The sequence below is a fragment of the Ornithorhynchus anatinus genome, chromosome 3, assembly GCF_004115215.2.
Source record: "Ornithorhynchus anatinus isolate Pmale09 chromosome 3, mOrnAna1.pri.v4, whole genome shotgun sequence".
NCBI classification, from domain to species: Eukaryota; Metazoa; Chordata; class Mammalia; order Monotremata; family Ornithorhynchidae; genus Ornithorhynchus; species Ornithorhynchus anatinus.
Genome location: NC_041730.1, coordinates 4,796,391 through 4,912,343, shown reverse-complemented (window position 1 = coordinate 4,912,343; position 115,953 = coordinate 4,796,391). Strand labels below are relative to the sequence as shown.

General features: G+C 54.7%; 4 protein-coding genes across 13 annotated transcripts; 2 read left to right on the top strand and 2 right to left on the bottom strand.

The window, feature by feature from the left end:
• Positions 1 to 1,502: 1,502 nt before the first annotated feature.
• BET1L (Bet1 golgi vesicular membrane trafficking protein like) lies at positions 1,503 to 13,847 on the bottom strand. Of its 2 annotated transcripts, none has more exons than XM_029061668.1 (4): positions 13,798 to 13,847; positions 8,690 to 8,781; positions 6,390 to 6,446; positions 1,503 to 2,093 (listed from the first exon to the last, which is right to left on the bottom strand). In XM_029061668.1, exons 1-4 carry the CDS (start codon positions 13,814 to 13,816, stop codon positions 1,941 to 1,943), a joined length of 321 nt encoding a protein of 106 aa, XP_028917501.1. In that variant the 5' UTR covers positions 13,817 to 13,847; the 3' UTR covers positions 1,503 to 1,940. The 2 variants fall into 2 exon arrangements, with proteins under 2 accessions (XP_028917501.1, XP_028917500.1); XM_029061667.1 differs by lacking the exon at positions 1,503 to 2,093 and adding an exon at positions 2,393 to 2,943.
• An 11,415-nt stretch (positions 13,848 to 25,262) lies between these two features.
• On the top strand, positions 25,263 to 66,076 carry RIC8A (RIC8 guanine nucleotide exchange factor A). 3 transcript variants are annotated; one of them, XM_029060185.2, is made up of 11 exons: positions 25,263 to 25,431; positions 25,732 to 25,879; positions 41,625 to 41,672; positions 46,626 to 47,240; positions 51,921 to 52,015; positions 54,107 to 54,257; positions 58,454 to 58,549; positions 59,735 to 59,879; positions 62,838 to 62,988; positions 63,675 to 63,794; positions 64,844 to 64,964. In XM_029060185.2, exons 2-11 carry the CDS (start codon positions 25,790 to 25,792, stop codon positions 64,962 to 64,964), a joined length of 1,632 nt encoding a protein of 543 aa, XP_028916018.1. In that variant the 5' UTR covers positions 25,263 to 25,431; positions 25,732 to 25,789. The 3 variants fall into 3 exon arrangements, with proteins under 3 accessions (XP_028916018.1, XP_028916017.1, XP_028916019.1); XM_029060184.2 differs by having other exon boundaries at positions 25,695 to 25,879; XM_029060186.2 differs by lacking the exon at positions 25,263 to 25,431 and having other exon boundaries at positions 25,576 to 25,879; positions 64,844 to 66,076.
• A 2,600-nt stretch (positions 66,077 to 68,676) lies between these two features.
• Positions 68,677 to 87,516, bottom strand: SIRT3 (sirtuin 3). Of its 7 annotated transcripts, none has more exons than XM_039911353.1 (8): positions 87,475 to 87,516; positions 80,439 to 80,571; positions 76,686 to 76,877; positions 75,716 to 75,978; positions 73,337 to 73,437; positions 72,261 to 72,422; positions 71,923 to 72,132; positions 68,677 to 68,867 (listed from the first exon to the last, which is right to left on the bottom strand). In XM_039911353.1, exons 3-8 carry the CDS (start codon positions 76,730 to 76,732, stop codon positions 68,847 to 68,849), a joined length of 804 nt encoding a protein of 267 aa, XP_039767287.1. In that variant the 5' UTR covers positions 76,733 to 76,877; positions 80,439 to 80,571; positions 87,475 to 87,516; the 3' UTR covers positions 68,677 to 68,846. The 7 variants fall into 7 exon arrangements, with proteins under 7 accessions (XP_039767287.1, XP_039767286.1, XP_039767284.1 ...); XM_039911352.1 differs by lacking the exon at positions 87,475 to 87,516 and adding an exon at positions 85,148 to 85,194; XM_039911350.1 differs by lacking the exon at positions 87,475 to 87,516 and adding an exon at positions 84,881 to 85,141.
• A 151-nt stretch (positions 87,517 to 87,667) lies between these two features.
• PSMD13 (proteasome 26S subunit, non-ATPase 13) lies at positions 87,668 to 103,330 on the top strand. The gene is made up of 13 exons (XM_029060502.2): positions 87,668 to 87,848; positions 92,838 to 92,916; positions 94,347 to 94,381; positions 94,471 to 94,526; positions 94,875 to 94,918; positions 95,176 to 95,262; positions 97,099 to 97,270; positions 97,621 to 97,700; positions 97,817 to 97,942; positions 100,313 to 100,375; positions 101,555 to 101,635; positions 101,781 to 101,897; positions 102,574 to 103,330. Exons 1-13 carry the CDS (start codon positions 87,754 to 87,756, stop codon positions 102,667 to 102,669), a joined length of 1,131 nt encoding a protein of 376 aa, XP_028916335.1. The 5' UTR covers positions 87,668 to 87,753; the 3' UTR covers positions 102,670 to 103,330.
• Positions 103,331 to 115,953: the final 12,623 nt, after the last annotated feature.

Genomic DNA, 115,953 nt, shown 5'->3' with positions numbered 1-115,953 from the left:
TGGCGGTGGGGGCCTTGGGGGGGCCGGGGCTGGGGGGAGAGGGACGGCCGATTGCAGGGGTGTCCAACTTGACTGCACAGAGGGGAGGGGGCTGCCGGCTCTGGCGGCGAGTTAAGAGCGGGCAGCCCTGGGGGTCCGGTCTCCTCGCGCCGAAGGGACGGGGCTGGGTCAGGACTACCAAATCCTGGGCCCGGAGAAGGGGGTGCGAGGACGGTTGGGGTCCCTATCCCTCCCCCCTTTGACTAATTCATTCGTTCAATCGTATTTATTGAGCACTTACTGTGGGCAGAGCACTGTACTAAGCACTTGGGAGAGTACAATAAAATAAACATATTTCCTACCCATAACGAGCTGACAGTCTAGAGACGAGCTCTCCCTTCTGCATCGCCCTGACTCGCTCCCTTCATTCATCCCCCTTCCCAGCCCCACACCACTTATGTCCATATCCGTCATTTACTTCTTTCTATTAATGTCTCTCCCCTCTCTAGACTATAAACTCCTTGCGGGCAGGGAATGTGTCTTTTGTGTTGTACTCTCCCAAACGCTTAGTACAGCATCCGCACACAGAAGGTGCCAGGCTGGAGTTCTCCCCGCAACGTCGATGGATCCCAAAGTCCACCCAGAGCCAGAAACGAGCGGGGAGCTACAAGTACATTCTCTCTGATGGCCCCCATCCATCTATCCTTTTTAGGAATCAGAGGATCAAAAGGCAGATGCTCCGTCTTGGGACGACCCAGGGGTATTCTTTTCTTTCTCTCACACACTCAAACGCACACCTCTCCCACCTCCCCCCACCATCCTCTGATTGGGCTCCATCCTTTCTCTTTTTTTGTGGTTTGTTCTCATGGTACTTGCTAAGCGCTTACTATTTGTCAAGCACCATTCGAAGCACTTGTTGTATGTCAAACTCCATTCTAAGCGCCAGGGTAGCTACAAGTTAGTCAGGCTGGACGCCGTTGCTGTCCCACACGTTGCCGTCCCACACGGGGCGCACTGTCTAGGTTGGAGGGAGGAGCCTCATTTTACAGATGAGGAAACTGTAGGCACAGAGACATTAAGTCACTTGCCCAAGATCTCGCAGCAAGCGATTGGCGGGGCCGGGATTAGAACCCGCGTCCCCTGCCTCCCGGTCCTGGGCCTTTCCCGTTATTGTTCTATTGTACTCTCCCAAATGCTTAGTACAGTGCTCTGCACACAGTAAGCGCTCAATAAATACGAATGACTGACCGGGCTGAGTTCTGGAGCAGTAAGATACCCACACCTGCGGTCAGCTGACCTTTAGTCCAGTCTCATGTTCGCGATGGGGCCGAGTTGCCGAAAACGCTCCCTTGGTGCCTCGGTTGGCAAGTTCCGCCTGCCTGCCGGGGAGTGGTGACCTAAGGGTGGACCTGACTCTCATCAGGAAGATGAGAAATCCAAGCGCCGGCAAATCCCGCCTCCTCTCTAGCGGCAGAGAACTCCGGGAAACGAAAAAGATGAGGAAACCCGTCTTTGGACAGTGATTTTTCGTTGAGGATTTTTTTCTTTTTATTAAGGAAACCGGAACCAAGGAACAATTGTGAGGTGTAGGGGAAAATAAATAAAGCCGATAATTACAAAGCGACTTTGTCCGCACGCTTTTAAAAGGATGGCACCCTGGGTGGGGGAGAATACAATAGAGGCATTTTTGGTAGCAATTACAAAAAAATGTTTTAAATTAGACCTGACTTCCCCTCCCAAGGAGACAAAGGGGATAGGAAAAGAGACGCTGAAGGGGTGGGGGCCGGAAATAGTCAAAAGCGGGACAAAGTGGAACGCGAGGCGGGTGGGGGGGCGGGGGTTGTCGTAGGTGGGTAATTTGGAGAAGGCTGGTCCCTGACTGTGGAGATGGAGCACAGAATCACTGTCTTTGCTCCTCTCTGACCTTTTTGAGGTCTGCCTTATTGCCCTCCCCACCCCGGCTATCCCAGTTGTTGCGGGGGGGCCCGGCGCCAGCTGCCGATACCCAAGGGGGAGAAATGGGAGGGAGGGTCCAGGCTGGTCTTCTGGGGGAATCGGCCGGTCGAGGTCATTTCCAGTTTCTGGTCATCCCCGGATCCCTCTGACTGGACAGCCTGGAGGCGGGGAGGGGCACGGTAGGAGGCTTAAAAACCAGCAGGTCTTCACGGTGACTGTGGGAACACCCTCCCAACCCCCGCCTGCCCGCCCGCTTGCCTTCTGGTCCCCACGGACCCTACTCAGTAGTGGAGAATCCGCTCACGTCCAGCTCGCTCGATGGAAGACTATATTTTGCCTACTGGTCCTGTCCGGTGGGCTTCCGGACCCTGCTGGGGTCAGTCTTCCTGAAAACCGAAGGACCAGGCCTCCAGTCCTCCTTCTCAGAGTCGGGTCAGCGGCTCTTTTTCTTTTTTGCTCTCCTCCTTTCTCTCTCTTTCTCTCACACACACACTCACTAACTCTCAGAACCCTTCGATCCTGCTCCTTACGCACTGGGAAAAGGGGTAGCTCTCAAGGATTTCCCCCCGTCTTCCATCAGGACTCACCCCCAACCTGCCCTCCAAGTCCAAGGGCACTGGAGATCCTGGGAAATTGATTCCTGACTTTGCCCTGATTTCTTAAAAAGGGGCCTGGAAGTGAAATCCCCTGTTCATCCAGGAAAATCCGGAAGGGCGACGGAGAAGAGCGTTGGGGGAAAGAGGCGGCCTTTACTGCCGGGGTCAGGCTCTGCTTCTCCCCCCCCAGTCCCTTTCGTTAAGCACTCCCTCCCTACCCCCGCCCCCAGGGCCGAGGCCCCGCTCAGGTCCGCGCTCTGGACACCAGATAGTAGAGGATGAAGAAAACGAAGATGAGTCCGGCAGAGACGTAGCAGAGGAGTTTGCGATTGTCGCGCCCTGAGCGCGTCATGGTGGAGAAGCGCTTCACGCTTCCTGTCAGCAGGCCTGTCACGCTCATGAAGTCTGTGTCCTGCGGGAGAGGTGACATCCTCACACGTGGCCCCCGACACACACTCGCTGAGACTACGGACCGCGCCTAAACGTCCGAAACGCTGCCTACAGGTTCCTTCACAAGCCAGTACCGAGAAGTTCCACGCCCAACTTCGGGCCCCGGCAACACCGAACTCGGGGACCGCCCTCCCCCTGCCTCCGGTGGACCGAGAACGCCACCATCTTTCATTCTGCCGGGCTCACAGACCCATAGGAACACGGTGAAACCAAAGAGCGGCGGTGGGGGGAGATTCGCCTGCTACTTCCTCACGCCAATCCAAGTTGGGCAGCTCTACTCTCCCTCATACAAACCAACGATTCACTTGAGTTTCCAACCTTCCCATTTAGTTCCCAGTCTCCTTCAGGGTGGTACCCCAGCAATCCCCTTATGGCTCACATGTTTATATCCATCCTCCGCACTCACGGGGACTCAACTGGACAGGCAATTGCTTATTCTAATTCTTTTTTTAAAAAATGGTATCTGTTAAGCACTTACTGTGCGCCAGGCATCGTACTAAGCGCTCGGGTAGATATAAGGTTGGTCACTGTCCATGATCATTCATTCATTCATTTTTATTGAGTGCTTACTGTGTTCTATTGAGAGCACTGAACTAAACACTTGGGAAAATATACTATAACAATAAACAGATATATTCCCTGCCTCCAATGACCTTACAGTCTAGAGAGGGCTCTCATGGGGCTCACAGTTTTAATCCTCATTTTACAGATGAAGTAACTGAGGTCCAGAGAAGTAAAGTGACTTGCCCAAGGTCACACAGCAGGCGTGTGTGCAGTCAGCATTAGAACCCAGGTCCTTCTGACTCCCCAGGCCCTTCTGACTCCCGAGGCCCGGGCTCTATCTACTAGGCCATGCTGCTACTAAGATACAGTCAGATACTAATAATTATTATAGTATTTGTTAAGCGCTTACTACGTGCCAAGCACTGTTCTAAGCGCTGGAATAGGTACAAGGAAATGAGGTTGTCCCACGTACGGCTTACAGTCTTAATCCCCATTATACCGATGAGGTAACTGAGGCACAGACAAGTGAAGTGACCAAGGTCAAGCAGCCGACGAGTGGCAGAGGCGAGATTAGAACCCACGTCCTCTGACTCCCAATCCTTGGCTCTTGCCACTAAGCCACGCTGCTTCTCTTATCAGATCCATACACACCTTTCCTCTTATCTGTAAGGATTTCAACATCTGTCTATGGTAAGACAGATAGAGCCTGTGCCTGCTAACTCTCCTCAGCTTCTCACGGTGTTGAGATCGCACCCAGAGGGCCCTCAATAAGTCCAAAGGCTTGATTGATTTCCCTGCCCTCACTAGGCATTGACTTTCTGGACGGTTTAGGGCTGGACTTCCAGGCATGGAAGGCATTTATTGAGTGCTCACGGTGCGCCGAGCCCTGGACTAAGGGTTTGGGAAAGTGCAAGACAACAGAGTTGGCAGAGGCGATCCTTGCCCGCCTGGAGCTTACAGTCTACAGGGGATCGCAGAGCCTGGTTAATGGAACAGTCCAAACCAAAGCCCGCTTCCTTTCTGAACGCCCCCGGGGGTCTGTCAGTTTAAGGAAGGCCTTCCCCCGTTAATCTCAAATCACTGCCGATTACATCTCCCAACTGCCATCTCTGTGCCACTTAGCCACTGGCATGGCCGTGCTTCTCCGAGCACTTGCATACAGCTCTCACCCAACCATCAATCAATCAATCAATCAATCACTGGGTGCTCACTACACGTACTAAGCTCTGCTCCCTCTGCTGCCTTTCTGCCCCCCCTTCACCTCCCCTCAGCTAAGCCCGCTTTCCCTCTACTCCTCCTCCTCTCCCTTCCCCTCCCCTCAGCACTGTGCTCATTTGTATATATTTTTATTACCCTATTTATTTTGTTAATGAGGTGTCCATCCCCTTGATTCTATTTATTGCTATTAAGTTGTCTTGTTTTTGTCCGTCTGTCTCCCCCGGTTAGAATGTGAGCCCGTCAATGGGCAGGGATTCGTCTCTATCTGTTGCCGAATTGTCCGATCCAAGCGCTTAGTCCAGTGCTCTGCACATAGTAAGCGCTCAATAAATACTATTGAATGAATGAATGAATACTAAATGCTTGGGAGAGTCCAATACAACAATTAACGGACACAATCCCTGCCTACAATGAGCGAACAGTCTAGAGGGGGAGGCGGACATTAATATAAATACAGATAAGTACATAAGTGGTGAGGGGCTGACAGCGGGAGATGAATGGAGCAAGTGAGGGCGACGCAGAAGGGAGAGGGGATAAGAGGAGAGGAGGGCTTAGTCAGGGAAGGCCTCTTGGAGGAGATGGGCTTTCAGGAGGTTTTGAAGAGGGAGAGAGTCATCGTCCGTTGGATTCGAAGAGGGAGGCCTTCCAGGCCAAAGGTGGGATGTGGGAGAGAGGTAGGAGATGAGATAGACGAGACGGAGGGACAGTGAGAAGGCTGGTGTTAAAGGAGCGAAGTGTGCGGGCTGGGTTGTTGTAGGAGAGCAGCGAGGTGAGGTAGGAGGAGAAAAGGGGATTGAGGGCTATGTAAAGCCGAGGGTGTTTGATGCGGAGGTGGATGGGCAACCACTATAGGTTCTTGAGGAGTGGGGAAATACGGACAGAATATTTTGGTAGAAAAACGATCCGGGCAGCAGAGTGAAATATAGGAGTGGGGAAACACAGGAGGCAGGGAAGTCAGCAAGGAGGCTGATACAGTCATCAAGGCAGGGCGGGATGAGAGCTTGGATTAATGTGGTAGTAATTTAGATGGAGAGGAAAGGATGGATTTTTAGCGATGTTGTGAAGATGGAATCGACAGGATTTAGTGGTGATCGAATATGTGGGTTGAACGAGAAAGAGGAGTCAAGAATAACACCAAGGTTAGGGGCTTGTGAGACCGGAAGGATGGCGGTGCCGTCTACAGCGATGGGAAAATCACCTTCCTGTCTGTGGGTTATTGTAGCATGAAGAAGTGTGGCCTCGTGGAAAGAGTCCAGGAGTCAGAGGACCTGGGTTCTAATCCCAGCTCTGTCCTTGCCTGCTGTAGGATCTTGAGGAAGTCATTTTCATTCTCTGGGCTTTGGTTTCCTCACTTGTGAAATGGGTTTATGATGCCCATTCTCCCTCCCCCTCAAACTGGGAGCCCCACATGGGACAGGGACTAATTTGATAATCTTGAACCTCTCCCGGTGCTTACTACAGTGTTGGACACATAAGCACTTTTACAAATAGCCCAATAATAAAGACTTGCTACAGTGCTCTGCACAGAAGAGACGCTCAACAAACTGAATTGACTGTCTGATTGATTGATTGGTTGCATCCAGAGCTGACTTGGGTTTTGGACTCACGAAGCCCTCCCACGCATGGTGGGTGGGGAGGGGGGGAGCGGCCCCTGGCCGCTCTCCAGAAATCGGAGCGGTTGCTTACCATGCCATCCAGGTAACGGTTCTGGTCCTCGGCATCCTTGTCGATGTCCAGGGCCAGCTGGTCAAGACACGGAAAGTTGGAAGGTGATGACTCCCCGAAACTCAAGCGTCCCGATTCCCATTCAATCTCAGCTCCTGCTCAACGAGGTTGTCTTTCCGCTCCCTGTGTCTCTTGTAACGGAAATCCCTCCCAGTCGTTTCAAGGTTCTGTCGGTCAACGGTATTTACTGAGGGCTTACTGGGTGCCCAACACTGTACTAAGCGCTTGGGAGAGGTCGATTCAACAGTTGGTAGACACGTTCCCCGCCTCAAACTTCTGGCCCCTCCTTACCTACCCGCTCTCTTTACCCGCTCCTCGCCCGCTCTTCGCCTTCGTTGCCCCCAAGCCAACCTTCTGGTTGTCCCTCGCTCTCCACTCCCCACCTCCATCTCCTCGCTCGACTCTCCCGCCTCCATCGCCTCGGTCTCGATTCCACCGGCTCCATCCCCTCTCTCTAGGCTCTTCCGTCTCCGTCTCCTTGCTTTCGATTCTCCTGGCTCTGTCTCCTCGTTCTTCTCTCCCGCCTCCGCCTCCTCGCTCTCGACTCTCCCGTCTCCATCTCCTTGTTCTCGACCTTCCCACCTGTATCTCCTCGCTCTCGACTCTCGGCTCCCATCTCCTCGCTCTCGACTCTCCCGCCTCCATCTCCTCGCTCTCGACTCTCCCACCTGCGTCTCCTCACTCTCGACTTGCCCACCTCCATCTCTTCACTCTCGATTCTCCCACCTGCCTCTCCTCGCTCCCGACTTTCCCGCCTGCGTCTCCTCGCTCTCGACTTTCCCGCCTGCATCTCCTCGCTCTGGAGTCTCCCGCCTCCGTCTCCTCACTCTCGACTCGCCCACCTCCGTCTCCTCGCTCACGCTATTTCCCCAGCTTGGGGCCTCCTCCCTTCCCACATCGGCCAGACCACAGCTCTTCCGGCATTCAAAGCCCTCCTAAAATCCCACCCTCCAACAAGCCTTCCCTGACTGATTTCCCAGCACCCTGCTATATCATCCCTTCAGCTAATTCCAGCCCTTAAAAACTCATTTACACCCTTATTAGCATATATGCTCTCTCTCTTTCCGTATATACACCTGTCTTATTTATTTTTGACTTTTCTAGTTGAAATAGTTAATGTCTGTCTTCCCCATGTAGCATGTAAACTGCATGAGGGGAGGGGAGGGTGTCATTTTGTTATTCTGAACTTCCCATACGCCCAGTATAGTACACTGCACCAAGTGGACGCTCAGTAAATGCTTCTTCTACTACTCTCACATGCCGCTTCTTACAGGCCGTTAGTGCTCATCTTACTCATGGCTCAGTGGAAAGAGCCCAGGCTTGGGAGTCAGAGGTCATGGGTTCTAATCAATTATTATTATTATCATTGTTACAGTATTTGTTATGCGCTTACTATATGCCAGGCACTGTACTAAGCAGCGTGGCTCAGTGGAAATAGCCTGGGCTTGGGAGTCAGAGGTCATGGGTTCGAATCCCAGCTCCGCCGCTTGTCAGCTGGGTGACTGTGGACAAGTCACTTCACTTCTCTGGGCCTCAGTTACCTCATCTGTAAAATGGAGATTAACCGTGAGCCTCACGTGGGACAACCTGATTACCCTGTATCTACTCCAGCGCTTTGTGCTCTGCACATAGTGAGTGCTTAACAAATACCAACATTATACAAGAGAAGCAGCATGGCTCAGTGGAAAGAACACGGGCTTAGGAGTCAGAGGTCATGGGTTCTAATCCTGGCTCTGCCACCTGTCAGCTGTGTGACTTTGGGCAAGTCACTTAACTTCTCTGGGCCTCAGTTACCTCATCTGTAAAATGGGGATGAAGACTGTAAGCCTCACGTGGGACAGCCTGATTACCCTGTAGCTACCTACTCCAGAGCTTAGAACAGTGCTCGGCACATAGTAAGCACTTAACAAATACCAACATTAGTATTATTATTATACAAGCAAATCGGGTTGGACACAGTCTCTGTCCCACGTGGGGCTCATAGTTTCAATCTCCATTTCACGGATGAGGTCACTGAGGCACAGAGAAGTGAAGTGACTTGCCCAAGGGCAAACAGCAGACAAGTGGTGGAGCCAGGATTATGGGGATTCAATCCCTGTCCTCTCTCCTACTTAGCCCGTGAGCCCCAAGTGGGACCTGGCGATCTCGTATCTGCCCCGGGGCTTGGTACAGTGCTTGGCAGAGAGTAAGCGCTTAACAAGTAAACACTATTATTGTTATTATTGTCATTAAGAGGACGAGAGGGGAAGTCAGCCACACACCGATTTCAACCTGGTGACCTTGGTGGCCAAACCGTCGGCAATCCGCTTGTTCTCGACATCGAGCAGGTCATCCACTGCGCTTGATGAACCACCTGCAGGACGAGAAAGAGCTGAGTCCCGCCTGAGGAGGCTGGCTTAGCCCCGTGGCCCTTCCTAACAGAATTCCCAAGTCCCAGAAGCAGGGTGGCTTAGCGGCTCCGACCCGGGCTTGGGAGTCAGAGGTCGGGGGTTCTAATCCCGGCTCTGCCACTTGGCAGCTGTGTGACTTTGGGCAAGTCACTTCTCTGGACCTCAGTTGCCTCATCTGTCAAATGGGAATGAAGACCGTGAGCCCCACCTGGGACAACCTGATGACCTTGTCTCTTCCCCAGTGTTTAGAACAGTGCTTGGCACAAAGTAAGTGCTAAACAAATACCACAGTTATAATTATTATGCCCCATTCTTTTTCAGGTGAGGGAACTAAGGCACAGAGCAGTGAAGTGCCTTGCCCAAGGTCACCCAGAGGACAAGTGGCGGAACTCGGATTAGAACTCAGGTCCTTCCAACTCCCATGCCCGGGCTCTATCCACTATGCAACTCTGCTTCTCTAATCCCGGATTCTAATCCCGGCTCTGCCACTTGCCAGCTAAGTGACCTTTGGAAACTTCCTTAACTTTTCTGGGCCTCGTTTTCCTCGTCGGTAAGAATGGGGATGAAATACCTGTTCTCTCTCCTTCCTAGACTGTGAGCCCCATGTGGGAAAAGGTCTGGGTCCATCCTGATTAACCTGCATCTTCCCCAGTGCTTAGAGAAGTGCTTGGGGGGCAAATATCACTATGATTATTGTTATTATCCCTATTATTATTAGAAGGAAGGAAGAAGGGAGGATGAGGAAGAGGTCAGAGGGTTGACAGAGGCAGTAGGTCCGGCCATCCACAGTGGGGAAAAGGACACTGCTAAGCGTGGGGAGAGTTGGATCCCAGTTGGATCCCAGGATCTGGGGACTGAGGTTGGGGTTTGGAGAGGTGGATGGTCCTGGGATTCACTGCCCAGCTTGGATGCTGAGGCTGGGGCTCACAGAGGTGGACATTCCAGGGAGTCACTGCCCAGCCTGGGAGCTGAGGATGGGTTCACGGAGGCAGAGGGTCCTAGGAGTCACTAGCCAGCTTGGGGGGCTGAGGTTGGGTTTTCAGAGGTGGACAGACTACATCTCCAGCCGTTATGTCTCTTCCTCTCCGCAGTCTCGCATTTCCTCCTGCCTTCAAGACATCACTACTTGGACGTCCTGTCGGCATCTCTAATTTAACAAGCCTAAAACAGAACTTTTGATCTTCCCACCCAAACCCTGTCCTCCCTGTCACTTTCCCATCACTGTAGACGGCACCACCGACCTTCCTGTCTCACAAGCCCATAACCATGGTGTTATCCTTTACCTCTCTCTCATTCAACCAACATATTCAATCTATCACTAAATCCTGTCGGTTCAACCTCCTCAACAACGCTAAAATCCACCCTTTCCTCTCTATCCAAACGGCTATCACGTTAAACCAGGCACTTATCCTATCCCGCCTTGATTACGGTATCGGCCTCCTTGCTGACCTCTCTGACGCCACCCACTCCAGACCATATCTCACCCTGCCAGCCGGATCAGTTTTCTAAAAAAAAGTTCAGTCCATGTTTCGCCACTCGTCAAGAACCTCCAGTGGTTGCCCATCCACCTCCACATCACACAGACACTCCAGACCATTGGCTTTAAAGCTCTCCACCACCTTGCCCCTAGAGTAGGGGCTTGGGAGTCACAAGGTCATGGGTTCTATTCCAGGTTCTGTCACTCGTCACTTCACTTCTCTGTGCCTCAGTTATCTCATCTGTAAAATGGAGGTTGAGACTGTGAGCCCCACATGGGACGGGGACTGTGTCCAACTCAATTTGCTTGTATCCCCCGATGCGCTTAGTACAGTGTCTGGCACAGAGTCAGCACTTAACAAATACCATCATTATTATTACCTCACCTCACTACTCTCCTACAACCCAGCCCACACACTTTGCTCCTCTAATGCCAACTTACGCAGTGTACCTCCATCTTGTCCATCTCAATCAATCAATCAATCTCTCTCGCCACCGGCCTCTCGCCCACGTCCTGCCTCTGGCCCAGAACGCCTTCCTTCTTCATATTCAAGAATTACTCGCCCCCTCTTCAAAACCTTACTGAAGGCCCGTCTCCTCCAAGAGGTCTTCCCCGACTAAGCCCACTTTTCCTTTTCTTCCACTCCCTTCTGTATCACCGACTTGTTCCTTTTTATTCAACCCCACCTCCCGGCCCCTCAGCACTTAACTGTCATTTATTTGTTTTTATCAATAATAATAATAATGAGAGTATTTGGGAAGATTTATGATGTGCCAAACAATCTTCTAAGCGCTGGGGGAGATACAAGGTGATCAGGTTGTCCCACGTGGGGCTCACAGTCTTAATCTCCATTTTACGGATGAGGTAACTGAGGCACAGAGATGTAAGTGACTTGCCCAAAGTCACACAGCTGACAAGGGGCAGAGCCGGGATTAGAATCCACGACCTCTGACTCCCAAGCCCGGGCTCTTTCCACTAAGCCATGTTGCTTCTCTATTAGACATGCTAACGTCTAATAGACATATCATATTAGACATATTAATGTCTATCTCCCCCTCTAGACTGTAAGTTCATTATGAGCAAGGAATGGGACTGTCATATTGTATTGTACTCTCTCGAGTGCTTAGCAAAACGCACTGCACATAGTAAGCACTCAATAAATATGATTGGTTGATTGATTGGACAGTCCCAGGAGTTACTGCCCGGCCTGGGGGCTGAGGCTGGGTTTATGGACGGCTCCGGGAGTCACTGCCCAGCCTGAGGACTAAGGTCGGGTTTATGGACGTGGACAACCCCGGGAGTTACTGCCCAGCCTGGGGGCTGAGGTTGGGTTTATGGAGGTGGACAATCCCGGGAGTCATTAACCGGCCTGGGGACTAAGGTTGGATTTACAGAACTGGACAGTCCCGGGGGTCCCGCCTGGCCTGAGGGCTGAGGTTGGGCCTTACAGAGGTGGACAGTCCCTGGAGTCGCTACGCAGGCTGGGGATTGACACTGGGTTTACGCAGGTTGACAGTTACTGCCCGGCCTGGGGACTGAGGTTGGATTTCTGAAAGCGGACAGGCCCGGGAGTCACTGTCCGGCCTGGGGAATGAGATTGGGGTTTAGAGAGGTGGACAGTGCGGGAGTTACTGCCTGGCCGGGGAATGAGGTTGGATTTATGAAAGTAGACAGTCCCGGGAGTCACTGCCCGGCCTGGGGACTGAGATTGGGGTTTCCAGGGGTGGACAGTGCGGGAGTCACGGCCCGGCCTGGGGACGGAGGTTGGGTTTTTATGAAAGTGGACAGTCCCGGGAGTCACTACCCAGCCTGGGGACTGAGTTAGGGGTTTAGAGAGGTGGACAGTGCGGGGGTTACTGCCCGGCCTGGGGACTGAGACTGGGTTTATGATGATGATGATGTTGGCATTTGTTAAGCGCTTACTATGTGCCGAGCACTATTCTAAGCCCTTGTGTAGATACAGGGTAATCAGGTCCCACGCGGGGCTCCCAGTCTTCATCCCCATTTTCCAGATGAGGTAACTGAGGCCCAGAGAAGTTAAGCGACTTGCCCAAAGTCACACAGCTGACAAGCGGCAGAGCTGGGATTAGAATCCATGACCTCTGACTTTTATGAGAGTGGACAGTCCCGGGAGTTACTGCCCGGCCGGGGGAGGGAGGCTGGGGCTTCCGGAGGTGGACAGTGCGGGAGTTACTGCCCATCTTGGGCACTGAGGTTGGGTTTTTGTGAAAGTGGACAGTCCTGGGGGTCACTGCCCAGCCTGGGGAGGGAGGCTGGGGTTTAGAGAGGTGGACAGTGCGGGGGTCACTGCCCGGCCTGGGGACTGAGGTTGGATTTATGAAAGTGGACAGTCCCGTGAGTCACTGCCCGGCCTGGGGAATGAGATTGGGGTTTCCAGAAGTGGACAGTGTGGGGGTTACTGCCCGGCCTGGGGACTGAGGTTGGGTTTTTATGAGAGTGGCCAGTCCTAGGAGTCACTATCCGGCCCGGGGAGGGAGGCTGGGGTTTAGAGAGGTGGACAGTGCAGGGGTCACTGCCAGGCCTGGGGACCGAGACTGGGTTTATGGAAGTGGACAGTCCCGGGAGTCACTGTCTGGCCGGCAGACTGAGATTGAGGTTTCCAGAGGTGGACAGTGCGGGGGATACTGCCCAGCCTGAAGACTGAGGTTGGGTTTATGAAAGTGGACAGTCCCGGGAGTCACTGTCCGGCCTTCGGAGGGAAGCTGGGACTTCCAGAGGTGGACAGTGTGGGGGCCACTGCCCGGCTTGGGGACTGAGGTTGGCTTTTTATGAAAGTGGCCAGTCCAGGGAGTCAGTGCTCGGCCCGCCCGGGGAGGGAGGCTGGGGCTTCCAGGGGTGGACAGTGCGGGGGTCACAGCCCGGCCCGGGGACTGACGTTGGGTTTATGAAAGTGGCCAGTCCCGGGAGTCAGTGCCCGGCCTGGGGACTGAGATTGGGGTTTAGAGAGGTGGACAGTGCGGGGGTCACTGCCCGGCCCGGGGACTGAGGTTGGGTTTTTATGAGAGTGGCCAGTCCTGGGAGTCAGTGTCCGGCCCGCCTGGTGAGGGAGATTGGGGCTTCCAGGGGTGGACAGTGTGGGGGTCACTGCCCGGCCCGGGGAGGGAGGCTGGGGTTTAGAGAGGTGGACGGTGCAGGGGTCACTGCCCGGCCCGGGGACTGAGGTTGGATTTATGAAAGTGGACAGTCCCGTGAGTCACTGCCCGGCCTGGGGACTGAGATTGGGGTTTAGAGAGGTGGACAGTGCGGGGGTCACTGCCCGGCCCGGGGACTGAGGTTGGGTTTTTTATGAGAGTGGCCAGTCCTGGGAGTCAGTGTCCGGCCCGGCCCGGCCCGCCCGGGGAGGGAGGCTGGGGCTTCCAGAGACGACAGTGCGGCCTTGGGGTTTGGCGCTGGGTCTCCGGGAGCTGGCCGGGGGAGGGGGCGAGTTGGAGGGTGGGGGGGGGGGGGGGGGTCAGTCCCGGGGTGCGGGCTGGACGCTCACCTCGGCCCCAGTCGGCCATGTCCGCGGCCCCGGCCCCGTCCGCGCCCCCGGCCCCGTCCGCGCCCCCGTCCGCGCGCCCCCGCCGCCGCCGCAGACGTGGCGCGCGGGGTCACGGGGGCGGCGGGGGCGGGGCTTCCGCGCAGGCGCGCGCACCACGAGGACGAGCCGGGCCCGAGGCCCCGCCCCCTCCCCGGCCGACGCTCCGCCCGGACCGGCCGGCAGGGGGCAGCAGTGACGCCCCACCGCGGGGGCGGGCGAGGGGGCGCGCGCCAGAGGGAGGGGCGAGGCGCGAGGGCGCGCGGGCGCGCGGGAGGGTATTCATCATCATCATAGTATTTGCTAAGCGCTTACTAGGTGCAGAGCCCTGTCCTAAGCGTTGGGGGAGATATAGGGTCTTCAGGTTCTATTTAGTTGCTATTGTTTTTACGAGATGTTCTTCCCCTCGACTCTATTTATTGCCACTGTTCTCGTCTGCCTGTCTCCCCCGATTAGACCGTAAGCCCGTCAAAGGGCAGGGACTGTCTCGATCTGTTGCCGACTTGTGCATTCCAAGCGCTTAGTCCAGTGCTCTGCACAGAGTAAGCGCTCAATAAACACTATTGCATGAATGAATGAATGAATCAGGTTGTCCCACGTGAGGCTCACAGTCTTCATCCCCTTTTTACAGATGAGGTCACTGAGGCCCAGAGAAGTGAAGTGACTTGCCCACGGTCACACAGCTGACGAGCTGACAATATCGCCGAGATCCGCCCTTTCCTCTCCACCCAAACGGCTACCTTACTATTACGGGCTCTCGTTATATCCCGGCTAGACTACCGTGTCAGCCTTCTCTCTGACCTCCCTTCCTCCTCTCTCGCCCCGCTCCGGTCTACTCTTCACTCCGCCGCCCGGCTCATCTTCCCGCAGAAACGCTCTGGGCCTGTCACTCCCCTTCTTAAACACCTCCAATGGTTGCCTATCAGCCTCCGATCTAAACAAAAACTCCTCACTCTAGGCTTCAAGGCTATCTATCACCTTGCCCCTTCCTACCTCTCCTCCCTTCTCTCTTTCCACCGCCCACCCCGCACGCTCCGCTCCTCCGCCGCCCACCTCCTCGCCGTCCCCCGGTCTCGCCCATCCCGTCGTCGACCCCCGGGCCGCGTCCTCCCGCGGTCCCGGAACGCCCTCCCTCCTCGCCTCCGCCAGACTCGTTCTCTTCCCCTCTTCGAAACCCTACTTAAAGCTCACCTCCTCCGAGAGGTCTTCCCAGACTGAGCTCCTCTTCTCCCTCTCCTCCCTCTACCGCCCCCCCTTCACCTCTCCGCAGCTTAACCCTCTTGCCCCCCATCTCCTTCTGCTCCTCCCCCTCTCCCTTCCCATCCCCTCGGCGCCGTACTCGTCCGCTCAACTGTATATACTTCCATTACCCTATTTATTTTGTTAATGAAATGTACATCGCCTCGATTCTATTTAGTCGCCATTGTTTTTACGAGCTGTTCTTCCCCTCGACTCTATTTATCGCCATCGTTCTCGTCTGTCCTTCTCCCCCGATTAGACCGTAATCCCGTCAGACGGCAGGGACCGTCTCTATCTGTTGCCAGCTTGTTCATTCCAAGCGCTTAGTACAGTGCTCTGCACCTAGTAAGCGCTCAATAAATACTATTGAATGAATGAATGAATGAACAAGGGGCAGAGCCGGGATTCCAACCCATGACCTGTGACTCCAAAGCCCGTGCTCTTTCCACTGAGCCACGCTGCTTCTCCAAGCATTCATTCATTAGTATTTATTGAGCGCTTACTATGTCCAGAGCACTGTACTAAGCGCTGGGGGGACACAAGGTGATCAGGTTGTCCCACGTGGGGCTCACCGTTTTCATCCCCATTTTACAGATGAGGTCACTGAGGCCCAGAGACTTGTCCAAAGTCACACACAGCTGGCAAGCGGCAGAGCTGGAATTCGAACCCATGACCTCTGACTTCCAAGCCCAGTCTCTTCATTCAAGAGTATTTATTGAGCGCTTACTATGTGCACAACACAGTGCTAAGCGCTTGGAATGTACTAAGCGATTAGACTGTAAGCCCGTCAAAGGGCAGGGACTGTCTGTTACCGATTTGTACATTCCAAGCGCTTAGTACAGTGCTGTGCACATAATAAGCGCTCAATAAATACTATTGCATGAATGAATGAATGAATGAATGAATGAATGAATGAATGAATGGACATTCATAATCCCTTAATGAATCCTTAAAGGGAGGGAAGGCACGGGGAAGGGCAGGAGACTGAGAAAGCTGTGAGGGGAAGGAAGGGGACGGTGTGAGGGAGGAGGGAGGCCCGAGGGAGGGAGGAAGGGCAGGAGAGAAGGGGAAGGGGTGAGAGAAGGAGGGGGAGAGGGAGGGCGAAGGTGTGAGGGAGGAGCAAGGGGCAAGGGAGGGCTGGAGGGAGAACAGAAGAGAGGGCACATGGCAGAGGGAAGGCACGAGGGAAGGAGGGTGTGAGGGAGCGGGAAGGTGTGAGGGAAGGAAGGTGAGAGGGAGGGCGAAGGCGGGAAGGAAGGCGGGAGGAAGGGAGGGCAGGAGAGAAGGGGAAGGGGTGAGGGAAAGAGGGTGAGAGGAAGGGCGAAGGCCGCAAGGAGGACGAAGGCGGGAGGGAGGGCGTGACGGAGGAGAGGCAGGTGGGAGGGAGGGAGGCCAGGAGAGAAGGGGAAGCTGTGAGGGAAGGAGGGTGAGAGGGAGGGCGAAGGCGGGAAGGAAGGCACGAGGGAGGAAGGGCAGGAGGGGGCGGGAAGGAAGGCACGAGGGAGGAAGGGCAGGAGGGAGCGGGAAGGAAGGCACGAGGGAGGAAGGGCACGAGGGAGCAGAAAGGTGTGAGGGAAGGAAGGTGAGAGGAAGGGCGAAGGCGGGAAGGAAGGCGGGAGGAAGGGAGGGCAGGAGAGAAGGGGAAGGGGTGAGGGAAGGAGGGTGAGAGCGAGGGCGAAAGCAGGAAGGAGGGCACGAGGGAGGAAGGGCAGGAGGGAGCGGGAAGTTGTGAGGGAAGGAAGGTGAGAGGGAGGGTGAAGGCGGGAGAGAGGGTGAGAGGGAGGAAGAGCAGGAGGGGGAAGGTGTGAGGGAAGGAAGCCGGGAGGGAGGGGGAAGACGGGAGGGAGGAAGAGCAGGAGGGAGGGGCAAAGGGTGAGGGAAGGAGGGTGAGAGGGAGGAGGAAGGCAGAAGGGAGGGTGCGAGGGAGGACAGGCAAGAGGGAGGTGGAAGGTGTGCAGGAGGGAGATCGGGAGGGAGGGGGAAGGCAAGGCGCCTGGGAGGGTGGGAGCGAGGGAGTAACCTAAAACGGTCCAAGAGATGGCCGCCCGTCCGTTCAGCAGACAGGCTGGCGGTTGGCCAGAAAGTCAGTCTGCCAACCGGGAAGTCAGCCCTTCCCTCCGTCTGTCAGGCAGTCCTTACATCAGTGAGTCTGTCGGTCCGTTAGTCCGTCTGCCGGGCAGCCCGGACATCAGGTCCATTAGTCAGTCGGTCCTTCCACCCGTCGGTCTTCCTGTCAGTGAGTCGGTCATTCGGTCGGTCTGTCTACCTGTTAGGCAGCCCTTCCAGCCATCAGTCAGTCAGTCAGTAAGTCAGTCGATTGTATTTATTGAGCGCTTACTGTGTGTAGAGCGCTGAACTAAGCACTTGGGAGAGTACAATATAACAATCAACAGGCACGTGCCCTGCTCACAACAAGCTTACTTTCTAGAGGGGGAGAGGGACGTTAATACAAATAAATGAATTACAGATACGTATGTAAGCACCGGGGCTGGGAGGGGGGATGAATAACGGGAGCAAGTCAGGACGACGCAGAAGGGAATGGGAATTAAGGAATGGAGGGTTAAGTCAGGGAAGACCTCTCGGAGGCAATGTGCCTCCAATAAGGCCTCGAAGAGAGGAGAGTGATGGTCTGTCGGATATGAGTGGGGAGGGCGTTCCAGGCCAGAGGAAGGATGTGGGCGAGAGATCTGCAGCGAGATAGACGAGATGGAGGTACAGCCAGAAGGTTAGCATTAGAGGGGCCAAATGTGCGAGCTGCTTCACCTCGCCTCAACTAAGGCTCCTTTCCCCCCCTTTCCCTCTGCTCCTCCCCCTCTCCCATCCCCTCCCCTCAGCACTATGCTCGTCTGCTCATTTGTACAGATTTGTATTACCCTATTTATTTTGTTAATGAGATGTACATCCCCTTGATTCTATTTATTGCTATTGTTTTTGTCTGTCTGTCTCCCCCGGTTAGACTGTGAGCCCGTCACTGGGCAGGGATTGTCTCTATCTGTTGCCGAATTGTACATTCCAAGCGCTTAGTACAGTGCTCTGCACATAGAAAGCGCTCAATAAATACTATTGAATGAATGAATGAGTGAAAGTTGAGGTAGGGGGTGGAAGGTGATTGAGGGCTTTGAAGCCAATGGGGAGGAGTTTCTGTTTGAGGAGGAGGTGGGTGGGCAACCACTGGAGGTTCTTGAGGAGAGGGGAAATGTGGCCTGAATGTTTTTGTAGAAAACAGGCAGAGTGAAGTATGGACCGGAGCAGTGAGTCTGAAGTCCATTAGTCAGGCCTCCTGTCGGGCAGCCTTTCCAGCAGTGTGTCCGCCTGTCAGCCAGTCTGCCTGTCAACCAGCAGTGAGTTTGTCAGCCCATCCGCCTGTCAAGCAGCCCTTCTGACAACCTGTCAGCCAGTCAGTCTCCTCGTCAAACAACCCTTCCATAAGCGAGTCTGCCAGTCAGTCCACCTGCCAAGCAGCTCCTGTGTCAGTGAATGTCACTCGATCAGTCAGACCACCTGGCTCACAAACCCGTGACCGGCACGGCCTCAAACTGGGCGTTGCGGGAAAGGACGGAGGAAGGAGTAGGCACAGGTCCTCCCTCCGGAAGCCGGATCGTGAGCAGCGGAGATGGGTCAGATAGGCCCAGACCGGGCTGACGGACTAGAGGGTAGAAAGCCCAAGTGGCAGGACCACCAAAATCCATCGGGAAAGCATGGATCATACAAATTGGCCAAGTGATTCAGTGTTGGTGGAGGGATCGGGGTCAGTCAGGGAGCCGGTACAGTTCTTAATAATCAGGAGATCTTACTCTAAGAAGGCTTCCTGGAGGAGGTGGATTTCAGAAGTCAGATGGCCACGGGGCCATTGACCGGAAGAAACGGAAGCCTTTGGTAGGTGTGATAATAATAACGATAATAACAGTGACATTTGTGAAGCGCTTACTATGTACCAGGCACTGTACTAAGCCCTCATCTGTAAAATGGGGATGAAGACTGTGAGCCCCAGGTGGGACAACCTGATTACTTCATATCTCCCCCAGCGCTTAGAACAGAGCTTGGCACATAACAAGTACTTAACAAATAGTGCTATTATTATAGTCAAATTAGACACAGCACAGGTCCCACGTGGGGCACATAGGCTAAGTGGGAAGAAGAGCAGCTAATAAAATAATAATAATAGTATTTGTTAAGCACTTAGTATATGCCAAGCACTTTTCTAAGCACTGAGGTAGATACCAGCTCATCAGGTTGGACGTAGTCCCTGTCCCACAAGGAGCTCACAGTCTTAATCCCCATTTTACAGGTGAGGTCACTGAGGCCCAGAGAAGTGAAGTGACTTGCCCAAAGTCACACAGCTGACAGGTGGCAGAGCTAAGATTAGAACCCAGATCCTTCTGACTCCCAGGCCCGGGCTTGATCTCCTATGCCATGCTATTTTACAGATGAAGAAACAGAAGCCCAGAGAGGTTAAGTGACTTGTCTGAGATCACCCAGCAGCCGAGGGACAGAGCTGGGCCTAGAACCTAGGTCTTTTGAGCCCTCGTTCTGTGCTCTTTCCAACTGCAAATATTTGCAAGTGCAACACTGAATTAAGCCTCAGTTTGGGAGCCTTAACTCGGGACCCCCCATTTTCCCTGTTCAAATAATAATACTTATGGTATTTGTTAAGCGCTTATTATGTGTCAAGCACTATTCTAAGCAATGGGGTAGATACAAGATATTCAGGTGGACGGAGTCCCTATCCAACCTGGGGCTCTCAGTCTAAGGAGAGAGGAAGTAAGATTCAATCCCCATTTTACAGATGAGGAAACAGACCCAGAGAAGTTAAGTGACTTGCCCAAGGTCACACAGCAGACAAATGGCAGAGCCAGAATTAGAACCCAGGCCAGTCAGTCATTCGGTTATATTTATTGAACTCTCACTGGGTGCAGAGCACTGTACTAAGCGCTGGGGAGCATACAAGAGAAGCAGCGTGGTTTAATGGAAAGAGCCCGGGCTTGGGAGTCAGAGGTTGTGGGTTCTAATTCCGGCTCAGCCACTTGTCAGCCGTGTGACTTTGGGCAGGTCACTTCACTTCTCGGTGCCTCGGTGACCTCATCTGTAAAATGGAGATTAGGACTGTGAGCCCCACGTGGGACAACCTGATTACCCTGTATCTCCCCCAGCGCTTAGAACAGTGGTTTGCACATAGTAAGCGCCTAACAAATACCAACATGATTATTATTATTATTATTACAATATAACCATAAACAGGGACATTCCCTGCCCGCAACGAGTTTACAATCTCGAGGTCCTCTTTCCACGCTCTTCCCGCTAGGCCACTCGGCTTCTCTAGATCTTCTCAGAGTTAGATTAAAAATAGTTGCAACCACAGAAATTTCTACCCTCCTCTAAAATGGATGATTAAAATGCGCAGTTACCCAAGCATAATTGCCGAGGAGCTTGGGCAAAGAATTGTCTGATTGAACGAAGGAGAACTGGAAGAAAGCAGAGTTTCTAAACGATGGCGTCTCCCGTCAGAGTGATGGACAAGCCTTGGTCTTCAGACACAAAGGAATTGATTTCAGTGATAATTGTTCGCCCAGCGCCTCTCACACTCTCTCTCATCCCTTGCTGTGCGTGCCCCCGTTTCCAAGTACATGAATCATTATAGATGGGTCACATGGGACAGCTTTGTAGGACATAAGTTTCTGAATGCAGAGAACCGCGTCCCACGCATTTCCTACGTCTATCGGGTCCCTAATAATAATTATTGCATTTATTATTTATTGGGCACGTACTATGTACTCGGCGCGGGGGTAGATACGGGATAATCGGTTTGGGCCCGGTCCCTGACCCAGATGGGGTTCAACTCTCTGAGGAATGGAGAATAGGTAACTTATCCTCTTTTTACAGAGAAGGGAATTGGAGCCCAGAGAGGCCAGGCGACTTGCCCAAGGTCACACAGCAGGTCACTGCTAGAGCTGGGACTAGGATCTAGATGGGTGGACTAGTTGGCCTGGGAGTCATCAGACCTGGGTTCTAATCCCAGATCCTCCACTTGCCTCCTAAGTGACCTGGGGCAACTCACTCACTTAACTTCTCTGTGCCTCGCTTTCTCCACTACTAATTCTCACTCCTTAGACTCTGAGCCCCGTGTGGGTGAGAGACTGTTTTCTTCTCTCTTTTTTTTAAAAAAATGATATTTTTAAAGCACTTACTATGTTCCAGATTGTGTGCTCTGCACACAATAAGCGCTCAATAAATACCACTGAATGAATGAATAAACGAATTCAAGATAGGTTGGACACAGTCCAACAGCTCACACTCCTAATCCCCATTTTACAGATGAGAGAACCGAGGCACAGAGGAATGAAATGACTTCCCCAAGGTCACACAGCAGACATGTGGAAGAGCCGGGATTAGAAGCCAGGTCCGTCTGACTCCCAGGCCCGGGCTCTACCTACTAGGCCACGCTGCTCCTCTTCTATCTTGCCCAGGGTTCAGTACAGTGTTTGGCCCAAGATAATTGCTTTTCATATACGGCAGCTATTATTATTATAAAGGCTTTACGATTACTTCCGCTATTTCTACTATTAGGCCTCCCGATGCTAAATCCCCGCTCTTTACATTAGACCTGGCTGCCTCTTGATCGTAGCCAAATCCAACAAAATGATCCCATGAGCCTGGTGGAAGTGGCTTGAGACTTAGGACTCTGGGAAATGTTCACTCTAATAAAGCAGTGAAAAATCACGTCACCTAAATTAAATGATGCGATCCCGGGCCACCCTACGCTAAGACCGTAAGCCCCGTGTCGGACAGGGGCTGTACCCGACCTGATTATTTTGCATCTACCCCAGCACTTAGGAGAATCCCTGTCATGTGGTAAGTGTTTAACAAATACCATAAAAAATATGATTATTGTTACAATACATAGGAGCTGAAAGAGTTGTTGCCTACCCACAAGGAGCTTACAGTCTAGAGGGAAGATGGGCATTAAAATAAATTACTGATATGGACATCATAAGTGCTGTGGGGCTTAGGGTGGGGTGAATATCAAGTGAGGGATGTTCGTTTAGGCTACTGAACTCCACCTTTTCCAGTCGTCAGGAAGGCAGGATGGTTTAATGGAAAGAGCCCATGGCTGGGGATCAGGAGACCCAGATTCTAGCTTCACCCCTGTCATGGGCCTGCAGGGTGACCTTGGGCAAATCACTTCACCTCTCTGGGCCTCAGGTCCCTCATCCGTAAAATGGGGATAAGAGCTCTGCTGTTCCCCCACTCTTAGATTGTGAGCGCTACAGGAGTCAGGGATGGGTCTGAAGCAGGGTGGTCCGAATCAGGATTAGAACCCACGACCTCTGACTCCCAAGACTGAGCTCCTCCCACGAAGCCACACTGAGCATTTAACAAATGCCACAATTATTATTATTATTATCTGATGATCTCTGTACCTCCTCCAGCACTTGACATCAGTAAAGGCTAAATAGATACTATAATACTAATGCTGGTATTTGTTAAATGCTTACTTTGTGCCAGGCACTGGACTAAGTGCTGGGTAATCAATATCATCCATCGATGAGGTCAACTGGAGGGTCCCACAGAAAAAGGGTAAAGCAGTAGCCCTCCCTACCTCAGAAGCAGCGTTGCTCAGTGGAAAGAGCTCGGGCTTGGGAGTCAGAGGTCATTGGTTCGAATCCTGGATCTGCCACTTGTCAGCTGTGTGGCTGTGGGCAAGTCACTTCACTTCTCTGGGCCTCAGTTACCTCATCTGTAAAATGGAGATTAACTGTGAGTCTCACGTGGGACAACCTGATTACCCGGTATCTACCCCAGCGTTTAGAACAGTGCACATAGTAAGTGCTTAACAAAACCATTCATTCAATAGTATTTCATTCAATAGTATTTATTGAGCGCTTACTATGTGCAGAGCACTGTACTAAGCGCTTGGGATGAACAAGTCGGCAACAGATATCATTATTATTATTATTACCTCGATCTCCTCTGTCTCACCACCAGCCCCTTAGCTAAATGCTTCCTTTGGTCTGGAACTTCCAGACTCTGCCACTTGTCAGCTGTGTGACTGTGGGCAAGTCACTTAACTTCTCTGTGCCTCCGTTACCTCATCTGTAAAATGGGGATGAAGACTGTGAGCCTCACATGGGACAGCCTAATTACCCTGTATCTACCCCAGCGCTTAGAAGAGTGCTCTACACATAGTAAGCGCTTAATAAATACCAACATCATTATTATTATTATTAGGTCTCCGGGGCTGTGTCAGTCTTTTCATTGTTCCTGAGTTTGGGGGGGTTGGGGATGAGGGCGAAGGTCCACTCCAGACCCTCTCGCTCCTCGGAGAAGCAGCGTGGTTTAACGGAAAGAGCCCGGGGCTGGGAGTCAGAGGTCTTGGGTTTTAATCCCGACTCTGCCAATTGCTTGCTGTGCGACTTTGGGCAAGCCACTTAATTTCCCTGAGACTCAGTTACCTCATCTGTAAAGTAGGGATTAAAGCTGTGAGCTCCATGTGGGACAACCTGATTACCTTTTATCTACCCCAGCGCTTAGAACAGTGCTTGACACATAGTAAGTGCTTAACAAATGCCATCATGATTATTATTACTGTTATTATTATTGTCCACAATCTGATCGGAGGTTTAAGGAAGGAGAATCAATCACCAATCAGTCAATGATATTTAGTGAGCACTTACTATATGCAGAGCACTGTACTAAGCACTTGGGGGAGTATAATACAACAGAGTTAGCAGTCAATTGTACTTAGTAGGTACTTACCCATGGGCAGAGCACTGTGCTAAGCACTTGGAAGAGTATAATGTAATAGCGTCGGTAGATATGTTTCCTTCCCACAACAACCTTACATTTTGGGCAGGGAACATAAATTACTATAAATAAATCATTTATAATAGATAATTTTAAAATAAGCTGGCGGTTGAGGGTGGGGAAAACGGCTTGTTGTTGGAAGGGAATGTGTCTGTTTATTCATTCAATAGTATTTATTGAGCGCTTACTGTGTGCAGACCACTGTACTAAGCACTTGGAATGTACAATTCGGCAACAGATAGAGACCATCCCTGCCCATTGATGGGCTTACAGTCTAATCGGGGGAGACAGACAGACAAGAACAATAGCAATAAATAGAATCAAGGGGATGTGCACCTCATTAACAAAATAAATAGGGTAATAAAAATATATACAAATGAGCCGGAGGAGCACAGTGCTGAGGGGAGGGGAAGGGAGAGGGGGAGGAGCAGAGGGAAAGGGGGGGAAAAGGGGGCTTAGCTGAGGGGAGGTGAAGTGGGGGGGCAGAGAGGCAGCGTTTGTTGTTCTATTGCATTCTCCCGAGTGCTTAGTACAGTCCTTTGGACACAATAAGCACTCAATAAATAGGACTGAATGAATGAAGCCGTGTGACAGAGCGCACAGAGCCGGGCCCTGGGAGTTAGAAGGAACTGGGTTCTAATCCCAGCTCCGCCACATATCTGCTGTGAGACCTTGGGGCAAGTCACCTAACTTCTCTGGGCCTCAGTGACCTCATCTGTAAAATGGGGATTAAGAGTGCGAGCCCCACGTGGGCCAGTGACAGCGTCCAACCAACCCCATAGCTTAGAACAATGCTTGGCACCTAGTAAGCGCTTAACAAGTACTACAACTATTATCATTGTTATTATTAATAATAATGAATGAATATCAGACGCCCAGAGGTCACAGATCCAAGCGCGAACGCGATGCAGGAGGGAGAAAGAGCTGGGTCGCGGGCGGTGGGGGGGAAGAGGGCCTTAATCGGGAAAGAAGCAGATGCCTAAATGAGGCGGTTTCAATCATTGTCATTTATTCATGGAGCTCTTACTGTGAGCAGAGCCCTGTACTAAGCGCTTGGGAGAGGACAGCGGTTTGAAGACGGGTCGCCCGAGTCGGCCAGGGTCGGGGACTGGAAGAAGGCGGCCTGTCAGGGCCGAAGGCGGCCATGTTCCCTTTGAAGGCCGCCTCCTCGTCTCGGCCTCCTCCCTCCCACGACCCCCATTGGGAATCTGGGGATGAGACCCCCTTCTTGCCCCCCCAGGCCCCCTCCCCGGGGACCCAGAATTGCCTCATGCCACCTTAAAGCTGAGCTCCACCTTAACCCCCCCTCCTTCATGGCCTGTTTGTCTCTCTGTCCCTTCCTCTTTCTCTTTCTCTCTCCTCCCTCCCTGTCCTTCTTTGGGGCCCTTCTCCCCCCTCCCCTTCACCCCGGCTTTCCAGTCAGGGTGGGGGACACCCAGGAGGTGGTAGGAAGCGGTTGAAGCCAGGAGGGCTGGACGAAGGAGGAGGAAAACCGGCAGGGAGACCCAGGCGGTGGATCCTGGGCTGGTGTTGGCCCTTGGGTTGGCACAGAGTGAGGTGGGGGCCGGGTTCCTGGGTGCCCTGGTGGGAAGATGATTATAAAACCGTGAAAAACCGAGAGGGGGGGAGGGACAGGGAGAGAAGGAGGGAGGGACTGGAGAGAAGGAGGGAGGGGAGAGAAGGAGATTAATAGGGGGGGAAAAAAGAGGGAGAGGGAAGGGATTGGTCAGCGGCTGACCCATTTGCTCAGCTCTCCATGTAGCAGACTGAGCGATCTCCGGCTCTCTCCCCTCCGTCCCCCACCCACCCGATCTGGGAAGCTCCCCGTCTCGGCCTCCCCTTCCCTCCTCCCTGCAGCTCCTGCACCCCTAGATCCCTCCAGCTGCTTCCTGCGGGTCCCCTCCGGCCCCCGACCATGACCGTGGAGCCCCGGACCGTGGTGGCCACGGTGGAAAACGGACAACAGGACGCCGTCCTGCGGGTGCTGCAGATCTACAACAAGGAGGTGAGGGAGGGGGCTGCGGGAGGGGAGGGGGGGGGTCTCTGGGGGGGGGGGGGTGCGTGTGCATGGGTGTGCAAATCTGTGTGTGTGTCCGTCGGTGGGTGTCCATGTGTGTGTCCGTGTCCGACGGACGGACCCTCCCACCTCCGACCTGCAACGAATCGGCTGCCGCATCCAGAGGGGCCGAGGGCGCCTACAATAATCATCATAAGAAACATAATAATGATCGGGGTATTTGTTAAGCGCTTACTACGTGCCAGGTCGGGCAACAGCCCCCGCTGCGCCTTTCCTGGGAAAAGACCCCCCACCCCCACCCCCACTCCGCTTTTTTCCCCCTTTTTTCCCTGCCTCCCCCATCCCGACAGAGAGGGAGAAAGAGGGAGAAGCCCCCCGGCCCGCCCCCGGCCCCCCGCAGTCCGAGCCTTTTGTTTACGGAGCCCGTTTTCCAGGGTTCCGCTCTGCAGCACCCCCCCCTTTTTTTCCCTGCTAGCTTGGATCTGTCGGGAATCATCAACCTCCTCTCTCCTCTTTTTCCCCCCCACACTCTCTCTCTCTCCCCCCTCGTCTATCTCCCTTTTTCTCTCCCTCTCCCTTATTCTCTCCTTTTATCTCTCCCTCTCTCCCTTTCCTCTCTTATGCTCCCTCTGGCTCCCTTTCTCTTTATTCCTCTCCCATCCTTTCTCTCTCCCCTCCCTCTTTTCTCCCTCTCTCCGCATCTCCTCTCGCTCCCTCTCCCTCCCCTTCCCTCTCCCTCCCTATTTCTCCTCTCTCCGTCTTCCTCCCCTTCCCTCTCTCTCCTCTATTTCTCTCTCTCCCTCTCCCTCTCTCTCCCTCTCTCTTCCTTTTTCCCTCCCTCCCTTCCTCTCCCCTTTCTCTCTCTCTCCCTATCTCTCCTCTTTCTCTCCTCTCTCTCTGTCCCTCTCCCTCCTCTCCCCTTTCTCTCTCTCTCCCTATCTCTCCTCTTTCTATCCTCTCTCTTTCCCTCTCCCTCCTCTCTTTCCCTCTTTCTTCCTCTTTCCCTCCCTCTCTTCCTCTCCCCTTTCCCTCTCTCTCCTTATCCCCTCTATATCTCTCCCTCTCCCTCCCCCTCCCCCTCTCTCCTCTATGTCTTGCCCTCTCCCTCCCTCCCCCTCCCTCTTCCTCTTTCTCTCCCTCTCTTCCTCTTTCCTTTCTCGCTCCCTATCTCTCCTCTATTTCTCTCCCTCTTCCTCCCTCTCCCTCTCCCCTCCCTCTCTTCCTCTCCCCTTTCCCTCTCTCTCCCTCCCTATCTCTCATCTATTTTTCTCCCTCTCCTTCCCTCTCCCTCTCTCTTCCTCTTTCCCTCCTTCTCTTCCTCTCCCCTTTCCCTCTCTCTCCCTCTCTCTCCTCTTTCACTCCTTCTCTCTCTTTCCCTCTCCCTCCTCTCCCTCTCTTCCTCTTTCCCACCCTCTCTTCTTCTCCCCTCTTTCCCTCTCTCCCTCCCCATCTCTCTCTCTCTTTTCCTCTCCCTCCTCTCTCTCCCCGCCTCTTTCCCTCCCTCTCTCCTCTCTCTCTCTCCCTGTCTCTCCTCCCTTTCTCTTCCCCTCTCTCTCCCACCTCTCTCTCCCTCTCTGCCTCTTTTCCTCTTTCCCTCCCTCCCCCTCCTCTCTTTCCCTCTCTCTTCCTCTTTCTCTCCCTCTCTTCCTCTCCTCTCCCTCTCTCTCCCTCCCTATCTCTCCCTCTCTTTCCCTCCTCTCTCTTCCTCTTTACCTCCCTCTCTCCCTCTCCCCTCTTTCCCTCCATCCTTCTCTCTCTCTCCCCCTCCCTCTCCCTCCTCATTTTCTCCCACTCTCCTCTTTCTCTCCCTCCTTCTCTTTCTCTCTCTCTCTTCTCTTTCTCTTCTCCCTCAGGGTTTTTACACCTAGGGAGTGGTGGGGAGCCATGGGCATAGGGATCGGAGCTAAATAAGTAATAAAAATAATAATGATGATGATGGAATTTGCTAAGCGCTTACTATGTGCCAAGCACTGAGAAATCAGAAAGAAAGGGGAGAGGTTGGGTGACAGAATCAATCCGTCACCATCAGTGGTTGGTATTGATCTCTTACTGTGGGTATATCCATCAATCAATGGTATTTATTGAGTGTATACTATGTGCAGAGTACTGTACTAAGCATTTGGAAGAATACAACAATAATAATAATAATAATGTTGGTATTTGTTAAGCACTTACTATGTGCTAAACACTGTTCTAAGTGCTGGGGTGGATACCAGGAAATCAGGCTGTCCCACATGGGGCTTCCAGCCTTCATCCCCATTTTACAGCGGAGATAACTGAGGCACAGAGAAGTGAAGTGACTTGCCCAAGGTCACACAACTGACAAGCGGCAGAGCCGGGATTAGAACCCACGACCTCTGACTCCCAAGCCCGGGCTCTTTCCACTAAGCACCGAGTTGGTGGTCACGTTCCCTACCCAAAAGGAGGGATCGTGGTGAAATGGGAGATTATGAAATTCTATCGCTGAGAGGATTTGGCCAAGGGAGTCATATTGGGAGATCTAATAATAATAGTACCTATTATTCCCATTAATAATAATAGTTATGGTACTTGTTAAGTGTCCCTTAAGCACTGTACTAAATGCTGGGGTAGGCACAGAATAATCAGATTGAACACGGTCCCTGTCGCACATGGGCTTCACAGTCTAAGAAGGAAGGAATAGGATTTAATCCCCATTTCACAGATGGGGAAACTGAGGCACAGAAAAGTGAAGTGACTTGCCCAAAGTCACAGAGCAGTTGAATGGCAGATCTGGGATTAGCACCTAGGTCCTCTGTCTCCCAGACCAATGCTCTTTCCACTAGACACTGTTTGTTTCCCTAATATTGAAGGGAACAGAAATTATTATTCTTATTATCATTACTGTCATTATATTTATTATGTGCTTACTACGTATCAAGCACTATCCTAAGCACTGGGGTAGATACAAGTTGATCATGTTGGACACAGTCCCTGTCTGGCATGGGGCTTACAGTCTAAGTAGGAGGGGGAACAGGGGTTGAGTCCTCATTTTATAGATGAGCAACTGAGGTACCAAGAAGTTCAGTGACTTGCCCAAGGTCACTCAGCAGACAAAGGATGGAGCTGGGATTAGAACCCGGGTCCTTCTGACTCCCAGGCTCGGGCTGTAGCCATTAGGCCACTCTGCGTCTCTCACACTGGGACATCACGTGTGTCCCAGCGTCCGGCATCGACTGTACTGAAGGCCTCGTCTTTATATCTCTGCCCTCCGTGTGTGCATGTGTGACAGATGGTCCTCTACATACAAGAACACACGTGGACTTCCTGAGCACCCAGGGTCCTTCCAGAGGATGGGTATAACCCTTCTAAGTGCTTAGCACAGTGCTCGCCACAGAGTGCTCGGTAAATACTGCCGATTGGCCGATTATGAGCTGACCGATCTACTCCATTGGCCTGGCACGGTTTCAAAATAATAGTAGTTGTAATAGTATTTATTAAGCACTTACTCTAGACAGTAAGTTCCCTGCGGGCAGGGAGTGTGTCTACCAACTCTGTTATCCTGCATTCTCCCAAGCGCTTAGTACAGTCAGTCAATTTATTGAGCACTTACTGGGTGTAGAACACTGTACTAAGCACTTGGGAGCATCCAATAGAACAACAGACACAATCCCTGCTCAAAATGAGCTTACAGTCTAGAGGGAGAGATAGAAATTCATATAAATAAATGAATTTCAGAGTCTACCATCTCCGCTGTAGAAGTTTTGCATAGATCTGGCTCTCAATAAATACGATTGATTCATTCAATAGTATGATTAATATGATTATATTATATATATTATAATATGATTATATTACTATGATTAATATGATTAATAGTAGATTGATTGGTTGACTGACTTACAGTTTTCCTGTGGGCCAGGGACTGTGTCCAACCTGATTATCTTGTATCTACCCCAGCGCTTAGGACAGTGCTTGACACACATAAGTAAACGCTTAATGAATATCACATTGATGATGATGATGGATAGAACGCTGTGCTAAACTCTGGGAATAAAGGCACAGGAGGAAATCAGATCTGGTCCCTGTCACTCCTGGGACTCACAATCTATAGTCCGGGCCTGAGAGTCAGTAGGTCATGGGTGCTAATCCCGGCTCCGCCACTTGCCTGCTGTGCGACTTTGGGCAAGTCACTTCACCTCTCTGGGCCTCAGTTATCTCATCTGTAAAATGGGGATTGAGCCTGGGAGCCCCACTTGCGACAACCTGATTACCTTGTACCTACCCCAGTGCTTAGAACAGTGCTTGGCACATAGTAAGCACTTAACAAATGCCATTATTATTATTTATTATTATTATTAAAAATGAGGGGAAGAGGAATCCATCCCAGACCCCTGTGGCACTAAGCTGGTTTCTGGAGAATTCTGCATGACTCTTGGGTAGAGGCAAAAGATAATCTTTCCTAGGGAGGGATGGGGACCAGAGAGGAGGGGCCAGTAAGAAGTGTAATTACCTTATATAGCTGCTAAGATGCCTCTTTGGTATTGGATTTTTTTAAAATGGAATTTGTTAAGTGCTTACTATGTGCCAGGAGCTGGGGTAGATACGACCTAATTCAGGTGGGGCACAGACCATGTCCCACGAGGGGCTCGCAGTCTCAATCCCCATTTTCCAGAGATGGTAAGTGAAGCACAGAGCAGTTAAGTGACTTGCCCAAGGTCACACGGCAGACAAGTGCAAGAGCTGGAATTAGGACCCAGGTCCTCTAATTCCCAGACCCCTGCTCTTTCCCCCTTCTCGTCTGGATTGGAAAGAAAGAGAGTCAAAATAGACTCCAGAGATAACCAGCCAGGGGGATAAATCAATCATTTCATCCATGGTGGAAATAATAAAAATAATAATTATGGTATTTTATCAGCACTTTCTATGTGTCAAGCATTGTTCTAAACCCCGGGGTAGATACAAGATAGATTGGACCCAATCCCTGTCCTCCTTGGGATTCGCAATCTAAGTAGGAGGGAGAACAGGTATTGGATCCCCATTTTACAGTTGAAGAAACTGAGGCACAGAGAAGTGAAGTGACTTACCTCAGGTCACACAGCAGGCCAGTGATGGAGCCGGGATGAGAACCCAGATCCTCAACCCCTCAGGCCCATGCTTTTTCCCCGTGGCCTCAGCTGCTTCCCTGAGCGCTGGACTGTGGGGAGGGGGAGGAGGCGGGGTAATTTCGGAAGCGGTGAGTGTGAAGTACACTGTTCGATGCTCCTTCGAGCCTGGACCCGGTGCCTCTATCTGTTTGCTCGTTTGCTCGTTCTCTGTTCGCTGCCTTCAAACCGCATCTTATCCCAGTAGGCCTCGGAAGCCACGAATGTGTTTTTACAGTCCAGCCAATGAAACCTCCAGACGAGTGGCCAACCAGCACGCTAAACGAGAGTCTCCCCACCTTACCCACTCGAAGAGGCCATCTGCCGGGTCCCCGGGTCCCCGGGTCCCCGGCCGTCACCAGGTTCGGGCCCCGCAGGGGAGCAGAAGGGTCCTCGTCCTCGTAATAGATCCCCGAAGACCCCTCCCCACTCTCTGCCCCCCGGGGGGGGCCTGAGCGGGGAGGGGCGTCCCCCCGGAGACCGAACAGAAAACACCCACCCCATGGGACCCTTCTGGACTTCGCTTCCTCGCCTTCGCTGGAAATCACTGATCTCACCCGTCTCCCCGGAGGATCGACAAGGAGGACTGCCTGGTTCTTGGCACAGTCCGTCCCCGTGGGCACCGACCGCTGGAAAAACACAAGATCGTGCGTCGGGCATCCCCAAGGAAACCGCCAACAAATATCTCTTCCGGTCACCCCCGTTCCCACCCCTAGAGGCTGTTGGGGAGCCTGGTATTGGACGCAGTGTTCCGTAATAATAACTGTGGGGTTTGTTAAACGCTTACCATACGCCAAAAGCTAGGGTGGATGAGAGTGCAGTCAGAGCAAAAGGAGCCCCTGTCCCACACGGGGCTCTCAGACTAAGGGGGAGAGGGAACAGGTATTTAATCCTCATTTTACAGAATAGGAAACTGAGGCCCAGGGAAGCCGGTGGCTTGCCCGAGGTCCCACAGCGGGCGAGTGGCGGAGCTAGGATTAGAATCCAGGTTCTCTGTTACCCTGAGGCCATGCTGTTTCTCAACTCGATGGGGCTCCCTGCATTTTGAAAGGCAGGGAAGCCATTTTGGCTCAAGGCAAAATGGAAGGCAATCCTAGGGAATAAATTAATAATAATAATAATAATAATAATAATAATAATACTGGTTCTTGTTAAGCACCTACTATGTGCCAAGCACTGTTCTAAGTGCTGGGGTTGATACAAGTTAATCAGGTCAGACGCAGTCCCTGTCCCACATGGGGCGCTCACCCTTATCCCCATTTTAGAGATGAGGAAACTGAGGCCCCCAGAAGTGAAGGGACTTGCCCAAGGTCACACAGCAGACACGTGGCAGAGCCGGGATTAGAACTGAGGCCCGGGCTCTATTCACTACTGCTCCTTCTCATCAGTCATTGAAGGACTGCAGGGCTTTCTTGGGGAGGTTAGGACAGAAGCAGTGATCCAGAAGTTCAGAACTTTTCCCCAACACGGAGCGGGGGGCAAGGAAGGTCAGTTCGATCATTACCCTGCCAGACACCCCGATCAGCAAACGGCGCTCCTTGGATCTTTTCTTTATGGCCTTATTAAGTTCTTACTACGAGCCAAATGCTGGGGGAGAGTCAGGGTTATGAAATCAGACACAGTCCCTAACCTACACCGAGGCTCTTAATCTAGCTCTTCCCCATTTTAGAGATGAGGAAATTTAGCCCCAGAGAGGTGAAGTGACTTGCCCAAGGTCACTCAGTGGGCCAGTGGAAAAGGTGGGACTTTGACCCAGGGCTCCCTGCACGCTGATCTTTCCACTAGGCTAACCAGCCTCCTACCTTGTTTGCCCTTCAGTAAGTCAGGAGGGGTTTAACATCTGTGAACCCTTCCAACTTCTGTAAGCTTTCTTGCTAATAACCCAAATCTCCCCCCTAACAATCCAATCAAGATCTCCCATGAATGGGTGTATCCACGTTAGTCTCTCCCCATCAGTACTTTCTTCTGCCCAGTTTTATTTTTTTGGGGGGGGGTACTTATTAAGTGCTTTCTATTATGCCAAGTACTGTACTAAGCGCTGGTTGGACTTAGTCCCTGACCCATGTGGGGCTCACAGTCTGAATGGGGGAAGAAGAGCGATCGAATCCCCAATTTACAGATGAGGAAATAATAATGTTGGTATTTGTTAAGCACTTACTATGTGCAGAGCACTGTTCTAAGCGCTGGGGGAGATACAGGGTAATCAGGTTGTCCCACGTGAGGCTCACAGTTAATCCCCATTTTACAGATGAGGTAACTGAGGCACAGAGAAGTTAAGTGGCTTGCCCACAGCCACACAGCTGACAAGTCACAGAGCAGTGATTCACCCAACGTCACGTGACAGGCAAGTGGTGGAACCGGGATTAAAACCCAGGTCCTCTGATTCCCAGGTCTGGGTAATTTCCACTAGACCATACTGCTTTCATAGTTTCCAGTGGAAACTAATTCCATATCCCGTGCTTAAAACCAGTCATGATAGGTGAAAAGATAATAATAATAATAATAATGTCGGCATTTGTTAAGCGCTTACTAAGTGCACAGCGCTGTTCTAAGCACTGGGGGAGATACAGGGTAATCAGGTTGTCCCACGTGAGGCTCACAGTCTTAATCCCCATTTTACAGATGAAGTAACTGAGGCACAGGGAAGTGAAGTGACTTGCCCACAGTCACACAGCAGACAAGTGGCAGAGCCGGGAGTCGAACCCATGACCTCAGACTGCCAAGCCTGTGCTCTTTTCACTGAGCCACGCTGCTTCCCATATTTTCTCATATCGAAACTTCTGGATCCCCCAATCCAAAATCTTGTGGGATTTAGGGGGCACCAATCCCGTGTTGCCAGTCCACATCCTTTGTGATTTTAGTGACCTTCCCACGGAGGCTTATTGATTGTGGTCAAGGTCATGGGGAAGGTTAGAACAGATAGGTTAGAACGTCCTCCCTCTGGCCTGGAACGCCTTCCCTCCTCACAGCCGACAGACGATCACACTCCCCGCCCTTCAAAACCTTATTGAAGGCCCATCTCCTCCAAGAGGCCTGACTAAGCCCTCATTTACTCTTCTCCCGCTCCCTTCTGCGTCACCCTTGCCCTTGAATCTGCTTCCTTTATTCCCCCCTCCCTCAGCCCCGCCGCACTTACGCCCGTATCTGTAATTTATTTATCCATATTAATGTCTGCCCCCCCCCCATACTCTAAGCCGGTTATGGGCAGAGAACAGGTCTACCGACTCTCTTATACTCTCCCAAGCGCTTAGTACCGTGCTCTGCATGCAGTAAGCGCCGATAAATACGATCGATCGATTGCTGTGGAGGCTGACCTCCAACCTTTTGATTCATTGAGGTTCTTCAGAGACCTCAGATTCATAAATCCCTTCCATACCTGAAAAGGCTAATGTTGGCAACAGAGACACTCGGTCTCTGGGGTTTGGGCGGGTGAACTCCCAGTGGCCTAGTGGAAAGAGCCCAGGCCTGGGAGCCAACAGGGTTCTAATTCCGGCTCCTCCACGTAATAGTAGTAATAATGATTACGGTATCTGTTAAGCGCTTAGTATGTGCCAGGTACTGTACTAAGCGCTGGGGCAGATACAAGCAAATCCGGTTGGATACAGTCCCCGTCCTATGTGGTTTCACACTCTCAATACCCATTTTTCAGATGAGGGAACTGAGGCCCAGAAAAGTGAAGTGCCTCGCCCAAGGTCACACGGCAGACAAGCAGCAGAGCTGGGATGTGACCCTGGACGAGTAACTTCTCTGTGCCTCAGTTTCCTCATCTGTAAAATGGGGAGTCAATGCCTGTTCTCCTTCCAACTTAGATTGTGAGCCCCATGTGGGAGAGGGACTGTGTCCAATCTAACCCAGCACTTAGAACAGCACTTGACACATAGCAAATGCTTAACCGTAATGATAATGATCAGAATAAAAATAATAATAATAAGGAAATTGGTTTGTCTAGTAGCAGTAATAATAATAATTGCACTTTTTGCCTGCCTTCTTGCTGCAATGCACTCTACTAGGCGCTTGGGAAATTCAAATTAAAGATCGGACACGATCTCGGTCAACGCGCATTGTGGTCTAATGGAAAGAGCCTGGGCCTCGTAGTCAGGAGATCCGGGTTCTAATCCTGGTTCTGTCGCTTGCCCTCTACGTGACTTGGGATAGGTCGCTTAACTTCTCTTTACCTCAGTTTCATCTGAAAAATGAGAGTAAAATACCTGTTCTCCCTCCCTTTTGGACTGCAAGCCATGTGTAGGGCAGGGACTGTGTCTGATCTGATTGTCTTGTGTCTACCCCAGCGCTTAGTACAGTGCTCGGCGCCGAGGAAGCGCTTAAAAAAACCACGAAGAGCTTACGCTCTAACGGGGGAGACAAATAAAAGTATTTACAGCGATGATGATGGTATTTATTATGCCCTTATTATGTGCCAAGAACGATGCCAAAAATGGGGTAGCTATCAGATAATTTATGACTGGAGTGGTTAGAATAAATAATTAGATAAAAATGTGCCGATAATAATTATGGCATTTCTTAAGTGCTTACTACGTGTTCAGCACCAGAATAGCTACAAGATAATCAGGTCGTACAGTCTAAATAGGAGGGAGATCAGGTCCTGCACCCCAATTTTGCGGATGAGGGAATTGAGGAACAGAGAAGTTAAATGACTCGCCCAAGGTCACCCAGCAGGTACATGGCAGAGGCGGGATTAGAACCTGGTCCTCTGATTCCTGGGCCCGAACTCTTTCCACTAGACCACCCTGCTGAGGATGGGTATCGGTAAATTCATAAGCGTTAGCCGCAAATGAACACTTTGCTGGTTTTTCCAATTATAGTTTTTCTTGCTTAATAAGGCTTGATTTTTGTGATAGTGCCCGGTTCAGAGAAAGAAGAGAGTGAGCTGAGGAAGGAGATTTTTGACTCCTTTTGAGAGGCGGGGATAGAATCAATTAATCAATCAATCAGTGTTATTTCTTGAGCACTTATTGCGTGCACAGTGGGAGAGAACCATACAGTAGCGTTAGTAGACCCGATCCCTGCCTCAAGGAACATACTTTGTTCATTCGTTCAGTTGTATTTATTGAGCACTTACTATGTGCAAAGCACTATATTAAGCGCTTGGGAGAGGACAATAGAACAATATAATAATGAAGAGACATGATCCATGCCCGTGATGAGCTTACAAATCTACCTATGATCTAGTGGAACCCTCCAGCGCCTTGTCTTTGTCCAGACCCAGGGAAAGTGAGTCTGGGGTAACAGAAAAATGAGGTGCCTGAACCCCACCCGAGCCTGGAGGGAAAGACCTATTTGGTTTGACAGGCAATGGGATTAAAAATAATAATAATTATGGTATTTGCTAAGCGCTTACTATGTGCCAGACACTGTATCAAGCACTGGGGTGAATATAGGCGAAAAGGGCTGGACACAGTCCCTGTCCCACCTGGGGCGCTCAGTCTCAATCCCCATTTTCCAGATGAGGTAACTGAGGCCCAGAGAAGTGAAGTGACTTGTCCAAGGAAACGAGTGGCAGAGTCGGGATTAGAACCCATGACCGTAACCATGTAACTGAGAGACCGTTCCTAAGGCTGGAAGCCGAGGTGCAAGCCCAGCTAGGAGCCCCCCGGATTGAGTGGGCAGCAATAGAGAACGTGAGGGATGAGGGGGCCTGCTGGCCAGGCCACGGGGGACAGGCGTTGGCCATAGAAATGTCCAGGGAGGACCAGACCCCTGGACATTTACTGGGAGGCAAAAAGAAGCAGCATGGACTAGTGGGAATAATAGTAATAACAATGCTGTATTTGTTAAGCGCTTACTACGTGCAGAGCACAGTTCTAAGTGCTGGGGGAGATACGTGAGACTCATAATCTTCATCCCCATTTTACAGATGAGGTAACTGAGGCACAGAGAAGTTAAATGACTTGCCCACCCTCACACAGCTGACAAGCGGCGGAGCTGTGATTCGAACCCATGACCTCTGACTCCCAAGCCTGTGCTCTTTCCACAGAGCCACGCTGAGCCCGAGCCTGGGAACCAGGAGATAAGGGGTTCTAATCCCAGCTCTGCCACTTGCCTCTGAGTGATCTTGGGCAAGTCATCTACCCTCCCTTTACCTCAGTTTCCTCACCGAATACCTGCTCTCCCTCCCCTTTAGACTGTGGGCCTCCATGTGGGGCAGGGACTGTGTCCGATCTGTTTATCCTGTAGCTACTCCAGTAAGCGAGAAGCGGCCGGTGTAGTGGATAGAATAAGGGCCTGGGACTCGGAAGATCACGGGTTCTGATCCTGGCTCTGCCACTCGTCTGTTGTGTGACCTTGCCCTAGTCACGTCACTTTTCTGTGCCTCGGTTACCGCTTGTGTAGAATGAGGAGTAATGCGGTGCGGGCAATGTGTCCAACTTGATTTGCTTGTATCTGCCCCAGTGCTTAGTACAGTGCCTGGCACATAGTAAGCACTTAACAAATACCATCATAATAATAACAAATAGCACAGTTTTATTATCACAGTACTCTGCACACAGCAAGGGCTTAATAGATACGATTAACAAATGAATGAATATTATTATGGGGAGGAAAGAGCCCCATTAAGAGGCGCAGCTAGTGACTGCAGATGAGGGGGTGCCATGGAGCTCCACCGGACCCGATCTTGGATTTTTCCGTTGGTTAGCGCGGAGGGGGGTAGAGACGTGGGCCGGGAAGGGGGTGATCACGCGCCCCACTGAAAGTGACCGTGTACCCCACTGATCTGGAAGGTCGAGGACAGTTTGCCATCACCACCGACAGCTCGACCGAGGGCTGAGCTTCGAAGGCCCGAGCGCTTCGGGAGCGTGCCTTAGGAGGCCCGGCCCCAGCGGCCTCTGCCCTCGGGGAGCTACCAGTCTACCGTCTGTTTTCCGACCGCCCCTTTCGGCCTTCCGACATCCCGCGTGCGGTCCCGAAGAGGAGGCAGGATCCAAGATGTCTCCGGAAGCGCCATTTCCCCCCCGCCCCCCCCGGCACGAGGAGGACATCTTCGAGATGTGGAGCATCCTTTCTAAGATCGGAGAGCGGAGAGGCCTCGCGGTTGCCATGGTGACACTGTCTGGGCAGAGGACCGCTCTCCAGACGTGGGCGGTGGGCCGCTCGGGAGCTGGAGGGAACCGGGAGACCGGGGGCTGACCGAAGGAGCGCCGACGACTTAAATTCGAAGACGCCCAGAGCGTGAGGCCGAGGGGCCGCCGACGGCGTGGTCGGCCCTGAGTTTATAGAGGTCGCACTCCGGGGACCTTTCCAAGGGAGGAAGAGGAAATCCTGAAGGAAAGGAGGCTCACTCCAGGAGCCGAAGCGGGGACTCTGGAGAGCTTCTGGGGGGGAACGGGGACCGTGGAGCGGCTTATCCCAGAATCCTCCATGGCGAGCCGGGACCCGGGGACCTGGAAGACCCCAGAGACCACTGGCCGAAAAGACGTGGTTAAGAGCCCTCTGGGAGGACCTGCTCTGCGATGGATGAGCCAGGAGAGGAGATGAAGAGAACCCCGAAGAGATGACCGCTTGACCTGGGCCTCCTTCGCCTCTGGCCTGAGAAGCCCCTCGCTTCTTTGACAGCTCTGAGCTGGGGGAACTTGGATCGCCTCCTCAGAGGAGTTGGAGGGGGGCCTGACCGGCCCCGGAGAGCCAGAGACAACTGACCGTGATGGCCAACCCCGGGGGCTCAGGGGGCGACGGTCCCCCGCCGAGGCCGGCCGGAGGGGCCGGAGCTTCGGCCGCACCTTCCCCCCCTCCGGATGACCGGCGGGAGGATGAGAAGGACGCCGATGCCCCTTTTCTCCCCCTCGGGGGGCTCCTGGGCTGGCAACTCCCGATCATCGGCCTGCCTCGCCCCAGCCCCGTCTGCCAGGCAGCCCGGTGGGGGGTGGGGGAAGGGGATTTCAGGGGTGGGGGCGGGCAGCCTGGTGGACCAGGCGGGGGGAGCCGGGCAGATGGTTTGCCCTCAAGGGGGTATAAAACACTGCCATGGCAACGGTGAGTACCCTAATCACCTTCTCCTCCCCTCCGTCTCTTCTTCCTCCTCCTCCTCCTCAGGGTCCCCCTCCTGTTTCCACCACTCCTGCCCTCAGTCACACACACCCCGGCCTCGTCCCCTTGATGCCCCACCCTATTGCCCCCACACTCTTAAAGCTGCCCGCTTGAGTTGGAGGACTCCGCTCTCCCTGAGTCCCGTAGGCCTTCCAGGAAGTGGGTTCCCCACCGTCCTTGGGGGGCCGCCCCCCAGCTGGCTGTTGGTCCCCTCCTTATTCTTGAGAATGACCATACCTCCCACTACACCCCAGGAGACATCTACTTGGGGAAGCCCACGAAATTAGGGTGCACAATAATAATTATAATTACAGTATTGCATAAGTACTTACTATGTGTCAGGCACTGTTCTAAGAGCTGGAGTAGATAGAAAATGATCGAGTTGGACACGATCCCTGTCTCACCCAGGGCTCACGGTCTTAACCCCCGTTTTACAGCTGAGGGAACTGAGGTCCAGAGAAGTGAAGTGACTTGCCCAAGGTCACACAGCCGACCAGGGGCAGAGCTGGGATTAGAACCCAGGTCCTTCCGACTCCCAGGCCCAGCTCTAGCCACTAGACCACACTGCTTGCCCTTGCTGGAGACCCGACTGCTTTTCCCAGCAGGACCCTTTCCGCCCACTCCTCTCCTCCTACCCCACATCTCCGACACTACAGTGGCTTTCTCTAACAATAATAATTACGATAACTGTTAAGCACTGACTACGTGTCAAGCGCTGTACTAAGCGCTGGGGAAGATACAAGATCATCAGGTCCCACATGGGCCTCACAGCCCAACTAGGAGAAAGTAGAATTTAATCTCCGTATTACAAAGGAGGAAACTGAGGCCCAGAGAAGCTAAGTGACTTGCCCAAGCTCGTGCAGCAGGCAAGTGGCGAAGCCGGGTTTAGAACCCAGGTTCTCTGACTCTCGGATCCAGGCTCTTTCCGCTGGCCTGTGCTTCTCTCTAAATTGCTCCCTGCCGCTCAGCAAAGCAATAGTCGGGGTGTCCTGCCTCTCTCATTCTGGAGAATTTTTTAAAAATGGTATTTAAGTGCTTACTATGTGCCAAGCACTGTTCTAAGCGCTGGGGGTGGGGAGATACAAGGTAATCAGGTTGTCCCGTGTGGGGCTCACAGTCTCAATCCCCATTTTATAGATGAGGTCACTGAGGCCCAGAAAAGTGAAGTCACTTGCCCAAAGTCACACAGCTGACAAGTGGCGGAGTCGGGATTAGAACCCACGACCTCTGACTCCCAAGCCCATGCTCGTCTTGTTCCTCTTTCCAATGGGGCCACTTCCAGGGGATTCCGGCTTGTTGCCCCAGGTCTCTGGGGAGACCAGAGAGCTTCCAAGTAGGATGGAAAAGAGCCAAGTTCTTCCCGGTGAGGCTGAAGGGGAATAATCACTGTGGAATTTATGAAATGCCTACTATGTGCCAGGCAGTTACTAAGTGCTAGGGTAGAGACCCAATCCCTGCCCCACAGGGGGCTCCCAGAAGAAGCAGGAGGGAGAACAGGAGTGGAATCCTCATTTTATTGATGAGGAATCTAAGACACAGAACCGCGAATGGACTCGCCCAAGGTCACACAGCAGGCAAGTGGCGGAGCCGGGTTTAGAACCCAGGTCCTCTGACTCTCAGACCTGTCTGTCTCCCCCTCTCTAGACTGTGAGCTCGTTGTAGGCAGGGATTGCCACTCTTTCTTGCTGTGTTGTACTTTCCCAAACGCTTAGTACAGTGCTCTGCACCCAGTAAGCGCTCAATAAATACAATTGAATTGAATTTTGAATCGAATTGAATTGAGGCGGATATAGAGAACAGGTATTGAATCCTCATTTTACCGACAAGGACCCTAAGGCCCGGAGAAGCAAAGTGACCTGTCCAAGGTCACACAGCAGGCAAGTGGCCGAGAAGGATTTAGAGAACAGGTATTGAATCCTCATCGTACAGTTGAGGAATCTAAGGGGCACAGAGAAATAAAGTGACTTGTCCAAGGTCACAGAGCTGGCAAGTGGCTGAGGAGGGTTTAATAATAATAATAATAATAATAATAATGATGGTATTTGTTAAGAGCTTACTATGTGCAGAGCACTGTTCTAAGAGCTGGGGGTAGATACAGGGTAATCAGGTTGTCCCACGTGAGGTTCACAGTTAATCCCCATTTGACAGATGTGATCACTGAGGCCCAGAGAAGTGAAGTGACTTGCCCACAGTCACACAGCTGCCAAGTGGCAGAGCCGGGATTCGAACCCATGACCTCTGACTCCCAAGCCCGGGCTCTTTCCACTGAGCCACGCCATTTCAGAGAACAGGTATTGAATGCTCATTTTACAGTTGGGGAATCTAAGGCACAGAGAAGTAAAGTGACCCGCCCCAGGTCACGCAACTGACAAGTGAACAAGCCGAAGTTAGAGCCCCAGGTCCGCCGACTCCCAGGTCCACTAGGCCCCTCTGCAGCCTGGAAAGAGGTGTGAGCCCCTATGAGACCCCCCTCTTTCCTCCAAACCCCAACCCGCCCGCTCCTCTCCCAGTACCCCGTCCCCGTCCCGGCCCCCCGACCCTCCCCATCCCGTCGGCACTAACGCCCCCTCCGTGTTTTGCTGTTGCAGAAATCCCAGTGCTTTACGTTCGAAGATGAAGAGCGGGAAGACCGAAAGGTATCGCGTGCTGTCTCCCGAGGGGCGGCCCGGGAGCCCCAGCAGGGAGGGTCTTGAGGGCAGTTCTGGGCCCACTCTCCCGCCCCAACCTCCCCCGGGGCACTGCAGAGGCCCCAGGGATGGGGCCCAGAGGGGGTCAGGGAGGAGTGTCCACCGGGGGGAGGGGGTCAGAGCCCTGCCTGCCGGAGGGGCTTCCCTTCTCTGGCCTGCCGCCCACAAGGATTGTGGACAGCTTGGCTCTCCCTCCCCAGCTGCCCGCTATGCCTTGTCCAGAGGCAACCTCCTCCTGGCCCTGGCCGGACTTCTGTGGGCCCGGTCTCCTACCCTCCTTCCCTCTGTCTGTCCCTCCCTCCGTCCCTCTGCCTGTCCCTCCAGCTGAAGACCCACAGAAGGGCCCAGCCTCCTCCTGGCCCTCGCCGGGCTCCCGACGACGGCCCGGCCTCCCTCCCTCCCTCCATCCGTCCCTCCGTCCATCTCCCCTTCATCCCTCCATCCCTCCAGGCAAGGCCTGGAACTGTAAGCCCGTGGCGGGCAGGGAGCCGGACCCAGCCTCCTCCTGGCCCTCGCCGGGCTCCTGAGCACCCGGTCTTCGTCCCTCCTTCCCTCCCTCCCTCGATCCCTCCATCGGTCCCTCCGTCCGGCCCTGCGGCCCTCAGCAGAGTTAAAAGCGGGATCCCGAGCCGCGGGGTGCTGGGCTGTCACGACGCAGTTTTGACCCCCCCCCCCGGGTGTCACAGGGCCCAGGTGTCCACGTGCACACACACACACACACACAGACACCCTCAACATCTCCCCCATCACTCCATCGACAATCCTACTCACAGAGGGTCATTCTTACAACACACGTGCTGCACACTTACACTACACACTCACAACAGCTGCATACAGCCACCCCTCCAACATCATAGACACACACTCACAACAGCTACATAAAATCACCCCTCCAACATCAGCTACCTACAATCGCTCCTCCAACGTGGCGCGGTGGGTAGAGCCCGGGCCCGGGAGTCAGAAGGTCACGGGTTTTGATCCCGGCTCCACCGCTTGTCTGCTGCGTGACCTTGGGCAGGTCACTTCGCTTCTCTGGGCCTCAGTTACCTCATCTGTAAAATGGGGATTGAGGCTGGGAGCCCCCACAGAGGGCAGGGACCGTGTCCAACCCGATTTGCTTGTATCCACCCCAGCATTGAGTACAGTGCCTGGTACATAGTAAGCGCTTGACAAATACCATAACTATTATTATTATTAAGGCCCATATACACACACGACACACAAATTCACGAATACCTACACAAAGTCACCCCTCCAACACCTTTAGCCTTCAGCCCGAAGTACCTATCAATCAATCGATGGTATTTATTTACTGCTAACTCTATGCAGAGCCCTGGACTAAGCACTCGGGAGAGGACAGTACAACACAGTTGGGAGGTACGTTCCCACCTGTACTCCTGGATCTTCCCGATACACTTATATACCCCCCATTTCCACCCAGCTACCCACAGACATACACACACACAAAACACCCCCCCCACCCTTGCCCCAGAAATTCACCCACCCCGCCACTGACCGTATCCAGATAATCATATTCAGAGGCTCGTCGATGAAACCATCAAGTGCCATCCATCTCTGGGCACCGAGAACCACCTGTCTCCGGGCACCGAGGGGCATCTGTCCACAGACCCAAAGCCCCACGTGCTCTGCAGACGGAGGTCGGGGCGGCTCCGGCGTCTGCCAGCCCGTTCCGTCCCACTCCCACTCTGCGGTTCCTCCCCCAGGCAGAGGGAGCCCCCAACACTTCCAGGAAAATCCCGGGAGAGTCTCCCGAGATTCATTCGTTCATTCATTCATGCAGTCGTATTTATTGAGCGCTTTCTGTCTGTAGGCAGAGCACTGTCCTGAGCGCTTGGAAAGCACAATTCAGCAGTAAAGAGAGACAATCCCTGCCCACAGCCAGGCTTACAGTCTAGAAGGGGGGAGACAGACATCAGAACAAGTAAAGAGGCATCAATATACAGTGTGGCTCAGGGGAAAGAGCCCAGGCTTGGGAGTCAGAGGTCATGGGTTCTAATCCCTACTCTGCCACTTGTCAGCTGTGTGACTTTGGGCAAGTCACTTAACTTCTCTGGGCTTCAGTTACCTCATCTGTAAAATGGGGATGAAGACTGTGAGTCCCACATGGGACAACCTCATTCCTCTGTATCTACCCCAGCGCTTAGAACAGTGCTGTGCACATAATAAGCCCTTAACAAATCCCAACATTATTATTATGGGTTCTAATCCTGACTCTGCCACTTGTCAGCTGTGTGACTTTGGGCAAGTCATTTAACTTCTCTGGGCTTCAGTTACCTCATCTGTAAAATGGGGATTGAGACTGTGAGCCCCACGTGGGACAGGGACTGTGTCCAGCCCGATCTGCTTGTATCCACCCCAGTGCTTAGTACAGTGCCTGGCGCAGAGTTAAGCGCTTAACAAATGCCATAACTATTATTATTATTATTATTAATATAAATGAATAGCATTAGAGATATATACACATCAAAACAAGTAAACGGGTATTAATATAAGTAGAATTATAGATCTATACATATATACTTAAGTGCCGAGGGGCGGGGGAGGAGGAGAAGCGCAAAGGGAGTGATTCGAGGTGACGTGGGCTGGGAAGCAGAGGAAAAGGGGGGCTTATTCTGGGAAGGCCTCTTGGAGGAGGTGAGCCTTCAGCAGGGCTTTGACGGGGGGAAGTGTGATTGTTTGGCCGATTTGAGGAGGGAGGGCGTTCCAGGCCAGAGGGAGGATGTGGGGCAGGGGTTGGCGGCGGGACAGGTGAGAATGAGGCCCCGTGAGGAGGTTAGCGGCGGTAGAGGAGCGGAGCGTACGGGCTGGGATGGAGAAAGGGAAAAGGGAAGTGAGGTAGGAGGGGGCCAGGGGGTGGACGGCTTTGACGCCAAGAGTGAGGAACTTTTGTTTGATATGGGGAGTCGGGCTGGAGGGCTGGGTCCCCTTACCCACCGCCTTAATAATCATGATCATAATGATTATATTAAAATATTATTATATAATATACAGCATGGCATAGTGGATTGAGGAGCATGGGGCTGGGACTCAGAAGGTCACGGGGTCTAATGCCGCTTCTGCCACTCGTCTGCTTTGTGACCTTAGGCAAGTGCTCTGGGCCTCAGTGACCTCATCTGTAAAATGGATATTGAGACTGTGAGCCCCATGTAGGTCAGGGACTGTGTCCAATCCATTTAATAATAACGTTGGTATTTGTTAAGCGCTTACTATGTGCCGAGCACTGTTCTAAGCGCTGGGGTAGACATAGGGGAATCAGGTTGTCCCACGTGGGGCTCACAGTCTTAATCCCCATTTTACAGATGAGGGAACTGAGGCACAGAGAAGTTAAGTGACTTGCCCACAGTCACACAGCCGACAAGTGGCAGAGCTGGGATTCGAACTCATGAGCCCTGACTCCAAAGCCCATGCTCTTTCCACTGAGCCACGCTGCTTCTCTACCTCAGCACTTAGTACAGTACCTGGCACACAGTAAGTGCTGAATGATAATTATGGTATTGTTGAGTGCTTACTAGGTGCCAACCACTGTTCTAAGCGCTAGGGTAGATACAGGTAATCAGGTTGCCCCACGTGAGGCTCACAGTCTTCATCCTCATTTTACAGATGAGGGATCTGAGGCACAGAGAAGTGAAGTGACTTGCCTAAGGTCACACAGCAGACAAGTGGCTGGATTAATAATAATAATGATGGCATTTGTTAAGTGCTTACTATGTGCCAAGCACTGCTGCAAGCGCTGGGGGAGGTACAAGGTAATCAGATTGTCCCTGGGACTCACAGCCTTAATCCCCATTTTACAGATGAGGTAGCTGAGGCACAGAGAAGTTAAGTGACTTGCCCAAGGTCACACAGCTGATAAGTGTCAGAGGCGGGATTAGAACCCGTGACCTCTGACTCCCAAGCCCGGGCTCTTACCACTGAGCCACGCTAGAACCCACACCCTCTGACTCTCAAGCTCACGCTCTTGCCATTAGGCCGAGCTGCTTCTCTGAACAAATACCACAGTGATGATCATTATTACCAGTGCAATGATAATAACGATGGTATTTAAGTGCTCACTATGTTCCAGGCACTGTACTAAGCGCTGGGGAAGATCCAAGCAAATCGAGTTGGACAGAGTCCCTCTCCCACATGGGGCTCACAGTCTCAATCCCCACTTTACAGAAGAAGGAACTGAGGCCCAGAGAAGTGAAGTGCCCTGTCTGAGGTCACACAGCAGACAAGTGGCGGGGACAAGATTAGAACCCTTGACCGTCTGAGTCCCAGGGCCGTGCTCTACCCACTAGGCCATGATGCTAACAACAGTAATAATAATATTGGTATTTGTTAAGCGCTTACTATGTGCAGAGCACTGTTCTAAGCGCTGGGGGAGATACAGGGTGATCGGGTTGCCCCATGTGAGGCTCACAGTCTTGATCCCCATTTTACAGATGAGGTCACTGAGGCACAGAGAAGTGAAGTGACTCGCCCACAGTCACCCAGCTGACAAGTGGCAGAGCCGGGATTCGAACCCATGACCTCTGGCTCCCAAGCCCGGGCTCTTTCCACTGAGCCACGCTGCTACTCACGGGCACACCGGTGTAGCGGACACACCGGCCCAGCAGGCCCATCCCGACCTCCACCCAACCCCACAGGTCCCGGATCGTGCTCCCAAGCCCCCACAGGGCCTGACCCTTCCCCTTCCCCTCATTCATTCATTCGGTCCGTGTTCATCGAGCGCCGACCACGTGCGAGACACTATGCCGAGCACCAGGGTGGACCCGAGCAAATCGGGTCGGACCCCGTCCCCGTCCCCCGCGGGGCTTCAGGGTCTCAATCGCCGTTCCGCGGAGGAGGGGACCGGGGCCCAGAGGAGCGAAGTGACCGAGCGCTCTCTCCCCGGTGCAGAAAATGGGGCAGCTGCTGATCGAGTTCCTGGAGCGAGACCTGCAGCCGTCCTGTCAGGTGACGTGCCTGGAGGCCATCCGCATCCTGTCCCGGGACAAGGGTTGCCTGGACCCGTTCACCAGCCGGGAGAGCCTGCAGACCCTGGCCCGCCACGCGGGCATCCAGTACTCGGAGGAGTTCGTGCGGGAGCTGCTCGACCTGGACGTGACCCTGGAGGCCCTCAAGTGCCTGTGCAATATCGTCTTCAGCAGCCCGCGGGCCCAGGCGCTGACCGCCGAGGCCCAGCTGGTCGTCGGCCTGACCGAGCGGGTCAAGCTGTACAACCAGGGGAGCGTCCCCCACGACGTCAAGTTCTTCGACCTGCGCCTCCTCTTCCTGCTGTCCGCCCTGCGGGTGGACGTCCGGCAGCAGCTGGCCCGGGACCTCCGGGGGGTCAGCCTCCTGACCGACGCCCTGGAGCTGACCCTGGGGGCCACCTGGCTGGACCCCCACGAGGTGGCCGCCGAGTGGAGCCCCCCGCCGCCCCTGCCCCGCCAGGAGACCGAGCGGGCCATGGAGATCCTCAAGGTGCTCTTCAACATCACCTTCGACTCCAACAAGAAGGAGGCCGACGAGGTGAGGGGCCGGGGCGGGGGCGGGGGCGGGAGCCGGTCGGGGGTCCCGACGACCGGCCGACGGGGACGGGAGGGGATGGGGACGAGGTCGGGGGGCGCTTCCACACTCTCCCCTCCTTCAAAGCCTTCTTATTCATTCATTCAATAGTATTTATTCAGCGCTTATTCTGTGCAGAGCACAGTACTAAGCACTTGGAACGGCCAGTTGGGCAACAGAGACCATCCCTGCCCGTTGACGGGCTTCCAGTCTAATAGGGGGAGACGGACGGACAAAACCAAGACAATTTAATCGCAATAAATAGAATCATGGGGATGTACACCTCATTAACAAAATTAATAGGGTAATAAAAGCCCATCTCCAGTGACACAGTCTCCAGTCTAAAGGGAACTACAGACCTTCAGAGAAATAAATGAATAATAAAAATAGTGGTATTTTTAAGCACTTTCTGCGGGCCAGGCATTGTTCTAAGCGCTGGGGTGGACACAAGCAAGTTGGGTTGGACACAGTCTTCGTTCCACATGGGGTTTCACAGCCTGAATCCCCATTTCGCAGATGTGGGAGCTGAGGCCCAGAGAAGTGAAGTGACTTGCCCAAGGCCACATAGCGGGCAAGTGGTGGAACCGGGATTGGGACCCATGACCTTCTGACTGCCAGGCCTGGGCTCTAGCCACTGCGCCATACTGCTTCCCAATAAATTTGGGATCGGTACATAAGTGCCTGGCACAGAGTAAAGATAAAAATAAATAAATTGTGGTATTTAAGTGCTTACTATGTGCACAGCACTGTTCTAAGCGCTGGGGGATACAAGGTGATCAGGTTGTCCCATGTGGGGCTCACAGATTTAATCCCCATTTGACAGATGAGGTAACTGAGGCACAGAGAAGTTAATTGACTTGCCCAAGGTCACACAGCTGACTAGCGGCGGAGCTGGGATTAGAACCATTAAAACAATGGTATTTGTTAAGCTCTTACTAATAGTGACAGTCAGGGGAAGCAGGGTGGCTTAGTGGATAGAGCAAGGACCTGGGAGTCAGAAGGTCCTGGGTTCTAATCCCGGATCCGCCACATGTCTGCTGTGGTGGAAGTCACTTCACTTCTCTGGGCCTCAGTTACCTCATCCGGAAAATGGGTACTAAGAGTGTGAGCCCCATGAGAGACAGTGACTGTGTCCAGTCTCATTAACTTGTTTCTACCCTAATACTTAGAAGAGTGCTCGGCACATAGGAACTGCTTATAAGTACTAATAATAATATAATAGTATAATAATAATAATAATGGTTACGGTACTTATTAAGCACTGACTATGTGCCAGGCACCGTTCTGAACTCTGGGGTAGATGCAAGTTAATCAGGTTGGACACAGCCCCTGTCCAACTTGGAGCTCACACTCTTATCCCCATTTTACAGATGAGGGAACTGAGGCAGAGAAAAGTGAAGTGGCTTGCCCAAGGTCACTCAGTAGACATGGGGTGGAACCAGGATCAGAACCCAGGTCCTTCTGACTCCCAGGCCCCGGGCTCTGTCCGCTAGGCCGTGCCGTTTCTCCAGTGTCTGGCTAGAGGGGTAGACAGATATTAGAAATCAATAAATTCAGAATAGGTACATAAGTGCCTGGCACTTACTAACTGCTTAACAAATACAATAAAAACCAAGCAAACAACGAACAAAAAGTAGTGTGGAGCTGAGGGAGGGGTGAAAAAAGGGAACAGATCCAAGTTCAAGGGGACACAGAAGGGAGTGGGAGAAGAGGAAATGAGGGCTTAGTCAGGGAAGACCTCTTGGAGGAGATGTGCAGTCAGAACCAGGCTTGGGAAACAGTGGACCTGGTTTCTTATACCAACTCTTTCCCTTACCTGCTGGGTGACCTTGGGCCAGTCACTTAACTTCTCTGGGCCTCAGTTTCCTCATCTGTAAAATGGAGATTAAATCCCCGTTCTCCCTCCTTTGTGAGCCTCAAGTGGGGCAGGGACTGTGTCCGACCTGCTTGTATTGTATTATAATGTTGGTATTTGTTAAGCGCTTACTATGTGCCGAGCACTGTTCTAAGCACTGGGGTAGATACAAGGTAATCAGGTTGCCCCACGTGGGGCTCACAGTTTTAGTTTTACGGATGAGGTAACTGAGGCAAAGAGAAGTTAAGTGACTTGCCCAAGGTCACACAGCTGACAAGTGGCCGAGCCGGGATAAGAACCCATGACCTCTGACTCCCCACCCCTTGCAGTCCCAGAGCTTATCAGAATGCTTGGCCCAGAGCAAGCACTTATCAAGTTCTATTATTATTATTACTTACCTATCTGTAATTACATACAAATCCATAATTTATTGATTTACATTAGAGTCTCTCTCCCCTTCTAGATTGTAAATTCCCTGTGGGCAGGGAACATAATAATAATAATAATTGTGGTATTTGTTAAGTGTTTACTATGTTCCGGGCACTATACTAAGCGCTGGGCTAAACACAGGGTGATTGGGTTGGTCACAGTCTCTGTCCCACATGGGGCTCACAGTCCTAATCCCCATTTTACAGCTGAGGGAACTGAGGCACAGAGAAGTGAAGTGACTGCCCAAGGACTCACAGCAGACAAGGGGCAGAGCTGGGATTCGAACCCAGATCCTTCTGACTCCCAGGCCCGAGCTCCATCCACTAGGCCACGCTGCTTCTCTGACGTCTCTACCAACTCTGATGCATCGTACTCTCCCACGTGCTTAATACAGTGCTCTGTACACAGCACTCAGTCGACACGATCGATCGATCGATTGATGGATAATGCAGGACCGCAGTCTCAACTGCGGTGTATCCACACAGAGACTGCCGTGTATTGCGCTGTCATGTTTTGTCCATTCCAAGCGCTTAGTACAGTGCTCTGCACATAGTAAACGCTCAATAAATACTACTGAATGAATGAATGTTTGTCATTTGCCGCTGTGGCACGTTTTTGCTGTGGGGTTCTTGTGTGGACCGTGGGTGGTGTGTGAGTGTAGGAGTGAGGGTGTGTGGTTGTAGAAACAGAAGGCTCACAGGGTGTGAGACTGTAATAATAATAATTGTGATGTTTCTTAATAATAATGATAACGAGCATTTTTGATAAGTGCTTACTATGTGCTGAGCACTCTTCTAAGCGCTGGAGTAGATACAAAGTAATCAGGTTGTCCCACTTGGGGCTCACGGTCTTCATCCCCATTTCACAGATGAGGGAACTGAGGCTCAGAGAAGTGAAGTGACTTGCCCAAAGTCACGCAGCTGACAAGTGGCAGAGTCGGCATTCGAACCCATGACCGCTGACTCCCAAGCCTGTGCTCTTTCCACTAAGCCACGCTGCTTAAGTGGAGCACTTCTGATTGGAGGGGTGGATACAAGATGATCAGGTCCCACACGGGACCAGAAAGTAGGAGAGAGAACAGGGATCGAGCCTCCGTTTTGCAGATGAGGTGACTGAGAGACAGAGAAGTGAAGTGACCGGCCTCTGTTCACCCAGCAGACGAGTGGCGGAGCCAGGATTAGAACCCAGGTCCTTCTGACTCCCAGGCCCGGCCTCTTTCCGCTAGGCCATGCTGCTGGAGGGGTGCGGGTTGTAGGGGAGGTGGGGTGCGCTTGTCAGGATCGGGTCAGGAAGCAGTGTGGCCTAATGGATAGAGCCCGGGCCTGGAAGTCCGACGGACCTCAGTGCTCTGCACACAGTAACCGCTTAATAAATACGATTGAATGAATGACCTGGGTTCTAGTCCCGGCTCTGCCGCTTATCTATTGGGTGACCTTGGGCCAGTCATTTCACTTCTCTGCACCTCAGTGACCTCATCTGGAAAATGGGGATTAAGACTGTGAGCCCAACAGCAAGGCAGAGTGGATAGATAATGATGGTACTTGCTAAGCTCCTACTATGGGGCAAGCACTGTTCTAAGCACTGAGCACTGTTCTGAGCAAAGGTTAGAAAGTCATCGGTTCTAAACCCGGCTCTGTTACTTGTCTGCCGCGTGACCTTGGACAAGTCACTTAACTTCTCCGTGCCTCGGTTATCTCATCTGTAAAACGGGGATTAAGACCGTGAGCCCCATGTGGGACAGAGACTGGGTCCAATCCGATTTGCTTGGATTCACCCCAGCGCTTAGTTCAGTGGCTGGCACATAGTAAACACTTAACAAATACCACCATTATTCTTATTATGTGGGACTGAGTCCAACCTGATTACCTTTTATCTAATACATTGCCTGGCACATAGTAAGCGCTTAACAAATAAGATAATAATTATTATTATTATCTCAGTGCTTAGAACACTGCCCGGCACAGGGTAAGCGTCTCCCCCCTTTGTAGGCTCACTATGGGCAGGGATTGTGCCTGTTTATTGTTGTGTCGTACTCTCTTAGGCACTTAGTACAGTGCTCTGCACACTGTAAGCACTCAATAAATCTGATTGAATGAATGAATAAAAGTGCTTCACAAATACCATTAAAATAAAAAAGTGTGAGGTGATGGAGGCGGCGGTTGTGTGTTGGGGGTGTACAGGCCTGTCTCCCCAACCCAACACTGCAACCTTGTTGTGGGCAGGGAATGTGTCTGTTTATTGATCTGTTGTCCTCTCCCGAGCGCTTAGCACGGTGGTCTGCACACGGTAAGCGCTCGCTAAGTACGAGGGAACGAATGACTGAATTTCCGTACTAAACGATCCTTCTCTTCGCGGGGCAGGAAGACGCTGCCCTGTTCCGGCACCTGGGCGCCCTTCTGCGCCACTGTTTGATGATTTCCGCTGACGGGGATGACCGGACCGAGGAGTTCCACAGGTGAAGGCACGCTGCCTGCCCGCTTCCCCTCCCCTCCCCATCTCCTGACCCCGACCCCGACCCCCGGCCACGCTCCCGATTCCTTCCCCGCCCTGGGCGATGAGGCAGAACTGGTCACGTGATGAGGCAGAACTGGGAAGAAAGGGCCGCCGTGGGAAGGGAGCCAGCTGGTCCATTCCATCCTATTTATTGAGCACCTACCGGGGAGAGAGCAAAGGGAGCAAATCTCTGAGGTGACCTAGTGGAAAAAACCCGGGCCTGGGAGTCAGAGGACCTGGGTTCTAACCCTGGCTCCATCACTTGTCTGCTCTGCGACCATAGGCAAGTCACTTCACTTCTCTGGGCCTCAATTACCTCATCAGAGAAGCAGCGTAGCTTAGTGGATAGAGGACGAGGCTGGAGTCAGAAGGACCTGGGTTCGAATCGCAGCTCCACCTCATGTCTGCTCTGTGACCTTGGACAAGTCACTTCACTTCTCTGGGCCTCAATGACCTCATTTGTAATATGGGGATTAAGAGTGTGAGCCCCATGTGGGACCAGGACCTGACCTGATTAACCTGTATCTACCCCAGTGCTTAGAACAGTGCTTGACACATAGTAAGTGCTTAACAAGTACCATAATTATCATTATTACTAGCAGCTCTGGCTCTGCCACCGACTCCCTGGGTGACCCTGGGTAAGTCACTTCACCTCCGTGGGTCTCAGTCACCCCCTACTGCAGATGGAGGACACCTCCCCGCCCTGATCCTAATCAATTAATTTATCCAACAATTAATGATATTTATTGAACACCTGCTGAGTGCAAAGCACCGTTCTAAGCCTTTGGGATTGTTGGTTGTAAACTCCTGGAGGGAGAGAATCACATCTACCAACGCTACTGCATCCAACTCTCCCAAACACTTAGAACAGTGCTGATGGATTGACTGATTGACTGAAGGCCACCTGCCTCAAAGCCAGATGAGCTAACGGCCCCTCTGTGAAACGATTACGTGTCTCCCCAGCCATTCAAGTCCTCTGCAACACTTTGCAGCGAGATAATAGAATTTCTCCTCCAGTCCCTCCTCCGACCTTGTTGCCCACGGGCTCGAAGAAGAGTCTCTTAGGAAATGGCTTCTGTGTTACAAGATGGAGTCGCTCCCGCTCACCACAAGTAATAGCAGCGATAATTTGGGACTCTCAACCTTAACCGCTCTCAGGGTCGCACCTGGAGGGCTTCCAGTCCTCCACCAGTCACGACTACAAGCAGAGGCCTGTCCGTTCCATTCCTAGCTTGGGCAGGGGCTAGCGAGTGGAAGGCCACCCGCTACGAGTCCAAACTCACCCGTGCCGGGCAGCGGCGGCCCTGGGGAGCGAGTCGAGGGCAGACACTCGTTTACCTCACGGAAGGAGGCGACGGTAAACCGCTTCCGGGTTTTTACCGAGAAAACCGTATGGACACGCTACCAGAACGACTGCAGATGGAAGCGGGGCGTAGTGGGAGAGATGGGTCTGCGGCGTCCCGGTGGGTCGGACACAACTCGGCAGCATAAGACGACAACGACACAAGCTTAATCCCCTTTTTACCGATGAGGTGACTGAGGCCCAGAGAGGTTAAGTGATTCGCCCAAGGTCCCACAACGGACAAGTGGCGTATCCGGGGTTAGATCCTCTGACTCCCAGATCCGTGCTCTTCCCACTAGACCGCGCTGCTTTCCAATAGATACGATTGGTTGCTTGACAGATTAACAATAATAATAATAATGTCGGTATTTGTTAAGCGCTTACTATGTGCAGAGCACTCTTCTAAGCTCAGGGGTAGATACAGGGTCATCAGGTTGTCCCACATGAGGCTCACAGTCTTAATCCCCATTTTACAGAGGAGGGAACTGAGGTCCAGAGAAGCGAAGTGAGTTGCCCACAGTCACACAGCTGACAAGCAGCAGAGCCGGGACTGACTCCCAAGCCCGGGCGCTTTCCAGTGAGCCACGCTGCTTCTCCGATTGATTGAGCAGTCTCGGGGCGGGATCCGAATCCAGCTGGGGCTGGGAGGGATGGCTCCCTCGCCGGCGTTGACCCCTCCTGTCTCTCTCCCTGCCCCTCTGTCCACCCCAGCCACACCGTCAACCTGCTGGGCAACCTGCCCCTCAAGTGTCTCGATGTCCTCCTGACCCCCAAGCTGCACCCGGGCTCTTTGGAGTACATGGGGGTGAACATGGACGCGGTCAACGTCCTCCTGGACTTCTTAGAGCGCCGCCTGGACAGGGTAAGTGGAGGAGCCCCCCGCCCCCTGCCCAGCCCCCTCCCCTCGGTCGGTCGGCCACGGCCGCTCTGGGGCTGCTGCTGACTGGTCCCGGGGAGGTCGTCGGGGTCTGCTGGCAGTGTGGCCCTGTGGATGGAGCACAGGCCCGGGAGTCAGAAGGACCTGGGTTCTGATCCCAGCTCCGCCACTCGTCCGCTGTGTGGCCTTGGGCAAGTCGCTTCACTCGTCTGGGCCTCAGTTACCTCATCAGTAAAATGGAGATTAATGGTCATGGGTTCGAATGCCGGCTCGGCCACTTGTCAGTTGGGTGACTGTGGGCAAGTCATTTCACTTCTCTGGGCCTCGGTGACCTCATCTGTAAAATGGGGATGAAGACTGTGAGCCTCACATGGGACAACCTGATGATCCTGTGTCTCCCCCAGCGCTTAGAACAGTGCTCTGCACATAGTAAGCGCTTAACAAATACCAACATTATTAATAATAATTATGATATTTGTTAAGCGCTTACTATGTGCTGAGCACTGTTCTAAGCGCTGGGGTAGATACAGGGTAATCAGATTGTCCCACGTGGGGCTCACAATTTTTAACCTCCATTTTTACAGTTGAGGTAAATGAGGCCCAGAGAAGTGAAGTGACTTGCCCAAGGTCACCCAGCAGACAAGTGGTGGATCTGGATTAGAACCCACGACCTTTGACTCCCAAGCCCGGGCTCTTGCCCCTCAGCCACGCTGCTTCTCTACGTGAGCCCCATGTGAGACTGTGTCCAACTCAATCACCTTGTGTCTACCCCAGCACTTAGTTCAGTGCTTGGCACATAGTAATTGCTGAATACCATTCATTCATTCACTCAATCATATTTATTGAGCTCTTACTGTGTGCAGAGCACTGTACTAAATGTTTACCGCAATAATTACTACTAGGCACTTTAGAGAGGAGTTCGTTCATTCACTCGATCATTTTTTGAGCACTTACTGAGTGCAAAGCACTGTACTAAGCACTTGGGAGAGTGTGATTTAACAACAGACACATTCCTGCCCACAACAAGCTCACGGTCTAGAAGGGGAGATAAATATTAATGTAATAATAATAATAATGTTGGTATTTGTTAAGCGCTTACTATGTGCCGAACACTGCTCTAAGCGCTGGGGTAGATACAAGGTGATCGGGTCGTCCCACGTAGGGCTCACAGTCTTCATCCCCATTTTTAGAGATGAGGGAACCGAGGCACAGAGAAGTTAAGTGACTTGCCCAAGGTCACATAGCTGACAAGCGGCGGAGTCGGGATCAGAACCCGTGACCTCTGACTCCCAAGCCCGGGCTCTTTCCACTGAGCCACGCTGCTTCTCATTATTTATGTAGATAAATAGATAAATTACAGACTATACAGTTATGTACATACATATCGAGGGGACGTCCTTTGACGGGGGCCGAGACGCCAGGACAGCCGGGCTCGGGGTCTCTCAGTCTGCCGTTGGGGACGTCGGGGTGGAAAAACACCACAGCAGCCACGTCTGCCATAATGGCCTTAGCGACGGGTGTGAGTCACCGCAAAACTCCCTCGAGGGGAACTGTTGCTAGGGTTTTGTGGCAGCTCAGCACCGGGGAGGCGGGGGGACCCGGAGAGCGCCCGTCTGAGGGCGGGCGAGCTGACTGGGAAGACTGTTCTGGAAGACGGCATCCTCCCGGGCTTCCTCCGGAGGAAGAGCGACTTCCTCCGCTCTTCTCCCCCCCGACTCGGGGATGGTTTCGAATTCATCATCGTCGCCTTTTTTTTCCCAGTAGTCTTCGTGAAGGGCTTAGCGTGGGCCAGCCACTGTGTTAAGCGCTGGGGTAGGTATGAGATCATCAGGTTGGACACAGCCCGCCTCCCAGGTGGGGCTCACAGTCTTCATCCCCATTTCTAGATGAGGCGACTGAGGTACGGAGAAGTGAAGTGACTTGCCCGAGACCACCCTCAGCGGACAGGCGGTGGAACGGAGATTAGAACCCAGGTCCTCCGATTTGCCCAGGCCTGGGCTCTTTCCACTAGGCCACACAGCCATCACCTTCGTCCTCACCATTCTCGTTGTCGTTAGCATCGACAGCAGCTTTGCCCGAGTGCTTCCTGGCTAATCCCGGGGACACAGGAACACCCTAGGGACTTGGGAAAGTAGAAATTAAAAACAATCACTGTAGTATTTGTTGATAATAATAATAATGTTGGTATTTGTTAAGCGCTAACTATGTGCAGGGCACTGTTCTAAGCGCTGGGAGAGATACAGGGTCATCAGGTTGTCCTATGTGAGGCTCACAGTTAATCCCCATTTTACAGATGAGGTAACCGAGGCCCAGAGAAGTGAAATGACTTGCCCACAGCCACACAGCTGGCAAGTGGCAGAACTGGGATTCGAACCCATGACTTCTGACTCCCAAGCCCGGGTTCTTTCCACTGAGCCACGAAGCTCTTACTATGTGCTGTTACTATAGAAGCAGCGTGGCTCAGTGGCAAGAGCCCGGGCTTGGGAGTCAGAGGTCATGGGTTCGAATCCCAGCTCTGCCACTGTCAGCTGTGTGACTGTGGGCAAGTCACTTCACTTCTCTGGGACTCGGTTACCTCATCTGTAAAATGGGGATGAAGACTGTGAGCCCCACCTGGGACAACCAGATTACCCAGTGTCTACCCCAGCGCTTGGAACAGTGCTCTGCACATAGTAAGCGCTTAACAAATACCAACATTATTATTATCATCATTATTATTATTATGTGCCAAGCACTGTACTAAGCACAGGGGAGAACAGGTTTTGAATCCCCATTTTGCAGATGAGGGAACTGAGGCACCAGTAAGTGAAGCGACTTGCCCAAGGTCACAGAGACAAGTGGCAGAGCAGGGTCTTATTATTATTATGCTATTGGTTAAGCGCTTGCTATGCACCAAACACTCTTTGAAGCGTTGTGGTAGATACGAGGGAATAAGATTGGACGCAGTCTCGATCCCACATGAGGCTCACACTCTTCATCCCCATTTTACAGATGAGGTAACCGAGGCACAGAGAAGAGAAGGGATTTTCCCAAGGTCACACAGCAGACAAGTGGCAGAGCGGAATTAGAACGCACGACCTCTGACTCCCAAGCCCTTGCTCTTGCCACTAGGCCATGCTCTTTCTCAGATCCCGGCTCTCAAATGAGGGATTAATCTGGGATTGCCTTCCAGAGGAGGCGACGTTTTAGAGGTTTAGAATTTGGGGAAGGCTTGCGTTTGATTAAGCTGAGGGAAAAGGGCATTCCAGACCGGGGAGATGCGGGAGAAGATTTGTTACGTGAGAGAGTTAGAGAAGCAGCGCGGCTCAGCGGAAACGGCCCGGGCTTGGGAGTCAGAGGTCATGGGTTCTAATCCCGGCTCCGCCACTTGTCGGCTGTGTGATCTTCTCTTCTCTGTGCCTCAGTTACCTCATCTGTAAAATGGTGGTGAAGAGTGTGAGCCTCATGTGGGACCGGGACTGTGTCCAATATTATTACCTCATATCTACCACAGCGCTTCAAACAGTGCTTGGCACATAGTAAGCGCTTCACTTCTCTGGGCCTCAGTTCCCTCATCTGTCAAATGGGGATGAAGTCTGTGAGCCCCACGTGGGACAACCCGATGACCGGTATCCTCCCCAGCACTTAGAACAGTGCTTGGCACATAGTAAGCGCTTAACAAATGCCAGCATTATTATTATTGTCTGCTGTGTGACCTTGGGCAAGTCACTTCATTTCTCTGTGCCTCTGTTACCTCATCTAATGATAATAATGATGGTATTCGTGAAGCGCTTACTATGTGCCAAGCACTGTTCCAAGTGCTGGGGTGGATACAGGGTAATCGGGTTGTCCCACGTGGGGCCCACACTTTTAATCCCCATCCGACAGATGAGGGAACTGAGGCATCTGTTAAAATCTGTTAAACGGGGATTGAGACTGTGAACCCCATAGGGGACGGGGACTGCGTCCAACCTGATTTGCTTGTATCCACCCCCGTGCTTAGTACAGGGCCTGGCACTCAGTAAATGCTTTACAAATACCGTAATTATTAATTATTATTAGCAACAGGCCTCGAAGCCAAGGCCCAGGAGTTTCTGCTTGACGTGACGAGCAACGGGAAGCCACTGGAGGGCTCGGCCCCGTGGAAATACGATCGATTGATCGATTCACTGCTTCTGCCTGACCTGGGGGTGATTTTTCAGGGCCACAAGCTGAAGGAGAGTGTGACCCCTGTGCTGAATCTGCTGACCGAGAGCTCCCGTGTCCACCGCCAGACTCGAAAATTCCTCAAAGCCAAGGTAGGTTCCGGAAGGAAGGCTCGGTAGGCCCCGGGAAGGCGGGGTGGGGTTCAGCGCGGACACGGCGGCTGGCACCTCGGGGCTCCGTCCCTACGGGGTCTCTCCCGCGGGCCCGCGTGACCTGGATTTGGGGTCCTTCTCCCCCACCCCCCCGAAACGGGTGCCACTCCCCACAGCTTCTTGCTCTCCTCAACCGAGTGACGGCTCTCAGCTGCGTCCCCGAGTCACAGAGACTGGCAGTTTGCCCCTTCCTGGAGGCAGGGCTAATTTAGCTCCCCCTGCCCGCTGAGAAGCAGCACGGCCTAGTGGAAAGAGCCCGAGCCTTGGGTTCTAATGCCGTTTGCCTGCTGCGTCACCTTGGGCAAGTCACCTGACCTCCTGGGCCACAGTTCCTTCACCTTTAAAAGTGGGGATTAAATACCAGTTCCACCTCCCCCTTGGACTGGGAGCCCCACGCGAAGCGAGGACTGTGTCTGATTTGATTATTCTGTGTTTACCCCAGCGCCTAGTCCAGTGCTTGCCACGTAATAAGTGCTTAACAAATTCCACAACGATTGCTGTTGTTGTTATTAATGATCCCAGAGATGGGGAGAGAGAGAATCAGAGGATTCTCAAGTCCAGTCCCTCTCCTGGACTGGGAGCGGGGGTGGACAGGGGGACAAGGGGCTCGTCCCCAGCCCCCTGTCTGAATCCGAAGTGGAAGCAATGAGGAGTCGGAGGGGCCGTCCCCAGTTAGGACTGGCGCTTAGTACAGTGCTCTGCACACAGTAAGCGCTCAATAAATACGATTGAATGAATGAATGACTGGGAGGAGCCAGGGAGGGGGGGCCACCCCCAGCCCCTCCCTAGGACCGGGATTGTTGGGGGGCAGGAAGCCCATCCCCTTACTCAAATCAGGAGCGCCGGGGAGGCGGAGAGGAGCCTCTCGCCAGGCGAAGAGAGTCCCCTCTAGACTGTAAGCTCGTTGTGGGCACGGAATCTATCCCTTTATTGTTGCACTGTACTCTCCCAAGCGCCCAGTACAGTGCTCTGCGCCCTGTAAGCGCTTAATAAATACGACAGTGAATGAATGAATGAGAGGGGAAGCAAGGAGCCGGGAGTCCTGGCCGGCCGGGAGATCGGGGACTCCTGGCTGAGCCCACCCCGTCTCCCCCCTCCTCCAACCCCCACCCCGGCCCCGGACAGGTGCTGCCTCCGCTGCGGGATGTGAGGAACCGCCCCGAGGTCGGGAACCTGCTGCGGAACAAGCTGGTGCGCCTCATGACCCACATCGACACCGACGTGAAGCACTGCTCCGCCGAGTTCCTCTTCGTGCTCTGCAAGGAGAGCGGTGAGGAGGGAGCTGGGGGCCGGGGTCTGCGGGCTCAGTCAGTCAGGCGGACGGTCCACCGTATTTATGGAGCGCTCACCGGGTGCAGAGCACTGTATTAAGCGCTGGGAGAGGACAAACAACAGTAAACGGTGACATTCCCCGCCCACACACCAGCTCACAGTCTAGAGGGAGAGGCAGACGTGACTGTAAATAAATACATAACGGATAGGGACGGAAGTGCTGTGGGGCTGGGGCTGGGGGATGATTAAAGGGAGCGAGGCAGGACGACGCAGAAGGGAGTGGGAGAAGAGGAAAGGAGGGTGCAGTCAGGGAGGGCCTATGGGAGGAGGTGGGCCTTCAATAAGGCTTTGAAGTTGGGAAGAGGCATCGTCTCTGAGATATGAGGAGGGAGGGCGTTCCAGGCCAGAGGCAGGTTGTGGGCGAGAGGTCGGTGGTGAGGTAGACAAGATGGAGGGACAGTGAGTAGGTTGGCATTAGGAGAGCAAAGTGCTCGGGCTGGGTTGGAGTAGGAGAGAAGCGAGGTGAGGTGGGAGGGGGCGAGGGGATGGAGGGCTTCTGAGGGGGAAGCTGGTGGCAAGCCGAGAGGCAGCAGAGACCGTACGCTTGTTGTGGGCAGGCAACGCGTCTCTTAATAAGCACAATAATCCTGGTGTTCGTTAAGTGCTTACTATGTGCCAAGCACTGTATGGAGCACTAGGGTAGATACAAGATCATCAGGTCCCACAGATACAAGCTCGTCAGGTCTCATATGGGGCTCACTGTCTAGGTAGGAGGGAGACAGGTATTGAACCTCCATTTTGCTGATGAGGGAACTGAGGCCCAGAGAAGTGAAGTGATTTGCCCAAGGTCACCTAGCAAGTACATGATGGAGCGGGATTAGAACCCAGGTCCTCTGACTCCCAGGCCCATGCGCTTTCTACTAGACCATGCTGCTTTTCTATCATTGTACCCTCCCAAAAATAATAATAATGATAATTATGGTACTCGTGAAGCGCTTACTATGTGCCAAGCACTGTTCTAAGCGCTGGGGTAGATATAAGGTAACCAGTTTTTCCCATGTGGGGCTCACAGTCTTCATCCCCATTTTACAGATGAGGTAACTGAGGCATAGAGAAGTTAAGAGGCTTGCCCAAGGTCACACAGCAGACAAGTGGCGGAGCCGGGATTAGAACCCGCGTCCTCTGGCTCCCGAGCCCGGGCTCTTTCCGTTAAGCCACGCCGCTTCCCCCAAGCACTTAGTAGGGTGTTCCATACACGATAAGCGCTCACTAAATACCTTTGATCGATTGAGGGGCCGCAGACTCTTGCCTTTGAGAGTCCCTTCCCGCAGTCGACCGATCAATCCATCGCTGGGTCCGTCCCAAAGGGCTGGGCAAGAGACAGTGGGGAGAGGGAGGGAGAGAGGCAGAGGAATGGAAATTCTTGTGGGCTAGAAACCCTCAGCTCTTAGTAGCCCACCCCATGGGACCAGAAGGGTCACCGCCACCAGTGTTTCGCCCCGAGAGGGTTTGGGGGGCTGGACTCTGGCCTCATTTATCCCGGGGCTCCCCTGAGATCTGAGGTCATCCGGACTGGGTCGAAGGAGCCCATCTAACGTTGGTATCTGTTAAGCGCTCACTATGTGCCGAGCACTGTTCTAAGCGCCGGGGCAGATACAAGGGAATCAGATTGCCCCACGGCGGGCTCACAGTCTTAATCCCCATTTTACAGTTGAGGTCGCTGAGGCACCGAGAAGTTAAGCGACCTGCCCCAAGTCACACAGCTGACAGGTGGCAGAGCCGGGATTAGAACCCGTGACCTCGGCCTCCTAAGCCCGGGCTCTTTCCACTGAGCCACGCTGCTTCTCTTGGGGATCTGTTAGCCGACCTGGCCCTCCCTAGCCTCGCTCTCCCTCTCCTGAGCCCCAAACCCAGCACGGTAAGCGGGCACAAAGACCTGGGTTCCAATCCTGCCTCCACCACTCGTCCGCTGTGCGACCTTGGACGGGTCACTTAATTTCTCTGTGCCTCAGTTCCCTCTCCTGTAAAATGGGGACTAAGGCTGCGAACCCCACGTGGGACAGGGTGAGGGCCCAACCCGATCAGCCTGTTTCTGCCCTGGTGCTGGAACAGTGCTCGGACACCCAGGAAGCGCTTAGCAAATACCATCGTCGTCATCATCTGGGCCCAGCCGCTCCTCCCAGACGAGCCCTCCGGCCCGAAGGGAGCCGATCGGTCGTCCCCCGCCCCCACCCCACCGGGGAAACTGAGGCTGTGGAGAAGGAAAGAAGGCGGGACCGCCGAAGGCTAGCCCGGGGCTTTGGGAGGGAGCTGAGGGAGACTGAGTCAGCCAGTCTGCCTCCTGCCTTGGGACCCAGGAGTCCGGGGAGAGGAGGAGGAACGGCCAGAGCGGCTCGGCGATGTCTTGGGAGCCCGAGGATCTTGTCCAATCCTCACATGCCGCCCCAGCCCCGGCCCCTGCTGCAGATGGAAGAGCAAGGGGTGGGGAGACGAGGCCACGGTAGCACCTTGGAGCCACTTCCCGATCCTTCCCCCGCTGCTCCCAGCCCCCCGCTCCCCGCCCCCAGAGGGGAGCCAAGACGGACCAGAGCGGTGGGTCGGAGAGGGACCCTAGCCTAGAGCGGGCCCGGGGTCATCCCGGCCCTCCACGGAGAGGCAGGCCAGAGAGGTGGGTCGGAAGGTCACCCTGCAGCGGGCCCGGGGTCACCCCTCTCCCGTCTCCAGCCCCTCGCAGGAGGAGAGGACGGAGCAGCGGGGCAGGGGGTGACCCCGCGGCAGCCCCTCACGGGGAGAGAGAGGGAGGCCAGGGCGGTGGGTCGGAGAGCGACCCTGTCGCGGGGCCGGGGTCGCCCCTCCCCGCCCCCCGCAGCCCCCCAGGGAGGGAGAGGGAGGGCAGAGCGACGGGTCGGAGGGCGGCCCCGCAGCACGTCCGTGGGTCTCTGCCTCTCTGCCTCAGTGTCCCGGTTCGTGAAGTACACCGGCTACGGGAACGCGGCCGGCCTCCTCGCCGCCCGGGGCCTCATGGTCCCCGGCCACAGCCGGGTGGAGGGCGAGTACTCGGAGGACGAGGACACGGACACGGAGGAATACAAGGAAGCTAAGCCCAAGTACGATCCCGTCTCTCCCCGCCACGGCTGATTCCTCTCCCTTCCATCCTCACCGGCATCTTCTCCTGTTGCTCCCCGGGAGGGGACCCCCACCCCCAACCTCGTTCCGAGCCTCGTTTTCCCCCCCGGTCCCCCCGCCCCCACCCCACCGTGCTCACCCCCGCATTGCCGCTCTGTGCTACATCAGCCGCTTCCTCCCGCCGAGGCCCCCCACCCGTCCTCCCCCCCGGCCTTCGTCTCCTTCGAGTGCCCTCCCCGGACCCCCTTCTCTGCCGTTCCCGCGCTTCTCCCCCCAGGCCCGGTTCCCAACTGGCGCCTCCCCGGTGTCTCTCTCTCTCTCTCTCTCTCTCGCCCCCCACCCCCGACCCTCCCCACGTTCTGGCTGTGAGCTGCCCACTCCCCAGCCCGCCCCCCGCCCCCACCCCGGGCCGGGGGGGATCTCCTCCCCCCCGCCCTTCGCCCCCTCTCCCCTGGCAAGGCCGGACCCGCGCGGCCCGAGGACGGGGAAGACCGGGCCGGGGGCGGGCTCCCGCCCCCGGCCTCGGCGGGGAGAGACGGGACAGGGGGTCTGGGGCGGTCGTCGGGGTCGGGGAGGGAAGGGTCAGGCTTGGGGAGGCCTCCGCCCCCACCCTGCCACGGCTCTGGCTGCAGCCGAGTCCTTCTCTTTCTCCTCTGGTCGTGGTCAGCATTAACCCGGTGACAGGGCGCGTGGAGGAGAAGCTCCCTAACCCCATGGAGGGGATGACGGAGGAGCAGAAGGAGTACGAAGCCATGAAGCTGGTGAACATGTTTGACAAGCTCTCCAGGTGTGGTGGGGGTGGGGTGCCAGGGGGCAGGGGGCAGAGGTCAGGGGAAGGGCGGGGGCCAGACGCACGGGGCCAAGGGCCGTCGCTCTCGTTAGCCTATTTCTAGAGCCTGGCTGCGGCTCCCCCCCACCCCGCCCCCCGCCCCCGGGGGTGGGCAGGGCGGGGCACACACCGGCAGCCCCCTCCCTCTCCCTCTCCCCACCTGCGCCCGCCCAGGGCCCCGGGGGCCTTCGGAGGGCCCTCCTGGAAGGGATCTGCAGACGCCACCCCGACGTGGGGGTCTCTCCCCGCTGGGGGAGCCCGGGCTCCCTCGCCCCTGCCGCGCCGCCCCTCCCTCCCCCCAGCCCCGGAACTCCGGCCTGCACCGTCCGGGGCCGGCGGGCACGTAGGGCCGACCGCGGGACCCGGGCGCCCGCCCCGGCCGGCACCCCGGTCACGGTGCCCGGCGCGTAGGAGGCGCTTGACGGCTAACCGCCGTCGCCGTGACCCTTACCCTGGCCCTCGGCTTGCCTCCCCTCCGCCCGGATCCTGAACCGGGGGCGCTCCAGAAGGCCGCCCCCGGGCAGGCCGGGCAGAAGGGAGAGAGGGTCCGGGGGTGAGCCGATGGCCCCCAGAGTCGCTGGGGCGGGGGGGGATGGGGCCCCAGGCTCCACCCCTCCCCCAAGGGCCCCTCTTCCTCCGCCTGCTCCGGCCTAGGCCGGGGTTAAAGGTCACCGGGGCCATCGGGGGGCCGGCGGAGACGTAGGGAACGTCCGGCCCGCGACGAGACGGGGCCTAGGGGTCGTGGCTCGGAGAGGGGCCCGGGCGAGCTAGGAGAGCCGGGCCCGCGGAGGGAGAGCTAGGGCCTCGGGCTGCTCGTCCCCACCCCTCCCTTCCCCCCCAGCCCCCGCCCCCCGCCCCCCAAGTCGTCCCGCGGCCCCCGGCGGAGACGGCGCCCCGGGCTGGACGGACCGTGGGTCTGACCCGGTGCCGGCACCGCCCACGGCCTCGTGTCGTGGTCGTCGTGTTCCCCGCCGCTGACGCAGCCGCTGGCCGCCCCTCCTTTGCAGGCAACAAGTTATTCGGCCCATGGGGATGAGCCCGGGGGGGACCCTCACGTCTCTGCAGGAGGTGATGCGCCAGTTGGCCGAGGAGAGGTCATCGGACGACTCGGACCTGGGCTTGGATTGACCAACCCACCCCGCCCCCTCCGCCCCCGCCCCCGGGACCGCCGGCCCCCTCCGCTCTCCTTCCAGGATCGGGGCCGCAGCCGGGGGGCTAGGGCTGGGATCCCCTCATTCCCAGCGGGCGTCGGGGCCGGTCACCTCCTGAACCCAACAGAGCGAGGCCCCGTCCCCTCCACGGACAGGAAATCCCACCCCCACGCCTCCCCGCACCCTCTCTCTCTCTTCCCCCAGATCTCTCCCCGTCTCGACTCCCAACCCCCAGACTCTCCTGGGATTTGGGAGGGTTGGCGCCCTACAGATCCCAGGAGCCTCGAGGCCCATCTGCTCATCCCCAGAGATCAGGGAAGGGAGGGGGAGAAGGAAAGAACCCTTGCCTCACCTCCCCCAAAACACGAGAGGTCGGGAGCGGGCAGAACGGCGAGGGAAGGAGGCCCGGTGTCCGGGGATGGGGCTTGGGGGTAGAGGGGTGAGGCCCCGAGCTGGGGCACGTAGGAGAGGGCGTGCGTGTGGGGAGGGGAGGGTGGGTGTGGGCCCGGGCGGGTGTGCGTGGCATCTATCGCTAGGGACAGGCGGCCCCAGGAACGGAAGGGCGGGCGGACGGGCACCTCCGAGCCGGCCCGGGGGCAGGCAGGCGGGCGGCGTCTCCCTCCCTGCAGAACTGCCAACCGGGGCCCGCGATGCGGTTCCGGCTGGGGAAGGGAGTCGGGGTGCACGGGGGCGAGGACCTCGGCGGGGCGGGGGGTGGGGGGAAGGGGGCCGCAGGCATGCCCGCTCCCAAGGCGGCGAGCGGGCGCGAGCTCTGCCCCCCGGAGCCGGGTGTGTGGGTCTGGGTGGCCATCCCTCTGCTGCTCCCATCTTTCCCGGAGACGGAGAGTCTCCACTGGCTTGCGCTGCCCGCTTTGACGCCTCTGAACCCGTAGTCCTTTCTACTTGTGACTTGTGAGCAGCCCCCCCGCCCCCCTCTCCCCTCACACTTAGCTTAGACCTTATTTATTTGAAGGAAAAAAAACCACAAAAAAAACCAAAACCTTCCGATGTGTCTGTGTACTGAGGTTTGCAGAGTAGAGCGCTATAGCTGTGAACGCATTGTGCTGGAATAAAGAACCGTTTCTGGCCGGCGTGCGTCTGCGCGTTTTCGGGCCCGGGGCCGCCGACGGGGGCACCGGCGCGGACTAGGCCGTGCTGCTTCGAAGATGAGGGCGGAGGAACGTCCTGGATCACGGGGGCCATCGTGGCCACCCGCGGGGGATCCGCAAGGGGGGTCTAGCGAGAAACGGCAACAGCAGCTTCCGTTGCAGATGCGGGGAGCTCCGCTCCACAAGCTCTGCTCGGCTCCGGGATCTCGTGGACGGGTGAGTGCCGGCAGCACGGGCGGGGGCTGACGTGAAAAGCGGGGGTGGCCTCGTGGATAGAGCCGGGTCCCGGGGGACTCCGGAAGGATCCAGATTCTAATCCCGGCTCTGCCGCTTGTCTGCCGGGCAAGTCACCTCCCTGGGCCTCACTTACCTCATCTGTAAAATGGGAATTAAGTCTGTGAGCGCCATGCCTTTCATTCGATCATATTTATGGAGGGCTTCCTGTGTGCGGAGCACCGTACTAAGCACCCCACTCGCTCGTATCCACCCCAGTGGACACAGTGCCCGGCACACGGTAAGCGCGTAACGAATACCAAAATCGATGGGGGACGTTGATGTGATGACGATGATAACTGCAGTATTCATTAAGCAGCGTGGCTCAGTGGCAAGAGCTCGGGCTCGGGAGTCAGAGGTCGTGGGTTCTCATTCTGGCTCTGCCACTTGTCTGCTGTGTGACTTTGGGCAAGTCACTTCACTGAGCCTCGGTGACCTCATCTGTAAAATGGGGATGAGCCCCATCGTAAAATGTAAGATGAGCCCCATCTGTAAAATGGGGTGAGCCCCACGTAGGACCACCTCATCGTCTTGTATCTCCCCCAGCGCTCAGAACGGTGCTCGGCACATTGTAAACGCTTACCAAATACCACCGCTATTATTAAGCACCGAGTCAAACACCGCGCTAAGCGCTGCAATAAATACACGATCACCGGGACCCGCGTGGGACTCACAATCCAAGTAGGAGGAAGGACAGGGATTGAACCTCCATTCTGCAGACGAGAAACCTTGGCCCAAATGGACCCGGTGGCCTAAAAGCAGCCGGGCCCCGTCTCCCAGCTCGGCACTCTCGTGGCTCAGTGGAAAGAGCCCGGGCTTGGAAGTCAGAGATCATGGGTTCGAATCCCGGCTCGGCCACTTGTCAGCCGGGTGACCGTGGGCAAGTAATAATAATAATGATGGTATTTGTTAAGCGCTTACTATGTGCAGAGCACTGTTCTAAGCGCTCGGGTAGACACAGGGGAATCAGTTTGTCCCACGTGGGGCTCACAGACTTCATCCCCATTTTACAGATGAGGTAACTGAGGCACAGAGAAGTGAAGCGACTTGCCCACAGTCACACAGCTGGCAAGTGGCAGAGCCGGGATTTGAACTCATGACCTCTGACTCCAAAGCCCGGGCTCTTTCCACTGAGTCACGCTGCTTCTCTGAAGTCACTTCACTTCTCTGGGCCTCAGTGACCTCATCTGTCAAATGGGGATTGTGAGCCTCACAGGGGACAACCTGATGACCCTGTATCTCCCCCAGCGCTTAGAACAGTGCTCTGTACATAGTAAGCGCTTCACCAATACCAACATTAGTTGGTGGAGGGGTGACGTAAAAAAATGATGACGACCGTGCCAATGGTAGGTTGTTAAGAGAAAACTTTGAGGCTGCAGAGGGGAGTGACCCCGAGGGGTCAAACGCGGGGACCGGCTGGAGCAGGGGCGTCGAGGCCCGGGGCCCGGGCAGGGCGGGAGCGGGGGCGGGAAGCGGTCGGGGCCTCCGGGCGGATCTCGGAGAGCCATTGACGTCAAGCAGCCTCGTCTGCACTTCCCGGCGGGGGCGGCGGACCGGCAGAGACGGGGGAAGGGAGAGGAGAGGAAAATGGGCAGGAGGGAGGAGAAAGGGGAAGGCGGTACGGCCGCGCAGGCGCAGAAGAGCCGGAGGGGGGCGGGGGGAGAGGCGGGAGGAGGGGAGCCCGCGCAGGCGCAGAGGAGTCCTGGGAGGCGGGGCCCGGAGGAGGGAAGGGCGGTTGAAGGGGACGGGCCCGCGCAGGCGCAGAGGGGCGGGGAGGGGGGCGGGGAGGGGGCGGGTCGGGAGACGGTGCCCAGGGGAGGGGGCGAGTCCGCGCAGGCGCAGAGGAGACGGGAGAGGTGGGAGAGGGGCCCAGGAAGGCGGCGCCCAGAGAAAGGAGAGGCGGCTGAAGGGGGCGGGCCCGCACAGGCGCAGAGGAGCCGGGATTGGGGGGGACGGGAGAGGCGGGAGGAGGGGAGCCCGCGCAGGCGCAGAGGAGCCGGGTAAGGGGGGGACGGGGGAGGCGGGAGGAGCGGAGCCCGCGCAGGCGCAGAGGAGCCAGGAAAGGGGGGGACGGGAGAGCCGGGAGGAGGGGAGCCCGCGCAGGCGCAGAGGGGCCGGGGAGGGAAGGGGAAAAGGAGAGGAGGGAGTGAGCCCGCGCAGGCGCAGAGGGGCGGGGGGGGGGGAGCGGGAGAGGAGGGAGGAGGAGGCGAGCCCGCGCAGGCGCAGAGGGACGGAGGGCCCTCCCGCACACTGCAAGGGCAGGAGGCGCGGGGCCCAGGAGGAAAAGGCGGGAGGAAGCACGAGGAATTGTCGTCGTCATCGTGTCGTGTCCCAGCTGGGTGGTCCTCCCGGCCCGGGGGCCAAGCAGGTGTCCTTCGCCCCGAGGGGCCTCCATGGTTGCGGTGGGCCCCCCAAGCCCATCCTCTCCGCCCCGGTCGCCCCCGCCGTCGTGGGCCGCCGCCGGGCACGGCCATGCCCTACCTGCCCTGGGCCGCCAGCTGCAAGGAAAGGAATACACAGTCAGCCCCTCCTCCTTGTTTTCACCGCATCTCTAAGGTGCTTACTACGTGCCAGGCGCTGGGCTAAGCGATGGGGTGGAGACAAGACGATCCGGTTGGACGCCCGCCGGCCCTGTCCCACATGGGGCTCGCCGTCCGCACCTCCATTTTACAGATCAGACAACTGAGGCAAAAAGGCGAGAAGCAGTGGGGCGCAGTGGAAAAAGCCTGGGGTTAAGTGTCTGAGGTCGTGGGTTCTAATCCCGGGGCCGCCACCTGTCAGCTGGGTGACTTTGGGCAAGTCACTTCACTTCTCTGGGCCTCAGTTCCCTCTTCTGGAAAATGGGGATGGAGACTGGGAGCCCCACGTGGCACAACCTGATTACCCTGTATCTACCTCTGCGCTTAGAACAGTGATCTGCACATAATAAGTGTTTAACAAATACCGACATTATTATTATCATATTAAGTGACTTGGCCAAGATCACCCCACAGACAAGCGCCAGAGGCTGGATTACAACTCAAGTCCCAACTATTTATTCCTTTTGAAGGCATTAATGCCTGACTACTTGTTTTATTTTGTTGTCTGTCTCCCCCCTTCTAAACTGTGAGCCCAGTATTGGGCAGGGATTGTCTCCGTTGCCAAATTGTACCTTCCAAGCGCTTAATACAGTGCTCTGCACACAGTAAGCACTCAATACGATTGAATGAATCCAAGATAATCAGGTTATCCAACGTGGGGCTCATAGTCTTAATCCCCCTTTTACAGATGAGGGAACTGAGGCACAAAGAGGTCTCACGTTTAGACTGTGAGCCCGATATTGGGCAGGGATCGTCTCCATCTGTTGCCAAATTGTACATTCCAAGCGCTTAGTACAGTGCTCGGCACATAGTAAGTGCTCAATAAATACTACTGAATGAATGAATGAAGCGGCTTGCCCAAGGTCACACAGCAGACAAGTGGCGGCGGCAGGGTTAGAACCCAGGTCCTCTGACTCCCAAGCCCGGGCTCTTGCCACTAAACCAAGCTGCTTCTCTATTGAGTTGCTAGACAAGATCCCTGCCCACAAAAAGCTTACAGTCTAGTGGGAGAGATACATTAAATTAATAAGGAAAATAATTTACAGATGGGGAAATTCAATCGTATTTACTGAGCGCTTACTCTGTGCAAAGCGCTTGGGAAAGTACATTATAACAAACAGGCACATTCCCTGCCCACAGTGAGCTCACAGCCTAGAGGGGGAGACGGACATTAATATAAATAGATAAATAAATGGTGGGATATAAAGATATCTACGGAAGTGCTGTGGGGCTGAAGGTAGGATGAATATCAAGTGCTTAAAAATATAAATTCAAGCAAAGTTGACGCAGAAGACCGTGAGCCCGTTGTTGGGTAGGGATTGTCTTCATCTGTTGACGAATTGTACTTTCCACGCGCTCAGTACAGTGCTCTGCACACAGCAAGTGCTCGATAAATACGATGGAATGAATGAAGAGAGGAGTAGGGGAAATAACGGCTCAGCCGGGGAAAACCTCTTGAAGAAGATGTGATTTTAGGAGGGCTTTGAAGATGGGGATATGAAAGGGGAGGGATTCCAGGTCAGAGGGGGGATGTGGGCCAGGGGCCGCTGGTGAGATAGACGAGACGGAGCAACAGTGAGTAGGTTGGCCTTAGTGGAGCTAAGTTTGTGAGTTGGGTTGTAGTAGGGGATCAGTGAGGTCAGGGAGGAGAGGGAGAGCCGACTGCCTTAGAGCGGATGGTCAGGACTTTCCGTTTGACGTGAGGGTGGAGAATTAGGTGGCTTATTGGAGAGAGGATGGGCCTGGGAGTCAGAAGGCCCTGAGTTCTAATTCTGGCTGCCCCACTTGTCTGCTGTGTGACTTTGGGCAAACCATTTCTCCGTTACCTGATCTGTAAAATGGGAATTAAGACTGTGAGCCCTATGTGGGACGGGGACTATGTCCAACCTGATTATCTTGTACATAATAATAATAATGTTGGTGTTTGTTAAGTGCTTATTATGTGCCGAGCACTGTTCTAAGCGCTGGGGGAGATACAGGATAATCAGGGTGTCCCACGTGAGCTCACAGGCTTAATCCCCATTTTCCAGATGAGGGAACCGAGGCCCAGAGAAGCGAAGTGACTTGCCCAAAGTCACACAGCTGACAAGTGGCGGAGCCGGAATTAGAACCCACGACCTCTGACTCCCAAGCCCGGGCTTTTTCCACTAAGCCACGCTGCTTCCCTGGTACATACAGTAAGCATTTAACTACCACAATAACAATAATAATGAGGGACTCGACGGCACTTAATAATAATAATAATTATGGGGAATGGGAAGACAAAAAATGAAGGGTTTTTCCTCAGAATGATCTGGAGTGGGAAGAGACAGAAGGCAGGGAGGTCAACAAGGAAGCTGACACGGGAGTCAAGATGAGACAGGATTAAGTTCTTGGATCACTCAATACTAGCGGAATGATTGCAGACGGAGGTGGGGCGTTCCGGGAGAGATGTGTCCGTGGAGTCGCTATGGGTCGGAGACGACTAGACAGCATAATAATAATGTTGGTATCTGTTAAGCGCTTACTATGTGCAGAGCACTGTTCTCGGCGCTGGGGTCGATACAGGATCATCAGGTCGTCCCGCGTGAGGCTCACAGTTAATCTCCATTTTACAGATGAGGTCACTGAGGCCCAGAGAAGTGAAGTGACTCGCCCACAGTCACACAGTTGACAAGTGGCGGAGCCGGGATTCGAACCCATGACCTCTGACTCCCAAGCCCGGGCTCTTTCCACCGAGCCACACTGCTTCTCTGACATAAGACAAGACGATCACTCAATAACTGACTGATCGATCGACTGAGGCTGGGTAGACCCCGGGGCTACGGGAGGGGCCCGCAGGGCATCGGTCCCCTCCTCCGGGATGGGACCCAACAAGTCATCGGCTGAATGTGTCTGTCCGTTATGCTGTGGTCTCTCCAGCACTTAGTACAGTGCTTCGCACAGAGTAAGCGCTCAGTAAATACGGATGACTGAACGCAAAGCGGCCGGCTACCTTTTCCGTTTCTCTGCGGATGAGGTCCCGGATCTCCTCGGTCCAGCCCAGCAGGTCCACCAGCTTCTCCACGCCGCTGACGACGTCCCCCAGCTGAGCCACGTCGTTGGCCCGGGGGCCCCGGGCGAACGGCCCCACCGCGTCGCGGTTGATCAGCACGCGAGGGGTGGAACTGCGGGCGGCTCCGGCCAGGCTGGCGAAAGGCTCCACCTGCCCGGCGGGGGGAGAGAGACGCCGGTACCGCCGATACCCTCCCCCGCGCCCGCTCCCCCAGCCCGGCCGCCCCCCGCTGCCGGGGCACCGGCGAGCCCCCGGCCCGACCCGCCGGCACCGCGGACCTCCAGGGAGGTTCCGATGACGAGCAGCAGGTCGGCCAGGGGGAAGTCGGCCACGTGCAGGAAGAACCGTTGGGGCAGCTGCTCCCCGAAGAATACGATGTCCGGCTTGACCACCCCGGTGCAGACCGGACAGCGCGGGATCCTGCCTTCCATCACATCCCCCTACGGACCGTAAAAATATTTACGGTATTCGTGAGCGCTCACTCTATGCCAGGCACTGCGTTAAGCTAGAAGCAGCGTGGCTCAGTGGAAAGAGCCCGGGCTTGGGAGTCAGAGGTCATGGGTTCGAATTCCGGCTCCGCCCCTTGCCAGCTGGGTGACTCTGGGCAAGTCACTTCACTTCTCTGGGCCTCGGTTCCCTCATCTGGAAAATGGGGATTAACTGTGAGCCTCACGTGGGACAACCTGATGACCCTGTAATAATAATAATAATGTTGGTATTTGTTAAGCACTTACTGTGTGCAGAGCACTGTTCTAAGCGCTGGGGGAGACACAGGGTAATCAGGTTGTCCCACGTGAGGCTCACAGTTAATCCCCATTTTACAGATGAGGGAACTGAGGCCCAGAGAAGTCAAGTGACTTGCCCACAGTCACCCGGCTGACAAGTGGCAGAGCCGGGAGTCGAACCCATGACCTCTGACTCCGAAGCCCGGGCTCTTTCCACTCAGCCACGCTGCTACCCCAGCGCTTAGAACAGTGCTCTGCTCGTAGTAAGCGCTTCACAAATACCAACATTATTATTAAGCGCTGGGGTGGATGCAAGCTGATCGAGTTGGACACAGTCGCTGTCCCACGTGGGGCTCACGGTCTCGATCCCCGTTTTACAGATGAGGTGACCGAGGCCCAGAGAAGCGAAGTGACTCAATCGAGGTCGCACAGCAGACAGTGGTGGAGCCAGGATTAGAACCCATGACCCTCTGACTCCCAGGCCCTCTACTCACTACTCCCTCCCGCTTCTCAGCCAGGCTGATGGACTAGCGTTGGGGTGAGGCCGACCCCGGGCCCCCTCCAGAGCTCGGGGCCCAGAGCCCCCTTTCCCGGCAGTCCCCCGCGGCGTTCCGCCGGCCGCCACTCACCCTGAAGTCCTCCCCGGGATACTCCCTCAGGCAGACGGTGCAGGTGGCCGAGGCGAAGGTGCCGTGAGCTTCAACCAGTTTGGAAGGCGGGATCCCGGCCGCTGGAAGCCAAGCAGAGGAGGGCGGGAGGGGGCCGAGTTTACCACTTCCGGTCCCAGCGGTGCCGCTGGGTGACCCGCTGACCCTGCTACGGGAACTTTCCCCGTCCCCCCTAAGTCAATCAATTGCATTTATTCCTTTTTTCTATCGTATCTGTTAAGTCTTTACGACGGGCCGGGCACTTTTGGAGGGAATCAGGTTGGGGAAGCAACGTGGCTCAGTGGAAAGAGCCTGGGCTTCGGAATCAGAGGTCATGAGTTCGACTCCCGGCTCTGCCACTTGTCAGCCGGGTGACTGTGGGCAAGTCACTTTACTTCTCGGTGCCTCAGTTACCTCCTCTGTAAAATGGGGATTAACTGTGAGCATCACGTGGGACAACCTGATTACCCTGTATCTACCCCAGCGCTTAGAAAAGTGCTCTGCACATAGTAAGCGCTTAACAAATACCAACATTATTAAACAGCCCACGCTCCACCTGGGGCCCCCAGCCCCATATGGGACAGGGACTGTGTCCAACTCGATTTGCCTGTATCCTCCCCAGCGCTTAGTACAGTTCCTGGAACATAGTAAACGCTTAACAAATACCAATATTATTACAATACAATAGAGTTGGTAGACATGTTCCCCGCCCACAAGGAGCTTACGGTCTAAACCAGCATTTCATACAATGCTCGGCACGGATTAGACTGTAAGCCCATCAAAGGGCAGGGACTGTCTCTATCTGTTACCCATTTGTCCATTCCAAGTGCTTAGTACAGTGCTCTGCACATAGTAAGCGCTCAATAAATACGATTGAATGAATAATGATACTAATAACGTTGGTATTCGTTAAGCCCTTACTATGTGCGGAGCACTGTTCTAAGCGCTGGGGTAGATCAGGTTGTCCCACATGAGGCTCACGGGCTTCATCCCCATTTTCCAGATGAGGTCACTGAGGCCCGGAGAAGTGACTTGCCCACAGTCACACAGCTGAGACGTGGCAGAGCCGGGATTCGAATCCATGACCTCTGACTCCCAAGCCCGGGCTCTTTCCCGACACCTATGTGGAAATAAGCCTGCCGTCTCCAGGCGCCGCGGCTTGGCCGAAGCTGATCTTTTCCTTGCCGGGTGGGAAAGGGGGGAGGTTTGGGGGAGCGAGCACACCTCACTGTGCCCCGATCTCATTTTTATCGCCGCCAATCCCTTCCCCACATCCTCCCCCTCCATATATGCCAGACCACCCCTCTCCCACCTTCAAAGCCTTATTAAGTTCACGTCTCCTCCGAGAGGCCCTCCCCGATTTAAGCCCTCTTTTCCCCAGCTCGCTCTCCCTTCTGCCTCATCTAGGCACTGGCCCCTGTGACCTGTGGGCATTTGATATTTGCCCTCCTCCCAACCCCACAGCATTTCTGTACGTGTCTTTACGGAAGCCGCGTGGCTTAGGGGAAAGAGCCCGCGCTTGGGAGTCCGAGGTCGCGGGTTCTAATCCCGGCCCCGCCACTTATCAGCTGATGACTTTGGGCAAGTCGCTTCACTTCTCTGGGCCTCAGTTCCCTCTTCTGGAAAATGGGGACTAAATCTGTGAGCCCCACGTGGGACAACCTGATTACCTTGTATCTACCCCAGTGCTTAGAACAGTGCTTGGCACATAGTAAGCACTTAACAGATATTATTATTATTATACTTATTTATTTTTGTCTGTCTCCCCCACTAGACTATAAGCTGCCCTCACCAAGCACTTAGTCCAGTGCTCTGCACATAGTAAGCGTTCAATAAATACCACTGATTGATTGAGAACCTCCACCCTATCAGCACCCTATCCACCTAACGCTAGACTGTAAGTTCGCTGTGGGCGGGGAGTGTGTCTGTTTATTGTCGTAGCGTCTTCTCCCTAGCGTTTAGTCCAGTGCTCTGCACAGAGTAAGCACTCAATAAATACCACCGAATGAATGAACTGAATGAATGAGCAAATCCCCCGGCTGAGAGGGCTGGGAGGGAGAAGCGGTAAAATGATTTTAATGTCTGTCTGTCCAGCTAGATTCTGACCTCCCTGTGGGCAATCACCACTATTATTATTATTTCCTCAAACTCAGCTGAAGCGCCTAGTAGAGCGCTCTCTGTGCACAGTAAGCGCTCAATAAATACCACTGATGGATCGATTGATGCTCAGAGGTTTGGGACCCCTCCACTACGTCCCCGCCGCAGCCCAGGGGAGGGGGAACCCGCCTGACCCGTCCCATGGCTCCCGTTCACCGATCCCGTGCCCCCATGGCACCCCTCCCCCCGGGGGGCGTCCCTCACCCCGCTCCAGCCCGTCGATGTTCTGGGTATAGAGACGCAGGAGGAGGCCCTTGTCGTGCAGAAGGCGCAGGAAGTAGTGGGCGAAGTTGGGCCGGTAGTTGCCGGGGTAGAGCTCCTTGGCCAGCGTGAAGAAGGGCTTGGGGTCGCGATGGAAGAAGGCCAGTTCGAAGATGGCCTCGGGGTACGGGATGGCGTACTGCTGGAGGTTGCTATAGAGACCGCTCCCGGGGGACCTGCACGGCGGAATGGATGGAGCCCGGGGCCTGGGAGTCAGAAGGTCGTGGGTTCTAATCCCGGCTCGGCCGCTTGTCCGCTGGGGGACCTTGGCCGAGCCGCTTCACTTCCTCTGCGCCTCGGTTCCCTCATCTGGAAAATGGGGATTGAGACTGGAAGCCCCAGGTGGGACAGGGACTGGGTCCATCCCGATTCACCTGTACCTGCCCCAGTGCTCGGTAATAATTATAATAATGTTGGTATTTGTTAAGTGCTTACTATGTGCCGAGCCCTGTTCTAAGCGCTGGGATAGATACAGGGTAATCGGGTGTTGTCCCATGTGGGGCTCTCAGTCTTAATCCCCATTTTACAGATGAGATGACTAAGGCACAGAGAAGTTAAGTGACTTGCCCACAGTCACACAGCTGACAAGTGGCAGAGCCGAGATTCGAACCCTTGACCTCTGACTCCCCAGCCCGTGCTCTTTCCATCGAGCCACACTGAGTGCCCGACACCGAGTAAGCGCTTAAGAATACCAGAGTTATAATAATGTTGGTATCTGTTAAGCGCTTACTATGTGCAAAGCACCGTTCTAAGCGCTGGGGGAGATACAGGGTGATCAGGTTGTCCCACGGGAGGCTCACAGGCTTCATCCCCATTTTACAGATGTGGGGAGGGGGCGGCTCGGGCTCCCACGGGAGGGCGGGCCGGCCCCGGGGGGTGGAGGGGGAGGTGGGACGGGGGGGAGCTGAGGTACCTGAAGTCCGGGATGCCGCTGGGGGTGCTGATGCCCGCCCCCGCCATGACCACCAGACGGTGGCATTCCCGACGTCGGATCCGCTCGGCGATGTCCCGCAGGGAGAGCCCTTCCCGCCCGCCGCTCTCTCCTCCGGTTCTGAGGGAGTCCGCGACCCCCGGGGTCAGGGAGAAGAACCTTGGGCCGCACGGTCTGCGGGGGACACGGTGGAACGGGGCAATGGAGGGAGAGGAAGCCCACTCTGGGAGCAGGGAAACTACCACCTCTAATGCCAAACTTCTCCCTATCTCGTCTATCTCGCCGCCGACCTCCCGCCCCCGTCCTGCCTCTGGCCTGGAACGCCCTCCCTCCTCGTAGCCGACAGGCGATGACTCTCCCCCCAACCGTTCAAAGGAGAAGCAGGAGAAGCAGCGTGGCCTAGTGTCTAGAGCCCGGGCCTGGGAGTCATAAGGTCATGGGTTCTAATCCCAGCTCTGCCACTTGTCCGCTGTGTGACTTTGGGCAAGTCGCTTCACTTCTCTGGGCCTCAGTTCCCTCATCTGTAAAACGGGGATGAAGACCGTGAGCCTCACGGGGGATAGGGACTGTGTCCAACACGATTACTTTGTATCTCCCCCAGAGCTTAGAACTGTGCCCGGCACCTAGTAAGCGCTTAACAAATACCATAATTATTATTATTATTCAAAGCCTCACTGCAGGTCCATCTCTTTCCAGAGGCCTTCCCCTCTTTCCTCTTCTCCCACTCTCTTCTGCGTCTCCCTGACTTGCTCCCTTTATTCATCCCGCCCTCCCAGCCCCTGACCATTTATGTCCCGCTCTGTCATTTCTTTCTTTCTATTCACGTCTGTCTCCCTCTCTAGACTGTAAGCTTGTCGTGGGCGGGGAATGTGTCTATTATTCTACCGTCCTCTCCCAAGCGCTCAGTCCAGTGCTCTGCACACAGTAAGTGCTCAAGAAATAAGCCACTGACTGACTTCCTGGCCCTCCTCCTCCCCTCGGCCGGAGGGGCAGAATCACTGTCCGACCAAGGTCGAAGCCGTTTCGTAACGGAGCGAGACCGGCCCGAAGGGTCGGCGGCGGGGCGGGAAATGGGATGGGAGCCAGGACTCCACCCCCACGTCCCCTTGCTTTCTCTCTCCCCGGAGGATCGACCTTTGAAACGCCCCTCCTCCACCCCCAGCCCCAACTCGGGACCACGTTAAACGAGAACCAGTACGGCCTAGTGGAAAGAGGCCCCAGCCCGGGCTTCAGGAGACCTGGGTTCTAATCCCGGCTCCACCGCTTAATAATAATTACCATTAGGCTATTTGTTAAGCGCTTACTAGGTGCCAGGCACTGTTCCAAACCCTGCGGTGGATACAAGCAGATCGAGGTGAACGCAGTCCCTGGCCCATGTTGGGCTCACCGCTGTGGTCACTCAACTTCTCTGTGACTCAGTTTCCTCATCTGTAAAATGGGGGTTCAAGACCCGTTCTCCCTCCTGCTGACCCTGGGAGCCCAGAGAGGGACGGGGCTGCGAGATTGACCTGATGGTCTTGTTCAGCTCCCCCCAGGGCTTAGTTGAGAACTTGGCACATGGTAAGCGCTTAACAAATACCACAGTTATTATTATTATCATTATCATTGTTATTTATTGAGCAAGAGGCAGCCCTAGGGTACCCACAAGCATCAGAGAAGCAGCGTGGCTCAGTGGAAAGAGCCCGGGCTTGAGAGTCAGAGGATATGGGTTCTAATCCCAGCTCCGCCGCTTGTCAGCTGTGTGACTTTGGGCAAGTCGTTTCACTTCTCTGTGCCTCGGTTCCCTCATCTATAAAATGAGGATTAAAAACTATAAGCCCCAAGTGGGACAACCTGATCACCTTGTATCCCACCCAAGGCTTAGAACAGTGCTTTGCACATACTAAGTGCTTAACAAATACCACCATTATTATTATTATTATAATTATTATTATCCCTGTTGCTTCCTACTTAGACTGTGAGCCTCATGTAGGACAGGGACTGTGTCCAACCTGATTAACTTCTATCTACCCCAGTGCTTAGAGCAGTGCCTGGCATATAGTAAATGCTTAACAAGTACCAAATTATTATCATTATTATTTCTCTTCACCCTCATCTTCAGCACACATGTCCCTGGCTTGCCTCACCCAGGAGTTTACGGGAAGCAGTATGGCCTAGTAGATAGAGCCCGGGCTTGGGAGCCAGAAGGACCCGAGTTTTAATCCAGGATCCGCCACCTGTCTGCTGTGAGACCCTGGACAAATCAATTCAGTTCTCTGGGCCTCGGTTACCTCATCTGTAAAATGGGCTTTAAGGCCGTGAGCCCCATGTGGGACGGGGACTGTGTCCAACCTGATTAGCTCGAATCTACACCCCAGCGCTTAGAACAGTGCTTGACGCGATAAGCGCTGAACCAACACCATCAACGTCATCATCGGCTCATAAACAATCACTCCTAAAACATTAGGGATCGGGTTTTCCAATTCATAGCGGAAATACTACTGACGGATTGGTCTAGGGGAAAGAGCAAGGGGCTGGAGGTCAGAGGACCTGAGTTCTAATCTCGGCTCGGCCACCTATTCGCTGTTGAATTAACCTGCATCTACTCCAGCGTTTAGAACAGTGTTTGGAATGTAGTAACGGCTTAATAAGTACCAAAATCATCATTATTAGCTTGGGCAAGTCACTTAACTTCTTTGTGCTTCAGTTTCCTCATCTGTAAAATGGGGATTTCAATACCTGTTCTCCCTCCCGCTTGGAGTCTACGCCTCACGTGGGACAGGGACTGCGTCCAACCTGATAATCTTCGTATCTACTCCAGCACTTAGTACACTGCTTGACACATAGTAAGCGCTTCACAAACACTATCATTATTATTACCTGCCTTTCATGCAACTCCCACTACCTTGCTCCATTTTTTTTTTTAATGGGATTTCTTAAATACTTACTATGTGCCTGGCACTGTAATAATAATACTAATGATAATTATGGTATTTGTTAAGAGCTCACTATGTACCAGGCACTGTAATAATAATAATTATGGTATTTGTTAAGTACTTACTATGTGCCAGGTACTGTACTAAACGCTGGGGTAGATAAGAGTTGGTCAGGTTGGACACAGTTCATGTCCCACATGGGGCTCACAGTCTTTAGAGAAGCAGCCTGGCTCAGTGGAAATAGCCCGGGCTTGGGAGTCAGAGGTCATGGGTCCGAATCCCGGATCGGCCACCTGTCAGCTGTGTGACTGTGGGCAAGTCACTTCACTTCTCTGTGCCTCAGTGACCTCATCTGTCAAATGGGGACGAAGACTGTGAGCCTCCCGTGGGACACCCCGATGACCCTGTCTCTCCCCCAGCGCTTAGAACAGTGCTCGGCACATAGTAAGCCCTTAACAAATACCAACATTATTATTATTATGACTCGTCCCCATTCTACAGAAGAGGTAACCGAAGCAGAGAAGTGAAGTGACTTGCTCCAGGTCACACAGCAGACAAGTGGCAGAGCTGGGATCTAGAACTCCGGTCCTCCGACTCCCAGGCCCGGGCTGTCTCCGCTGGGCCCTGCTGCTTCCCACATTTCTCCTCCCCTCTCCCTCCGCCTCCAAACCTGCTCCTGGGGCCTCAACCCGCATCAGCCCCGCTTCACTGGCTCAATCCATGGCCCTGAGGACCCCCCACGCCCCCAATACACACACACACACACACACCCTTCCCCCCCCCAAAGTTGTCCCAGGGAATGCTGGAAACTCTGCCCCACCTGAGCCCCCGGGTGCCCGCCGCCTGCTCAGTGCCGCCTGTCAAGCCCCCGGCGTGACCTGATCCCGGGGGTCCTCGGATTGGGAGTCTCCGGCCGTGACCTCTCTGGCTGTGGACACAGAGGGCCCTCCACCCTGGGATAATGGGGAGAGAGAGAGAATGATCATAATTCATTCATTCGATAGTATTTATTGAGCGCTTACTATGTGCAGAGCACTGGACTAAGCGCTTGGAATGGACAAATCGGCAACTGATAGACAGTCCCTGCCCAGTGACGGGCTTACAGTCTAATCGGGGGAGACAGACAGACAAAAACAACGGCAATAAATAGAATCAAGGTGATGAGCTTATTATAATTATATGACTCTATTATTATTAATAGCTTACTACTATTATTATGGTATTGTTAAGCATTTACTATGTGCCAGGCACTGTACTAGCAGTGGGGTGGATACGAGGAAATCTGGTTGGATACAGTCCCTGTCCCACATGGAGAAGCAGCGTGGCTCAGTGGAAAGAGCCTGGGCTTGGGAGTCAGAGGTCACGGGTTCGAATCCCGGCTCCGCCACTTGCCAGCTGTGTGACTTTGGGCAAGTCACTTCACTTCTCTGTGTCTCAGTTCCCTCATCTATAAAATGGGGATGAGACTGTGAGCCCAACGTGGGACAACCTGATCACCTTGTATCCCCCCAGCGCTTAGAACAGTGCTTTGCACATAGTAAGCGCTTAACAAATACCACCATCATCATTATGGGGCTCACAGTCTCAATTCTTATTTTACAGGTGAGGTAACTGAGGTGAATTCCCCAAGGTAATAATAATAATAATAATGTTGGTATTTGTTAAGCGCTATGTGCAAACCACTGTTCTAAGCGCTGGGGGAGATACAGGGTGATGAGGTCGTCCCACGTGAGGCTCACAGTCTTCATCCCCATTTTGCAGATGAGGGCCAGAGAAGTGAAGTGACTTGCCCACAATCACCCAGCTGACAAGTGGCGGAGCCGGGATCACACAGCAGACAAGCGGAAGAACTGGGATTAGAACCCATGACCTTCTGACTCCCAAGCCCGGGCTCCCCCCACACTGCCATGCTGTGTTTCAGGACACAGAAGCAGCGTGGCTCAGTGGAAAGAACACGGGCTTGGGAGTCAGAGGTCATGGGTTCGAATCCCGGCTCTGCCACTTGTCAGCTGTGTGACCGTGGGCGAGTCACTTCACTTCTCTGGGCCTCAGTTACCTCATCTGGAAAATGGGGATTAAGACTGGGAGCCCCACGTGGGACAACCCGATTCCCCTGTGTCTACCCCAGCGCTTAGAACAGTGCTCTGCACATAGTAAGCGCTTAACAAATACCAACATTATTATTATTATTATTAGAGGAGGCATTTAGAGAGAACCGGGGCCGGGTATCGCCGCAACACTGACGGCGGGGCTGGGCCCATCCCATGATTCTCCCAGTTTGAGAATGGGGATGAAGATTGAGCCCTAGGTGCTCTTCCACTGTTTGGTTATATCCACCCCAGCACTCAGAATGGTGCCTGGCACATAATAAGCACTTACCAAATACCACAGTTATTATTATTATTATTATTATTATTATTATTATTATTATTCCTGGCTCTGAACTGTGCTGATTTCATCTCTCAGGCCCTTCAAGCTCTCATTACCCTCTAGACTGTAAACTCCTTATAGGCAGTGAACCCATGGCCTAGTGGAAAGAGCCTGGGGCAGGCCTGGGAGTCAGAAGGACAGGGTTCTAATCCCGGCTCTGCCACTCGGCTGCTGTGTGTGACGTGGGGCAAGTCACTTCACTTCTGGGCCTCAGTTACCTCCTCTGTAAAACGTGGGGCTCACAGTCTTAGTTACCTCATTTTACAGATGAGGTGACTGAGGCCCAGTGTGCCTTCACAAAGTGAAATGACTTACCCAAGGTCCCACAGCAGACTCGTGGCAGAGCTGTTATTAGAACCCCGGGGGACGGAATTAGGGCCCTACCATCTTCATTATCAATAGTATTTATCGAGTGCTTACTCTGTGCAGAGCACTGGACTAAGTATTTGGTAGAGCACACAGAGGGCCCTCCACCCTGGGAAAATGAAGAGAGAGAGAAATAGTAATATTATTATGGTATTTGTTAAGCACTTTCTATGCGCTTAACTGAGTTAAAATTTTTGGGGCTTTTTAAATGGTATTTGTCAAGCACTTACTATGTGCTTAGAGAAGCAGCGTGGTACAGTGGAAAGAGCGCGGGCTTGGGAGTCAGAGGTCATGGGTTCGATTTCCGGCTCCGCCACTTGCCAGCTGTGTGACTTTGGGCAAGTCACTTAACTTCTCTGTGCCTCAGTTACCTCATCTGTAAAATGGGGATTAAAACTGTGAGCCCCACGTGGGACAACCTGATTCCCCTGTGTCTACCCCAGCGCTTAGAACAGTGCTTTGCACATAGTAAGCGCTTAACAAATACCACCACTAATTATGTGCCATGCACTGTTCTAAGCACTAGGTATGGGAAGCAGCGTGGCTTAGTGGAGAGAGCACGGGCTTGGGAGTCAGAAGGACCTGGGTTCTAATCCCAGCTCTGCCCCTTGTCTGCTGTGTGACCTTGGGCCAGCCACTTCACTTCTCCGGGGCTCAGTTTCCCTCATCTGTAAAATGGGGATGAAGACGGTGAGCCCCATGTGGGACACGGACTGTGTCCAACCTGACTACCTTTTTTTTTTTTGGTATTTGTTAAGCGCTTACTATGTGCAGAGTGCTGTTCTAAGCGCTGGGGTAGATACAGGGTAATCAGGTTGTCCCACGTGAGGCTCAGTCTTAATCCCCATTTTACAGATGAGGTAACTGAGAAGTGAAGTGACTTGCCCACAGTAATAATAGTAATAATAATGATGTCGGTATTTGTTAAGCGCTTACTATGTGCCGAGCACTGTTCTAAGCGCTGGGGTAGACACGGGAATCAGGATGTCCCACGTGGGGCTCACAGTCTTAATCCCCATTTTACACATTTTACACAGTCACACGGCTGACAAGCGGCAGAGCCGGGATTAGAACCCACGACCTCTGACACCCAAGCCCGGGCTCTTTCCACTGGGCCACACTGCTTCTCAACTTGTAACTCCCCCAGCATTTGGCATATAATCAGCACTTAAGTTCCATCATCATATCACGATTCTATTATAGATAATAAATATATTATAAAATTATTATTATAATAATGTTGGTATTTCTTACCCCAGCGCTTCATACAGTGCCTGGCACATAGCAAGCGCTTTAGCACACTCCCAAAAATAAAATGATGATGATGGCATTTGTTAAGAGCTTACTATGTGCCAAGCACTGTTCTAAGCAGCGGGGTAGATACAAGGTCATCATGTTGTCCCACTTAGGGCTCACAGTCTTCATCTCCATTTTACAGATGAGGTCACTGAGGCCCAGAGAAGTGAGGTGACTTGACAAAAGTCACAGAATAAAACAAAACTTTCAATTCATTCGGTCGTATTTCGAGAAGCAGTGTGACAGTGGAAAGAGCACGGGCTGGGGAGTCAGAAGTCATGGGTTCGAATCCCAGCTTGGCCACTTGTTAGCTGCGTGACTTTGGGCAAGTCACAACTTCTCCGTGCCTCGGTTACCTCCTCTGTAAAATGGGGATGAAGACCGTGAGCCCCACGTGGGACAACCCGATTCCCCTGTGTCTACCCCAGCGCTCAGAACAGTGCTCGGCACATAGTAAGCGCTTAACAAATACCAACATTATTATAATTATCCCGGCTCTGCCCCTTGTCAGCTGTGTGACTGTGGGCAAGTCAGTGTGGCTCAGCGGAAAGAGCATGGGCTTTGGAGTCAGAGGTCATGGGCTCGAATCCCGGCTCGGCCACTTGTCGGCTGTGTGACTTTGGGCGAGTCACTTAACTTCTCGGTGCCTCAGTTACCTCATCTGTAAAATGGGGATTAAGACTGTGAGCCCCACGTGGGACAACCTGATTCCCCTGTGTCTACCCCAGCGCTTAGAACAGTGCTCGGCACATAGTAAGCGCTTCAACAAATACCAACATTATTGAGTCCCATCACTTCTCTGTGCCTCAGTGACCTCATTGGTAAAATGGGCGTGAAGACTGTGAGCCCCACGTGGGACCACCTGATCACCCTGTATCCTCTCCAGCGCTTAGAACAGTGCTTTGCACACAGTACGCGCTTAACAAATGCCGTCATAATTATTACGATTTAGTGGGCGCTTAGTGTGTGCCAAGGACCGTAAGAAGCGCTTAAAACGATCCGATTGCTGCCCTTTGCCTCTGACCTGCCCGGACTCAGCCCCTGGGACCCCCTGGGACCCCGAAGACCCCCACCACCTGACGCCCCCAAAGCTGGAGGGGATTCCAGGTGCAGCAAGCCCCCTGTCTGAGGACACCGTGCCCCTGCCGCCCGCCCCCAGCCCCAGCTCACCTCCTGAGCCCCGCAGGCCCGGAGAGGGAAGAAGCACCTTTCTGGCTGCAGACAATCCAGCCTGACACCCCAGCCCCATTTTGCACCCCGAGTTTCCCTGCCCTGGGACAGCGGCCTGGAGGGTGTGTGCGCCCACCCTGCCGGGCGGCTACATCACAAAAAGCAGCTGCAAGGAAGTGGGTGCCCCCCCGCCACCCCTTCGTCTGCCTTTCTGCTCCCCAGGAGGGGGGGGAGGAGGGAAGGGGAGCCCCCCTTGGGTTTGCTCACAAAAGGACGTCTGCACAGCTCCGGGCCCAGGGGCCTTTACCACCAAGTCTAGAATAGAAGAGCCGCCGCCTCGCCAAACGGGCCACGCCTCCCGGCATAATAATAATAATTACGGTATTTGTTAAGGCCTTACTACGTGATTATAATAATAATAATGATGATAATGTTGGTATTTGTTAAGCGCTTACTATGTGCAGAGCACTGTTCTAAGCGCTGGGGGAGATCCAGGGGAATCAGGTTGTCCCACGTGGGGCTCACAGTCTTCCCCTCTATTTTACAGAGGAGGGAACTGAGGCACAGAGAAGTGAAGTGACTCGCCCACAGTCACCCAGCTGACAAGTGGCAGAGCTGGGATTCGAACTCATGACCTCCGACTCCAAAGCCCGGGCTCTTTCCACTGAGCCACGCTGCTTCTGCGTGGACCCCACGCGTAGACCCCACAGACCCTCGTATATACCTCTACATATTTATTGCTCTATTGTATTAATGATGTCGCTCTCTAGCTAGGATTCTATTCGGGGGAAGCCGCGTGGCTCTGTGGCTTGGGAGTCAGAGGTCATGGGTTCGAATGCCGGCTCTGCCTCCAGTCAGCTGTGTGACTGTGGGCAAGTCACTTCACTGGGCCTCAGTTCCCTCATCTGTCAAATGGGGATTAAGACTGGGAGCCCCACGTGGGACAACCTGATGAACCCCTATCTCCCCCAGCGCTTAGAACAGTGCTCGGCACATAGTGAGCGCTTAACTAAATACCAACATTATTCGAGAAGCAGCGTGGCTCAGTGGAAAGAGCCTGGGCTTGGGAGTCAGAGATCATGGGTTTGAATCCCCGCTCTGCCACTTGACGGCTGTGGGACTGTGGGCAAGTCACTTCCCTTCTCTGGGCCTCAGTTCCCTCATCTGTAAAATGGGATTAAGATTGTGAGCCTCACGTGGCACAACCTGATGACCCCGTATCTACCCCAGCGCTTAGAACAGTGCTCTACACACAGTAAGCGCTTAACAAATACAACGTTATTATTATTGATTCTATTTATTGTTGTTGTTCTTGTCTGTCTCCCCCGATTAGACTGTAAGCCCATCATTGGGCAGGGACTGTCTCTGTTACTGATTTGTCCGTTTCCAAGCGATTAGTCCAGTGCTCTGCACAGACTAAGTGCTCAATAGATACTATTGAATGAATGAATGCTCTGCACATAGTAAGCGCTCAATAAATACTATTGAATGAATGAATGAATGCTCTGCACATAGTAAGCGCTCAATACAGCGTGGCTTAGTGGAAAGAGCCTGGGCTTGGGAGTCAGAGGTCATGAGTTCGAATCCCAGCTCTGCCACTTATCAGCTGTGTGACTGTGGGCAAGTCACTTCACTTCTCGGTGCCTCAGTTCCCTCATCTGTAAAATGGGGATTAACTGTGAGCCTCACGTGGGACAACCTGATTACCCTGTATCTACCCCGGCGCTTAGAACAGTGCTCTGCACATAGTAAGTGCTTAACAAATACCAACATTATTATTATTATTACTATTGATGGAATGAATGAATGAATGAATGCTCTGCACATAGTAAGCGCTCAATAAATACTATCGATGGAATGAATGAATGAATGAGTGAATGCTCTGCACATAGTAAGCACTCAATAAATACTATTGAATGAATGAATGCTCTGCACATAGCAAGCTCTCAATAAATGCTATTGTATGAATGAATGCTCTGCACATAGCAAGTGCTCAATAAATGCTACTGAATGAATGAATGCTCTGCACATAGTAAGCGCTCAATAAATACTATTGAACGAATGCTCTGCGCATAGTAAGTGCTCAATAAATACTATTGATGGAATGAATGAATGAATGCTCTGCACATAGTAAGCGCTCAATAAATACAATTGAATGAATGTTCTGCACATAGTAAGCGCTCAATAAATACTATCGATGGAATGAATGAATGAGTGAATGCTCTGCACATAGCAAGCGCTCAATAAATGCTATTGAATGAATGAATGCTCTGCACATAGGAAGTGCTCAATAAATACTACTGAACGAATGCTCTGCGCACAGTAAGCGTTCAATAAATACTACTGAACGAATGCTCTGCGCATAGTAAGCGTTCAATAAATACTACTGGACGAATGCCCTGCGCACCGCAAGCGCTCCACAAGTGCTACGGAATGAGTGAGGGCAGCGAGGGGGAGCGGGAGGCCTCGGTCGCCATGGCTCCGCGGGGTCACGTGGGGCGCGGCGCCTCTCGCGGGTCCTTACGGTAGGACCCTCTCGGTCGCCATGGCTCCGCGGGGTCACGTGGGGCGCGGCGCCTCTCGCGGGTCCTTACGGTAGGACCCCCTCGGTCGCCATGGCTCCGCGGGGTCACGTGGGGCGCGGCGCCTGCCGCGGGTCCTCACGGGAGGAGTCCCAAGCTGCCCCGCGCGGGCAGGGACCGGAAGTGACTGTGCATTTCCGGCGGCGAGGCGGGGCCGGGCCGGGCAGCGCCAGGCCGCAGCGGGGACACACACACACAGCAGGGCAGCGCCTCGGCCTCTCCCGCTCCCTCTCCTGCTCCCTCTCCTGCTCCTTCCCGTCCGGTCCGGTCCGGTCCTTCGGTGCCCCCGCCATGAAGGACGTGCCGGGCTTCCTGCAGCAGAGCCAGAGCGCCGGCCCCGGCCAGGCCGCCGTGTGGCACCGGCTGGAGGAGCTCTACACCAAGAAGTGAGGGGGGACGCGGGGGACGGGCCGCACGGCGGCACCGGCAGCAGCCAGCCCTGGGTCGTTATTGAGCGCCTACTATGTGCAGAGCGTGCATTCATTCATTCAGTAGCATTGAGTGAGCGCTTACACTATGTGCAGAGCGTGCATTCATTCATTCAGTAGCATTGAGTGAGCGCTTACACTATGTGCAGAGCGTGCATTCATTCATTCAGTAGCATTGATTGAGCGCTTACACTATGTGCAGAGCATTCATTTATTCATTCAATAGCATTGATTGAGCGCCTACCATGTGCAGAGCATTCATTTATTCATTCAATAGTATTTACTGAGCGCCTATGTGCAGAGCATTCATTCATTCAGTAGTATTTATTGAGCGCCTACTATGTGCAGAGCGTGCATTCATTCATTCATTCAGTAGTATTTAGTGAGCGCCTACTATGTGCAGAGCATTCATTTATTCATTCAATAGTATTTACTGAGCGCTTACTATGTGCAGAGCACTGTACTAAGCGATTGGAATGGGCAGTTTGGCTACAGAGACAACCCTAAGAACGTTGGTGTTTCTTAGTGATAATAATGATGGTGGTATTTGTTAAGCGCCTACTATAATGATGATGATGGTATTTGTTAAGCGCCTACTATGTGCCAAGCACTGTTTTAAGCGCTGGGTGGGTTACAGGGTGATCAGCTTGTCCCACGTGGGGCTCACCGTCTTAGCCCCCATTTTCCAGATGAGGGAACTGAGGCCCAGAGAAGGGAAGCGACTTGCCCAGAGTCACCCAGCTGACAAATGGTGGAACTGGGATTAGAACCCAAGACCTCTGACTCCCCAGCTTGGGCTCTTTCCACCGAGCCACTCTGCTCCTCTGGTGGTGATGGTGATGATAATTATGATGACAGTGATGATAAATGGTATTTGTTAAGCACTTACTATGTGCCAAGCACTGTTCTAAGCGCTGGCGGAGATGCAAAGTGATCAGGTCGTCCCATGTGAGGCTCCCAGTCTTCATCCCCATTTTCCAGATGAGCCAAGCCCTGTTCTAAGCGTGGGGGGAGATACAAGGTGATCAGGTCGTCCCCCGTGGGGCTCCCAGGCTTCATCCCCATTTTCCAGATGAGGTCACTTCCGGAGAAGTGAAGCGACTTGCCTAAAGTCACCCAGCTGACAAGTGGCGGAGCCGGGATTTGAACCCACGACCTCGGACTCCCCAGCCGGGGCTCTTTCCACAGAGCCACGCTGCTTCTCTGAGGGACAGGCCAGAGCACTGTGGAGTCGGGGGGGGCGGTGACTGGAACCCAGGTCACTGAGTGGGTTTGGGGTGAGGGGGTAAATAAGGTCAGGTCACTGTGGGGATGGACCGAGACCAGATCACTGTTAGCAGAGGGGCGGGGGCGGCCTTCTAGACTCTAAACTCGTCCTGGGCAGGGAAAGTGTCTGTTACCTTCATTCATTCAATAGTATTTATTGAGCGCTTACTATGTGCAGAGCACTGGACTAAGCGCTTGGAATGGACAATTCGATAGACAATCCCTGCCCATTGACGGACTTACAGTTTAATCAGGGGAGACAGACAAAAACAATAGCAATCAGTAGAATCAAGGGGATGGACAGCTCATTAACAAAATAAATAGGGAAATAAAAATATATACAAATGGGCAGACGAGCACAGTGCTGAGGGGAGAGGGGGAGGAGCAGAGGGAAAGAGGAGGAAAGGGGGTTATGTTGTAATTGTTGTGCTCTCCCACGCACACAGTACAGTGCTCTGAACCCAGTAAGCACTCTGGAAATACTAGTGATTGATTTGATGGAGTGAGGCCGGGCCACTCTGAGGAGAGATGATAATAATGATGGTATTTGTTAAGCGCCTACTCTGTGCCGAGCACCGTTCTAAGCGCCGAGGTAGATACCGGGTCATCGGGTTGTCCCACGCGGGGCTCACGGTCTTCATCCCCATTTTACAGAAGGGGTCACGGAGGGTCAGAGAAGTTAAGTGATTCGCCCAAAGTCAGCCAGCTGACAAGTGGGAGGGCCGGGATTAGAACCCACAACCTCGGACTCCCGAGCCCGTGATGTTTCCACTGAGCCCCGCTGCTTCCCACTATGTGGGGCAGGGGGAGCTGAGATTGGGGCACTTGGGTTGTGGGGGTGGGGGGTGACTGAGAAGATGAGAGAAGGGAGGGCGTGAGGACGTGGTGGGGGAGAGAAGAGGGAGAGGCAGACAGACAGATGGATAGAGGAGCAGCGTGGCTCAGTGGAAAGAGCCCGGGCTTGGGAGTCAGAGGTCGTAGGTTCGAATCCCGGTTCTGCCACTTGGCAGCTATGTGACTGTGGATAAGTCACTTAATTTCTCTGGGCCTCAGTTCCCTCATCTGTAAAATGGGGATGAAGACTGGGAGCCTCACGTGGGACAATCTGATTCCCCTGTGTCTACCCCGGCGCTTAGAACAGTGCTCTGCACATAGTTAAGCGCTAAACAAATACCAACATTATTATTAATATTACCGGGGCCCTGCCCAACACAGGCAATACAAGCAAGGATGCTCGTTCAAGCACCCTCTCATGAAGACTGTGAGCCTCACGTGGGACAACCTGATGACCCTGTTTCTACCCCAGCGCTTAGAACAGTGCTCGGCACGTAGTAAGCGCTTAACAAATACCAACATTATTATTATTATTATCCTCTCTCCCCCCGCTCTAGCTCTGGGGGATATTTACAGAGCATCTGTTGCCACAGTGCTTCTATCCCATCTCGCTTGCTTGGCCTTCCCAGTTCTTCAGAGACGAACTATCTAATAATAGTCAGAGAAGAAGCGTGGTGTAGTGGACAGAGCACGGGTCTGGGATTTAGAAGGTCATGAATTCTAATCCTGGCTGGGCCACTTGTCTGCCGTAGGACCTTGGCAGGTCAGTTCACGTCTCTGGGCCTCGGGCACCTCAGGTAAAATGGGGATTGAGAATGTGAGCCTCATGTGGGACAGAAGCTTGTCCAACCCGCTTTCCTTGTTTCCACCCCAGTGCTCAGTACAGCACCTAGCGTATAGTAAGTGCTTAACAAATGCCGTAATTATTATTATTACGGCTTTTGTTAAACACCTGGTACTTGCCAGGCCCTGTATTAAATCCTGGGGGAGGGACCCACAAGGAGCTCACAGTCTTTGGGGGAGGGAGAGTGGGGATTTAGATTCATTCATTCATTTTATTGAGCACTTACTGTGTGCAGAGCACTGTACTGAGCGCTTTGAATGTGCAATTCGGCAATACAGTCCCTGCCCAATAACGGGCTCACAGTCTAAAGAACGGAGGAATAAGTGACTCGCCCAAGGTATCCCGGCTGGCAAGCGTCTTCTGATTCTCAGAGCCTGTGGTTTTCCACTAGGCCACACTGCATCCAGGGAGTTCTCCTGGTTTGAGTTTTGGCAAGGCATGAATGTGGACTTCGGGGGCCCGGACCATTCCAAGCGCTTAGTACAGTGCTCTGCACATAGTAAGCGCTCAATAAATACCATTGAATGAATGAAGCCTAACAGGGCTTTCAAGAAGTCCCTAAACTCTTTCGGCTGAAAGCTCCCTAAATTGATTTATGTTATTTAGGTAGAGCTGGTCACCCAGGTAGTGAAACCCTGTTGGTGTAGTAGCCACACTTTTGGGGTTCGCCATTTCTCCGGAATCCTCTGACCACTGGGTCGCAGAGGCCCTGAGGGTCCTCTGGAAGGAAGGTCCGTGGGCCCTCCCACCAGACCGTCCCTGGGAGACATGCTGATCAAATGGGATTCTCCAGTTATGTTCCCTTGCCTCTGGCCACGAGTTGAAGAACTATCTAAGGCTGGAATAGGTTGGGAGAGGAGAAGCTGTGCTCTAGATGGTTCCTCCTGGGGGTCCCGGGCTTTCAGGCGGTAGCCCAGTTTGCTCTCCCCTCAGCAGACAGGTGCAGAACTAGCCCCTGGCCAGAGGCAGAGGTGGAAATTAATAATTGTCGTATTCGTTAAGCGTATACTCTGTGCTAAGCTCTGGGGTCGATACAAGCACATCGGGTTGGACACGGGCCGTGTCCCACATGGGGCTCACGGTCTTAATCTCCATTTTACAGATGAGGTGACGGAGGCACAGAGAAGCTAAGTGACTTGCTGAAGGTCACACAGACAAGTTGTGGTCAGGATTAGAACCCAGGTCCTTCTGACTCCTAAGCCCGGGCTCTAGCCACTAGGCCGCACTGATTCTCTATTGTGGAAGGCCCCACCGTCTTCGGCAGCCACCATGTCCCAGGTCGAAGGAACTTCAAACACAGATTTGTTTCTGTGAAAAGAAATGAAGCTTCCTGGCTTCGTTAGGTTAAGACGTGGCCTAGTGGATAGACCATGGGCCTGAGAATCGGAAGGACCTGGGTTCTAATTCCGGCTCTGCCATTTGTCTGCTGGGTGAGCTTGGGTAAGTCACGTCACTTCTCTGGTCTTCACTTACCTCATCTGTAAAATGGGGATGGAGACTGTGAGCCCCCAGGGACTGTGTCTAACCGGATTTGCTTGTATCCACCCCAGCGCCTAGTACAGTGCCTGGCCCACGGTAAACACTTAACAAATTCCAACATTATTATTATTATTATTACTATTATTATTCAGGGGTTTCCAGGATCATGGTCCATCACACTGTAAGCTCCTGGAGGGCTGCGCTTGCCTTTCTCCAAAATTGTACTCTTTCTAGTCAGGCAGTGGTATTTATTGAGTGCTTACTGGGTGCAGAGCCCTGTACAAAGCACTTGAGAGAGTGTAATGGAAGAGACACATTCCCTGCCCACAGCAAGCTTATAGCCTAGAGTACCTAGCACTCGGTATGGTGCTCGGCACCCAGTAGGCGCTCAGTGGCCACGAGGATTTGTGCCCTTCCGAGCTCTCGGGCCGCTGCTCCGCCCCCAGTGCGAGCCGCGTCCCAAACGATCTTTGGACCGACCGACCGCTGATTCCGTGATGTCACTGGGGGCTTGTGTTTTTCAGGCTGTGGCATCAACTCACTCTTCAGGTCCTCGATTTTGTGCAGGACCCCTGCTTTGCCAAAGGAGATGGCCTCATCAAGGTGAGGGGATCCCCTACTCCCCCCAAATGCCCAGGGATCTCGGCCTTTGGGCTCAGCCGGTGAACACTGGGTCCAAAAGCCAGGACGGCTTCCTGGCTCTCCTTCCTCGGAGACCCCCAGAAACTGCCCCGCCTTGGCGGGGCGGAGGAGGAGGCCTTCCCTGCCGGGCTCTGCGATTCCTCCAGCTGAGGGTCGGACCGTGTATTCAGGGGCTTCACGACCAGCCGCCCCCTCCGACGAGCTTTTTGGGGGGCAGTCTACCTTTAGGCTCCAGGGGCGGAGTGTCACCTCGAGGCTGCCGAGCAGATCGTGACGACCACGTCGGTTCACTGAGGTGGAGTCGTCGTTCCGCCAGAAAGCGATTGTCCGGGGGGGGGGGAGGCGGAAATGGCCCGGAGTGAGATCCCGGCAGCCCCAGTGCCGTGGGGGAGACGGTCGGGGAGGCCTCCGCAAGGAAGAGGTCGCGGGGACCACCGCGTCAACCTCCTCCCCCGCAGCGGATGAGCGGGCAGCGGCTTCCGGGCATGTGGTTTTTCTGCTGCGGCCCCCACCGCCCGGGGTGAGAGAGGGCACCTCTGGGGAGCAGATTCCCAACGAAGCCGGCGTCAAGCGAGTCGATAGACCGTCAAGCCTCGGGCCTACGTGCTGCCTTCCGCAGGCGAAAACAATTTTCAGCCGCCAGCTGCCCAGGTTCCGAGGGGCGTCGATACCGACCCCAGCGCTTAGCACGGAGTAAACGCTTGACAGACGCCGTAACCGCTCCCCGGACCGGTGAAGTTTTCTGTTCTGATGGTGCCAACACTCCGCTAAGCTCTGGGGATGATACGAGATAATAATAATAGGATTTATTAAGCTCTTACTATATGCCAAGCACCGTTCTAAGCGCTGGTGTAGTTCCAAGGTAATCAGGTTGTCTCACGTGAGGCGCACAGTCTTCATCCCCATTTTACAGATGAGGTAACTGAGGCTCAGAAAAGTTAAGTGGCTTGCCCAAGGTCACTCAGCAGACAAGTGGCGAAGCCAAGATTAGAACTCACACCCCCCGGCTCTCAAAGCCGTGCCGTTTCCACTCGGCCACGCAGATCGGGCCCAGCCTCTATCCCACACGGGGCTGCCGGTTTCAGGGAGGGAGCGCAGGTATTTTATCCCCATTTTACAGATGAAGAAACTGAGGCCGAGAGAACTTCGGCGCCCTGCCCGAGGTCGCGCAGCAGTCAGGACCTGGACCCTGTAGTGGTGTCTAGGTCTCCTGATGTCCGGTCCCGGGGCCTTCCCACCGGGGCGAGCCGGGGGTGGGGGGATTTGACTGGTGGAGAGGGCGGCGGTCGGCGGGGGGGACTCGATTGGTGGAGAGGGAGGAACGGGACCGGACGGACTGAGCAGGCTGAAGTTGCACCACCCCAGCTGACCCTCCGGTTTTGCTCTCGCAGCTCTACGACAACTTCATCAGCGAGTTCGAGCACAGGTACGGCTCCCCTTGCGTTTTCTGCCCCGGTTCCTGGGGCCGCTCGCGTTGCCGTACAGGCGTAAGAGCTGGTGGTGTTGTCATTACAGAGTGAACCCCCTGTCCCTGGTAGAAATCATTCTTCACGTGGTCCGGCAGATGACAGGTGAGGCTGGGGACTAGGGCTGGAACCAAAACGAACTCGGTTCTTTGGATTTTGTGGCTCCCTGCACGCAGGAAGTACTCAATACATATGGTTGATCGATTGCTTGATTGAACGGACGAGAAAGAGCGGGTCCCAAGTGCCGCTCTGTCCCAGAGCGGGCCGGAGTTAGAGGGTTTTCCCCGCTTCTCGAGCTCGGCCACTTGCAGAACTCCAGACTTTAAGCTCGTTGCGGGCAGGGAATACCAATAAGCCCTCGATAAATACGATCGAATGATTGAACTGGTCCGGGTCGCGGCGCCGGCTGGCGGTTCTGTCTCCCAATTGGTTCCGTTTTGGTTCTCTCTCTAGATCCCAGCGTGGCCCTTACCTTTCTGGAAAAGACTCGAGAGAAGGTACCCAGAAGACCCCATTGGTTTGGGGCGGCGCACGGAGGGGGCTTGGCTTCCGGGCAGCCCAGGGTGGAGCGTGTGTGTCCGGGCGGCCCCGAAAGTCGTCGTGGTCCCGATTTCTCTTCCCCTCCTCCCCCTTCCGGGTTGGGGCGGCCACTTGGCCAAGTTCACGTTGGTTGGATGCCGGTGTCCATCCGTGTGACCATCCCGTGTCCGCGTCCACCCCTCCTCGGGCCCGACACGGCGCCCCGTCTTTCCAGGTGAAGAGCAGCGATGAGGCCGTGATCCTGTGTAAGACGGCCATCGGGGCCTTGAAGTTGAACATCGGGGACCTGCCGGTCACCAAGGTGAGCCGCCCCACCCCGGGATCTCACGCTTTCTCCCCCGGGACACCCGAGGGCCGCGAGGGGGGCGGCGCCGAGGTCCCGGAGGTCTCTGCGGCTTCTCTGATCCTTCCTGTGCTAGGCCGAGAGATTGGCACCGTGGCTCCATGGCCCGCAACGACCTGCGTGCTCCCCTATCCGCCCCCGACTTGCCCAAGGGTGGTACGAGGGCTGAGGGCTCGCTGCCCTGCAGCGGACCCGCTGGTACCCGGCTTTTGCCCAGCCCCAGCCGGGGCCATTGGGGTCAGCTAGGAGTGACTGATAGGGATTTTCCGGTAGAAATTTCCTCCGGAACAACACCCATAGCCCCATGTGGACCTGCCGGCGGGGTCTTCCGGGGTCGAGAAGCTGTCGGTCCTTTTTCCAGCCAGTTTTTCTCCCTCCCTGCCGTAAGGTCAGCAGGCTAGTTGGGTAGCTAGTGGGCCGGGGAGGATGGCTGGCCACACCCAGGGCCTGAGGCTAGTGTGGTGACTCCCCAGAGCCCGGCCAGGGAGTTTGTGCTAGAATGTGGTGCTTAGCCCAGCAACCTCGGTGGCACCCCTGGGTGAGAACCCGGGTACGCTTCACCCACCTCGAGAAACACGCACCATCGTGGGGTAGCGTGAGCTGGGCCGGGAAGTCTAGTTTCCCCGAGCCGGGGACGGGTCACGGAAGCGGGCGATTCCCAGATGACTGATGATGATGATGATGATGGTACTTGTTAAGCGCTTACTATGTGCCAGGCACCTTTCTAAGCACTGGGGTAGATTCAGGTTAATTAGGATGGACACAGTCCCCGTCCCACATGAGGCGCACACTCTTATCCGCTGCTTGAGAGATGTAACGTCTGTCCTCCTCCCCCGATTAGACCGTAAGCCCGTCAGAGGGCAGGGACTGTCTGTATCTGTTACCGATTTGTACATTCCAAGCGCTTAATACAGTGCTCTGCACATAGTAAGCGCTCAGTAAATACTATTGAATGAATGAATAGCAAGGCTTAGTAATAATAATAATGTTGGTATTTAAGCGCTTACTATGTGGAGAGCACTGTTCTAAGCGCTGAGGGAGATAGAAGGTCATCGGGGTGTTCCGTGTGAGGCTCACAGTCTTCCTCCCCATTTTACAGATGAGGTAACTGAGGCAACGAGAAGTTAAGTGACTTGCCCACAGTCACACAGCTGACAAGTGGCGGAGCTGGGATTAGCCCGGGCTTGGGAGTCGGAGGTCGTGGGTTCTAATCCCAGCTTCACCACTTGTCAGCTGTGTGACTTTGGGCAAGTCGCTTAACTTCTCTGGGCCTCAGCGACCTCATCTATAAAATGGGGAGGAAGACTGTGAGCCCCACGTAGGCCAATCTGATAACCTCGTATCTATCCCAGCGCTTAAACAGGGCTCGGCACATAGTAAGCGCTCAACGAGTGCCATTAGTAGTATTATTATTATCCCCATTTTTCAGATTAGGCCACTGAGGCCCAGAGAAGTGAAGTGACCTGCTCAAGGCCACACAGGAGTTATGTGGTAGAGCCGGGATGAGAAGCCAGGTTCTTCTGACTCCCAGACCCGGGCTCCATCCACTAAGACCCGCTGCACAGCCCCATTTCTCCCAAGAACGGTTCTTTGAGCCGGGCCCTCTGAGGCCGTTTTCTGTGCCTTTCCCCACCCCCCGCCATTAGAGGGTAAGCTCCTCTTGGGCGGGGAGCCGGAAGGTCCTGGCCGCGGAGCTCATCGCACGGCCCCGGCGAGGGCGCGGTGGCTGGCTGGGGTCCCCGGGGGGGCTCGAGCCGGCCCAGCTGAGGCCCGTTTTGGGGCCCGCGTGTGCAGGAGACGATCGAAGACGTGGAGGAGATGCTCAACGGCCTCCCCGGAGTCACCTCCGTCCACAGCCGCTTCTACGACCTCTCCAGCAAATACTACCAGACCGTCGGGAACCACGCCTCCTACTACAAGGACGCCCTGCGCTTCCTGGGCTGCGTCGACGTCAAAGAGCTGCCAGGTGCCCGGCGTGGGGTCGTGGGAGCCCCGAGGGGATGTGCCCCCCGCCCCCTCGGGCCCGGGGTGGGGCGAGGCCTGGAACGAGGCCGACTCGGCCTCTTCCCGGGGGGCGATGCCCGTCGGGCCAGGGCTCTTCCCTGGGGAATCGGAAGCTAGAGGTCACGAGCCGGACGGCGGTTCCGTCTGGGCTCCCCCACGAGCCCGCCCGCCCGCCCGCGGTTCCCGATGAGAATTCGAGGGGTCCAGCAGGAGGACCCGGTCCCTCTCCCGGGGGGGGGGGGGGCGTTCTGGAAGGTGGGGGGAGTGGGCCGCGGCTCCCGGGTGAGCCGGCTGTCTCCCGTTGGCCTCCAGTGTCCGAGCAGCAGGAGAGGGCGTTCACCCTGGGCCTCGCCGGACTGCTGGCCGAAGGGGTTTACAACTTCGGCGAACTGGTGAGTGAGCGAGCCGGCGTCGACCGTGGGCCCGGCGTCCCGGGGAGTCGGGGTCCCGGCGGGGGTGGGCCTCCCCCCCTCCCCGGCCCCGAGGCTGACGCCACTCTCCTCCCCAGCTCATGCACCCCGTGCTGGAGTCCCTGCGCGGCACCGACCGGCAGTGGCTGATCGACACCCTGTTTGCCTTCAACAGCGGCAACGTGGAGAAGTTCCAGGCCCTGAAGGCCGCCTGGGGCCAACAGGTCAGTGGCGGCGGCGGTGGTGGAGGAGGAGGAGGAGGCGGAAGATGCCAAGTCCAAGCGCCCGAGGCCGCCTCGCCCAACCCCTGGGGCCCGGGCGGGCGAATAGCTTTTGTCGGCCAGTCAGTCGTATTTATCGAGCGCTTCCTCCGTGCAGAGCAGTGGACTCAGCGCTTAGGAGAAGGCAGTAGAACAATAAACAGACACATTCCCTGCCCGCAACAAGCAGCCTTCATCCCCGCGGACCAGAAGCACAGTTTAATTTATCAATAGTTTGGGGGCGAGAGGACACGGGGGCCCCTCTGCAAGCAGTCGGTCATTTTGTAGAGCTCTGTACCCCGTCACTTGGGAGAACAGAGTTGGGTACGGCGTGGACCCTGCCGTCCAGGCGCTCACAGTCTGCTGGGAAGGAGGGCGGAGAGGACGAGGCAGCCACAGACGCCGTGATTTCTAGGAGCCCAAGAACGGAAGGCTAAGCAGACCGGCGGAAATCGAGCCAGGGCGGGGCTACACCTCGGCGCTGAAGTGTACGGACATTTAAGTCCTCAGGGCAGCTGTTGGGTGGTCCCGATTGGGAGGAGCAGCGGGGCCTAGCGGAAAGACCCCCCCACCCCGGGCCTGGGTGTCAGAGGACCTGGGTTCTCATCCCGGATCCACCCCTTGCCTGCTGTGTGATCTTGGGCGAGTCGCTTCCCTTCTCTGGGCCTCAGTTGCCGCATGGGCAGAATGGGGATTGAGACTGTGAGCCCCACGTGGGACGACCTGTGCCCGACCTGTTTGTTTGTATCCACCCCTGCGCTTAGTACGGTGCCTGGCACGTGGTAAGCGCTTACCAAATGCCGTAATTATTACTTCTCTAGGCCTCATCTGTTAAATGGGGATGCGTTGGCTGTTCTCTATCCTAGACTAAGTCTGACCTGTTGATCTTGTATCTAATAATAATGGTATTTGTCAAGCGCTTACTATGTGCCAAGCTATGTTCTAAGCGCCGGGAGAGATACAGGTAAATCAGGTCGTCCCACGTGGGGTTCACAGTCTACATCCCCATTTGACACATGAGGTAATCGAGGCCCAGAGAAGTGAAGCGACTTGCCCAAGGTCACAGAGCAGACAAGTGGCGGAGTTGGGATTAGAACCCATGACCCCTGACTCCCAAGCCCGGGCGCTTTCCACTAAGCCACCCGGCGCTTAGTAAAGTACTTGGTACGTAGTAAGTGCTGAGTATACCACAGTTATTACTAGTGGGGACTAATTACCTTTTCTCCCTCACAGACTGAGCCCCATGAGGGCCAGGGACTGTGTATGATCTGCTTATATTTTATCAGCCCCGGGGCTCTGCCGTGGCAAGAGCTGAACAAATATCATTATTATCCTCACCGATATTTTAGAGGAGGTTGGTGGGGGAGCTCCGAAGATGCAGAGAGCTAGGACCCAGGAGATGCGAAAAGGGCAGAGGCTCGTTATCTGGTTCAGGTGGGTTTCCCCTGCGGACCCTCACGCCGGTCTGGATGTTTCACGGGCCATTACTGTGGCCGCTCGGGCCGACGAGCCGGTCCACCCCGGGCTCGCCTCTCGCCGCACCTCGCCCTCAGTTCAGGGAACGTTTCATTCATTCAGTTGTATTTATTGAGCGCTTACTGTGTGCAGGGCACTGTCTTAAGCGCTTGGAAAGTATAATTCGGCAACAGAAACAATCCCTACCCAACAACGGGCTCACAGTCTAGAAGGGGGAGGCAGACAACAAAACAAGTAGACGGGCATCAATGCCATCAAAATAAATAGAATTATAGATGTATTCACATCATTAATAAAATAGAGTAATAAGTATGTACAAATATACACAAGTGCTGGGGGGGTGGGGAAAGGGGTAGAGCAGAGGGAGGGAGTCGGGGCGATGGGGAGCGGAGGAGGAGCAGAGGAAAAGGGGGGCTCAGTCTGGGAAGGCCTCCTGGAGGAGGTGAGCTCTCAAGAAGGCTTTGAAGAGGGGGGGAAGAGAGCTAGTTTGTGTTATACTACCCTCTCCCAAGCCCTTAGTACAGTACTCTGCACACCGTTAGCGCTTAATAAATAGGATTGACCGACTGACTGGGGTGGGTCGCTCATTCCTGCCAGAGGTTGGGTTCGTGTTGCGCGGCCTGCCCGGACCAAGTGCACCGTGGGGTCGGGAGACAAGCTCGGACACGGCGTCGGAGCCGGGGACCGCACCCCCTCTCCTCCCTCCTCCCACCGTCCCCGGTGTTAGGGGGCTGGCGTCTCCCCGAGACCGGGTGTGGCCGTCGGAGCGTGTGGGGGCCCGGGGTGTGGTTGGCAAAGGCCGGTGATGAACGTACCGTGCCTCCTCCCTCACGCGGGCCTCCCCGCCTTGTTTTGCAGCCGGACCTGGCTGCCAACGAAGCTCTCCTCCTGCAGAAGAGCCAGCTGCTCTGCCTCATGGAGGTGAGTCCAGGCTAAGTCCGCGACCCCGACCCAGGCCGTCCTAGGGTCCGGCGGTGCCATTGGCCATCGTCCTGTGGACCCCGGACTGGAGAGATGGGAGCCTTGGGGTGAGGGGCCTTCGGCCCCTAGCGTGGTGACCCCGAGTCCCGGCTTAAAAGCCATCCCAGGGATGTGGGGGCGTGGGAGAAATGCAGCGTGGCTCAGTGGAAATAGCCCGGGCTTGGGAGTCAGAGGTCATGGGTTCGAATCCCAGCTCTGCCACCTGTCAGCTGTGTGACTGTGGGCAAGTCGCTTCACTTCTCTGGGCCTCGGTGACCTCATCTGGAAAATGGGGAAGAAGACTGTGAGCCCCATGAGGGACAACCTGATCACCTTGTATCCCCCCAGCGTTTAGAACAGTGCTCTGCACATAGTAAACGCTTAACAAATACCAACATTATTATTGAGAAGCAGCATGGCTCAGTGGAAAGAGCCCGGGCTTGGGAGTCGGAGGTCATGGGCTCGAATCCCGGCTCTGCCACTTGTCAGCTGTGTGACTGTGGGCAAGTCGCTTCACTTCTCTGGGCCTCAGTGACCTCATCTGTCAAATGGGGATTAAGACTGTGAGCCTCACGTGGGACAACGTGATGACCCTGTATCTCCCCCACAGCTTAGAACAGTGCTCTGCACCTAGTAAGCGCTTAACAAATCCCAACATTAGGAAGGCGTTCATTCAGTCATAGTTACGGAGTGCTTACTGTGTGCAGAGCACTGTACCAAGCGCTTGGCAGAGTACAACACAACAGTAAACAGTCATTTCCTGCCCAAAACGAGCTTAGAGTCGGCAAACTCTGACTGGCCCCTCCCCCCCATTGTGGCCTTGTGGAAAGAACCCGAGGCTGGAAGGACCAGAGTCCTAAATCGAGCACCACCACTTACCTGCCGTGTGACCAAGGGGAAGTCACCTAACTCCTCTGGGCCCCAGTTCCCTCATCTGCAGAATGGGGATTGAAAACCCTGTTCTTCCTCCTACGCGGACTGGGAGACCCGTTGATTCTCTTACATCTACCCCAGTGCTTATTACAGGGCTTGGCACCTCGTAAGCACTGAACAAATTCCACAGTCGTCATTAATTATTAAACCCCCTCCCCCGGAGCCGGACTCCCGACACCGAAGTTTCCTGGTTCCCCTTTGCTGCAGATGACCTTCACCCGACCCGCCAACCACCGGCAGCTGACCTTTGAGGAGATTGCCAAAAGTGCCAAAGTCACCGTGAACGAGGTCAGTCGGGGGGCGGGGGCGGGGGGGGGGGGGAGATGCGGCCCCCGGGATGGGCACGTGGGTCCCCCCGCCCCCCGAGAGGTCCGACCCGGTGGCGCCCGGCAGCGGGCCCAGACGGACGGCGCCTCGGTCTGCGGGTGTCCAGGTGGAGCTGCTGGTGATGAAGGCCCTGTCGGTGGGGCTGTTGAAGGGCAGCATCGACGAGGTGGACAGGCGGGTACACATGACGTGGGTGCAGCCGCGGGTGCTGGACTTACAGCAGGTGAGGCGGTGGGCGCCGGTCTGCCCGGGGCGGGCCTTAGGGAATCCCCTCGGGAGCTTCCTCTTCCTCGCCTTCCTCTGAGGGGGTCCGGTTGAGGAAAAGAGGGTGGGTCCGCATTCATTCAGCCGTATTTATCGAGCGCCGGCTGCGCCGTGCACCGTACGAGGCGCTTGGGGGAAAATAACAATAAACAGACGCATTCCCTACCCACGGTGAGCTTACGGTCTAGAGGCAGGGGAGCCGTGGTTAGGGGGCTGCTAAAGCTGACCCCCGTCCCGTCCTTCTTGGGGCAGGGATGTGGGCAAGCCCGGAGGGCAAGAGTGAGGCGGGCGCCGGCCCCGGGTAAGGGCGGGCAGTGAAGCTCGCGAAGCCGGAGCCCAAGAGGAGGAAGCCAGAGACGTAGGCCTTCTCCGTCCAACCCGGTTCGGAGGCGGATGTCCCGTGAGGAGAATCTGGGTGTTGGGTTCCATCCTGGCTCGGCCCCCAGCCGGCCAAGTCGTAGCCCTGGCCTTGCGCTCCCCCGCCTCCCCCCCTCCCGGGAGTCTATTAATGGCACGTTCCTCTGCGGGGCGGGGTCCTGCAGAGCCTACCCTCTTCCCAGGAGAGTCGGGGGGGGGAGGGGTGCGTGCCCCCCGGCCTCGGTTTCCCCAGCCCCGCACCCGCGCGTGTGTTCCAGATCAAGGGGATGAAAGAGCGGCTGGAGTCGTGGTGCACAGACGTGAAGAGCATGGAGATGCTGGTGGAGCACCAGGCCCACGACATCCTCACCTAGAGGGAGGGGAGAGGAGGGGAGGGTCCCGGGCAGCGGGCCCACGCCGGCGGCCCCCACGTAGCCCGACTCTGGACCGGATCCTCTTCCGGGCGGGGGTCGGGGTGGGCGCCAGCCCCGTTTTCTGACGCTCGCCCGGAGGGGCTCGGCCACCTTCTCCGCACCCGGACCTCTGGTGCCCGGAGCGGGGGCACCTCCGGCACGGGCCCGAAAGGCAGCGACTCCGGGGGCCAGGCCGGACCCCGGGGGGTGCGGTTCCGTTATTTTTAGAATGTGGCTACTCCGGCAGGGGGAGGGGGAGGGGGGTCGGAGTCGGCTCCAAGCCCCAACAGGTGGCGGAGAGTTTGTTTTACCAGCCTGGAGAGCGCTGGAGGAGTGCTTGCCACCCTCCCTGAGCCACGGGGGTGGGGGGGCGGCCCCTCCGCCACCCCCCACCTCCAACCCCTCCACCAGCCAGAGGGCAGAAGCCACGGCTTCCTGCCCCCGTTCCCGCGGAGGAAGCCGCTCCCCCCCGGCCCCGCCGGTCACTCGTCTTGAGGAGTCGGAAATGTAACCTAGCGGAAGTTTTGTTTTTATATCCCTGTTGGTTTGGGCTTGTCTTTTATGAACATTTTAAAAGTGTGGCACAGGAATCCTGCTGGAATAAACTTCTTTGCCTTCCTCCCCTCTGCCCCTCTATATCCTGTTGGCGGCCGGGCGGCCGCTGAGCACGGAGGGCCCTCGAGCGGCTCGGTTCTGGGAAATTGGGAAATGTTTTCCGGGTGGTTCTCCCTATCGCTTCCCCTCCTGCCCCCGGCAGTTGTTCACCAAAGGGGAGGTGGATTTGGGGAAGTGAGTCAGAGCCTGCACGAGCCTCCGGCCGGGGCCCCCGGGGAGAACTCAATCTAGGAGAAAGTTTGATCCGGGAACGGCCGAGGGACCCTTCCAACTGGAGAGGAGGGGATCGGGATAGCCAGTGAGGGCTAGGAGTCCCCCCGGGGAGCTGGTCACGTGAGTGACCTTGAGCCAAGTCACTTCTCTGGGCTTCCAGTTACCTCATTTGTAAAATGGGGATTGAGATTGCGAGCCCCACGTGGGACGGGGACGACCCGATTTGCTCGTATCCACCTCGGCGCGTAGGACGGCGCCTGGCACGTAGAGCTTAACAGATACCACCATTCTTATTGCTATTATTCCTTCTCTGGGCTTGGGGAGGGCTGTGGCAGCCTGCCAGGGGGCCTCGCTGTGCTTGGGTGGGTGTGTTCGGACTGTGCCCTGGGGCGGGTCCACTCCCAAAAGCCATCTCTGAAAGGTGACACGGAGGGAACGGTGAGATCTCCAAATGGCATCTCCCTCTCTCGGGGAGGGGCCGGGGCCAGTCTTCATCGGTAGGCGAGTCCCGCCATCCTTAGGAACACAAGGCGCGGTGGGGTGGGGACGTCTAAAGACGGCGGCCACGCGGCCGCCTTTCTCGGAACGTCCCAACGGCCACGTGGAGGCCCAGCGAAGACCGCGGCTAGCGAGTCGGAGGGGGCCGGCTAGTGGGGCCCGAGGTGGGTAAATCATGATAACGGTCATTCGTTAAGCACTTACTATGCTCCGGACGCCGTATTAAGTGCTGCAGGTAGGTAGAAGCTACTCAGGCTGGGCACAGTCCCTGTCCCCACATGGGGCTCACGGTCTTAATTCCCGTTTTGCAGCTGAGGGAACTGAGGCAGAAGAGCAGTGACTTGCCCAAGGTCATACAGCAGCCCAGTGACAGAACAGAATTAGAGCCCGGGTCCTTGTGCCGCCCAGGCCGGTCTTCTATCCGTTAAGACTGACTGTCGGGAGTAGGGAGGCGGCAGATGGAGGGCTGGTGGCTGTTCGGTGGTATTTAGCGAGTGCCCGTCGTGTGCACTGTACTAAGCGCTTGGGGGAGTGCAGCGTAACAATAAACACATTCCCCGCCCACAATGAGCTTCGAGTTGGCCGACGCGGGTCTCTCCGCCGCCTCCGGCGGCCGGCCGACCCGCCCTTCCTGCCTCTCGGCTTCATTTCCCTGTGAGGGGAAGAACCACGGGAGCCGTGCTCAGGGAGACAGCGATTTAATGGTCGGTGCTCCGTGGCCACCCCGGGCGGGCGGGCGGGCGGGCAGTCAGCGCAGCTGGGTCCTGCGGGTCATTACGCACCGGAGCCCTTCTTGTAGTGCTCCAGGTTGGACAGGATGTAGGCCATCGGGGCCACGAAGGTGACGAAGAACGCCGTGAGGCCGATGGTCTGCTCCTGGACCCAGAGACAGACAGAGGGAAAGTCACGTCACCTCCCCTCGCCCCATCGCGAGCACCCGCCCCAGAGGGTCACGGTACGGAGCCAGTTAGGCTGGCTCTTTGTGCCCAGTGCAAACGGGTTTGGTTTTTTCGGCAGGGAGGGGGGCTTATGGGCAAAGGAGGGAGATGGTGTCTGTCCTCCGGGGCGGGGAGGGGGACTCCTGGTCGGCAGAGGGTCGGATCGGCAGCCTTGGGGGTAGGAGAGATGGTAATGATCATTGTGGTATTTGTTAAATGCTTACTGTGTGCCAGGCACTGTACTAAGCACCGGGGTGGATATAAGCAAATCGGGCTAGACACGGTCCCTGTCCCAGGTGGGGTTCACAGTCTCAATCCCCATTTTACAGGTGAGGGAACTGAGGCACAGTGAAGTGACTTGCCCGAGGTCACGCGGCAGACCAAGTGGCGGAGCCGGGATTAGAACCCGTGATCTGACTCCCAGCCCCGGGTTCTACCCGCTACGCCATGCCGCTTCTCCGAAATCCCGGCTCCGCCGCTTGCCAGCTGTGTGACTTTGGGCAAGTCATTAACTTCTCCGTGCCTCAGTTCCCTCATCTGTAAAATGGGGATTAAAACGGTGAGCCGCACGTGGGACAACCTGACCACCTTGTATCCCCCCGGTGCTTAGAACAGTGCTTTACATAGAGTAAGCTCTTAACAAATATCACCATTATTATTATTATTTTTATTAGAAAGATGATGTCTGTCTTCCCCTGGGGGCGGGAGGAGGTCACTCTGAAGGAGACAGGACCACGGCTGACATCATCCTCCAACCTCCGGACCCAGACGGAGAGACCGCAGATGAGAACCCTAAAGGGCCTGCGGCCTGAGCGAGGAGGGGACCACGAGCTACCCCGGAGATGGCACCGATCCCCTCCAGGCCCGGCTGGAACCTGCGTTCTTCACTGGCATCGCCAACGGCGGCCACGAGGACGCAAGAGGATAATAAAAATAATTTTGGTATTTGTTAAGCGCTTACTATGTGCCAAGCACTGTTTTAAGCGCTGGGTAGACACAAGGTAATCAGGTTGTCCCACCTGGGGCTCACAGTTTTCATCCCCGTTTTCCATGTGAGGTAACTGAGGCACAGAGAAGTGAAGTGACTTGCCCAAAGTCACACAGCTGACAAGTGGTGAATCTGGGATAAGAACCCATGACCTCTGACTCCCAAGCCCAGGCTCTTTCCACTAAGGGTGGAGGATCCACCCTCCTCGTGCTCTCTGCCTGGCCGGGGACAATAATAATAATGATGATGTTGGTATTTGTTAAGCGCTTACTATGTGCAGAGCACTGTTCTAAGCACTGGGGGAGATCCAGGGTCATCGGGTTGTCCCACGTGAGGCTCACGGTTAATCCCCATTTTACAGATGAGGTCACTGAGGCCCAGAGAAGTGAAGTGACTCGCCCACAGTCACACAGCTGACAAGTGGCAGATCCGGGATTCGAACCCGTGACCTCTGACGCCCAAGCCCGGGCTCTTTCCACTGAGCCACGCTGCTTCCCCCCAGTCCTGGTTCAGGGGATCCCCATGCAGGACCCGCTTCTGTTCATCAGTGGTATTTACTGAGCCCTTACTGTGTGCAAAGCACTGTATTAAGCGCTTGGAAGAGTCCAATACGACAGTTAATGGACACGTTCCCTGCCCACAAGGAGCTTACAGTCTATAGAGTGGGCACCCTGAGCCCCCTAGAGTGGGGGCAGATTTGGCTCCCTAGGATTTATTTTTTTTTATGGTATTTAGGTGCCTACTAGGTGTCAAACACAGGGACTGTGTTCAACCTGCTTAGTTAGTATCATCTACCCTAGCGCTGAGTAATAATAATAATGTTGGTATTTGTTAAGCGCTTACTATGGGCCGAGCACTGTTCTAAGCACTGGGGGAGATCCAGGGTCATCAGGTGGTCCCACGTGAGGCTCACATTTTTTAATCCCCATTTTACAGATGAGGGAACTGAGTCACCAAGAAGTTAAGTGACTTGCCCCAAGTCACACAGGTGACAAGTGGCGGAGCCAGGATTAGAACCCATGACTCCTAATACAGTGCCTGGCATGGAGAAGCAGCATGGCTCAGTGGAAAGAGCCCGGGCTTGGGAGTCAGAGGTCATGAGTTTGAATCCCGGCTCCGCCGCTTGCCAGCTGGGTGACTGTGGGCAAGTCACTTCACTTATCTGTGCCTCAGTGACCTCATCTGTAAAATGGGGATGAAGACTGGGAGCCTCACGTGGGACAACCTGATGACCCCGTATCTACCCCAGCGCTTAGAACAGTGCTTTGCACATAGCGCTTAACAAATACCACCATTGTTATTATTATTATTATTATTATGCTAAGCGCTGGGATAGATACATATCAATCAGGTCGGACAAAGTCCCTGTCCCACATGGAGCTCACAGTCTAAGTGAGCAAATACTGATCCCCCCATTTTACAATTGAGGAAACTGAGGCCCTGAGAAGCAAAGTAACTCCCAAAGTCACACAGCAGGCAAACTGGAGTCGGGATTAGAACCCGAGCCCTCTGACCCCTAAAAATAATAATAGTATTTGTTACATGCTTACTGTGTGCCAGGCACTGTACTAAACCCTAGGGTGGAGAAGCAGCGTGGCTCGGTGGAAAGAGCCCGGGTTTGGGATTCAGAGATCGTGGGTTCGAATCCCGGCTCCGCCACTTGTCAGCTGTGTGACTGTGGGCAAGTCACTTCACTTCTCTGGGCCTCAGTTACCTCATCTGTAAAATGGGGATGAAGACTGGGAGCCTCGCGTGGGACAACCAGATTACCCCAAATCTCCCCCAGCGCTTAGAACAGTGCTCTGCGCATAGTAAGCGCTTAACAAATACCAACATTATTATTATTATCCCGGCTCTGCCACTTGTCTGCTGTGTGACTTTGGGCGAGCCACTTCACTTCTCTGTGCCTCAATTACTTCTGTACAGTGAGGATTAAGACTGTGCGCCCCAAGGTGGGGGGGGGGGGGGCGCAACCTGATCACCTCGTGTCTACCCCCGCGCTTAGCACAGTGCTCGGCCCACAGTAGGCGCTTACCAAATCCCCTCGTGATTATTCTTATTATCCAGGCTAATCAGGTTGAACACGGTCCCTGCCCCACGTGGGGCTCGGGGCTTTAACCCCGCCGGGACGGAGGAGGGAACTGAGGCCCGGGGAAGGGAAGCGGCGCGCCCAAGGTCACCCGGCAGACAAGAGGCAGAGGGGGGATTGGAACCCGGGTCCTGGTGACTTGCGGCCGGCTTCCTGAGGGGGGCTAACGGCTCTCTCCGGGTCGGCTACCGATTTTTCCAGAGCGGTGGAGCCCGGCCGGTTTCTCCCAGCCGGGGGCGGGGATTGCCAAGCTCCCGCTTCTGCATTGCGCTTCTGCACTGCGGGGGGAGGGGGCCCCGGGCGGACCCCCCCGCCCCCCCCCCACCGGCCCACACTTGACACCTTTGACATTGGAGGCCCGGGCCGGGCCCCCCTCTCTAAAAAGCTGGCCGATGCGGACCGTCCGTCCGCCCCCCACCGTCCCCTTGCCCCTCCGGCGAGGCTCAGTGCCAACGGCCCGGGCTGGGGAGTCCGAGGTCGTGGGTTCGAATCCCGTTTCGGCTGGGTGACCAGTCACTTCCCTGGGCCTCGGTGAGCTCCTCTGGAAAATGGGGGTGACGCCTGGGAGCCCCACGTGGGACCACCTGATGACCCTGGATCACCCCCGGCGCTTAGAACAGTGCTCGGCACAGAGGAAGCGCTTAACAGATACCAACATTATGATTATTCCCCGCGGCTGGGGGCAAAGGGAGTGGGCGGCCCTGGGAGGGGAGCTGGGCAACGACCCCCTTCGACCCTCAATTTCAGGGAAACGACCCGAGGAGGAGGAGGAGGAGGAGAAAGAGGAGAAAGAGGAGAAAGAGGAGGAGGAGGATCCCGGCCCGGTCACTTACCTCCTTTCCCTCGGTGCGAAGGCCCCCGCCGGCCGGGACACCCCCAGACCCCAAGCCCCCTTCCCCGACCGGACCCCGACCCCTCTTCCCCCTCTCCTTCACGGCCCGGTGGCCACAGCCCGAGCCTGCCACTCGGCAGGCCGTGGGTTCTAATCCGCTGACCTCGAGCAGGGTGGCCTCACCTCTCCGGGCCTCACTTCCCTCGTCTGCAAAATGGGGCTGGCTCCGGGGAGCCCCCCCGGGGGAGGGAGACCGCGTCCCCAGCGCTTAGCACAGTGCCCGACACAGAGTCAGCCCTTCACACGTAGGGCGAGTCTTCTCTTTCATTCGGGCGTATTTATTGAGCGCTTAACTCTGCGCAGAGCACTGGACTAAGCGTTCGGAATGGACAAATGGGTAACAGAGACAGCCGGTCCCTGCTCTCTTCTCCTCGTCCCCAAGGTTACCTGCCCTTCTTCCGGGAGGTCCCTTTCTGAGCCAAGGTCAGCGGGCCCCGCCCAGCCGGGGGGACGGGAAACCACTCTTTCCTGCCAGGTGGGGGTCGGCCCAAGGCCCAACGGCTCCAAACTTCCTCCCCGTCGTCCCCGCACCCCCGTGGGGCCCCCAAGGGTCCGCCCCAGGCCGGCCCCAAACCGGATGGGGTCCACCGGGCCCTCTTCCAAGCCGCCACCTCCTCCGAGGCCTCCGAGCTGGCCCCCCCCATCCCCCCCCCCCCCCGCCCCCGGTCCGTCCCGCGTCGGGGCTACTGACCACGGCCCCGGTGGGGGTCCTGGCGGGCCTGGTGTGCAGCAGGCCGGCTCGGGGCGCGATGCCCCGCCGTCCCAGCGCGGCCCCGAGGAGGAGCCGGCCGGTCTGCGGGAGGCGCAGCATGCTGTGCGGTGCGCTGCGGGGCGGCACGCGGGGAAGGGTCGACCCCCGAGGCCGGCGGGGCGGAGAGGAAAAGGACCGGCCGGTGCAGAGCGGTGCAGACGGCAGGTGCTCGACGCCCTCAACCGCCTCTCCCGGGGAGGGCCAATCCTCGCTTCTCATTGGTCCGGAGCTCGCCCAGGCCCCGCCCCCAGGGCGCCGGAGGGGGGGGGAGGGGCAGGAGGGGGGGTGGGGCAGGAAGGGGGGGAGGGGTCACCCTGTTTGGAGCACCCTCCACACGGCTCTCTCTTTCATAATAATAATGTTGGTATGTGTTAAGCGCTTACTCTGTGCCGAGCACCGTTCTAAGCGCTGGGGGAGACACAGGGGAATCAGGTCGTTCCCCGTGGGGCTCCCAGTCTTCATCCCCGTTTTCCAGATGAGGGAACTGAGGCCCAGAGAAGTGAAGTGACTTGCCCCGAGGGAACACAGCAGACAGGTGGCAGCGTCGGGATTCGAACCTCTGACCTCTGACTCCGAAGCCCAGGCTCTTTCCACATCCCCGCCGCTTGCCTGCTGTGTGACCTCGGCCACGTCCCTTCACTTCTCGGGGTCTCAGGGACCTCATCTGGAAAATGGGGATTGAAACTGGGAGACCCAGGTGGGACAGGGACGGTGTCCTACCCGATTTGCTTTGTATTGACCCCAGTGCTTAAGACAGTGCCTGGCACGTAGTAAGCGCTGAACAAATATTATTATTATTATCATTATTATCATCATCATCCCGGGCCGCGGAGGGCGTGCGGGAGGATTGGGTGGATTTTTTCTGGGTTTTCTTTTTTTTGGGGGGGGGGGGGTGTTCGTGAAGCGCTCAGTACCTACCAGGCACTGTATTGCTGTGTGACCTTAGGGAAGTCACTTCCTCAGTTACCTCATCTGCATCTGTTGGAGAAGCAGCGTGACTCAGTGGAAAGAACACGGGCTTAGGAGTCAGAGGTTGTGGGTTCTAATCCCTGCTCCTCCACTTGTCAGCTATGTGGCCTTGGGCGAGTCACTTAACTTCTCTGTGCCTCAGTTACCTCATCTGTAAAATGGGGATTAAGACTGTGAGCCTCACGTGGGACAACCTGATTCCCCTGCATCTACTCCCGCGCTTAGAACAGTTCTCGGCACATAGTAAGCGCTTAACAAATACCAACATTATTATTACATTAAAACGGGGGTTAATAATAGTGGTATTTGTTAAGTGCTTAACTGCGTGCCGGGGACTATACTAAGCACTGTGGTTCATACAAGATCAACAGGGCCTATTATGGTATTTGTTAAGCACTGCCCTACGTGCCAGACACTGTACTAAGCGCCGGGATAGATAAAAGCTATTCGACTAGGAACCAATCCTTGTCCTACCTGGGGCTCACAGTCTTACTCCTCATTTTACAGATGAGGTACCTGAGGAGCACATTAAGTGAAACGACTTGCCCAAGGTGACACAGCAGACACCTGCCCACTCTCGGCAGGAGGGAGAGGAAACCAGGCAGGACCTCGACCCGCCCCTTCCCAGCCTCCCCTGTAGTCCCGGCCCCAGCCTTGGGGCGGTTAATCTCCTCTCCTTCCTCTGTCAGGCAGTCGTATTTATTGAGCGCTCACTGCATGCGGAGCACTGTACTATGCTTTTGGAAGAATGCGACAGAACAATACTCCCTGCTTGCAACGAGTTTACAGTCTAGAGCGGGAGACAGACATTAATATAAAGACATAAATTGCAAATTTGATGCCTGCTTACTTGTTTCGATGTCTGTCTCCCGCCTTCTAGACTGTAGACTGTAGACCTTTGTGAGCAGGGATTGTCTCTTTATTGCTCTACTGTACTTTCCAAGCGCCTACTACAGTGTACAGAGTAAGCGCTCTGTACAGTGCACAGAATAAGCGCTCAGTACATACCATTGAATGAGATATGGACATAAATGCGGTGAGGCTGATCCGGACTCTCTTCCCTCCAACCCCCTACTCCAAACTCTGCTCCAGTCCCCACTGCTTCCCGACCTCGGGATCCAGGAGGGTGTGTGTGTGAATGGGTGAAGAGTTTGCACAATTAGTCATGGGTTCTAATCCCGATTTATCCACTTGACTGCTGGGTGACCTTGGGTATATTCATTCATTTATTCATTCAGTCGTAGTGAGCGATTACTATGTGCAGGGCACTGGACAAGTGCTTGGAATGTACAATTTGGCCACAGATAGAGACGACCCCTGCCCAACAACGGGATCACAGTCTAAAAGGGGGAGACAGACAACAAAACAAAACAAGTAGCCTGGCGTCAATATCAAGATAAATAGAATCATAGATGTATACACATTAACAAAATAAGTAGAAAAATAATATGTACAAATAGGCACAAGTGCTGTGGGGAGGGGAAGGGGGAAGAACAGAGGGAGGGTAAAGGGGGAATGGGGAGGGGAGGAGGAGCAGAGGGAAAGGGAGGGCACAGTTTGGGATGTCACTTCACTCTGTGACCTCATCTGTGAAATGTAAATTGAAACTGTGAGCCCCATTTAGGACAGGGATTGTGTCCAAACGGATTTGCTTGTATCCACCCCAGGGGCTCAGTACAGTGCCTAGCACGTAATAAGCACAGAAACGCTCTGGGCATGTCACTCCCCTCCTCAAAAACCTCCAGGGGTTGCCTATCAACCTTCGCATAAAACAAAAACTCGTCACTCTTGGCTTCAAAGGTCTCCATCCCCTTGCCCCCTCCCACCCCACCTCCCTTCTCTCCTTCTACAGCCCACCCTGTACACTCCCCTCCTCTACCGCTCAACTCCTCACTGTGCCTCGTTCTTGCCTGGCCCACCATCGACCCCTGGCCCACGTCCTACTGCTGACGGGGAATGCCCTCCCTCCTCACATCTTCAAAGCCCTACTTAGAGCTCACCTCCTCCAGGAGGCCTTCCCAGACTGAACCCTCCCTTTCCCTCGGCCCCTCCTCCCCTCCCCATGCCCTCTACTCCCTCCCTCTGCTCTTCCCCCCTTCCCCTCCCCACAGCACTGGTGCATATTTGTATGTTATTTATTACTCTATTTTGTTAATGATGTGTATATATCTATGAGTCTATTTACCTGGATGATATTGACACCAGACTACTTGTTTTGTTTTGTTTTGTTCTGTCAGTCTCCCCCTTTGAGGCTGTGAGCCTGTTGTTGGGCAGGGATTGTCTCTGTTGCCGAATTGTACATTCCAAGGGCTTAGTCCAGTGCTCTGCACATAGTAAGAGCTCAATACATACGACTGAATGAATGAATAAGCGCTTAACAAATGCCAAAATTATTAATGAGTAGATTGCCCACTGGCCAGGTCTGGATGCTGCGGGAAGGAGCAGAGGGAGCAGGAGAAGGAGGCCCTGCTCTGGAAGGACTGCCAGGCACTGAGCGGGGAGAACACACACATTCACACACACACACATACACCATCTCTTTCCACGCACACGCACGCAATTCCTCCTCACACATTCTCACCATCTTTTCACACACACACCCTCTCAGTCTCACCACATTCAATCTTCCTCTCCACACACACTCTCTCTCTCTCTCTTTACACACAAACTCTCAATCTCTCCACACACTCTTTTCTGTCCAAAAGCACACACTCTCAATCTCTCCACACACTTCTTTTAACTGTCCACAAACACACTCTCAATCTCTCCGCACACTTCTTTCCTGTCCAAAAACACACACTCTCAGTCTCTCCACACACTTCTTTTCGGCCCACAAACACACGCTCTCAATCTCTCCACACACATTCTCCCAAAATCTCGATCCCCTCTCCCTACAGGCATACTCTCTTTCGATCTCTCTCTGCATGCACTTTCAATTTCTCTTTCCACCACTCAAGCTTTCTGTCCACACACACTCCCTCTCAACCTCCACATATTTTTCTCCCCACAGATACTTTCTCAATCTCTCTCTCCACACACGTTCTCTCTCCATCTCTCTCAACACACACACGCCCTTCTTTCCACACCCTCGATCCCTCTCCCCACGCACGCCCACTCTTCCTCTCCACATAATCCCTCTCGCAATGTTTTTCACTCTAAGCATACACACCCACACATCCTCCTCTCTCTCAGTCTCTCTGTCTTTTCTTCGCCCTCCCTCTGTCTCCCTCTCCCTCCTTCCCCACGGGGCTGGGAGGGTTGGAGGGAGGAGAGGACACACATACACAAACACTATACTAGGTGTTGGGAAATCAGGGATTATGCCTACCGACTCTATTGTGTTTTTCCAAAAGCGTAGTAGAGTGACCTGGCACAGTAAGTGCTCAATAAATAACACTGATTGTCCCTCCAGGAGCTGCCAACCTGTGTGGGAGAGACCGGGGGCCTGTTTTTTTCCAGGGGATTTCAGGATGAAAGGCCCAAACGGTTTCGGGCCCAGAAGGCCGTTGCGGCGCCCACGGCCTCGAGCTGGGATTCACTCCAAGTCAAGAGGTGCGGGGCAGGTGCAGGACTGAGAAGGGGTGGGGGTGCAGAGTGTCAGCACAGTGTCCTGACGGCGGGCGGGCCCGCAGGAGCATGCAGGTGAGGGCATGGCTACCTCCCTCGCCCCGGCGCTCTCCACACACGCTCCTTCGCAATCTCCCTCCACATTCGCTCCATCTCTCGTTCTCTCCATGGACCTTTTCTCTCAGTCTCTCCCCACATTCTCTCCATCTTTTATTCTCTCCACATTCTCTCCATCTCTCATTCTCTCCACACACCTTTTCTCTCAGTCGCTTTCCATATTCTCTCCATCTTTCGTTCTCTCCACACACCTTTTCTCTCAGTCTCTCTCCATATTATCTCCATCTCTCGTTCTCTCCACACACCCTTTCTCTCAGTCTCTCTCCACATTCTCTCCATCTCTCCTCTCCACATATTTTTTCTCACTCTCTCCACTCACCCTCCCTCTCAGTGTCTCTCCACATTCTCTCCATCTTTCGTTCTCTCCACACACATTTTCTCTCAATCTCCCCACTCACAATCCCTCTCAATCTCTCTCCAAGTTTTCTCCATCTTTCGTTTTCTCTACACACCTTTCTCTCAGCCTCTCTACACTCACACTCCCTCTCAATCTCTCTCCACATTCTCTCCATCTTTTATTCTCTCCATGTCTCCTTCTCTCCACACACCTTTTCTCTCAATCTCTCTCCACTCACCTTCCCTCTCAATCTCTCTCCACATTCTCTCCATCCCTCCTTCTCTCCATACACATTTTCTTTCAGTCTCTCTCCACTCCCTCTCCCTCTCAATCTCTCTCTACATACTCTCCATCTCTCATTCCCTCCACACACATTTTCTAGAACACCTGGGTTCTAATACTGGCTCTGCCATTTGGTTGCTATGTGATTTTGGGCAAGTCACTTAATTTATCTGTGCCCCAGTTCTCTCATCTGCAAAATGGGGATTAAGACTGTGAGCCCCATGTGGGACAGAGACTGTGTCCAACCTGCTTAGCTTGAATCTACCCCAGAGTTTAGAACCACGCTTGACACATAGTAAGCACTTAAAAAATATCATTATTATTTTCTCGTTATAGACAGGGAATGTGTCTGCTAATTCTCTTATATAATAATGTTGGTATTTGTTGGTATTTGTTAAGTGCTTACTATGTGCAGAGCACTGTTCTAAGCACTGGGGTAGATACAGGGTCATCAGGTTGTGCCATGTAAGGCTCACAGTTAATCCCCATTTTACAGATGAGGTAACTGAGGCACAGAGAAGTGAAGTGACTTGCCCACAGTCACACAGCTGACAAGTGGAAGAGCTGGGATTCGAACCCATGGCCTCTGACTCCCAAGCCCAGGCTCTTTCCATTATATTGTACTCTCCCAAGCATTGAGTACAGTGCTCTGCACATAGTATGCATTCAACAAATAGGACTGATTGATTTTCTCTCAATCTCTCTCCACACTCTCTCCATCTCTCATTCTCTCCACACACCATTTCTCATTATGGACAGGAAATGTGCCTGCCAATTCTGTTGTACTCTCCCAAGGGCTTAATACCGTGTTCTGCACACAGCAAACACTCAACAAATACGACTGATTGATTTTCTTTCAATCAAGTGAGAGTGAGAAGCAGCATGGCTTAGTGGAAAGAGCAGGGGCTTGGGAGTCAGAGGTTGTGGGTTTGAATCCTGGCTTCCCCCACTTGACAGCCTTTGACTTGACTTTGGGCAGGTCACTTAAC

What these genes read in the sequence shown, in the direction of transcription:
- BET1L (XM_029061667.1), bottom strand. An exon ending in AGGTCACCAGGTTGAAATCG is followed by an intron (nt 6,447 to 8,689) that starts GTGTGTGGCTGA and finishes TGTCTTGACCAG; the next exon opens with CTGGCCCTGGACATCGACAA. An exon ending in ACCGTTACCTGGATGGCATG is followed by an intron (nt 2,944 to 6,389) that starts GTAAGCAACCGC and finishes CCTCTCCCGCAG; the next exon opens with GACACAGACTTCATGAGCGT.
- RIC8A (XM_029060186.2), top strand. Translation starts at nt 25,790, where the DNA reads ATGACCGTGGAGCCCCGGACCGTGGTGGCCACGGTGGAAAACGGACAA. An exon ending in AAGAGCGGGAAGACCGAAAG is followed by an intron (nt 41,673 to 46,625) that starts GTATCGCGTGCT and finishes TCCCCGGTGCAG; the next exon opens with AAAATGGGGCAGCTGCTGAT. An exon ending in TACAAGGAAGCTAAGCCCAA is followed by an intron (nt 62,989 to 63,674) that starts GTACGATCCCGT and finishes GGTCGTGGTCAG; the next exon opens with CATTAACCCGGTGACAGGGC.
- SIRT3 (XM_039911350.1), bottom strand. Translation starts at nt 84,959, where the DNA reads ATGGGGCTGGGGTGTCAGGCTGGATTGTCTGCAGCCAGAAAGGTGCTT. An exon ending in AGCGGCATCCCGGACTTCAG is followed by an intron (nt 75,979 to 76,685) that starts GTACCTCAGCTC and finishes TCTGACTCCCAG; the next exon opens with GCCCCGGGCTCCATCCATTC. An exon ending in CATCGACGGGCTGGAGCGGG is followed by an intron (nt 73,438 to 75,715) that starts GTGAGGGACGCC and finishes CTTGGCTTCCAG; the next exon opens with CGGCCGGGATCCCGCCTTCC.
- PSMD13 (XM_029060502.2), top strand. Translation starts at nt 87,754, where the DNA reads ATGAAGGACGTGCCGGGCTTCCTGCAGCAGAGCCAGAGCGCCGGCCCC. An exon ending in CGTGGTCCGGCAGATGACAG is followed by an intron (nt 94,527 to 94,874) that starts GTGAGGCTGGGG and finishes TTCTCTCTCTAG; the next exon opens with ATCCCAGCGTGGCCCTTACC. An exon ending in CCAAAGTCACCGTGAACGAG is followed by an intron (nt 101,636 to 101,780) that starts GTCAGTCGGGGG and finishes GCGGGTGTCCAG; the next exon opens with GTGGAGCTGCTGGTGATGAA.